The following is a 143,843-nucleotide window of genomic DNA, read 5'->3' on the forward strand; positions in this document are numbered from 1 at the left end:
TTGAGCTATAGCCCAGTCCCTCCATTACGTCCAAATTTTCATTTTAATTTAATCATTTACTTATTTGTATGTGTGTCACATGCACGCAGGCGCCACGACACACGGACAGTGGTCAGAGGACAACTTCCAGGAGTCTGTTCTACATCGTGGGTTCTGGGGCTTGAACTCAGATGGTCTGACTCGGCAGCAAGCATCTTTACGCTGAGCCATCCCAACAGCCCTAAACTATTTAAATGTACATACTAATTGAGGCAGGGTCTCATTTATCTCAGGTTGCTCTCCAATACCTTGTGCCACAGAAAATGACCTTGTACTCTTGATCCTCCTGCCTCCACCCCCAAAATGCCAAGAATACAGGCACATGCCCAGTTTTTTTTGTTGTGTGTGTGTGCGCGCGCGCATGTGTGTATGTGAGTGTGTGTGTATGTTAGTTTGGCTTGATTTTTCTTTTTTTTTTTATTTATTATGTATATAGGTTTCTTCCTTCATGTATCCTGCAGTACAGAAGAGGACACCAGATCTTATTACAGATGGTTGTGAGCCACCATGTGGTTGCTGGGAAGCTGGGAATTGAACTCAGGACCTCTGGAAGAGCAGCCAGTACTCAATTCCTCTGAGCCATCTCTCCAGCCACCTTGGTTTGATTTTTCAAGACAAGATTTCTTTGTGTAGCTCTGCCTGTCCTGGAACTTACTCTGTAGACCAAGCTGGCCTCAAACTCACCGATATCCTCCCGCCTTTGTCTCCTGAGTGCTGAGACCACCACACCTGGTTTGTTTTAATTTCTAAAGCAGAATTTTGATAAATTATCCATGATCGACTTGAACTTGCCCATCTCCTGCCTCAGCCTCAAGAGTAGCTGTAATAACAAGCCTGAGCCATTGAGACCAAACTCCTTTCTTCCTGTACTGGGGGCCATGTGCCTAGCCCTAGGATAGGAATCATGGTCTCTGCCAGCGGCTTCACTTCCTCTCATCTACCTTTTCCCCAGACTGGCCTGAGGAGGACGTGGGAATGAAGACTAGCTAATGAGGGAGAGTGGAGCATGGTGAAGCCTCATCTGAACCCCGCCTCTCTCTTCTGCTTTAGGCACTGGCACGTGAGCATGTGATGCTTGGAGCTGGAGTTGCTATTTTGTGGCCATGAGGATGAGGACAAGGACAAAAGCCAACATGGTTAGGATTGCATAACAGAAAAAGAAAAGTCCCGATACTTGAAGGTCTTGCTGAGCTGTCAGCTTGGCTCTGAGGCTGCCTGTCTTCAGAGAATGTTTAATCCACACTCACTGTTCTTCTGCATGGTGCTATTGTTCATCCGGTTCTCTCCCACACTGCTACATTCCTTGTCTGTTTGCCAAGCCTAGAAAAGGACTGCGATTTAAATTCTGCCTAGTAATAAAGACATCTTATTCCCATTTTCTGCCTGTACATTTGGGTAATTGAGTGTTTTTAAATAAATCCTACCCTCACCATAGTAAATATGCCCTCAAAAAGGTCACCGATGGCTTCTTGATTGACATGTCCAACATCTTCATTGAATTTTGTATCCAAGCTGTTGCACTGGACAGTTTAACCAAGCTTTTTTATTCCCCACCTCCCGCCCCGGGCCAGGAATTGAACCCAGGATCTCAAGCATACTAGGCATACTGCGGGACTACCTCCTCAGACTGTTTTTTTTTGTTTGTTTGTGTTTTTTTTTTTTTTTTTTTTTTTTTTTGGTTTTTCGAGACAGGGTTTCTCTGTGGTTTTGGAGTCTGTCCTGGAACTAGCTCTTGTAGACCAGGCTGGTCTCGAACTCACAGAGATCCGCCTGCCTCTGCCTCCCAAGTGCTGGGATTAAAGGCGTGCGCCACCACCGCCAGACTTCCTCAGACTGTTTTAAACTGAAATTTGATTAATCCCAGCACTCGGGAGGCAGCAGAGGCAGGTGGCTCTCTGTGAGTTCGAGACCAGCCTGGTCTACAAGAGCTAGTTCCAGGACAGGCTCCAAAACCACAGAGAAACCCTGTCTCGAAAAAGCAAAAAAAAACCCAAAAAACAAAAAAAAACAAAAAAAAAGCAAAAAAAAACAAAAAATAAATAAAAAAGCAAAATAATAAATAAATAAATAAATAAATAAATAAATAAATAAATAAACTGAAATTTGAGGCCAGAGTCTCTAAATTCTCCAGGCTGACCTCAAACATTGCTGATCTCCTGCCTCAACTTTCTGAGTACCTGAGCATCCATGTGTGCCACTGTGCTCAGCCTGGTTATTGTTCTGTTTTTTTGTTTGTTTTCTGTATCTCGGTGTGTGTGTGTGTGTGTGTATACATGTGTACTTCTCTGTGGGGGCGGAGATGCCTCTCTGTGGAGAGTGCATGTGCACATATGTCATTGTTATCCTTATCTTTTGTGCCATTCCTCAGGTACTGCCCATTTTTTTCTTTCTTTTTCTTTTTCTTTTTAGTCTCTCCCTGACCTAGGAACCACCTTGGACTGTTCAGCAAGCCCCAGGGATCTCCCTATGCTAAAATTACAAATACAAGCTACCACATCTGTTTTTGTTGTTGTTGTCTGTTTTGTTATATATTTATGTATTTATTTTTGGTTTTTCAAGGCAGGGTTTCTCCATGTCACCTTGGCTGGCCTGGAACTCACTCTATAGACTAGACTGGCCTTGAATTTAGAAATCTGTCTGCCTCTGACTCAAGAGAGCTGGGATTAAAGCTATTTACCCTCACACCCAGTCTTTGTTTTTGTTTTTAGTCCTGGCTTCCAGGGATCAAACTCAGACCTTTGTTCTTACAAAACAAGGATTTTAGTGGGACATGGTGACATACGCCTTTAACCGCAATACTTGAGAGAGGCAGAGGCAGGTAGATCTCTGAGTTCGAGGCCAGCATGGTCTACAGAGTAAGTTCTACCACACCCGGGGCTCTACAGAGAAATCCTGTCATGAGGGGAAAAAAAAAACCAACAACAACAAAAAAGAAAAACAAGGCTAAAACTTTATCCCTCCAATGCTCTGTTTTCATTTTTCTTACTCTTTCTTTCTTTCCTTCTTTCTTTCTTTCTTTCTTTCCTTCTTTCTTTCTTTCCTTCTTTCTTTTTTTCTTGTTTATTTTTGAGACAGGGTTTCTCTGTGTATCTGTTGCTGTCCTGGAACTTGCTCTGTAGACCAGGCTGGTCTCAAATTCACAGAGATCCACCTGCCTCTGCCTCCTGAGTTCTGGGATTAAATTGCCACCGCCACCTGAAATTTTTTCTTAATATATGTGTATCTGTGGATGTTAGTGTCCTCTGTCCTTATTTTTTTCTCTCTATTTTTCATGTTTGTAGGGTATATGTGTTCATGCTTGCTTGCATGCATCTTTATAAGTATGTGGGCAGGTGTGTATGTGGAGGGGTACGTGCGCTTGGAGGCCCTGATGTCAGGACTCATCCTCAATTACTCTTCACCTTACTCATTGAGTCAGGGTCTCTCAACTAAACCTAGAGCTCACCAGTATGGCTAGTTCCCCTAGTCAGTTCACTCCAGAGTCCCTGTGTCCCGCTTCCAAGGCTGGAATTATAGGCCTACCACTAGGCCTTGGCATTTACATGGGTTCTGGGGATCTGAACTCTGATCCTTATGCTTGCTGGGCAAGCCATAACCTGCCTCTCCCAATCCATATATATTTTCAAGACAGGTCTTTCTTCAGCACCAGATCCACAGCCACTTGGATCCCCACCCGTACCAACCACCAACACCACATTTCCTAGACAGAACTATGTCCTCTACCAATTCCTCGTCCATCTTTCCCTTTGCTGCTCCTCACCACAGCCAGAAGCTCAGAGTCTTCCTAAACCGATTCCCTCCCAACACATACACATAATCCAGTTCATCACCAAAATGATAGAAAGCGCTTTGCTTGGTAATCTGCTGCAGCCTCAGTCGGTTTGTTCTCAACTGTGCAAGTTTTCATCTTCTTCCTCCCCTCTCCCAGCCACCTGCTTCTCTGATAGAGTGGATTTGCCCAACTCAAATGGAGCCATGCCACTGACTTTTACAACCTGCATGAGGGGAGGGTGCGTCAGAGGGAGTGGAGTGGAAATGCCCCCCCCCATCATGCCCTCCTCAGAGGGCACAGACCCAGTTCCAGCATTGCTTTTCTGCTCTCATAGCCCATCACCAGCTAGTTCCTCAGCCCAGGCTCATGATGTCAGAGTCGTGTCTCAGGATTCTAAGTTAGCATCCTCCAGGTCTCAGATCACGCTAGGCTTCCCCGTGGTGTATGCTAGCTAGCCCTCTGCCTAGCCCCGAGGTACCTAGCCTAAGCTATTGACTATTGCTAAATGTCCTTTGGGGAGTAGAATTGGGCCTCGTCTTAGAGCGTCCTAGCCTTCCTCCACCATAACTTACGTGACTGACTTCAGAAGTGACTAGTCTGTCAACCTCTTGTCTCTTCAGCCTTGCTAGCCTGCTGGCAACATAGTGATTTGGAGGGCTTCATCCTGGGAACCACCTTGTCTGTCATCTGTGGTGAAACATTCTTCCCGCGTAGGAGGGTCTTCGGTGTAACGCCTGTTCAGAAGTTGGTTTTGGATGAGGGAATCATTGCTCTCATCCGATGACTCTTAGAAGAAATCTCATAAAGCCCACACTGACCTCAAAGTCACTATGTAACCAAGGATGACCTCAAACTTCGGTTTTTCCTGCCTCGACCTCCTCAGCACTAGAATTACAGGCTGGCACCACCACACATAGTTTATGGGGTACTAGGGGTCAATCCCAGGCTTCGTGCATTGCATGCTAGCCAGGCACTCTACCAGCTGAGCTCCACCTCTGTTCTTTCTGCCGAACTCTTAGTGTCCCAGTAAATCTCTTCTTTACCTCGTAATCGTCTACATAGGACCCTGCCCACCAGCACCCAGCATATTATGTATCAGTGTCAGTTTATAAATACCTGTCAGAGCCAGGCGATGGTGGCGCACGCCTTTAATCCCAGCACTCGGGAGGCAGAGGCAGGCAGATCTCTGTGAGTTCGAGACCAGCCTGGTCTACAGAGCTAGTTCCAGGACGGGCTCCAAAGCCACAGAGAAACCCTGTCTCGAAAAACCAAAAAAATAAAAAAATAAAATAAATAAATAAATAAATAAATAAATAAATACCTGTTAGATAAAAGCATCCTTGCTTGCCAGGCAGTAGGTGCATGCCCTTAATCCCAGCATTCAGGAGTCAGAGGCAGGTAGATCTCTGTGAGTTTGAGGTCAGCCTAGTCTACAAGAACTAGTTCCAGGATAGGCTCCAAAACTACAGAGGAAAACAAAATATAAATGCTTGCTCTATCTTGAAGCTTCTTCTAGAATCAGAAGGATCAGGCTCAGGCCTGTGCCCAGGAATCTAGTGATCTAATTCACCTTCATGTAGTTCTATATATCAGCCCAGCTCTGTGTTCTCTCAACCATGTCTGCCATACCCACGCATTCAACAAGAGGTTGTCACTCCGAGCTAGAGACGGATGAAAACTTACTTCTCTTCCACTGTACCACTGCCTGCACTACCAGTCTTGGGCACAGAATCCTGAGATGGGTTAAGGACAAGGTGTTGTCTCCCCAGCCTCTCCCAGTACAGGAACTCACTCTGCAGCACGCCTACGACTACGAGCTGAAATGTAAGCGTCAACCTGGATTTATTCGATAGGGGCAAAGATATTATTGGATCCAGAAGAAGTGTGCAAGCTCTGGTGAAGGGTACAGTGTTCAGGGAACAGGATGGTTAATATGCATCCCTTAGTCCTGACAGCCTGGAGGAGAGGATGATGCTTAATTCATATTCACATTTGACGGCCAAGTCTCTGCTTGAATACCAGAATAAGGACCCAGAGCTTGTGGTTTTTTCTTGTTGTTTCTTTGTGTTTTCAAGACAGCGTCTTTCCATGTAACAGCCCTGGCTGTCCTGGAACTTACTTTGTAGACCAGACTGGCCTCAAACTCACAGAGATTCCCCTACCTCTGCTTCCCAAGTGCTAGGACAGTCACCGCCGCAGCCACCACCTCCACCGCGGCCTTCCCAGTGCTTGGTTTGAATAACCAAGCCAGGAGCAGAAATGCACAGGCTGAACCTTTGGACTGTGCGTGCTGCAGTCCAGATGCTCTGCAGAGGTCAGTGATGTTGAGAGACGATGTGCTGCTCTCCTCCAGCATCTTCCATGGGAGCCCTGGACAGTAGACCTGGCCCCAAGCCCGCTTTCTCCACCAGAGTCAGGAAACAGTAGCAGCTGCAGTTGTCGCCACGGAGCAGCCTCTGGGGAGCTGAGAGAGTCCGGAGGGGGCGGGGTGGCAGGAAGGAGGTCACAAAATTGACCTTGCTCTGGGGCTGCCCATGTTTGGATTGCCCAGAGACCTTCGGCAAAGGGTAACAGAGCAGGCTTTTTGTGACTGCCCTGACAAACAGGAAGATGGCCAAAGGAGTCTGAAAAGCAACTGTTGTCATTTATTAAAGGAGAATTTGCCAGATTCCATGTTTTTTTCCTACAACTTTCCTAGTCCCATAACTTTGCCTCTGATAGTATACAGAGGGAGGGGCCTGGACTTTTTGAATTTATTGCCAAGCACATATGTTGTTTGGAATTTCTTTGTTTTTGTTTGTTAACTTTTTAAATTTTTGAGAAATATGTCAGACAGAAAAACAGCTACGCAGCAATAAAATGCTAGTGCAAACAAACTCTCCAAAAGGTTTTGACACAGGGCCTGGAAAGATGACTCCTCTGTTAAAGGCCAAAAGACAAAAGGTAAGAAGGTTTTTCTTCATTCACAAAGAATTAGAACATAGGTCGAAGAGGGGACATTTCATTTCCCTCCTCTTTCCTCTCTTCTCCCTTCCCTCTTTTCCCATCCATCCTCTTCTTTCCCCTTCTCTCCTCTCTCCTCCTTTCTCCTCTCCTCTGCTCTTATGCATGCCAGACTAATTTCAAACTCACTGTGTAGCAGAAGTTGCCCTTGAACTCCTGACCCTCTGTCTCTACTTCCCAGTTTCCACCACCACACTCAGCTGGGTATAGTGCTCAGTTTTGAGCCCAGACCTCTATCCATGCAAGGTGAGAACACTGCCAACTAAGCTACACATTCAGACACCAAACGAGCGCTTCTGAGGCATGAAACAGAGAGGAACTTTCAGAACAGCTCTCTTGCTGCCAGCCAAAGACCTTGGACTTGGATCCTGTTTGCTGACCCTTCTTCTAAGTTCCCCGGTCCATAACTCGGTCCAAAGTCAAGAGGAACAGTGGCCTTCTGATTGCTCAATCCAGAGGACATTTTTTCAGTCTCTCTTTAGCAATGAGGGCTCCTCTTGTGAGTTGCCAGTGGTGTCCCTCTCTTCTGGTCATCTCCAGGTTCTCATCTACTTTCTAGGTCTTTCTGGGTGATACCCTCTTTCTTCATTAGCCACGGAGCAACTGCCTTGGCCAAGATTGTGTGGTTGTACGGGAACTTTATGTGCCTGCCCTTTCCCAGCTGTCCTCTGTCACTCACAGAGGGCAAGCTTACTGACCCATCCATCCAACCAAGGCCATAAATAATTAAGACACCCCACCCCACCCCCAAGGTCACAGAAAGTGTGAGAAGCAAGACTGGAATCCCAATTCAGGCCTCTGAATCTAAAACCAAGATTCAGCTATTCAGCTAGACCTTCTTAGGCGATGCTCCCTTGCACTGAAGTGTTCTGTAGGGTCTGTGTGCTTGGCTCATTTTCCTTTTTTGTGCTTGAATTCCCATAGCTTAGCCACAGAGCTTGCCCTCAGTTATCTCTTGCATGATGTTTCATAGCGTCCTTATTTACTCCATTTCCATTTTTCTGTGTTTTCTGTGCTTGCATGTGAACAACACCTTGTAGAAGTGGAGCCGTAGACCCCAGGACTGTTGTTATATTCTTGATGACTCACATCTGACTCTTCCAGTGAGACACAGAGAGGAAATTTTTTGAAGACTGACTAGAGAAAGTTTTTATCCCTCCTAAAAGGACCCGTGTCTCTTAAGGTGTGTTCCTTGTGACAGAGGACTAGTGACACTGTTTACATCCTTAAATTGTCACAAACAAGAGAAGGATGGGATGGGGCTGTTGACAGCCAACACTTTAAGTAAGGTATTCTCTCACGATTTGCATAGGGTTTTTGTAGTGATATTTTGTTTGTGATCTAACAAATAAAGCTTGCCTGAAGATCAGAGTGCAGAGTTAAGTCACTAGTTCCTCAAAGTGGCACACCCCTTTAATCCCAGCACTCTGGGGACAGAGGCAGAGGGATTTCTGTGAGTTCAAGGCCACCTGGGCTACACTAGATTGATCTAGTCTTAAAGAGAAACACGCAGCCAGTAGTTTAATCCCTTTAATCCCAGGATTTGGGAGTCACTTACCTTTAATCCTAACAGTAGGGAGGTGGAGACAGGAAGGGATATGGCTGGATGGAGAGAGAACTATAAGGCAGGAGGAGACAGGAGCTTTGATACAGTCTGAGGCAGAAGTTTGGAGCAGTTAATCGGAGGATGCAGTCTGAGGACTGGTAGAGACAGGATTGGCCCTTCAGTCTGAGGATTTGGTAGGGTAGAGGTCAAAGGTCTCTCTAGTGGCTAGTTATACTGCTTCTCTGATCTCTCAGTTTTCACTCCCTAATATCTGACTCTGGGTTTTTATTTATTAAGCCCAATTAGAATTTGTGCTACAGGGTTTTTTTTTGGGGGGGTGGGGTCATTTTTTATTATGTTATTATCATGCTGTTGTTATTTGCTGTTGTCCTTCTAAACGACGACACATCAAACTGTGGTGCGGTGTGCCTTCCATTTGAACCCGGGGTTTATTGTGTTAGGCAAATGCTCTAGCACAGCCCCAAGGCCAAACCAAAGTTGCCATCCCAGCGATTCACCTCATAGTCTCCCTCTCTAACACCTTCTCCTCTGATTCTATTTCTGTTAATCCCATCATGACCCACCCTGAAGTCACCCTTCTCCTCCCCTTGTGTTACCCCTGAAACTTAATCTTGAATCAATCTAAGAGATTTTCGGCATGAACCCTTCCTCTTCCTTTTCAATTCTTTGCCTTTTTTTTCCTTCTGATTTTCGGTTCGCTTTCACACACTGACCCTCACACCGCTAGCATCTATCCACATTGCTATCAAAGAGACTTTGAAAACTCAGTGCGCACCTGTGAGTGGTCTGCCATCACCCTCACCATGGAATCGAGCCGATGTCATGGCTCATAGGACATTCCGAGGCTGACTGCCCTGCTCACTCTTCCACACCACACGACACGTGCCGGGTTCCTGCACACAGATCGCCTTACACTGCCAAGCTACTGCTCTGCGTCACCACACTGTATGTGCTGTTGGGCTGGCCTGCCCATACTGACATGCCTCTGTGGGTCACTCCACTTGGTCCTGAGTTCTTATTCGCATTCCTTTCCTCTGTTACAGCCCTTGTTACGAAATCCCATTTGCTAGCAAAGTCTTCCCTTATCGTTCTCTTGATTTTTATTGTGACCTCAATTCCGATTCAGTCCCTGTGTGAGAGGAGTGTTTACCTGGTGTCAGGGTATCTGTTCATCACACACTGCCATAGAGGTTAAGGGTGTGTTTCTTGCCCCTTAAGAACCTGAGAGTGATCTCGGCAGAGCCCACCCACCCCCACTCCCCCACCTCCCCACCCCCACCCCCTCACCCCGGGCAGAGCTTGTCTGCAAGCCTTTGTGTTCTTCTGGTACTCTGCTCCTGGGTCTCCTTGTTTGCTGACTGCCTCCCCTGGCTCCGCCTCTTGAGCTCCCTGCGTTCCCTCCTTCCGCAGCCCCTGGGAGTTGTTTTGTCTGCCAAAGGCCCTTCCTTCTTCTCAGCACTTGTTGATGGTCCACCCCCCCTCCCCTCTGTGTGTATGTGTGTGTGTTCGGGGGGGGGGGGGGGGGATGGTGAACTGGACTTTAGAGTTACACAACCCTAAGGGTCAAGGCTGAAGCCCTCCCCGCCACCACCATGCTGTTCTGTGACTAGGGAGAAGGCAATCGGGTAGGTGAGGGAAATTCCAGAGGCGCCGCCACCACCTTCAACTGGTGGCCACCCAGCTGTTTCTTTCAATCTGCCCACAGGCCTGTTTAGCTCACCCTGCTAGGTCCAGCTACCCTACCCGGGTCTGCTGCTGCACACTTTATTCCAGCGCTGTCAGCCCTGGCGTGCGAGCGCGCCGCGCGAATGCTCAAACTAAAAGTGAGAAGGAAGTGAGTGCGACAGAGTCATGGCTTGAGTGAGTCTCTGCTTGTGTGGTCTAGGGCTAGATTTTAAAGTCTCACCCTTGGCACGGAGTTTGATCGTAGGACCCATGTATGTTTCTTAGGGCCGTAGGGGATACAAGCAGCCAAGTGCTCTTCAAAGCCCTGTGCTTGGTGCTGTCTCCCCTTTCAAGCCTTCCCAGATTCAGGCTCAGTTGTCTCTTCCTCCCTGTAAACCTATCAAGGTTTACATGGAGCTCTAGGTTGTGTGTGTGTGGGCACGTGTGCTCGTGCGCGCACACGCACCCATGCATCTGTGTGTATGTGTGGCCCACATGCGGAGGTCAGAGGACAATTTTGTGGATTCTGTTTTCTCCTTCCCCCTTTAAGTGGGTTCTGGGGATTGAACTCCGGTCACCAGGCCTGAGTGGCAAGCACCTTTACCCACTGAGCCATCTAGCCATCCCCTGGTTCAGGATTTTTGCCCTTGTTCCTCCTGTTGAGTCTTTCTCCTACCTCCAACTAACCACAGGTAACATTCTTGAGTTCCAGAGCTCTGGTGTGTGGTGACTTCAGAGAACTTGAAATTCTGGTTCCACCACACCCTGGTCGGCTGCAGGGATGTGGGACACCAGAGTCTGAGCCCTCCAGTTCCTCATCTGAGTTATGAGCAGGGAAAGACCACAGTTAACTTACTAGAACCTCCAGAGCCCAGGCAACAGGGTTCAGCTCCCAGCCTAGTTACTTTCAGAATGTGTGAGTCAAGATAAGTGATCCTTTCTCCCTTCTTCCTTCCCCCTCCCTCCATTTATTTTAGCCTTCGTTCGTTTCCTTATTTATAACAAGGGCATCATAATAGAACCTGCCTCACAGGGTTATTGTTAGTATCCACTGTGCTAAAAACACCCTAAGTATGCTGGGCTAGGTAGTGTGTATCTGATTCCTGCTCTAGAGAGCCTGAGGCAGGGGGACCAAGGTTCTAAGTTCAGAGGCTGGAGAGTTGTTTCAGCAGCAGCTAAGAGCACTTGCTGCTCCATCATGAGGACTAGATAGAGTTCAGACCCTAAGACCCAGATCAGGTGGCTCGCAAATCCTATTAGTTCCAGTGCCGAGGGATCCAAAGACCTCTTCTGATCTCAGAGGGTACCCAAACCGAACACATATGCACAGCATTCACATAGACATGTGCACATATACACGAAGATAAAATATAAAAAGATTTGACTCCCAGGGACCAGCCATACAGCTTGGTGGGTTTCCAGGTCTGGAGGCATACACCTTTAATCTCAGCATTTGGTAGACAGAGGCAGGCAGATCTCTCTGAGTTCAAGGTCAGCCGAGTTTACAGTTGGAACTATACACAGAGAAATCCTGTCTTGAAATACAAAAAAAAAGAAAAAGAAAAAGGAAAAAACAGAAAAAGATAGCTCAGTGGGTAAAGACACTTGCTGACAAACCTGAAAATGTGAGATCCCTCTCCTGGACCCACATGGTAGATGGCAAGAACACATTCCGGCAAGTCGTCCTGTGAACGTCCTACACATGCCCTAGCACACCTGTTCCCACACGCAGCTAACACAGACAAACACAGTTAATTTTTAAAAAGGATTTAAAGCCCAGCTTGGACTACACAGAGAGAATCTGCTAAAGTAAAACAAAAAACAAACACCGTGTGCTTAGTGCCTGGCTGAGCAACCTTATCACCTATGTGGGTTATTAACTCCAGGGGCATCTCTACCCACAAATGTAGAGCAGAGGTGCTAATTTGCTAGAATTACTGTAACAGAACACCACAGTCCAAACCCTAAGGAAGAGAAATGGATTTTTTTTTCTCAAAATTGGAGTGGGAAGTCTAGAGTGAGGACGTTTGGCAGATCTGGGATCTCATGGGCTGCTTTCCCAAACTTGTGGATGGCTGCCTCTGGTGAAAATGCCCTCACAAGGCCATTCCTTCATGTGTAGACTTTTAAGATCTCTGAGTGTATTCAGATGTTTCCTCCTCATCCTCATTCCCTTTCATACAGTTCTCTTCCCCCTCCCCCTCCTCTTCCCCCTCTCCCTCTTCCCCCTCCCCCTCCTCTTCCCCCTCCCCCTCCTCTCCCCCTGCTCCTCCTCTTCCCCCCCTTCCCCTCCTCTTTCTTTTAGCCTCCACATCATCTTCCCTCTACAGCTCCTCTTCCTTCCCATCTTCCTCCTCTTCCTTGTCTTCCTCCTCAGTTTCTCCCTTCTCTCCCTCACCTTCCCTTTCTTTCTTTTTTGGTTTTATTTCCTTGAAACAGACTCTTGTTATGTTACCCAGACCTAGAACTCACTATTGTTAGGAATAGTCTTAAGACATTCCTCTCTACCTACGCAAATAATTCCAATCAGACCAAATTAGACCAAATCAATGCCCATGTTTACTGCAGTACTCTCTAGAGAGAGACAGAGGGGGTACCCAGGCAAAACCTGGAGACCACGTGTTCCTTCTCTGGGCAGCAGCCTAAATAGTTTGTGGGAGTGGTCCTGACCACTTTTGGTGGGCTTTTCCAGAGGTGGAGTCCGAACCAAGGCAACTCCCAGGGGGAGGGGCTGGGGTTATGCTTCCAATCATCCCAGGCTCCTTAGATATAGGGGTGTCAGAGGGTTGGGGGGTCTCACTTTTTTATTATTTATTTATTTATTTATTTATTTATTTATTTATTTTTTGGTTTTTGAGACAGGGTTTCTCTGTGGCTTTGGAACCTGTCCTGGAATTAGCTCTTGTAGACCAGGCTGGCCTCGAACTCACATAGATCCACCTGCCTTTGCCTCCCAAGTGTTGGGATTAAAGGCGTGTGCCACCACTGCCGGACTTCACTTTTTTTTTTTTTTTAACTTTATTTTATGTGCATTGGCATCAGATCTCCTGGAACTGGAGTTACAGACAGGTATGAGCTGCCATATGGATGCTGGGAATTGAACCCGGGTCCTCTGGAAGAGCAGCCAATGCTCTCAACCACTGGATCATCTCTCCAGCCCCTGAGGTCTCACTTTAATTTTTTTTTTTTTTTTTTTTTTTTTTTTTGGTTTTTTCGAGACAGGGTTTCTCTGTAGCTTTGGTGCCTGTCCTGGAACTAGCTCTTGTAGACCAGGCTGGCCTCGAACTCCCAGAGATCCACCTGCCTCTGCCTCCCGAGTGCTGGGATTAAAGGCGTGTGCCATCACCGCCTGGCTGAGGTCTCACTTTTAATCAAACAACTATGTGCTGAGATTTTAGGCATGTGCTACCATGCCTGACTTTGAATTTTTTTTAAAGAAATACTGTGTGTGTGTGTGTGTGTGTGTATGTGTGTGTGTACACCTTTAATCCTAGCATTCAGTATAGCAGAGGCAGGCAGATCTCAGTGAGTTCAAGGCCAGCATGTCTAGTTCTAGTCCAGACCAGTCAAGGCTATACAATGAGACTCTGGCTCAAAAAATTTAAAAAGGCCGGACGGTGGTGGCGCACGCCTTTAATCCCAGCACTTGGGAGGCAGAGGCAGGTGGATCTCTGTGAGTTTGAGACCAGCCTGGTCTACAAGAGCTAGTTCCAGGACAGGCTCTAAAATCACAGAGAAACCCTGTCTTGAAAAACAAAAACAAAAACAAATTAAAAAAGGGGGGAGGGTGTTGCAGGTTCCACCTTATTGTCTCTGTTCCCATCTCCAAATACATAACATTCTGGGGTAGCAAGGCTGAGGTCTTTACCATAAGGATCTGGAGGAGATGAACATCCTGTGACATATAAACATATCCCAATATTAGATGTTTGTAATTTTTATTTATCATCGTGTATACATGTGCATATGTGTACCGGGAGCAGGCATGCTACAGTGTACATGTGGAAGCCAGTTCTTGGAGTCAGTTCTTTCTATCTCTTGTTGGCTTCAAGGAATTGAACCCAGGTCACCAGATTTGCACAGAAAGTCCCTTTGCTGGCTGAGTCATCTCACCATCTCACTGATCCAACCTCAGCTGTTTTAATGAGCAAGATATGTTAGTGAATGGCAGGATGCTTGATTTATAGGGTTTCCATTCTGTTCCGGAAGAGTCAGCAATCAGAAAGCAGGATACCGTCAGCTTGGGTATAAACTCAGGCCAGTGGAGGTTTTCTTGTTTAAGTTCACATACACCTTTCGAGCTAGCTGTCTTCAACCAGAGAGGGCACATTGGGTGTTCACAGAGGAGGTGACTGTGAGGATCAGGGTGATGTGAGCAACAGTCCCAACTCCTTTCTGCACACTGGCTTTTCCCTCTGAACTAAGTGAATTGTCCTAACTCTTTTTCTCTGTCCTCAGAGTATGGTGACTCTGATTCTAAGGTAAGGGAAATCAAGTATCAGCTGGAGAAGTGAATGCTGGGGTTTGGGTCTTGGGCCCAGGTACCCCTTCTGCACATCACAGGCCCAAACCAAGTAGCACTAAGTGCCTTATTCATTCTGTGGGGTCCAGCACAAGTGGTTGCTCTTCACAGGCAAAAGCTAACATTCAGACAGGCTCACAAACCCAGGTCTACCAGGATCAGAAAACCTTAGTGTATATAAGATTTATTTTAAATAGTGCAATGCGCATGTCTGCATGTGGGTATTGGTCCTCTGCAAGAGCAATGCTTACTCTTAACAGCCGAGCCAGCTCTTCTAGCCTCAATATTTGTGGTTTTACCCTGAAGAGGAAGACAGCTAAGACCTTGCATGGGTTAGAGACTGACCTAACTGGGGCATCAGGGGATGGAGAAATGACAAACTCACAGACACACATACAAGCTTCTCTGTCAGAAAGGGTCCACAGGACTTTGGCATGTGTCTATACCCCCTCAGGGATCCTTCAAAACAAGCTGGCTCTTTGTGATGCTTCTGAAGGGACAAGATAACAGAGCTGGGGATCAGAGGCTGTGTGGAATTTAGACTCTGTAAGGAAGTGATGGCAGTTCTTATTTTCTTTTAAATTTTGATATGAGAAGGGAAGGAGAGGAAGAGGCAGAGGGAAAGGGAGAGAGAGATAGCGCAAGGGAAAGAGAAAAACAAGAGACAGACAGAGAGAGAGAGACATACACACAGAGGGAGAGGGACACACACACACAGAGAGAGAGAGAGAGAGAGAGAGAGAGAGAGAGAGAGAGAGAGAGAGAAAGAACACAGACACAGAGCAGGAGAGTATAGAGACACTACAAACAAGTGGCCATCAGAGAACACTTTTTCAGGAATCCATTATCTCCTTCCACATTGTTTTTTTTTTTTGTTGTTTTTTTTTGTTTGTTTGTTTTGTTTTTTCGAGACAGGGTTTCTCTGTGGTGTTTTGGAGCCTGTCCTGGAACTAGCTCTTGTAGACCAGGCTGATCTCAAACTCACAGAGATCCGCCTGCCTCTGCCTCCCGAGTGCTGGGATTAAAGGCGTGCGCCACCACCGCCCGGCTTATGTATGTCTTTTATGTGGGTTCTGGGGATCTACTTTCAGATCCACAGACTGGCCAGGCAAGTGCTTTTGCCTGCTGAACCACCTCTATGGCTCCATAATGGTGAGATTCTCTCATTGGATCATTTGAGGCTTTAAGAGGGGGATAGATGTAAACACGTTTTTGTCTTGACTTCAATTATTACTATCTACTGGCCATGGGGACCTTTTCTGTTCTAGTCTAGACACTAACGATAGAAACTGAAGAAAGGAGAGCTGTTGCTCCCCTAGAAATTAAGTTCTAGTCAATACCCGGCAGATGGGCGGGCGGGCAGGCAGGTGGGCAGACGGGCATCAATTTTAGTGGAAATTGCTGTGCGAAGGCTCATGCTTAATCATCTAAGGGGAAATGCAGCAGTTTGAAGGGTGTTGGTGACTTGAGCCCAAGCTATCAATGTAGGATGTTTAAGCACTTTTGAAGAGGGATGTTTAGCAGGCACTAGGATACCAGGTAGCTGGGAGCTACCGAGAGATCCATGGGCAAACAGGCAGAAGAGCCTTAGGAGGCCTGCGCTTGGCAGAAAACAAGGCACCTGCATGCCCAGAGTCATGCTAGGGGCTGAAGAAACTGTATGAGTATGAAGATAAGGAGCCTGGAGCACCACAACAAGATTCTGGGTCTTAAACTAAGTGTCATGACAAGTCCTAGCAGCATTCTGAGCAAGGCAGTGCCTGTCACAGACAGAAATAAGGATGCCTCTCAACTTGTTTAAGCAGTACCCCCTGCCCCCCAGAGCCAGAAGGTGAACAGCCAAATGTTTCCCGCTGTTCATCTCTGAGGTACATGGGGATTGTCTTTCCCACTGATGACTGTGGCTATGGTACTCTGGCCAATAAACTGGGAGTACGGGTCACCCATGTTACTTTAAGGTCCTCCTGAACTTCTTTTCAATCACCACCAGTACTCAAAGAGAAGGCACCTCGTAAAGTCGATCAATTGGCCTTAATCTGATCACTGAATCTTAAAGAAATCGTCTCGTTTTACCTTTTCCAGAAAAACCTCATGAAGTGGAACCACACGGTAAATCATCTTTGCAGACTGGCTTCTTGTCCTTAGAATAAAGCATTTGCTATTTGTCCTTTTGCCTGGGCAGTAGCTTGCCCTTTTACCAGCCGAGTAGTATTCCATGCTGTAGATGTACCACAATGTGTTAATGATCCACCAGCTCAGAGCATTTGGAGTGCCGCCAGATTTCGGTGCCAATGAAAGAGCAGCTTTAAGTATCTAAGTATAATGTTTTGTGTGAACATATGCCTCCCCGTCTCTTGGTAAACCTCTAGGAGTGGGATTGCTGGCTCACACGGCAAGTGTATGTTTAACTTGGTAAGAAACTGCCAATCTGTTTTTTCCAGAGGAAATGTACCATATTGCACTCCCACTGGTAATGGAGGAGGGTAGTGCCACATCCTCCCCTGCACTTGGCATTGTCAGATTTTTTTGACTTAAGCCACTCTGAGGCTGAGGGGTACACTGCTGTGGTTCTAACGTGTGGGTTCCCTACTGACTACTGATGTTGGACACGTGTGTTTTGCTATCTCTGGACCTCCTGGTGAAATGTCTGCCTGTATCTTCTGCTCATATTCTCATTAGCTGCATAAGGAAAAGTGAGCCATATTTTTGGATGCAAGTCCTTTACCATCTATGTATTCTGTAAATATAGGCCCCTAATCTTTGACTTAGTTTTCAGGTCTGTCTTTTCCTTTTGTGTATGCACGATTTCTTCTTCTTCTCCTCCTCCTCTTTTTGGACATAACATCTCATACGGCCCAGGCTGGCTTTGAACATAGTTGAAGAGGTCTTTGAATTTCTGATCCCCCTGCCTCACCTCCACAGTGCTGGGCTTATAGGATTGAGCCATTATGTCAGATCTATGCAGTATAGGAGATTGAATCCAGGGCCCTAGGCAAGCACACTACCAGCTGAGCTACGTTCCTGGTCTTCTTTTCATTTTTTCAACACCACCTTTCAAAGAGAAGGTAACTTAATTTGTTTATTGTTTAGAGACAGGGTCTCAAGTAGCACAGGCTGGCTTAGAATTTATTGTGTAGCCGGGGATGACCTTGAGCTTCTAATCACTCTCCTCCACCTCTCGAATATTGGGGTTCCAGGTGTGCTACTGTGCCTGATTTACTCAGTGTGGAGGATGGAACCCAGGTCTCCTGCATGCTGTGGGGGATGGAACCTAGGGCTTAATGCATGCTGTGGGGGATGGAACCTAGGGCTTGCTGCATGCTGTGGGGGATAGAACCCAGGATTCTTACATGCCATGGGGGGATAGAACCTAGGGCTCCTGCATGCTGTGGGGGGTAGAAACCAGAACTTGCTGCATGCTGCAGGGGATGGAGCCTAGGGCTACTGCATGCTATGGGGGTAGAACCCAAGGCTTCTGCGTGCTGGTGAACCACTCTACCAAACCAGTTGCAACTCCAAGTCCTGAACCTTGTTTCCTACACATTGTGTAAAGAATCTTCATATACTGCTAGGAGACTTTCCTATTTATACTCTCTTCTGGATATTTTAGACATTTATTCTTTTTTGCTTGTTTTTTGCATGAGACAAAGCCCTGGATTTCCTGGAACTTACTCTGTAGACCAAGCTGGCCTAAAATTCACGGAGCTCTGCCTGCCTCTGCCTCCATTCGAGGGCTGGGATTAAAGGCATGCACCACCACTGCCAGGCTAGGAAGAACTATTTTTTATTTGAGATTATTTTCTTTTCGTAGATTGTTAGTTCATTTCAGTATGCCTTCTTGTTGTGGGGAGGGTGTTTGTTTTTCCAAATAGGGTCTCATATAGCTCAAGTTGGCCTAGAACTCATGGGCCTCCTAACACCATATCCCAACTGCTGAGATCATAGAGAGACATGTGCCCCATTCCTGCTTATTCTGACTTTAACAAATGACAATAGTATATGGTACTAGTTTTCGTACAATTTTCTTAAAAATGCACGTAGGTGGCCACCGGTTCCATTCAATGCTAGGTTCCTTTCCTAACTCCCCAATGATTTTATCCTGGAAAGCTGCAGTGTACTGAGGTCTCAATGACTTTATTGAACCTTTCAGGGCCAGTGGGATTGAAGGGAAGAGAGTGGGGGGTGAGGGAACAGCATCAACAGGTGACTGGAAAAGCCAGCCAAGAAGGGCAGAGATCTGAGTGGTCAAGTTGTGACCTGGTGGTTCTGGCGCATGCCTTTAATCCCAACACACCGAAGGCAGAGGCAGGCGTTTCTCTGTGAGTTTGAGTTTCTGTAGTGTACAGAGTGAGCTCCAGCACAGCCTCCAAAGCTACACAGAGAAATTCTGTCTCGAGGCCCGCCCCTCAAATAAGATAGATCTTCCTAAGAACCATCTATTGGCGGTAGTTTCCTGGGGCATAACAGGGTGTTTTCACATTTACCCTGCACTACTCTCAGTTCACTGTAGACTGACGCAAACCCTAACCCAGGCTGTAGCTGGAGATTCAGACCAGCAGAGGACACATGACGGCCTGGGGCAAGCCTGGAGGTACTTGGAGAAGGCTTACCTCTCCCACGTTTACCACGTCTTTATTAGGCATTCCTCAGGTCCAAGGTTCCAGCATCCGTGAGCATTCAGGCTAAACCAGCTTGAGGGGAGCAGCAGCAAGCTTAAAGACAGGAGCAAGCTATACTGACAATTTTCCAGACTCTTCTTTTGGCATATACCAGTGCTCTTCCTCCCTCTCCACTTCCTTTTCTTCTTTTCTTTTTCCTTCCTTCCTTCCTTCCTTCCTTCCTTCCTTCCTTCCTTCCTTCCTTCCTTCCTTCCTTCCTTCCTTCCTTCCTTTTCTTTCTTCCTTTTTTCTTTTGAGACTTTCTATGTTGCCCTGGCTGCCTTGGAACTCACTATAGATCCTGGCTAGCTTTATTCCGAGATCCACACACCTCTGCTGCTGGGGTTGAAGTTGAGCTGCACCACGCTTGTTTTCCCTCCTTTCTTGAGCAAAAGTTCAAGACAGGAACCAGACGACCAGGGAGGGCAGTCGCCTCACTTGCAACACTTGGAGGAAGGTCTGCCTGCCATCTAGCTCTAGTTGAAGTGCCTTCTGCCTAGAGCCATCCTGCCATGGGTCATGGCCTCCAAAATCTAGGGGTAGGGTGTCCCATGCACTCCTGGAACCAGAAAGACACTGGCAGTGTCTCGTTTCCTGCTACTGACTAAAATCAAAATTCTTGAACCTGCTGTCTCCGAGTAAGTTCCTAGAAACGAGCTCTTTATTCTGGAAACTCTCCTTTAAAACGAGCTTTCAAGAAACAGTCTCTCTCTCTCTCTCTCTCTTGAAAAGTCACCACTGGACAAATGCATACACATGAAAAGACATCCTGGAAAATGTAAATGTCCTGTGGATAAATGATTATGTAGCTGCAATGGGAGTCTACTAGAGTAAGCAAAGAAAGGAATGTGAACTTGGATGTAGGCAACAGAATGGACGATCAAAGATTGTCTGCTGAGTAAGAAGTGCCAGTCAGGGGCTTCGTAAGTCTATCACTCAGTAGCAGTACTTGTCTACCAACAAGGCCATGGGTTCCATCTCTACCAAGGCGAGGAAGAAGTTCCACCTCAGACGTACTATATGGCCCCAGGGGTAGTTCATGAAGAGGCCGAGCTAACCTTGGCTGACTTAAATTGAAGACCTGGGTTAAATTGAAGTGAAGGCTGGGTTGCACAGAGATGGTGAAAAACCTTGGCACACCTTCACCTCCGTGGTGCATCATGACTATATTACTGAGAGGCAAAAAAGGTTTGCGACATTCTTCTTCTACATAAATCTACCTACCTTCTCGATGTGGTTTGCAGAGGGATTGCTTATTCTTTTACCCATTCTTTGTGTATTTACCGAGTGCTTGGGGATCTAATCCAGGATCTTTTCGCTAGGCAGGAACTGAGCTGCAGCCCTTCAGTGGTTCCCTGCCTCCCCGTCCATAGGGACTTGTTTTTTTAATGCACAAGGGGCAGAGTGCTGGAAGCGTGCCAGGCCGACCCTAGAGGCCAGATCTTCTGGCCCTGGGCCATGCCTTAACATGCACATTCCTTGGCTATCTTTGGCCTCTCTGACCCTGGGACTCCATCCTTCCTACTTCAACTACAAAAAAGGTAGTAAGTGGCCCAGGTCTGGGAGGTTGTTGACCCTTGCTGACCGGTGTAGCTTGGCCCTTCTGAGTGTGCCTGTTTGGAGGACATCTAGTGCTGATCAAGCTTATCTTGGTCACAGAGCCTCCCTTTTATTCTCTCCCTTCACATCCCAAGACTTCCTGCTTCCCGCTCTCCTGTAGCTTCAGCGGGTTTCCAGCTCTGCTCTTCTCCCTCCCAAGAACCAGTTCTGATAAGAACCTACTTTGAGTTTGCGCGTCGTTATCTGTCCTCCACACCCCAGCCCTGCCCCCACCTTTTAGCATCACCCACTGATCCAGTCCCTCCCCGACCTGGGGCTTACTTTAACCTTCAGACATCACCCCCCCCCTTTGGTTCCTTGCCAGTGCCGGGGGCGGGTAGAGGGCCAGGACACACAACCGGTGGCAAGAGCATTCCTGGAGCAGGGCAAAAAGTGAGGGGTACCGATCTTTCCCACCTCCCAACCACAGACGCCGGAGGGAATGGAGTCGGGCCCAGGCACTTCCTAAGTGTGGGGTACAGGTCAGCGTCCTTTCCATCCACGGTGCCCTTCATGGGAAGAGCGTTAGGAGCCTCATTTCTCGGGGGCAGGAGCCGCGGCACGAGGTTGGAAAGCAGGCACGTGGTCGCCAGGATCTGAACAGCAACTTCCCGGGGGAAACGCCCTAATTCGGCTGCGGGGGCCCGCGGCTCCGCCACACCCTCTCCAGAGTTCCCTCTGGCGCCCGGGCCCAGAAGGGTGCGGGGCTGGCTGTCGCCGGGGAGGGTCACTCGGGGGAGGCGACCACAAAGCCCCGCGTGGCAAAAGCGGCAGTGCGGGAGACGCGGGCCTCGAGGCGCAGCCCCCCGCGGCGAGCGCAAACTGCGCGGAACTACTTCAGCGGAGCGTTTGCGGGGCGAGACTCCCAGCAGCGGCCGCACAGGGCTCCGAGGCGAGTAGGGGCCGCCACAGAGCCGCGGGGACCCGCAGCCACGGCCACGTGCTCCCCGCCGGGCTCGCACGCTCAGACGCGCCGGGGCCGCGGGGGCCACCGGCAGGCACGCGCGCCCCCCGCGCGCACACACTCCCGGGCACGCACGCCGGCCGCCCCGCCCCCCGCCTCGCCCCGCCCTCCCGCGCGCCCCGCCCCGCCCCCACGGCGCCGGTCGTCGCCCTCCTATTGGCTGACTGGCGCATGACGCGCGGCGCCCGGCCCCGCCCCTCGTCAGTCACTCGGCGGAGGCGGCGCTGGCGGGGACTAGTCTCGTCCGGAGACTGGCGGCGGCGGCGGCGGCGGCGGCGGCGGCGGCGGCCAGAGCTCAAGCCCATCGGCGGAGGGCGGGCGGGCGGGCGGCGCGGGAGGGCGGGGGCCGCTCCGCGACGCTGCGGACCGCGCTTCTCCTCTGAGCGGCGGCGCGCGCAGCTGTGGGGCGCCGGGGGCCAGCCCGTCCATGACCATGGGCGACAAGAAGAGCCCGACCAGGTACCTGCCGGGCGCCGAGGGGGCGGAAGGGGAGGGCGGCCGCGGCGGGCGGGGACGCCGGCGACTAGGCCGGAGCGGCCGCGCGGGGGAGGCGCGCTAAGATGGAGACCCGGGGGCGGAGGGAGGCGGTGTCGCTCCGCTCGGGCCGGCGGCCGTGCGCGCCGCAGCCATGGCGGCTCCTCCTCAGCCTCCCTCCGCCGTCGCCGCTCCGCCCAGACAAAGGGAGATTTAACCAGGTGGGGCGGGCGGGAGGGCGCGAGCAGGGGCGGGCAGCGCGCGGCGCCGGCCCCCTCCGCGCCGCCGCCCGGCCGTCCCGGCTGCCCGCCGCCTTCGGGATCCGGCCCGCGGCCCGCGCCGCGCCCCCGCCGCCCCGCGCTCGCGCCCACGAGTCGGCCCGCTTCCTGCGCCCGGCGCGGCCCCGCGTGAGCCGTCGCCGCCAGGCGCTCGGTTCCCGGGGCCGGAGGGGGCGCACGGCTCCGCGCTGCCCGCCGGCCTCTTGCCCCGGTGCCCGCCAGTGGGGTGGATGGGTGGTCGCCGCGAGAAGTTTCCAGCGTCGGATTCCTGTGAAATGACGACGGCTCACCAGCGCCTGTTTCTCTCCTCTCTCCATCCTCCCTTCGGTTCCTCGCTCCTCGGGAAGGCCAAAAAGACAAGCGAAACCTGCCGCAGACGAAGGCTTTTGGGATTGTAGCGTCTGCACCTTCAGGAACAGTGCCGAAGCCTTTAAATGCAGCATCTGCGATGTGCGGAAAGGCACCTCCACCAGGTACTGGAAGACGTGCGTTTATTAGCTTTTGCGGAAGGATTTGTTTTGGCTCTATTTATCAATTTGTGCTGAGGAGAGGGAAGTCGTACTTTTATTATTATTGATCACCCTCTTGCCAACTTGTTGATTACGCCCCCTTTTTATTTGCATTTGGGGAATGAGGGATTTGCTTGGAGTTGCTTGCCATTTCCAGTTGGGTGCAGTGCCTCGTGCTAAAATAGAGGATTTATGGGAGGGAATTTCCCCAGGTTTTCGTCTTGTTACAGATAGACACTGGATTTGACACTTGCATCCTTTGGCTTGTTGGTATTGGCTCCCAGAGGGGAGAGAGGAAGTGGGCATACTGCCGTGGATTGTAGGACATTAGACCTTTTTGTTTTTGCCATGTGTAGAGTGGTTTTAATTTGTCTCTCCGGGATTAGTTTTTTCCTGAGTTTAATGGTGGTATGGAAGTACAATAAGACTGGGTTGTGCCTTTTTCTGCCTTGTAAATGCCTCTTTTTTGCACTTGAAGATTAAATATTGGAGAGTTGGGAAAGTGCATGGGGGTGCTGATGTGTCTGTTTTTTTATTAGCTAATGCAGATTGATGAAGTAGTGTGTGAAATGTTGAGGTGGATAGATTCTTGTGCAACATTGAAAGCGTTTCTTTGGTATTGAGATGAGTGATTGACTGCATGTGATAGCAAATGAGTTGGAGCTACTTCTAGAGGTAACGTTAAAATAGACTTAGGTAAAATGTAAAAATTGGTTTTATAGTCTTCCAGGTGTCTTCATTTTTATCTGGGGTTTCTGTTCCTAAGAGTTCAGTCTCCTTTAGTAGACTGTCTTTAGAAGACGTCCGAAAGTGAATGAGGTTGGTGGCCAAAAGTTTCATTTCAGCAGGTGCTTGCTTTGAGTTGGTGTCATCTCAATGTGACTGTAGTTCCACCTGGATGTTCTGTCCGGGTCTCTGCTTTACTTTCACTTGGGATTAAGGAGGCTGAGCTGCAAGTCTGTAACTAGAATGACTTGCCCCAGATGCTGGTGGACTGTTTTAGAATTTCACTAGCTCTTAAGAAATGAGACTTTTGAATCAAAACTCAAGAACTGAAATTTATTTCCCCGTAAGTAGTTTTTCTCTACTAAGATAGCATCTCATCATTTTGGAGCTAGTCTGGAACTGCAATCCTGTTGTCTCAGCCTCCTGAGTGCTGGCATTGTAGACAGTTGTTACCACACCCAGCTAGTAGGTTGTTGTTGGGTTTTGGTTTTTTATTTAAATAAAATTCATGTCAAATTTTTGTGTCATAGTAAATAGATTTAGTTAAATGGAAAACCCATTTCTGTGTGGTTTGTTCTGTTCAAAATCGGGGATTCCATCAAGCAGCATGAAAGTTTAGAAACATATTTGTTACTTAAATCAATAGTAACTGTATATTATTTATGAGTAACGTTTTTTACATGTAGAATCCCTCTGAGGCCAAAGCTCTTTATTGTGGTTTTGTTTTGAGTGTTCCTGTAGATGATGTTCAAGTAAATGACCAGGAAACTAGTAAGAACTTGAAAACCATGCTGGTGAAGAGAAACTTCAGCCAAATTCAAAAATTTACATATGATGTATTGCTGGGAAAGATTATCTCATATTGCAATGATTTTCAATTTCTACTTTAATTGAAAAACCTGACTCACCAACTTTTTGGAAACACATGAAAGGTGTTGACTTTAAGATTCTGTCTACTGTTTTCAGAACCACAGATGATGACAGTGAAATTTTAGGGCATTTGAGAGTCTGTCAATTCAGAAAAAAAGTAGAGTGTTATCTTTCAGGGCTGTCATCCGTTGAGACATTCAGTAGGCTTGGATACAGATTTCACAGGTATAAGACCAGTGAAATGACTCGGTATTTAAATTACCAGTCATGATACTCTTTGGACAGAGGTTGTTAATACTTCAGTGTTTTAGATCTGTTCAGAAGTCAGCATTAAGTGGAATACAAGTAACATTTGTGTGTGTGTGTGTTATTCATTGATTTCATGATTTCATTGATTACACTGCTCTCCTAGCTAGTGTATCCTTTGATTTCTCTGAGATACTGCCTGTTACAGTATTTTCTCTTGAGCCTTTTTCTTGTAAATAGTTTTGCACTTTCGGGATCTTGCCATTTTTTTCTCTTTCATAGTATTTTAATCAGGTAGCAATAGAAAACATAATTTGGTTTTTGGTTTGTTTTTGCTGTGTTGGGCCTTAAAGTCAGGTCTTAGGAACTTCAACCCAGCTTGGTGGTTGGGGGTTGGATGGTGGGTAATAAATGAAAATTGGCGATTTTGAAATAGTGTATTTGCTGACACACATGGTTTTGTTGCTCTGAGCTAGTGTTTAAGCAGCCATATCTGGTAAGCTGGCCAGTAGTTACTGTGGAGATGTTGATTATTCTTGTTTTTATTGCTGCTAGCATCAACCAGTTAACCTAGGAAAAAACAGCTCTAAGTACTGGTAGTCCAGTAGGACACAGCTATTTGCCCTTTGCTGATAGGATTGATATCCCTCATTTAAGTAGGAAAATACTAGCCATCATCTAAAGAGCATTTATGAAGTTCATAGGGTGTGAAAGAAGCAGCTGAAGGGAAAGGGAGGTGTTAAAGGGTGGCAGAGCATGTACTCAGGTAAAGTAATCCAAACTGTAAAGGCTGCGAAACGTGTGTAAAGTGGGATTGGAACAGTCTGGCTTTAGAAGGAACCCTTATCCCATTTCTTTTGGAAAAGGAAAACGATTTCTGCAAAACCAGCTGCCAGCTTTTGACTTCTGTTGCCATGTGTCGTCGTATTTTTAAGTCTGCAGGTAGATAGTGAGTTAATTTAGAATATGAACTTTGTGGAGTGGCAAAGAACAGAGTGAAAGGGGCAGTTAGAAAAGCCCCAAGGGAAAGGAGTGGACACTTAACTGATAATAGTGGGATTCTCTCGAGGCAGACCTCTTTATACATTTCTTCATTTATTATTTACGAATGAGCCTGCTGGGCTAAGATCTGCATTTTAGAGATAATTATGAAGTACATGTTTTTTTTAATTATTCAAAAAATAATTTAGTTTTACTTTCCGTGCATTGGTGTTTTGCCTACATGTATGTCTGTGTGAGGGTGTCAGATCCCCTAGATACAGGTTACAGACAATTGTGAGCTGCCGTGTGTGTGCTGGGAATTGAACCTTGGTCCTTTCAGTGTTAAACACTGAGCCGTCTCTCCGGTCATGGGTCTGTTATTCTTTTGAGATAGGATTCAGAATGGCCTGTAACCGACTACATAGACTCGACTGGTTTTGAACTCCTGGGCCCTTGCCAGTCTCTAATTTGGGTATTACAGGTGTAAGACCATTAAATCTGACCTTCTCTAGTCTATCATTTCTTTTTTTTTTTTTTTTGAGTGAAAGCTCATGATTTTATTGTCTTCATAACAAGGTCAGCTTAGAACTAGATCACTTGGCCCTTTCTCTTCTTATCACCACCCAGTTCAAAATGCTTGCATTTCTTAATAGCCAGCATCCTCTTAGATCTGCAGTTGGGCTCCACACATTCCAGTCTCAGCACAATCTTCTTTGTAGTTTTCGCCTTTTTGCGGAAAATAGGCTTAGTCTGCCCACCATAGCCACTCTGTTTCCTGTCATAACGCCGCTTTCCCTGGGCATACAAAGAATCTTTGCCCTTCTTGTACTGGGTCACTTTGTGGGGTTGGTGCTTGCTACATTTCTTGCAGAATGTCCGGCGGGTCTTATGAACGTTCACCATGTTGGCGGGTGCGATATCGGCACAGAAAGCTATCATTTCTTTTTTAACCATTCTTTGTCAGTCTTTCGCTGTTTTTTTTTTTTTTTTTAAGAATTTTTTTTTTTAATTTTCATTTATGTGTGTTGTGCAGGTACGCATATGCTGGTGAGCAAAGGTATCAGATTCTCTGGTTGTTGTTAGCTGCCTGGTGTAGATGCTGGGAATGAACTCTGGTACTTTGAAGACCTCAAGTGCTATTAACCTCTGAGCGATCTCTTCAGCCCTGGAGCTTTATTGTTTTCATCTCCAGATTTTGCTTTTTTGTTTTTGTTTTTGAGACAGGGTTTCTCTATGTAACAGCCCTACCTGTCCTGGAACTCACTTTGCAGACCAGGCTGGCTTTGAACTCTCAGAAAACCTCCTGCCTCTGCCTCCTGAGTGCTAGAATTAAAGGCACAATCAGATTTTGCTTTTTTTTAACATTTCTTTTTTATGTGTGTGCACTCATTTCATGGTGTGTGTGGAGGACAGAGGACACCTTGGACAATTGGATTCTCTCTATCTACCCTGCCTGTCCTAGCCATCCTTACATCCGCAGAGTTTATACATGCCCCTGCCATCCTTTTGTTAGTTGTCGTCCCCCCCAACACGGTTTCTGTGTAGCGCCTTGGCTGTCCTGAAACTCTGTAGACCAGACTGGTCTGCCTCTGCCTCCCGAGCATCCCTGTCATCTTTATCTGCTTATTTTATCTCAACTTTGAATTGAAAGTCTTATTTAATCCCTGATTAATTTAAGTACTACCAGTGTGAAAAGTTTACTGTTTTTAGAACTTTGTGAACAGTAGAAAAAAAGTAAAATTTTAGCTGTTGTACAGAAATAACTATCTTTACAGAAAGAGGTACTCAGGATATTGAATTGGAAGAATCTTGAAGTGACTTGTGTATATAAAGTGTTCCTTCTTTGAGAGCTTCAGGAGTTTGGGGTTTGTAATTTTGGACTTTCCTTATGATACCTGACAACTTAGTCTGTTGAGAACTCATTAAGCACTAAAGAAGTTTGGTGGAAAAACCACAATATAGCCAGGCGGTGATGGCGCACGCCTCGGAAGGCAGAGGCAGGCGGATCTCTGTGAGTTTGAGACCAGCCTGGTCTACAAGAGCTAGTTCCAGGACAGGCTACAAAACCACAGAGAAACTCTGTCTCGAAAAACCAAAAAAAAAAGAAAACCCACAATATAGTTATGGAACCAAAGTGCATCTGTCAGTACATTTTAGATAGCAAGACTTCCAGGCCTCTTACCCATATTTCCTGAGAATCCACAACTGTGGTTTTGCACCTTGAGTCACATTGGCTTCGTTCTAATGTTTGCCTTTCATAAAAATACTCTGTAAAATACATTTTAAAAATTCCCTGTGTTTCAAATTATCAAACCTTACCAAACCTTTCTAACTGAATGCTTCTTTCAAAACTGGGAGTTTTCAAGATGACTCTTAACAGAAGTTGAGTAATAATTTATTTTGTATTGTTTTTGTATTGAACTTAACTTATTAATTGGTACTGACTTGATGATCTTAGGTATATTTGGTGACGTTAAATTACCTGGGTGGGTAATTTACCTGATCATTTGACAAATTTTTATTGTGCATAGAGCTGTCTGGGCTCTGTGTGTATGCCCAGTGGTGCAAAGACAGGCAAAATTCCCGTTCTCATAAACTTGAAGTAGGATGGAGAGGGAAGAGAAAATACATAAACAGAAAACTGAGATCATTTCAACTATTGATGGGTGCCCTTAATAGTGTAATAGTGAACATAGAGGAGTGAGGACTGATGGAGGTCTGTACAGACAGATGGACAGTGCTGCCACCTGCATTTCCCTGTTTAGGTGTGGTGATGCTAGGCCACTCTTGGGGCTAGAGGAGAGTAAGCGAGCTGATACATGTGTGCTGGTTAGTCCTTTTAGTTCAGATGATGTTTACATTGCCAGCTTTTGGGGGTCCTAGGGTACTCAATTTAGTTGTATGTTGTATATTAAATGCAGGCCAGTTAATATCCTTTGGCTTTTTGATTGATTGATTGATTGATTGATTGAACACCAGGATAGATTATACACTACTGTATTTCTGAACTGTTTATGTGGCATTCATTTATTATGCACTTCAATAGGTACTGAAGAACTCCAGGATTTAGAGACCTTACAGTCACTGTAGCTTACCAAAAGAACTGTCAGAACCAGCTCTTATACTAAGTGGGTCTAGACTTGAGCTGATAACATTCTGTATCTGTCTGGACTGTTTTCTCTTTGTCCCTTCATCAGTACTTTTTTTTCTCTTTGTTGGTATTGTCTTTGCTCCCCTAAAGTAGTACCTGCTTTACCTGTTGGTAGGTAGTATACAAGTTTAAAGGCTTGATGAGCTACAAAGTAAGTACATGTTTGTTTATTTTAGGCAGAATCTATTATGTACACCAGGATCTCAGAGATCCTCTTGTCTTTGCTTAAAGGTATGGGCCACCACAACAGGCCAGAGTTTTATACTTTTGTGTGACTGGACTGAAGGATGTGAAAGAGTTGATTGTCACCTCTCCTTGACTGTATTGTTTAGCAGTGTTTTTTTATTTGTATTTTTGAGTCTCAACTTGCCTGGGCACATAGTGTGTAGTCCAGGCTGGCCTTGAACAGTTATTTCTTTCCCCTTGGCCTTCCAAATGCTTCAGTCTCTGGTATGTGCCACCATGCCTCTTGTCTGGGCTCACTAGTCACTGCTATTTCAAAATATTGATTAATAAGTAAATAGAGAACTCCACCTTCCCAAAAACAATAGGCAGTGAGAACCAAGTGCTGTAACTGCGATGATAGGTTTGGTGTGAGGGATCACATAAGAATGTTTAAAGTGGGCTGGAGAGATGGCTCAGTGGTTAAGAGCACTGTCTGCTCTTCCAGAGGTCCTGAGTTCAATTCCCAGCAACCACATGGTGGCTCACAACCATCTGTAATGAGATCTGGTGTCCTCCTCTGGCGTGTTGGCATACATGGAGGCAGAATGTTGTATACATAATAAATAAATAAATCTTTAAAAAAAAAAAAGAATGTTTAAAGTGGAAACAGTCTCTTCCTTGAAGGCTTCATTGTTTTTTGAATGTAAAATTGATTGTATAGATTGGTTCATGCTGGCCTTGAACTCAGAACTCCTTTTCTGGATTAATGAATCACAACCGAATTGTGCCACTATACCCTGTTTCTCTTAACCTCTTTTAACTCTTTAGGTGCTTAGGATAGAATCCAGACATCAGTCATCTAGATAAGTGCTTTGCAGTTGAACAACATCCCAGTCCATCTTCTACATTCTTTTACTTTCTCCTCCAAATGCTTTGAATTCCCGGAGACTGTTTATTTATTAGTCTCCAGTCATAATCATCATTAACCTCTCATCATTAACTCCATGCTTGTGTACATAAGATAAGTGAACCTGCTTCCTGGACTGCTTCTCCATTTGAGCAGGTTAAAGGCAGTTGAGTCCATAGGTTGAAAAGCTCAATTCTGAGAGTGTTTCCCAAAGGTGCCACACAGATCACTCAAAAATACTACTTTTATCTCCTGGTTCACATTATTTTAGGAGGAAATCTAAATTCTGAGTATGTCAAAGAATTTGTGGTTTGATCTTTTCTTTTTGTCTTCAGGGTTTCTGGAAGCAGCTTGCAACCACCCCATCTGCCCTCTATACAGAGCATGTGCCCCCCCCCCCCAGGGTTTCTCTGTGGTTTTGGAGCCTGTCCTGGAACTAGCTCTTGTAGACCAGGCTGTTCTTGAACTCACAGAGATCCGCCTGCCTCTGCCTCCCAAGTGCTGGGATTAAAGGTGTGCGCCACCACCGCCCGGCTAGAGCATGTTTGTTCCATACCAGACTAGTGTTTTTTGAGTGTGGACCATGATTTCTTACTTCATATGTCCATATGATCGGAATCCTTTTTCTTTTTTCTTTTTTTTTTTTAAGGTGAAAGAGTACTCTGCACACGTGTGCAAAGTGGTTTTTATTTTTGAGCCCTAGAAGGAGAGCCTGCCGCTCGATGCCCGCAGAAACGGGAGCCCCTCCATTTTCTTCTCTTTTTTTTTTGGTTTTTCGAGACAAGGCTTCTCTGTAGCTTTGGTGCCTGTCCCGGAACTAGCTCTTGTAGACCAGGCTGGCCTCGAACTCCCAGAGATCCGCCTGCCTCTGCTTCCCAAGTGCTGGGACTAAAGGCGTGCGCCACCACTGCCCGGCCCTCCATTTTCTTTTAAGGGCTTTTTCTATTAGTGTTCTAGTTGATGTTCATCCTTCTGGATGTCCTTCCATGAAGCCATTTTGCACCGATCTTACCATGCATATATATTGTTGTAATAAGAAGGCTGCTTGTTTTTTTTCCTGGCAGCTCAGACCCAAAATAATCAGAAACTATATTATTTAAAACACTGCTTGTCCAAGTATCTCTAGCTTCTTATTGGCTAACATTTATATCTTAACCCATATCTAGTAATCTATGGTATCACCATGCCACGTGACTGTGGCTTACCAGATAAAGTTCTGGTGTCCTCCGGCAGGGCTTCTCCTTGACCCTGCCTTCTTCCTCCCAGCATTCAGCTTAGTCGTGTGTCATGTCCGTGTGTCGCCCCCCCTCACTAAATTCTACCCTGCTATAGGTCCAAAGCAGTTTCTCTATTCTTTAATGGTAATCACAGCATACAGAGGGGAATCCCACATCATTCACACACACATGCGCGCTACATGTATATTTCAGCTGTATATGTGATTTACCAGTCTTCCTCTGTTGTCACCTTGTTGGAGTAGAGGGTGTTGGTTTTTATGATTTTATTTTCTTTGTTTATTATACAGCTTGGCACATTCTAGGGGTTCACAGATGTCTGCTCTATAGAGCAGATAAAGACTTGGAGAAATAGTTATAGTTCTTTTGGTTGTTTGTAGTTCTGAAGATCAAAAACCATTGGCTAATGTTTGCTAGAGCAACACTCCCACCCAGCCTTCGTTTTGAGTAATAGTAAATGTTCTTTTTCACATATGAGGGCTTTCCTCTTGTGTGTTTAATGTTACTGAGTTAGGCAAACATTGTCTCCCTGAAGTGTACCCCTACGAGTAATAGTCCTGTTTTTCTGGTTTTGTTCTCTAAACAGGCTCTGGGACTTAAATGTAAGACCTAGAAGCCTTGGAGGCAGGAAGCCAGTACATTTAAAGTAGTAGTTCCTGGAGTGTTTTTGAGCAGTCATACTTTGTGGTGGCACACTTGAATATCAGCTGTCATAAGTATTATCTTAGTAGCCCAGGTGGTAATTTTAGCAGCCAGAAGTCATTGGAAAGTCTGGAAATAAAGCAAGGCATTGATTGTATGGGATAAACTGATTTTGAAGAGGCAGACTGCTTGTTTGTAACTGGCACCTAGTGCTGCTTACAGATGGTTAGAGTACTGACTGACCAGTGTTGCACACCCTCTGTCCATTGTGCCATTTTAACTCGCCTCTAAACTTGACATTACACCTCCTACATATGGTAGTTTCACCTTTTACTCTTTGTTCTGTTTTGTTGAGTAATTTGGAGTAATTGCTTGTATTCTGCTGAGGTTTTGACTCAATTCACTGCATTTATTTATCTATATTTTCATTTCCATGCAGTGCTTGACACTGGTGGCCAAAATGATCTCAGTAAAGGCAATTGTGGATATGCTATAGTGTTAACTCAGAAATCCAGAGTTTGGGATCATGAGGTACACAGGTAAAAATTGTTTAAGCAGGGTTAGATACTGCTTTGTTTTTTCCTTTTATCCAATTTAGAATATCTGTTTTCTTGTGGTTGAACCAAAACAAACAAAAAACCCAACAACCTAAAAACAGTGGGAAAGATTTAGGGATATGAAAAACAAAAACACAAAAAAACCCTCAAGTTTTTAGGTATTAAAAAATACCTAATGTATTTTCTGTACAATCAAAGAACACAAATACAGATAAAGAACTTCGATGACCTTTGGTAGGACAAGAGATTAAAGGAATGCCCATGATGAATCTTACAACCTGGTTGTTAGTCATAGAGAGAAAACAAACTTGGTGACTGCTTTCTAAGAACAGCTCAGCTGTCATATGTAGGCTGTGAGGTTTGCTCACTCTTCTCTCTTTTACACAATAATCTGTTACAAGAAGCCAGACTCTTGGTTCAAGATGCTCTAAGTCCCCAAACCCAAAACCATTTAGTGTGGGCCACATAACCTGTAAGGAAAAGGGTATCGTTTAAACGAATTGACTGTAAGATTCAGATTTCTTGACCAATTCCTGGGTGGTTGTTGTCTAATGATTGGCCAAGCTTAGTGAATCTGTTACTAAGTAAAAGGTGAATAAAATTGAACTCATGCTCAGTTCTAATTTTAAGCTCCTTAAGCATAGTAGCTTTGCACTCCATGCAGTGTTACTTGAATTAGGAAATTGTTTTTATTTTTTTAATCTTGTGACTGTGTGGACATATGTACATGAGTGCAAGTGCCTGCAGAGGTTAGATGTGTGAGTCACCTGGGAATGGAGTTACAGTAGATTCTGGGAACCAATATCAGGTCCTCTGGAAGAGCAGTACTTGAAATTTTTTTTTTTAATGTGTAGGTGTTTTATATTGTTTATATGTGTGCACCACATGCATGTCTGGTGCCTGTGGAGGCCAGAAGAGGGTGCTGTATCCCCAGAACTGGAGTTAGAGATGGTTGTGAGCTACTGTGTGGGGAGTCAAAGTTAGGTCCTCTGGAAGAGCATCCAGTGCTCCTGACAGCTGAGCCATGTATACAGTCCATTATTACTAAATTTTCACTGTGTGAGTGAAAAAAAGAATGTCAGTAAAGATTGATAAACTCTGGAACCCATCCTTGTCCTAATTAGGAAGAAATATGTTACAGGATATTTAGTGACCAAACAAAAATAGAAACTTTCTCATTGTCAGCAATAGTTGGTTTTGAGGAGTTTATTCATTGGACCACAAATATTTGAGTACACTCCCCTTGGTGCTAAATTGTAATATAAGGTTTTTTGATAAGACAAAATGGGGTAGGTAGTAGTACAATGTAGGAATGGGAAGGTAAAGCTGTATGAATGAAAGATTTCAAAGCTTTGATGCAATTCACTTTGGATGCTTTTAAGGAAGAAGTTTTGTGAACTTTTCATGTTTTTGAATTCCGTATTTGTAGAGAGTAAAATGAAAATCCTGCTTTGTTGTAGATTGTATTCTAGAAGAACCATGACACTGAATTTTTTTTTATATCAATACCTTACCCAACCCCTCCACTGAAGAACAGATTTGTATGCACGAGAACGCTGTTATGTTTATTCTGAATTTGCATAGGTTGATGGTTTCAGACCTTAGCATGTGGAAACCACCTGTAAGACTTGTTTAACACATTGCTGGGTCTTATTCCCAGAGTCTTCATAAGCAGTTGTAAAGTAGGACCTGAGAACTTGTATTTCTCATGGGTTCTCAGGCAATTTCATGCTGCTGGTCTGTGTAGCACATCTTGGAATTGTATCTTGGAATTGCTTGTTCAAATTGGGGCTTCTTCAGCTTTTTCTGCTTTGGACCTCAGAGCATAAAGGCATGTAAATGAGGCATACAAATCAAATATTTGAATTTTAGAAATCTTAAGTTTATTTTAAAATTCTTTGAACATGGATTTTATCATTTACTAGAGACAAAAGCTAATTTGCACACTAATCAGATAAACTTAGTTTTATGCAAATAATTAAATCTTGGCTTAATATTGGATATGTGGAACATAAAGCATTTTCGGTGTGTTTTCAGAGTTGATAGTTTAGTTTTATAATCAACTCTGAGAGTGTTGCCTTTCGTAAATGCTACCTTACATACATGCATAGTACAAACAGGTAGAAGGATGTTTAGAGTTTTTTCTTTTTAAAATTGCAACTCAGTTTGTAAAAGATCTATCCTTTTTTTTTTTTTCTTTTTTTTTTGGATTTTTGAGACAGGGTTTCTCCGTAGCTTTTGGTTCCTGTCCTGGAACTAGCTCTTGTAGACCAGGCTGGCCTTGAACTCACAGAGATCCGCCTGCCTCTGCCTCCCGAGTGCTGGGATTAAAGGCGTGCGCCACCACCGCCCGGCCAAACTTTTTTTTATTAAAGCAATATGAGTGACAAATCTTTACAGTGTGGAAAAGCATTATCTGTCTCACAGCGCGTCATGCTTTTAGAATATATGTATTTTGTGACCTAATGGAATGTTTTGGAGGAATTTGTATGACCGGCCCATAAAAAAATTCTCTGTAAACATTGTGTTAGAGTGAAGATTCAGGGACCAGCAAGATGCTCTTTGGGCCAGAATGCTTTCTGCTAAGCCTTACAGATCTGAGTCTGAGTTCGGTGTATGGGACCCACATGGTAGTAGGAGAGAACTGAGTTCTGTGGGTTGTCCATTGATTTGCACATGTATACTAATACATGGTCACGAGTGTGTACATACATACACATTAAAGAAAGTAATATTTCAATAAAATTATCTTTAAATGTTAGGGATTATTTAAAGTATGTTACAACTTTGGGAGAATATTTTATAGTTACTAAAAGTGGCTTGAGACCTATCCTATTGGTAAAGATGTATATTCCACTCTGGAAAATAGTCTGGCAACCATATGAGCTATCAGTTATACCCCTTGATTTTTAGTTCAAAGAATTGAAAACTTAAATTCACACTAAAGCTAATCACAACTTTGTCAAACCTCCAAATTAGTAAAAACAAAAAATCCAAGTATTTTTCATTAGATGAGAAGTATCTCCACAGAATGGAATACTTTGTATGAAAAAAGAATATTAATGTATAGCTTCTAGTTTCAATGGTTTCAGGGGCTTTAAGCTGAGTGAAAAAGACATTAAAAGAACTCATACTGTGGAAGATCTTTTGGTGTCTTTTGTTGTATTATGTGAGTGTGAACCTGTCTTAAATGACATGGTAAGGGGCATTGAGAGGCATGATAACATCCCCAAAATAAACCTAGGAGGAGTGTGCTGCAGCACAGTTGAGGGACTAGTTTGTTAATTCAAAAGGTAAAAGAGAGGAGATGGTTCTCAGCACAAAGAATTGATATTTGAACAGTTGGAAATGGTAATTAGAATTTGTTCATTTACACATTATATACATGTATAACATCACTATGCCTCATGATTATTAAGAGTCAAAAATAATTTTAAGATTTAAATTATTTTGAAAATTATAAATCACAAAAATTGACATTGAACTCCTTAAGTAAGCATTATGGTAATGGTGTTTTATTGGTTCTGACATTACATTATAATTAAGGTATTACACAGAAGCTGAAAGGTGATTACATGGGATCACAGTATACTATTTTGCAGTTTTCTGTGAGGCTGTAAATAAGTCCAAAAAATTCTTAGTAAATGATATGTAAGGGGCAGGAGAAATGACTCAGCAGACTGCTTTTGCAGAGGACCCAGGTTCAATTCCCTGCACCCACTTGGCAACTCAAAACCATCTGTAACTCCAGTTCCAGGAGTGCATACCTAGCATACATGTGGTGCAGTCATATACAAGTTGAAACATATAAAGTAAATTTTAAAAACATGCAAATTGTGACTGTACAACTCTTGATATGGGCCCTTGAACATAACCCATTGGTCATTGGATATTCTGAAACATGTTTGCATTGTGCTTTATGTTTTGCACATCAGATCATGTCTTTTTTTTCCCTTAATGTTAACACTCAAAGCAGTTCTGAGAGGTAGTTGTTACTGCAGCTTTGCAGTTGGTAGAAGCTGCTGCACAGAAAAATAACTCTGGATTTCATGTTCAGTAGGACAGAGAAAAGGTGATTAAGTTAAATGGACCAATTAGCATGTACAAACCCTGCATCTTCACAACATTCCATCCTTTTCTAGGACTATTTCAATAAGAAGAGAGCAATAGAATAAGGCTTGTTCAGAATTCTAGAAAAAGGCCTAATCACAGAGCCTGTAATATGCAGTTAAGACTGTGAATATACTAAGATTTATTTTTACTAATTCTAATGTTTCTTTTGCTTATCAGTGTTTCTTATCCTTCTCATCCTGACTTTTGGAGAAATAATAATATCTTTAAAAACAGGCTGAGAGTGTACAGTAGTTTCTGCCTTGAAATCAAAAGCGTTGTTCACTTGACTTTGAAAGAACTTGTCATACTATCATTAAAATCACCAGCAAGAAACATTGAGTTTGTGAATGATTTACTCTGCAGGAAAGTGGTGAGCAATGGAAAGCGCTTGTTGCCTGGGCAGAGTCAGATGGACAAGCTCTGTGCCCTTTGTATAAGTTCTACTTTCACTGTGTACTCTGGCTCTGTGTCCATTTCCTTCAGTTAAGTTACTGTGGAAGTCAAGGTAATATGCAGCTTGTCGTTGGCTTTTCGAGGATATAATAAATTGATCATGTGTTGGTAAATGCCTCCTTTTATGTCCTCTTGTCTTATTCTAGATAGAGAGAACCTGAACCTTCCTTAAACAGGACACCTATCACATCTTATACAAAAGAATTTACTGCTACTGTTCTTTTTTTTTTGTTTTGTTTGTTTGTTTTGTTTTTTTTGTTTGTTTGTTTGTTTGTTTTTTTTTGGTTTTTGGTTTTTGGTTTTTCGAGACAGAGTTTCTCTGTAGCTTTGGTTCCTGTCCTGGAACTAGCTCTTGTAGACCAGGCTGACCTCGAACTCCCAGAGATCCACCTGGCCTCTGCCTCCCGGTGCTACTGTTCTTGATTGTGAAATTTTGCCAATTTTGTTCCCCCCACCCCCCACACACATTGAAGACTTTGGAACATGCTCTTCCTAATTGACTTTGGGGTAAAATGTGATGTGGGGGGATCCTGAGACCTCAAACAAGCGATTTTGTGTAACTCTGTGTTTTCTGATTTATTTACTCTGGAATTATTTGTTTAAAATTATGTAGGGAAGGTGGTCTGTTACAAACATTGGAGTTTTTAGTTTATATGTACCTGAATAGTTACTAAATTCTTTATTTATATGTCCTTCCTAATTTTTTCTAAACTCAGTGTAGACTGATAGAAACCGAGGATGAAGACAATGGTATTCAGATGTCTGAATTTCTTGAAGCTAGGGTTTGTGGTACATACCTTTACCCCCAGTACTTGGGAGGCAGAGACTGTGGATCTATGTAAGTTCGGGACCAGCCAGATCTACATAGTTATAGGATGTCCAGGGCCACATGTAGACTCTGTCTCAAACAACACCAAAGCAAAATACCTAAAAAGAATGTTTGAAATTTTGGGATCACTACAGAACACCAGGTACAGAAGACAAGTGTGTTTTTAAGTATTTGTTGTACTGCAGCCCTGGGGCGACACGTTTGGGGTCTAGTGACTAACATATATGGAACATCAGATGTGTATTGAATGTACTATGTCCAAGGCTCTATAGCATGACAAAACATAGTGGTGTTAGCCACGTCCTGAATAGCATGGTATGACCTTATTTTTTTTTAAATTTATTTATTTTGTGCACATTGGTGTTTTTGCCTTCGTATATGTCTGTGTGAGGGTGTTGGATTGCGTGGAACTGGAGTCACAGACAGTTGTGAGCTGCCATGTGGGTGCTGGGAATCGAACCCTGCTCCTCTGGAAGAACAGTCAGTGCTCTTAACCTCTGGGCCATCCCTCCAGCCCCTTGTTTTTGTTTTTAAAGCTTTAATTGGTCACTTTGTAGTCCACCCAATGCTGACAAGGGCCAACATTTTTTAACAGGGATTTAATTTGTAGTAGGAGTTACTTTAAATTCATTTCATGCTTTTTTTAATTCTTACAAGGGAAGGTATACATAGAGGTCCCTTAACAGATAAGGAAGTGAGGCTTAGAGTTTAACATTCCTAATCCAATTTTTTTAGTAGAATTGCGCTTGATCATAGAAATAGCCTATTTATATATAGTCTTTCTATCATCTGTGAAGTCACAGTTTAGAAACATTAGATACCCACACACCATGACAGTCAACATACTAAATTCTCATTCTAGTTCTCTAATATTCTGCTGCCTTAATGTCTTACTTTTTTTTCAGTGTATTTTACAAGAACCGCTCTCTACCTGTATAAATTCAGTGACCTTGAAACTTTTTTTTTTTTTTTTGTCTAGGAGATTACTTCAGAAAATACAGAGAGCACATAATTTGTCTACTCAACAACTGGTTGCGTTTTGCTCTTTAAGGCTCTCTTGCCCTTATTATGCATTTCCTGGTCACATTGATCAGTCTTCATTGAACAAGTTCTTTTATGTTGCCTGCCCTGTCACATACAGTTTGTGGTTCAGGGCAGACTCCATCATTGAGAGACATTCCTGGTCCATTTATACTTACTTGCATAATGATCCAGAGACTTAACTCTTACCCTACCTGATAAACTCCAGCTTCTGGCGCAAGGTCCAGCTAATGATAACCTTGTGGGAAACTACTTTGATTCTTGTGTGATCATTGAAACAGCTTTAGTGTTAGGTCTCCAGCAGAACATGAATCATTTTGTATTGGGTTTTTTTTTTCTTCACATTTGTTTCTCTGTATTTAGGCTTGAAGCCTAGACAGACAGTTGTTAAATCTTCCAAAGCAGGCTACTAACTGGCTTTTGTATTCTCTGTACATTCTCATCTCTTGTTTAAATGCTTTCTCCCTTAAGGACAGTTATGTCACATGGTTAAATATCGATGTAAATTGATATTTTCAGTTAAAAAACTTGGGAGTTGGGTGTGGTGGCACACTCCCCAGCATTCAGGAAGTTGACTTAGGAAGATGAGTTGGAGGCCAGCCTGGGCTACCTTCAAAGGCAGCTGATAACTGAGAGCTTGTGTGATAAAACTAAGGGCTGAGAATGCAGCCCAGCACTTGTTTGTATTGTATGTGCAAGGTTTGAGTTTAATCTCAAATAAATACACACTAGCACAGCACACACTCAATCCTGCAGCACAAACAAGAAACTAGGCGAATGGTTTGGAAATAATGCCTTACTGGGGTTTTGGTTTGATTTCTCAAGACAGGGTTTCTCTCTGTAGCCCTGGCTGTCCTGGAACACTACAGACCAGGTTATTCTTTTTTTTTGTTGTTTTTTTGTTTGTTTGTTTTTTGAGAGAGGGTTTCTCTGTGGCTTTGGAGCCTGTCCTGGAACTAGCTCTGTAGACCAGGCTGGTCTCGATTCGCCTGCCTCTGCCTCTGCCTCCCGAGTGCCGGGATTAAAGGCGTGCGCCACCATCGCCCGGCCGACCAGGTTATTCTTGAACTCAGAGATTCTCCTGCCTCTGTGCTGGAATTGAAGATACGACCACCATGCCAGGCTGCCGTTGTTTTTGTTTCTGGTTTTACTTTTCACATACACTGTATTAATTTTAGGATGTTTCCTGTGATCACACTTCTCTTTCAAGTTCATACCTGCTTTTCTGCTCACAGCTGACCTAACAGTTGATTGCAAAATAGGCTTCAAATGAAGCCCTTTGCTTTAAGAAGGCATGCCCCTCCCAGGAAGGTGCCTCAGAATTTCTCTCTCTCAGCATGTTGGATACAAATTGTTTAAGAAGGGACTGGGTGGTCTAGATCCTGAAAATGGCTTAGGGTGGCAGTAAAGGTAGATTAAATTCAACAAGATCTCGAAATCTGCTTTTCTTCAGAGATTTTGCAGTTGAGTAGCACTTAGACTGGTTGTAGTTCTTTTAAGAAGGAAATTTTCAAGAGATGGACTAGAGCTCTTAAACCAAGTAGTGATTTAGGTACTATCATTTTCTGCCAGCAGGGGAAATTCTAGGTCTTCTTTCAGCTTTTTTTTTTTTGTTTGTTTGTTTTGTTTTGTTTTGTTTTTCAAGACAGGGTTTCTCTGTGGTTTTGGAACCTGTCCTGGAACTAGCTCTTGTAGACCAGGCTGGTCTCGAATTCACAGGGATCCGCCTGCCTCTGCCTCCCAAGTGCTGGGATTAAAGGCGTGCGCCACCACCGCCCAGCTTCTTTCAGCTCTTTGGCATTGTTTTATAAATGAAGTCTTGAAATCGTTTATTAATGCTTTTAGAATTCTTTGACCTAATGTGAATTTCATGAGTGGAACAGATGTTTTTACAATGTTTTGGTAAAAAGATTTGTTGCATTTTAAATTTATGCATCAGTTATCAATTTGCAAATTAACTTTCTAAATAATAGAAGTAGACATTTATGCAAAACTGCAGAGTTGATCTCTCTTTAGATAGAAATTTGTATAATGTTTATAAAGGCAGGGCCTCACTCTAGCCCAGGCTGGTTTAGTGAGAACTCAGAGCAGTTTACTGCAACTCTCCAAGTGCTGGCCAGGGTCTTGAGTGAGCTGACACCACTGGCTTGAGACTGGTAATCTGAGACAGAATCACCATCTTTTCTTTAAATTCCCACCTACCGGATTGCAAGTTGTGTAAACCTGTCTTGGTTATAAATTTTTCTTTTAAGAAACTAAAATACACTGGGCAGTGATGGCGCACACCTTTAATCCCAGCACTTGGGAGACAGAGGCAGGCGGATCTCTGTGAGTTCGAGGCCAACCTGGTCTACAGGGCAAGTTCCAGGACAGGCACCAAAGCTACACAGGGAAGCCCTTTCTTGGAAAACAAATAAGTAAATAAATTTTTTTAAAAAAGAGAAAGAAGCTAAAATACACTGTGTAGTGTTGCTATGGCATTGGCATTTTCTTAAAAAGTAGATCTTCGGGCAGATGGGCTGGAGTGAGCATCTGTAGTGTGTAGACATGTGTTCCCCCTTTAGATAGCAGGCTTAGTTGGTTGTGTTCTTTGTGTGAGTGAGCACAGCCTTAATCCTTGTTGAGTTCTCTTTCCATTCAGAGTTAGCACAGCAGAGATAGAAGAGTGAGCAAAGTGATGAACACAGAACAGCAGCCAGTTTCCACTTTCAGATCTGGAATTTCCTCAGATTCATTTTAACCATCAGGTTTAGTCTTAGTCCTCCACTTTTCTCAAAAACCCCCTAAGGAAACAACTTGGAATTGTGCAAAGTCTTTTGGCAAAGAACATTGACTTTTCTTTCCTTACATCTGGCATTTCAAGATTGAACAGAAGTGAAAACCATCATACGCCTTTCCCTCCATGCCCTGTCCGAGGAAACTCAGATGACAGACAAGAAACTTTTCAGGGTTTTGTTTCGTTTTGAGACGCAGGGTCTTACTATGTATGCCAAGCTGATATCCAACTCTTGTCTTTCTGCCTCAGACTCTTCCTAGAGCTAGAATTACAGTCATGTACTTCCATGCCAAGCCCAACAGTTGACGTTTGAATAAACCCAGACTGGCTGTGTTTGTTTGTTTTTCATTTTCTTGTGCTTAGAAAACCATTTGGACCAAATATTGGTGTGAAGAAGAGTGGGAAGATAAATTTCTGCACTGTTGAATATGGAAAGTTGCATGGTGACCCTCCAAATGCATGACGCTTTAGTGTTGCCAGACAGGAATGATCTCTTCCAAACATCACTGAGGTTTTGCCTCCGTGACAACTTTGTAGTGTAGATCACTTCTGAAAAGATAGGTACTCAGTCTGTAGGGGTGTGTGTGTGTGTGTGTGTGTGTGTGTGTGTGTGTGTGTGATGGTCATGATGGTTTTGACACTAAATTGAAAGCTTAAATGTTAGACTGTGTTGCCAATAAAAATTAGTCAACAAAGAAAACACATTTTAAAAATACTTATTAGCAAGCTAATGAGAAAATACTTTGCTGTAGTGTTTTTAGTGTGCATCTTCAAATTATGATTTTATTGTAATTTGTTCATTCATTAATTTCTTTTACTAATATCTCACATAATGGCCCAGGCTGGTACATACAATTTACTTTGTAGCCCAGTCTGGCTTTTTGAGAGCTGGGATCACAACATGAGTCATCGTGCCTAATTTAAGCTTCAGATTTTAAGAGATGATAAATAGTAAAACTCGTCTATGGGAAGTTTTGTGGTTTAATGTGTGATTTCAATATTAGTCCTGTAACAAAACCAAGCATACTGTAATCAGACAAAACACAGACCATTTGCCATCTTTGTTTAATATAAAGAAGTGCACACCTAAAATGCAGTCTGAGAAATCACTATGTTGAAGGTAATGATCATGTATTCCCTCCTTCAAGTTTTCTTCCCTGTTCATATCAGTCCCAGCTCTAGCTATTAGCTTGTATAAATTCATTTGTATTTTATTTTATGTGAATGAATCCTCCACCCATTAGTCCTAGCCCCTTTGACTCAATGCATATTTGAAGATTCATATTTTTGTTTGTTTGTTTTTTCCAAGACAGAATTTCTCTATGTAGCCTTGGCTGTCCTGGAACTCAGTTCTGTAGGCCATGGTGGTCTTGAACTCACAGAGATACACCTGCCTCTGCCTCCTGAATACTGGGATTAAAGGTGTGTACCACCACTTCCCAGTTTAATTGCTAAATACCAATCCATTGTATGGTTAATCTGGAAATCAATTTACTATATGATGGTCATTTTAATTGTTTTCAGTTTCTGGCCCTTAACAGTAAAAATCTGTTGTCTATAACCCCAGACAAGTTATTATTATTATTCTTCCTTTTTTGGTTTTTCAAGACAGGGTTTCCATATACCTTTGGTGCCTGTCCAAGAACTAGCTCTTATAGACCAGGCTGGCCTCGAATTTACAGAGTTCCACCTGCCTCTGCCTCTGGGATTAAAGGCATGCACCATCACCGCCTGACCTGACAAGTTTTCCTATAGCCTTATGCTTTTCTTTTCTCTTGAATAAATACTAGAAATGGAACCTTTAGGCTAGGTTTAACTTAAAGCATCATCAGCAACAACCAAAAAAGCTACCTGCTAATTATTTCCCAAAGTGACTAAAATATTTTAAATTTCCAGCAGCACATGTGGTAGTTCTAAGGTGTTTTAACATCCTCTTTGGCCTTGGCAAAAATCTCTTTTAGCTGTAGACTTTTCATGGTATTTTAGCTGTTAATGTGGTTTTAACCTTTGTCTCCAAAAGCAGCTAGGGTATTGAGTGTGTCGCATACTTTTTTGTTGTTGTTTTGTTTTGGTGTGTTTTGTGATCCTCCCTCCCTCCCTCCCTCCCTCCCTCCCTCCCTCCCTCCCTCCCTCCCTCTCTCTCTCTCTCTCTCACCCTTCCTTCTATCTGCATGTTCAAGTATCTGTTCATATCGTTGATTCCTTTTGAATGTTTTTTTTAAAATAATGTTTTGTTGATTGGCCTGTCTTTATTAATTTAACTTTAATTCATATAACATAGCATCTTGAAATCAAGAAATATGGCCCTTCCACCTTGGTTCATTTTCAGTTAATTTGGTTTGTTCTCAGTTTTGACTATGTTTCAGTCTTTGTAATTCCATAATAAATTTTAGAATCAACCTGAGAGATCCTACCAAAAGAACATACTAGGACTTGTTTTACAATACGTGTGTGTGTGTGTATACTCACACAGAATGGAAGAAAATAGGTATTTCATTGTTCTAATCCGTGAACAATTTTTCTTTTCATTTATTTAGGTTGTCCTTGAACTCTTGATCCTTCTAACTTTGCCTCCCAAGTGCTGGGATTACAGGCACGGTTCACCACGTCCATTTACCCCCCCCCCCCTTCCTCTTGTTAACTTCCTAGCTGTGTCTCATTTAATTTGTTGGCTTATTAATATGTATTTTTATCACAGTTTACCTTCAAGTGATACACTTTTTCACATGTACTCTGAAGACTTCATAGTACTCCTTTTTGGCCTTGTGCTATTATGCCATGTATTTACTTGGATGTATGTTTAATCACCAAGAGCAAACTTTTTTGCTTAAGTAGTTTATTATTTTAAGAAATATTTCAATATATGACAATAGGTCACTTTTCCTACATATATTGTGCCCACTTTTCTCCCCTTGTATATATAGATCTATCTAGTGATGTCTTTGGTCTACCTGAGGGGTTTCCTTTTATTCCTTACCAGATAGATCTTTTGGTAATTAATTTTATTTTTTAAAGTTTTATTTATATTTGTGCATGTTTGCATGAGTTTGTGTGTACCACACATGCAGGAGCCTTCTAAGGTCACCACATACCCTGGAACTGGTTGTGAACTCTCAGGTGGGTACTGGGAACAGAATATTCTAGTCTCGTACAAGAGTAGTAAGTGTTTTTAACTACTGGATGAGCCATTGTCTTCCAGACTTTATTTTTGCTTTTCCTACAATAGCATTATTAAGATAGAGTTCACTTGCCATGTCTCTTAAGTACTTCATTCCTGTTCCTGGCTAAATGATATAACAATCATATATATATATATATATATAAAGATTGTTTTAGATAATACCCATGTATGCATTGTGGCTTTTAACCTAGGAATTATGCTTCGGGAAACATTTCTAAACACAGTTTTGTATGGAGATACGCTTTCATGTCTCTTGGGTATTTAACTAGAAATGAGATTGCTGGGTCAGACAGTATCCTTGTTTAAAATCTGAAGAAACTAACCCCAACTCATCAAAGTTTCTGTACCATCTTTCACAATAGTGTATGAAGCTTCTACTTTCCTGTCTCTTTCCTCTCCTGTTTTGGAGAATGTGTTAATAGAGGTTGGCCATAATAGTTTATTCCTTTATAATAAAAGTCTTGTTTTCTCTGGCAGCGTTTTGGTGGGAAAGACAGGGTCTCACTATGAAGCTCTCTGGGTGTCCTGGACCTTACTTTGTATACCAGGCTGACCTTGATACACACAGAGAACTACCTGCCTCTGTCTCAGAGTGCTGGAATTAAAGGCATGTGACATAAGTCCAGCTCTGTCTTGCTTCTTTTGAGATTTCTTTTTATTACCTAATTTCAGCAATTGATTATAATGGGCCTTGGTATAGGTTTCTTGTTCTCAGCACTTATTTATCCATTTCTTTCTTTATTGTCTAAAGTTTGTGTTTTACCAGGAAATACATGTGGACTCATTTAGTAAATGAGGGAGTCAACTCCTCATGCTGTAGTGAGAATTAGCCTGTCTAATCCACGGAAATCCAGGATTGCTTTAGTTGTGGTTTAAATGAGAATGGCCTCCAATATGCTCTTATATTTGAATATTTTGTTCCCAATTGGACTGTCTTGGGAAGATTAGAAGGCATGTTTTTGTTGGAAACCCCATGCCGCCCTGCAGCTTGCTGATTAGGATGTAAGTTACTGCTCCTGCTGCCATTTTCCTTCCAGTGATGGTCAAGAACTATCTGTAACCCTATCTACCTTAAGCAAATGCTTTCTTATATAAGCTGCAATAGAACAATAACTATGACTGATTAAGTTGCCTGTGGTTATGTTGTTGCTTAAATGATCCCTAGAAGTTGTTTACCCAACAATTATTTACAAGGAAACTGAAATCCAGTGAGATTTAAGTACCTACTGTCTTCACTTAAGGTGATGGAGGAACTGAATAGAGTTGCATCTGGATCAGACCACTGCATGACACTGTGGCAAACTAGGCATTAGAAACATGACTAGAAGAATTGCTCTTGACTCTTCCATGCTGTCTGTATTCTCTGTGCTTTAGAATATTTTACTCCTTGGACAGGCAGAAATGAAGTAATGTGCCTTATTTCCCCTCACCATTTTCTATTTTCCTTGTCTTAGAGCCATAACCACAGAAGGCAAGCATTTCGTAATGAGTAAGGACTGTCTCTCAGTTTCCATATCTCATGGTTCTCCAGATGATCACTCCTGTGAGATATTTCCAATTACAGTATGTAAACAATGGCAACTCTCAGATTTCTAGTACTTATATGCTACTTTATTTAGCATGCCTGCAATTTGGTTTTGCTTGCGCTTCTTGAACAGTACTTAGTTTGACAGATAAACCTTATTTGCTATGAGGTATGAGGGACTTCAAGGTGTGAACTGTTTCTCTTGAGATAGGTTTCTCTTGTCTGCCCTTCTAATTTCCTCCAATGGGAAGTGTATGTGACTTTTTTTTTTATTACCACCTGTACCACACTAGAAGTAATTGTTCTCTTTGTAAGAATTTCGTTTGTAGTCTACTTTCATATTGGTCATGTTACTTGATGACTTTGTAGATAATTGTGGGCCACCTGGAGCATTTTGGCAGCATGGAAATACTCTGCTTGTCTTTATCCCTCTTGGAGCTTAGCTTTTTGGTTGTATATTATCATGTATCAAAAAACAGACATCGCGCCGGGCGGTGGTGGCACACGCCTTTAAATCCCAGCACTCGGGAGGCAGAGGCAGGCGGATCTCTGTGAGTTCGAGGCCAGGCTGGTCTAGAAGAGCTAGTTCCAGGACAGGAACCAAAAGCTACAGAGAAACCCGGTCTCGAAAATCAAAAAAAAAAAAAAAAAAAAAAAAAAAAAAAAAAAAAAAAAAAAAAAAAAAATAGACATCCATTATTTACCTTGAAGACTGCAGGTTTGATGTAACTGTTTTACTCAAAGCTCTCAGAAAGCTATATAGCAATCTAAGGTGAGAAGAGTTTTTTTAATTTTAAAAGGTTTTTATTGCATTTATTTGCGTGTGTGCATGCATGCATATATGTATATGCTTGCCTTTGTGCATATGAAGGTCAGAATACACGTTGACGGAGTTAATTCTCCCAGCCACCATTTGGGTCCTAGGAATTAAACTCAGGTCAGCAAGTTTGGCAGTAAGTGCCTTTACCCACTGAGCCATCTCACTGTCCTGAAAGGAGTTTTTTTTTAAATAATAAAAGCTGTTAAAATTTTACACAAAAAATGTTTTTGTTTTTAAATGTCAAAAAAGTAAGATTGAGGTATTCAGATTGGGTCTGAATTTTGGCTATTTAAATCTTAGTAAGAAAAAAAAAATATTTTCGTCTTCTCAGAAATCCCATTCCCCCCCCCCCAACAGTGTGAATTACTGTATCTTTACATCTCCCTTTAGTGCTTTATTTCATTTTATTTGTGAAAAAAATTAGGTGACTGTAGCATATTCAATTATAGTTTTTATCTTCTGACAAATGATTAACTTTTTTCTATACTTATCTCCTCAATGTCTTTGAAATGAGTTTCACTTTAAAAAAAAATAGGATCATACCAATACCCTATAAGTTGATTTTCTCAGTCATGCTAATATGCTAGATAGCAAGTAGGTTTTGTTTTTGTTTTTGTTTTTCTGTAAACAGAGACCACTTAATATAGCCCAGACTTGTGACCTTCCTTCTGCCTCAGCCTCCCAAATACTAGGAGTAGAGAGAGATGTACCACCACACTTGGCTGGATAAATAGGATGCTTTATGGGCTATACTTTAAATGATGTCATCTTCACTATTACGAGCTGCCAAAATTATTTTAAAAGTGTGGCTGACAACAGAACTTCCCTTTTCCTACTTGTTGTAAGGAGCAGCAGTGGGCTGCGTCCTGCCACCCGGCTAGCTTTACCCGAAATAATTACACGGAAACTGTATTCTTTTGAACACTGCCTGACCCATTAGTTCCAGCCTCTTATTGGCTAACTCTCACATCTCGATTAACCTTTTTGGGTTTTTTGAGACAGGGTTTCTCTGGTTTTGGAGCCTGTCCTGGAACTAGCTCTTGTAGACCAGGCTGGTCTCGAACTCACAGAGATCCACCTGCCTCTGCCTCCCAAGTGCTGGGATTAAAGGCGCGCGGCGACCACAGCCCGGCGATTAACCCATTTTTAATAATCTGTGTAGCCCCACGAGGTGTGGTTTACCAGGAAAGATCTTAACCTGCATCTGTGTCGGGTGGGAGAATCATGGCGACTGACTGACTTGGCTTCTTTCTCCCAACATTCTGTTCTGTCTACTCCGCCTACCTAATTTTCTGTCCTGTCAGGGCCAAGGCAGTTTCTTTATTAATTAACCAATGAAAGCAACACCTACATCACCTACTGACATTTGAGTCTGTCAAAGTTACGTGCTGAGGTGGGAGAACTAAAGGACAGGAAGTATTTCATTGTTGTTTAACCTCCTTGGTGAGATAGATGGCATTTTTTTGGTTGTTTAATAACTTGCTTGAGATCAATTCAAAGTTATTAACTATATTATTGGAAATTTGAGCCTTGAAAGGATTTTTTTGTTGTTGTTGTTTTGTTTTTGCTTTGCTTTGGTTTTTGAGGCAGGGTACAGCCTTGTCTGTCCTGGCACTCACTTTGTAGACCAGGCTGGCCTTGAACTCACAGATCCGCCAGCATCTGCCTCTTAAGTGCTGGAATTAAAGGTGTGTACCACCACTGCCCAACTAGGATTTTAGTCTTGTAGAGTAAACCTCCCTGGCTTTTCAGTCTTGCTTTTTAAAGTCTTCCATAGTCTCCTTGGGCTCCTCCTAGTCCTGTGCTTTTAGAACAGTTCAGGACTGTGCTTTGTCCATTGCCATTGCTGTTTTAAAGCTAGCTATTCCTTTCTTAGGGGAAGGACCGTTTCCCTACCCTTGGTTTCCCTTTAACTGGTAGCTTGGTCACATCACTATTAGGAAATTGAACTCCCAACAAACAGAACTGTAAGTAAATAACCCCTTTGATAGATGTCAGTCAAGGTTTTAAGAAGCCTAATTAGTCACCAGAAATAAATCTAGAATTCAAAAGGAAGGATATGTATCTGTCTTAAAAGGCTCCTTAGGATGGCAAGTTCCTGATTGAGAATTTGTCCTATGAGAATTGTTGATGCTGAGTGTACCACCTCTACCCTCTCTTAGTCCATATTTAGGAATCCAGTTATTTTTTGGTCTTCTAGCACATTTCTTTGGTCTTCTGCTGTTCAGGAAAAATGTTTGTTTATAAGAAGATTAACTTGTTCTAGCCCTTAAACCTAATTCAGCCTCAGAATATACCACATGTTGGTATTCCCTAGAGGTACGAAACGAAGTGTCTTCATAATGGAAGAAAAAGTCTTTATCTTGCAAATTGTAATTCCACACTGCATTTGTGAGAACCACTGCAGAAAAGTCTCATACCATTTCTTAGTGTTACTATCTTATACAACTGACATGATTTCTGTTTCCCCTGGTTTTGTGTATAATACTCACATGGTATGTGTATTTCTGTGTGTTACGGTGTGTGGTTTGTCTTGCTATAAAATCACGTCACAAGAATTCTTTTAGTAGCAACTTACTAAATAGTATATTTTGGGTTTTTTTTTTGTCTTTTTATATGACCTTCTATTGAGAAGAATTTTTCTATTGCCTAACTGAGCATTCTACTGCATCATTAATGATGTCATGACTGTGGTGGCCATCCACATTGCAGCTAGTAACACATAATACAGTGCAGTACCCTGGGTCTCCTTAATAGTTGTAGAAAGTTTTCTAGTTGTGCAGTGTTGACAGTCTCACCAAAAGTGTTATTTCCACTGTATTTAATGTTCTGCTTCTTTTGTCTCTTGGTGGCTCTTCAAGGGCTTTGATAAGGGCAGGGGCAGAAGGTACTACCTCAGTAGTACCTCAGAGGCTGTTAATTCTGAACGGTCAGACCTTTTCCCAGTCACTGGTTGCCTTAGTGATGTCATCGCTAACCTCTTTGTGGAGACACTGATTTCGCTTTCAGTCCACCTTGGGTACATGATCTTGCATGATCTTGTTGGGGTTGAATTTGGGTAGCATGCTGGAGGGAGCTGGTGTTGGATAAACCCAGATTTGATGACTGAAGAAAGTTGCACTGCAGCCTCCTTTGAGCAGAAAGCTTAAAGGCTTGTTTATTTTTTTTGAAGGTTCTTTTTTTTTTTTTTTTTAAACTATCATTGGAGGAGGCACAAGTGCATGCCTTTGTACAACTCTGTGGAGTCAGTTGTCTCTTGACACCACTGTGGCTTCTAACAATCAGGCTTTTGAAACAAGTGCTCTTAACCTGCTGAGCCATCTTGCTGGTCACCAGTCCATGGGTTTTCTTGGACCTTACTAAAAGACTGAAATAGGCATACTATGTGACAGTGTTGTAAACCTCATGCTTTATACAAGAAAAAGCTAGTCTCTGAAATTTCCTTTAATCTTCTCTGTAATTTGTATCTGAAAATGTAACCTGTTGTATACAAATAAATATAGAATGAGATATAAGAATATTTGAAAATTAAGTTGACTTCTGTATTAATATCTTCTATAAGATTGAGTTGCTACAATTTCCATTTAACAGACTTTAAATAGAATAATTTATAGTACATGCAAATTGTGTTAAATAGCCCCCCCCTTTAGTGTTGTGTTTTTGGTCCCCCCCGCCCCCCCGCCCCCCCCAGGGTTTCTCTGGTTTTGGAGCCTGTCCTGGAACTAGCTCTTGTAGACCAGGCTGGTCTCGAACTCACAGAGATCCGCCTGCCTCTGCCTCCCAAGTGCTGGGATTAAAGGCATGCGCCACCACCGCCCAGCTAGTGTTTTTTAGATAGCTGTGTAAGCCTCACCTTAGTCTTGTTTTGTTCTAAAACACCCCCCCCCCCAAAAAAAAAAAAAAAGTTCCCTTGTGCCTGTTAGTAGTCCTCTTGCCCTGGGGTAACTGTTGACTTCTTACTCTCCATAGAAATAAATACCCAGTGTAATCAAACATACAGTTGTTAAGCATATTGATGAGGGTTGTTTTCTTTGTTGTATTATGTCAATACTTTGTTTCTTTACTGCTGTGTAAATTGTTATTTGGATAAACTGCATTTTCTGCAGTCATAAGTAGATGGATTTGGGATTGTTTCTGATTTTATTGCTTTTTGTGAATAATCTTGTAAACATTTAGATAGGGCTATGGATATGTGTTTTTTTTTGCATTTCCTTAGTAGATGCTTATGAGTAGGTAGCAGAATGTAAAATTGACTTTAAAAGAAGCCTAACCTCTTACAAACTTCTGAAGTAGTTGTGCTACTTTCGCATTACTGCTGTCGGCACAGGAGGCTTCTGGTTTCCTTTTCTTCATCAGGACTTCATCAGGTATATTGTCGTTTATATTGAAGTCTTTTGAGTGGGTGTATTGTGAAACCTCCTTGTGGTTTGAATTTTATTTCTTGAAAGATTAATGATTAGCATTTTGCTTGCTGTCCCTTTGTAGCCTTTGGTCTAGTTTCTATTCTAGTTTTTAGCTCAGTTAAGAATTAGGATTATTTTTATTGCATTGTAAAGCATTTTTCTGTATTTTGAATATATGTCTTACTACTTAGGCCTTTTCAGCTTCTTTCTTGGTGTATTTTGAAGAGAAGTCATTACTGTTGTTAGCCTCTACTCTGCTGTGACTGTTCATATCTCTCAAAATCCAGATGCTGCTATCTAATCTTCAGTATGTTGTTAAGAATGAGTATTTGGAGGGTGATGCAGTCATGAAGACCTACTCTCATGGCGGGATTTCATCTCCTTATATGTCCTAAAAGATCTTTCTCTCCTTTTTTTCTTCCTTCTTTTCTCATGTGAAGACATACAGATAGGACTGTCTTTGAGAAATTAGCTTTCATCAGACACTGCATCTGCTAATTTCTTGAGTTAGGGGTTTGAGCCTTTTTATAAACTACTCAATCTGACGTATTTTGTCATGGTTGGGCAAATGGACTGAGTCCCACACATATTAGTTTTCCCTCAAGGAGAATCATACACACTTACTTGATTCATACATAGTTGTGCTTGTTTTTGTTTGGGGGTTTTTGTTTTTGAAGACAGGGTTTCTCTGTGTAACAGCCCTGGCTGTCCTGGAACTTGCCATGTAAACCACGCTGGCCTCAAACTCACAGAGATCTGCCTGCCTCTCGGGTGCTGGGATTAAAGGTGGCGCCAACACAGCCCACCTGTACTTATTTGTTTTGTTTTTTTTTTTTAAAAAAAAAAACTATGGGGGGCTGGAGAGATGGCTCAGCGGTTAAGAGTACTGCTTGCTCTTCCAAAGGTCCTGAGTTCAATTCCCAGCAACCAGATGGTGGCTCACAACCATCTGTAAGGAGGTCTGGTGCCCTCTTCTGACCTGCAGACATGCACACAGACAGAATATTGTATACATAATAAATAAATAAATAAATAAATAAATAAATAAATAAATAAATAAATATTAAAAAAACTATGGGGAAGGCATTGTGTGTCACAGGAGGTCAGAAAGCAACTTGGAGAATAGCTTATTCTCTGTTATGAACTTGTCATGAATTAACTCATTACTTTGAGGTGAGACTCCTATGATGCGATCACCTGTCAGCAGTGCCGTCATCTGGGGGTCTACCATAAGCCAAGGAGGAACACTTCATATACAAATTATAACAATTACCAAAGTGTAAAATAAGTTTTGAATGATGCTGTTAAAAAGGAGACCAAAAATCAGTTAAGTAGAAAATTTGCAGTTAGAATGCCAGTTGAATTTCTTACATATTTTTATTCTGTGTATTTGCAGCAGGCAGCATAGTGATAACAGTTGATTTTGTGTGGGTGTGTGAATGTGTATTCATTCTCTGCACTGCATACTCCATAGTCGATGGCCCTTGAGTTTCCAGGTGATTCTTTTGTCTATTTTCTGTTTTACCATGGGGGTGCTGGGTTATATATAGGGACTATCATCACATCAGGCTTTTGTGAATTATGGGGGGGGGGTCATTCTGGTTATCAGGTTTAGGTGGCTAGTACTTTTTCCTGCTGAGCCCTTTTCCAAGCAAAATGATGACTTAATGGAAAGTCAACCTGTAAGTAAACTATAGAATGGATGCAAGTTAAGGTCACTCAGGTCTTACATCCTTATCATTTAGATGCATTCCTAGTCTTCTGTGAACTCACCTTTGCAGAAGTCATCTTTGGGCACTGTGTGCACATGTACGGATCATGCCATAGTAGTGATTCTGATCATGAAGATCAGAGATGTAGGGGGGGTCTCAGATTACTTGACATAGTGTGGACTGCTGGAGTCACCGTGTTTGTGTTGTGAAATACCCCAAGACCAGGGAATTTGAAAGAGGCTCATTTTCTGAGTTCTGGAGACTAAATTTTAGTTGTTTGCACTTGATATTTAGTGAGTACTGTTTGTTGTTTGCTTCCATCTTTGTTATTTTATACTTCTTTTTCTTTTTTTACTTGCAGGAGCTGTATTTTTTAAAACGGTCCAGAGAGATGGCTCAGTGGTTAAAAAGTGTTTACTGCTCTTGCAGAGAACTAGGGTTCAGTGGGGTGGGATTGCAACCTGTAACTCCAGTCCCAGGGAGCACTTCCATTCACGTAGTACATGTAAACTTAGGCATATGTATATAAATGTAAATAAGCCTTTAAAAAATGAATTTGGAAAATCTTCTCGTAGAAGCCTAGGTAGAAGATATAGTTTACTTAACTTTTAAATAATGATTACTAAAAATTTATGTTTTGAGTCCATACCCAGGATATACCAACTAATGTAGACTGGGTTCTTTTTTATGGGTTTTCTCCCTCCCTCCGTCCCCTCCCTCCCTCCATCGAACATGAAGTGGAGTGTGAGGAACTGGGAGGCATTGGTAGAATGTGTATGAAATTCTCAGCATCAATAAAAATATTACTTTAAAATTTATATGTTCATAGCTGGGCAGTGGTGACTATAATCCCAGCACTTGGGGGGTGGGTGTATCTCTTAGTGTGAGACTGGAGTCTCTCAGCAGCAGGAATGTGAAGATGTATAGTGTTTGAGGAAGGGTGTGAGAAACAGTAGGCTGGCTGTTCCTGAGAATCAGTTCCCACCGGACTTTCTGAGAATACCGAGTGAGAACTACTTATAAATAAATAATCTTCCAAATGCGCCCCCACCCCCATCTTGAATGCTTGAAGAAAGTCAGTAGATGAGTATGGCATTGTGGCATTTAGGCCTGGTTGAAAGAGCCTAAATGGTGGAGAGTCCTATGGGAAACTGGTTGGAGGGGAAATGACCAGTGTTTATGAAGAGTGGTTATTTTTCAAAGCAGTTGTTATCAAATGATCATTAATGCTTACCCACCACAGCAATTTTATTGACATGAGTAATACAGCCAAGATTTTTAGTTGTTATTTTTAAGAGGTGGAAATCATCTAAATGTTAAAATTCCTAAACTGACTGGTAGACCACTTATTTATTGTCTGATGCTTGTTTATTAATAGCACATGAGTTTCAGGATTCATCTCTAGCCTTTAGCAGTATGTTTTTACTTACCCCGTGAGTACTACTTTTAAGAAAATCAAGGGAGCATTAAAGGAAGTTAGTGTAATCATAAGGAATTAGAGCAAGGCCACTGCATCTAAAGATTAAACATACTAAAATTAAGGACTTAGAAACTCTATAAAGTGATTGGTCTCTCTGTCCCTCACCCCATTTGGACATGGTATTTACTCCTGTAAAGCCAATGTTCTGGAGGTTGAGGCACACGGATTGTGTATTTGAAGCCAACCTGAAGCATGGGGCAAGATTTTGTACATACACACCCTTCCCCCAAAAGCAAGGCCTTAGAGTTCGTTTTTGTCACAGAATATAGATTGGACTGAAACCAAAACGTGGATAATCTCACAACTTAAAAAAACATATCCTAATAAACAGGAGAGAAGGTAGTCATAGTTGGTCTTTTGCCCATTAATTGTCCATGGTTTTAATTGTTGTGGGAATTAAATGCACAGGGATAGTCAGTGTTCTTTGCTAATGAGTGCCTTGTGGAAAGCCTAAGCCTGTTTGGTTGGCAAACTTCGGAAAGCGTTATCTAAGCTAGAATCTCTGTAGTGGCGTTGCCTGATCTTCCATGCCGTAAATTAAGTAACTTGTGAGTGTGAATTTTGAGGACAAAGTTTTAGTTATATGTGCTGGGGTGACTATCCAAGTCATCACAGGTGTAGTGGAAGCTTTCCCTGCAGCTCTCTGTACTTGAGAGCTTGACTATACTTGAACATCTACCACCATATCTGGTTTCTACTATCAAGACCCTCAGAAAATGCCCCCTCTATCTTCTGTTCAGCAGCATCTTCATAATGACTCCTCCAAAGACAAGGGACAAGGTGGCTTGTGTTCTTCAGGCAACAAGTAGAGCTACCCAGCCAGAGTGTTTCAAGCATATGGAGAAATGAATCTTTTCTTCCCCTAATGGATATCAGCTGCTGTGCTAAAATCGACCCTTTGCCAACACCCTTTCATTGTCTTTTTGATAACGACTTTCAATATGTTTTATTCATTTAGTGTGTGTGTGTGGATGTGTGCACCAGTGCTTGGAGGTTAGAGAACTTGTAGAATCAGTTTTTACCTCACACCATGTTGGGTCCTGGGAATCAAACTTACATCAGGCTTAATGGCAAAACAACTTTACCTACTGAGCCATTCATTTCTCACCATGGTAATGATTTTTTAATATTGAAATCCCTCCTGTGTGTGTTTGTCTGTCCATGTTCACACACATGCCATTTTACCCTTTGCAGAAAAGAAAATGGAGTTGAATTATGAAATAAGCTCATTAAATACTAGTTTCATTTCTTTGTTTTAAACCTGTAGTCTTCACACGATCACTTTTTCACTCTTTAAAGTACTATATAGGGAAGTTTTATTAGAAGTTGTGAAAATAAAAAGTTTCTTGTAATATAGACTTTTCTTAAGCATATATAGACTTCATTCAGTTTTAGGTTTGTGTCAGCAGGGACTCTCATGTACATGCAAATTGTGTATTGGAAATGCTGATGATTAAAGGTTTCTTTGTATTATTGTTGTTGGTATACAAGAATCTGGCTTGACACTTTTACTCTAGCAGATGATTCACTAAAGTCAGGTCTTCCCTCAAATGTCCTCAGTCACCAAGCGGGAGACCTTGTACCCCAGCGTGAGCAAGACACATTTCACAGTGAGCACCCACCTTTCCCATTTGTGGCTCATGTAGCCTGATCCTGTTATTTTTCCTGTGGGGAAGTTGATTGGTCCACCAGACTGATTTCAAGTGCCTGCAGTGATATTTTTACTTGAGAAAAGACATTTAATGGGGAACTTTTATTAGGGAAAAGAATTCTACCTAGGAGATTAATGTGTCTAATTTTAGAGACGGAGACAAAATACTGTCTTAAGGCAAATTAAATAAGGAGAGTGGAGTTTCTCTAGAAAATATTTCAGTGACTTCTTAAAATTGTTCTAAGATGAAGACAAGCTCTTTGACAAGCTAAGCTATATTAAGGATTAAGCTTTTAATGGTCCACTTAAGTGTTGATTTTTTTCTCATTGCTGTATTTGAGTTTGCCTGGCTTGTTACAGAAAAAGTTTGCTGATTCCAGGTTTAAAGAAATAAAGTAAATAATAACTGACTTTTTTGTTGTTGTTGTGAGACAGGGTTTCTTTGTAGCTTTGGAGCCTGTCCTGGAACTTGCTCGGTATACCAGGATGACCTCGAACTCAGAGATCCCTCAGTGGTGGGATTAAAGGCTTACACCACCACTGCCTGGCAACTGACAAATTTTGATTGAATATTTGAAGAGACTGTGGACTAGCTAGGTTACTAACTTAGGTGCCACATGATGACATTTTGGTCAATTACAGGCCAAAAATACAATGATGACCCCATGATGTTATCAAGGAACTGAACCAGTCCTTCTACCTGGTAACATCCTAGCCACCACACTGGAAATTCATATAAAGTACTGTGTGTGGTAACCTAGTAAGCAAGCCTACTACTACTGCATTGCTGGTGATGAAAAATATGTCATTCACACCTGGACACAATGCTTAAGGCTTGACAATGAATGAATAATTGAAATGTGTTAACAGGGTAGCCTCAAACTGGCCTCAACCTTCTTGTCCTCGACCTCCTGCCTCAACTTCTGAAGTGTTGATTTTACAGGTGTGTGCCACCACATCTGACTTGGCTTAAATATTTACTGTAATTTTTGTTTTCATGTATACTCATACTCGTTCACTGTAAAACAGTTTACTATGTTTTGCCAGCAGCAGGTTCACATTCACTTAGTTCACCTTGATTGTATCATTTGTGTTGAATTTAATGCCGTGGTTTTTTGTTCCTTTTGGGGCTGTGAGGATTAGGCTATGATGCCACCACCACTGTACAGCATATAGTACGCAGACTATTTAGGTTTATGTAAATGTAGTGTGATGCTCTTGGAACAGTGAATTGCCTAACACATTTCTCTGAACATAGAGACATGGTCATAAAGATCCACTTCTGGGTTTATTTAGATAAACCATTATTCTCTCTAGAGTAGATTTGATCATAATGTATAAATTAGATATTGTCTTTCCAAGACACCCATCACTTGATAAAGTTATTGTACATTTGGGAGGTAATAGGTGTTTTTCTGTGTATTCTGTCTGTATTGTTGTGTTGATGAATGTATTACCCCCAAATCAGTAATTGCAAGATGTACAGCCTTCTGTAAGGTGTCTGGGAAGGGCTTATCCTTGATGAAGTTCCAGTATATCAGCTGCTGCCTCCTTCCTCATCTGAAGGCTTGGTAGGGGCTGGAGAAAGTATGTTGTTACTGAAGAAGACCTTGGGTACTTGATGGCTGTTGGCAGGTACAGGTTTTAGTTGCTCATCATGTAAGCCTGCCATTAAGGCTTCCAGAGGGTCTTTGTGGTTTGGCTGCCACATTCCTGCACTTAGTCTTAATCAGTAATCCTGCTTCTTGTTTTATGAAAATGGATGAATTCTGGACACAGCCTGAACAATATGGATGGAGTCCACAGATAACACCTTCTGTTGTGTAGTTTATTGTCTGAGTTAATAGTTGTCGTACTATATGCTAAGATTTCCAAAAGAGACTTTACTCAGCCAGCTTAAGAACCAGCAGAGGCTGGGCAGTGGTGGCTCATGTCTTTAATTCCAGGGGTCTCAGAACTAGAGGCCAGCCTGTTCTAAAGAGTTTCTGGAAAGCCAAGACCACGCATACAAACCCGGGGTGTCGGGATAGAAATTTGATTTGTGATAGTGTTCGGTTTTTTCTCCCTATTTGGTTAACTCATAGCACAGAGAGTAGATATGTTCCAAGGATGTGGTCTGATGATCTTTTTCTGGGAAAGATTCTACATGTTTTTCCAAGGTGACTGAGAAACAAAGTCCACCTCAGAACCTAATACAATAGCCTCTTAACTTTAAGGGATGTGTTTCAATTCCCCTCAGTACTGCCCCCCCCCCCCCAGCATCTGGCACCAAACCACCCACACACACAATATTTTTCTTTTATCCATTCGGTTGTGTTTACATACTTAGGATGAAGTTTAAATTTTAAGTTAGGCACAATAAAATTTAAAAAAAAAAATAATACAAATGACAACAGTTACACCATAGTAAAAGTTACTTAAAACTTGTGAATTGATCATTTCTGGAACTTCCTTTGTAGTGTTTTTGGATTATGACTAGCTGATATATTAGAAAGCAATATTGGCTAAGGGGAGACAGCCTCGTAGTATTATGGACCTTTTGTTTGCTTAGACGTTTATCCAGCAGCCGTTGAGGTTGATGAATGTTTCATTGCTCAGTCTGCAGCTCCTGTAAGCATCATGAGCTCTAAAATTAAATTTGTTCTGGCAGATCCAAGATCTACTTCTCTGATTTGTAGAAACATGCTTTTCTCACCTGCCCACCAAAATACTTCCCATTCAGATCAACAATGACTTCAATTGCTGATTCATCTCTCAGATTCTGAAAATGTCTGTTCTGATGCATTATCAGGGGCACCAAGAATCTTACATCACACTTTCCCCAACTTTAACTTATTTTTTGCATTTATCTTGGTTTCAATTTCCAAGTCTTTATCCCTACTTTAGTGTAGGACACTTTTTAGGACACTTTAAGTATTTCAGTTAATGGATTTGAATCTGCTTCCTTGCATCCTGAGACTAACCCTTTTCTTTTGTGTCACCAAATGATCTGCTGCAGCAGTGCCACACTTGGTGGTTGTCTCCACTGAGACATTTAAGTACACTACTTAGTGAACCCTTGCTCTTACTTCCCAGCCCTAGACCTTCCCAGAAGCCTTGGCTTACATGCAGCTCATGTTAGGAAGGAACTGGTGCCTGTTGGAGATCTTGGTCTAGGTGATTGAAGTCTTGGGTCTCCTTCATAAGGAGAATCTCAGTGTAGTTTATCTTTTTTCTACAAGGGAGGTAGGTGGGGTGATGACAGCTCCTTCCATATTTTCCCTTCCCTCCCTTATAATCTAAATCAGAATCTCGATCTGTTTTGCCTTGAAAACACACTGACTTCATGCCCATTTTTACACCTTTTTCTCTATTCCTTCTGCTTTTCCACCTCCCACTGCCTCTGTTGATCTTCTCATAATCATTAGAAAACACAGGCTCATTCATCAGCTATATAAGTCAGAGTGAACTCATGCCCGTGGCAGTCTTGCCTCAACCTTCTCAGTGGTAGGGATGGCTAAAAAACTTGATAATGCTTTATGAACAAACTTAAAGTGTATGTGGGAAAGTTCTTTGTTTACTTAGGACATTTGTTTCGGCACTGTGTTCTCAGCTCTGCTGGAATAATTTAAGGCAAGTGTGTTTTCGTTTTTAACATCGGAAGAAACTGAAACCGAGGGGCTGTAGTTCCTTGTCTGTAAGCTGATAGACTTGGACTGCTGTTTGGTTTTTCTGATAACTGTTATTGTTCTCAATAGAACATTTATAGCCAAAGCTAATGGGTAGCCTTATGTAATCCTAGTATGCCAGCAGAAGAGGTAGAATTGTGAGACACTATTCCCCAAAAGAACTACATCAAGCAGATTGCTGTCCTTTTTTAGGTTTATCAAGACAGGCTTTGGGGCCTGTTCTGGAACTCTTGTAGACCAGGCTAGCCTCGAACTCACAGAGCTCCCCCTGCTTCTGCCTCCCGACAGCTGGGATTAAAGGTGTGCACCACCACCGCCTGCCGCCGCCCCCCCCCCCCCTTTAAAGATTTATTTATTTTGTACACAGTATTCTGCCTGCATATATGCCTGCAGGCCAGAAGAGTGCGCCAGATCTCATTACCGATGGTTGTGAGCCACCATGTGGGTGCTTTGAATTGTACTCATGACCTTTGGAAGAATAGAATAGCCAATGCTCTTAACTGCTAAGCCATCTCTCCATTTCACTGATCCCTTTGGATTTTGATTCTGTCATCTGAAGTGCTAGCTATTTCTTGCTATCTCTTTTGTCCTTGTCAGCTATCTTCATCTATTTGACTGATTTTGCAAGCCTCTATATAAAACAAACACTTCTTCATTTAGTTAGTTGCCTAATTTTCAAGTGTTGGGTAAATAATAGTAGATCTTATAAAACTGTAATAATGTTCAAAGTTATGTTTTTAAGTTTTCTTTTGTTCTGTGCCTAAATTAGTTGTGTTCCCCCTTTTTTTTTAAAAGAAACTTGTTTTCTATGTACTTGAACTTCAGTTAAATTCTCTAGGCATATAATTCAGTAGACTTCTGATTTACTTTTAGCCCACAAAAAGCCTGATGTATCAGTGCATGACTGAAATGTCAGTCCTAGGAGACAGACAGGAAGATCCAGGGGAGGTACTGGTCAACCAGTAGCAAAGTTAGTAAGAGAGCCTGTCTATGTCAGAAAATAAGGTGGATAAAAATAGAACGTGGCACTGAGCGTGACCTGCCTCTTTATTTTTCTTTTAAAGATTTTATTTATTATGTATACAACAGTCTGCCTCCCTGTATGCCTGCAGACCAGAAGAGGGCACCAGATCTCGTTACAGATGGTTTTGAGCCACCATTGGTTGCTGGGAATTGAACTCAGGACCTCTGGAAGAACAGTCAGTGCTCTTAACCGCTGAGCCATCTCTCCAGCCTGACCTGCCTCTTTATACATGTACCCATAATTGTGTATGTGTTTGATGTAACTGAAACATAAAGGTAGAAAAGCAGCACTTAATTGCTTATTGCCGGCTTTAAGCGTTAAATTGGTAGACATCTTGATCTTCACAAGTGCCATACTGTTTCTGTGGAGCTATAATACTCAAAAACACAGGACCTATCGGAGGATTGTAGGTTAAAGTTAGATTGAAGCTGCCTGTGGAGATAAGAGGATGAGAGGGGTTTAGGGCTGGTCTGGGCTGCATGAGACCATATCTCCAAAACTAAAACAGATCCTACTTGGAAGTGGTACTGGACTTGTAAATGACTTAAATGAAAAAGACTGTTAGTACCCAGTGTTGCTGATGGAGAACCATCACAAATGTTCAGGCTGTGCTGAGAGAGTATGTGAAATGGTATAATCATGTTGAAAAAAAAAAAATTGGCAGCTTCTCAAAAAACTGGATGTAGGCTTGCCATAGATCTCTAGCTAGGAGAAATGAAAACATATGTCCACACAAAGATTTATAGTTGGTGCTCATTTCATCTTTCTTCATTTTAGCTGAAACATGGAAAAAGCATAAATGTCTATCAAAGGTGATTAGATAAAAAACAGACACACAGCAAGAACAAAGCTCAGAGACCAAACTGTTCGAGTAGATGTGCACTTAAGAAGTATATGCTATGCCATTCATGTGCATCAAATTGGAGGAAAGATGGATCTGATCTGTATTTCAGAAATCCTATGTGGTCTCATGGAGCTGGGAGGAAACCTGCCTGGGAAAGAGGTTACAGCAGATGGGAGATGGTAATCACTCTATTTGTCCATGTTACAATTTTTTAGGCTGAATACTTAAAACCTGAACTCATGAACAGCCTGGGCAACATAGAAAGATTCTTTTCTCAACCAGCCTGTGGAGGTGCACCCTTTTTAAGGGAGGCAGAGGCAGGCAGATCTCCAAGTTTAAGGACAGCCAGGGCTGTTATGCAGAGAAACCCTATCTCGAAAAGCGGCAATAAAAATGCCTCTCTTAACAAAGCTCAGAAAATGGTGACCATGTTCTACTGTCTTTTGCTTTCTTCTTGGCTGCTTTTGAGTGTGTGTCAGCTGTTTAGAAATGGGATGGGCAATTTTTGAGCTGTTGCTGTCTGTACAGCACTGAGCTGTAGAGAGACTGGAAAACCCTGGGTTCTCTTTTTCACAGCAGATTGTTTGCTTTGCTAGGCACATGAACTAAGTCTTGGCTTTTGAGTCATTATTCCTGAGGGGAAAGCTCTACTTTTTGAGAGTTTTTTTTTCTCTTTCTAGAAAGCATTGTATATATTTTAGAGACCAGTACATACAACTGAAATCTATCCTTAGTTCTTTTGATATTTCTATCTTTAGCTGCATATTGTTTGATCAAGTGTGCCCTTGGAACATAGTATTCTTAGGTACTAAAGCATTTTGTCAGTGCTGTAGATGAGTGCCTGTGATAGACATTCAAATTCAAGCTCCTTGTTACACACACACACACCCCACAACACGCGTCAGCCTTCTTCTGTTCAAGCTCATCTACCTGGAGGGGATTGATTGATTGATTGATTGATTGATTGATCACCTTGTACCCCAGCTTAGTGAGGGCTTACTTCTTTCTTCTTTGAATGTATTGCTTTAAAACGTTAGATGATCCAATGAGCATTTGGTATTTATTAACTTGTAGACTTTGGAACCCATTCTGAAGGATGGGGTTTGTCAAATGGATCCAAGGCAATAACTAGGACAGTTTATAGGGAAGAAGCCTGTAATGATAATGTGAGATTTAAAAAACAATAAAATTTTTATACCTGTGTGATTAAAAGAGTCATACTAGTAGAAATAATAGAATAAATAAGTATATGGGAAAGAATTCCAGGTGATAAAAGTGGAAGAATACAGGTCTAGAGCTGTATGTAGGTCTGCAATCCCAGTATTCTAGAGACTGAGGCAGATAGATTTTACCCAAATCCCAAATCAGCAATTTTGCCGGGTCTGTGTAGCAATTTGAGGGGACTCCACATTTGGATACTGAAATCGCAGAAAGTTTTTAGGAGAAACAGCAATTTGTAAAGTCCAGACTTTGTCCACCAAAGATGCAGCAAGTGCTCTTAACCATTGGGACATCTCTCCAGCCCTGACCCAGTGATACTTCTAGAAAGCAACTCTCTAAGTTTCATGGTCATAAAAGACTAAAGCTACCATAGGCAGGCAGAGGGAAAGAATTGAAAGCGAAATGTGATGAGAGGGATTCATCTGGACCCCAAACAGAAAATGGGGGGGAGGGGACTTGCGTACGGAGATTGGAGATACTTAACATATTTTATCAGTTTTTACAGAAAGTTTGTTGGCAGTTATTTAAGAGGGTGGGAGAGATCTTTTCATACAGACTCCAGTCATTTGTGGAGCGTGGAAAATCCAAAGTCTGTTACACACTTGATCATGAATGAAAGTGGAGTTACTTTGCTGTTAGAAAGAAGCAGGTACTTGATTAGAAGTAAATACGGAGTTGAAATGTATCTAGATGATTATAGCCATTTGTGAAATAAAAGATCACAATTTTGTCTACATGTCCCTTTTATATGCATGTAGGGTTTAGCTAACATTGTGCAATCGGTGATCTTGCTGGTGATGTAGGAATCCTGCTTGAAGCCAGAGTACTTAACTTGTGATGGTGTGGTTTCTCTAGTTAATAAATAAGCAGACTTACTCATTGCACAATGTTTTTTTTTAAGTCTGTAGATCTTTTTTTACTCTACCAGAGAAACAAAAGACAACATTTCTGAAGGACTTGTTTCCTAAGTTTTTGTCCTATGGCCCTAGATACTTATAAACTACAATGTGTAGAACTGATTGCACAAGTCTTCTCTAGTCGCGGAAGCAAAAGTGAGAATGTCCTTGAGTAGTTGGCATGTTTGAAATAGGTGGTAAGGTGGAGGATTAGAGCTTGTACTCACCTAGTACAAAACTGGATTAGAAGCACTTGAGGATACCACTGGGATTCCTGGAAACTTTTTGCCTCTTTAAAAAATGGTGTGCAATGGTGACAGCAATGCACCGACCTCAGACGGCTACTGAGGTGCCCATTCTATCCCAGAACAGGTCTGCAAAAAAAAAAAAAATAATAAAAAAACAAAAAATAAAAAAAAAATGGTGTGCAATTCTTTGCTTCCTTACCTTTGTTTTTTTTCCCTTTGGTTTTGTGTAGTGGAATTTCAAATGTAAAGACTGCCTGAAGATCTGAGAGTAAAACAGTCCCTCTGGTCAGCCTTACAGACCAGATTATGGTAACACACACTTTTAATCCCAGTAGCCACAGTAGTTGCCATAGAAACTAGGCAGCACACACCTTTAATCCCAGCCCTAGAGAGGAATAAAAAGACAGGAGGAGACAGCTCTAAAAAACGCAGTCTCCTGAGATTTCAGGAGGCAGGATCACCATTTCAGACTGGGGTGCTTTTCGGAGTTTCTCTGCATAGAACTTGCTGTCCTCAAACTCAAAATCCTCCTGTGTGCTGGGAATAAAGGCACGTGCCACCACTGCCTGGCTTCTTCACCTTTCCCTTGCATCTGTTCATTCTCAAGTTAATATGGTTTAGTGGAAAAGCATAAAAGTTATGCTTTGAGTTAAAGTCTACTTGAACCTGCCCCATAATTTTTTGGTGTTTGGTTCCTTAATGTTTTCTGAAAACTGAAAATACTGAAACTGGTGTATAGACAGCTCAGCACTGCACACACCCTCCTCACGAAATGCACTTTTCCTTGAGAAACCACAGCCTTAAAGAGGTCTGTTCTGAGACCCAAACAGTTAAGTATAGCATTATAATGAAAAGATAGGCCCCATGATGGTATAACATCTACTTCTACACCACTTTCTAGAGGACACACACCTTATTCTTGAATACACACTGAGCTACTGTCAGGAAGCTATCACTTCAAAGCCATTTTAGAGGTGTAATGCAAAATTGAAGAGGTTGGTACTGCTTTATAATTATTCATAATCTAGTAGAGAAACAAAAAGTAGTAAATTATGATGTAAATTTTAGGCAGCAGATACATGCCAGGATGGATTGAAGCTTCCTAAACCTGGCTAAAGATTATTTGCCCAGAGAGATGGGGAAATAAGTGGCTTTGATCTTGGGTGTATCTCAAGCTAAGGGATAGAAGGTTAACAAATACATAGTTGAGGGTATCTTCAGAAAAACACAACATCCAGTGTAGTTTGACCTTGTGTGAATGAGCATTCTGGGATAAGGCAGGTGGAGAGAGTTTAACAAACCCTCGTGTCAAGTCCAGGAGTTAAGATTCCCTTCTATAAGCACCCAGCCATAGCAGAGGTTTTTAAGCAGAGTGCTAATTACCAGTGATTTAGAAATTATTATAGCATGAGCTTTTTTGGTCATATTACCTTCTCGCAGCTGTTGTTTCCTTGCACTTAATTTTGGGGATAATTTTAAGGGCTAGATTTGAGGGGAAACATTAAAAAAGATCTTAATAAATCCAGTTTGGCCCTTCTCTTAAGCATAACCTTCAGCAGGTAGTTGGGTATTATACCTGGAATTGACAAATAGCTTTTTATATTTGTTTGAAGAATTACAGATTTTCGGTGTTCCATAAGTATTTTAGAGAAATGGTTACATAGATTTTAAATAGGGTCTTTGACAGCTATGAAGTAATTTGGGCCGCAGATTGGATCACTTTAATGTCTTTTTTCTTGGAGGGAGACTTAAGTTTATTTGCACCTGAAACTGTATTTGCCTAGGGAGTTGTTGTCCTTGTCGTTCATAAGTTGGTTTTGCATGCCTTTTGGAAGATGATAATTTTGGTCACATCCAACTCACTGTAGAATGTTTGTAAGATGATATAGCTGACTGTAAACAGGCTAAATGAGTTGCTGACAATGTAAGCTACAAACCTGCCTGCACTTCACTAAGATGTGTTTATTAAATACTGAATGCAAGAATGGAAGGATGGTTTGAAGCTTCCTAAAATCTTTTACTCCAGTGATCATTTACTCCAGTGCTTTCATCATTGAGGGAACAGAAGTTTGGCCAGATAATGTAACTTAGCCAAAATCACACAGTACACTGCATCAGAAAGTGGACCTCGATGCTGCTGCAGGCCCTCTTCTTTTCTGTTAGGGCAGGGGGGAGTGAAGCCAGTCCTCTTCCCGTCCAGTCCGGGCTGTTGTTAGGGTACTTGGGCTGCCTTGGAGGGCATGATCCTGACACCGCTCAGACCAAAGAATAAAAATGTCAAAGAAACCCATTGAGCTTCAGAGAAAGGTTCTAGATGGCTTGTAAGACAGCTCAGTCAGTAAGGACACTTGCCACCAAGCCTAACAACCCGAATTTGATCCCCTCGACCCACATAGTGGGAAGAAACAACCAATTCCCTCAAACCGTCCTCTGACCTCCACATTCACTCCATAGTACAAACCAGACACACGCGCATGCACTCAGACTCACACACAATTCTTCCGCTGGCTTCAAACTCACAGAGATTCGTCTGCCTCTGCCTCCTGAGTGCTGGGACTAAAGGCTGTGCCACCACCGCCGGCTCAGGAGAACAGTTTTCATTATAGAGTAGTTGGAGTTAGAATGGGAGGAAGGTTTTCACAGAGCACGGTGTTTCTCTGAGTCTGCTATAGACTGCTGAGAAACAATAACCTAGAATGGGATTACAATTTCTTTAGGTCACTAGTGGCTCATTCAGGAAACCAGCGAATTTGAAGGATTGTTTGTGAGAGAAGGAACAGCTCTATTTAATACTAAAAGAAAGATTTCTTAAGTGCCAAAGCAGAGAAATTAACAATACCTTACGAAGTATGGTCAGATATGGTGGAGGTTTTAAATTGCCTTTGTGTGAAAGTAGCTGGTTTTAATACAACCTATGAATCATATAGGTTCCTTGTTCAGGAATTAGGATTAAGTCAGCACAAGTTGCACTGGTTAAGAAGCCAGGGTCAGGGCTGGAGAGAGATGGCTCAGAGGTTAGGAGCACTGCCTGTTCTTCCAAAGGTCCTGAGTTCAATTCCCAGCAACCACATGGTGGTTCACAACCATCTGTAATGAGATCTGGCGCAGAATATAGTATAATAAATAAATAAATAAATAAATAAATAAATAAATAAATAAATAAATAAATAAATAAATCTTTAAAAAAAAAAAGAAGAAGAAGAAGCCAGGGCCATTCATGTGTGGTGGGTGATACTGTTGGGATGGACAGTTTAGCACATTGCCTTAGAGGTAAATTGAGAAATCATCCTGAAAAGTATTCATGCCTCAGCTGTTCACAACTTAAAACTTAAATTCTTTGTTTGTTTTGTTGTTGTTTCTTTGTAGCTTTGGAGCCTGTCCTGGAACTCACTCACTCTGTACACCAGGCTGGCCTTGAACTCACAGAACTGCCTCTGCCTCCCGAGTGCTAGGATTAAAGGCGTGCTCCACCATTGCCCGGCTGAATTTAAATTCTTTTACAGAGACTAGTTCAAAGATCAGTTATTTAGCTCAGTGTGGCTTTACCTTTTGCAAAGAAAAGTAACTTTGATTTATAAAATTGTATTTATAAAAGCATATTTGGTCTGTCTAGGACCTTGATGTTGGGTGTACTACAATTCCCATCTTCTGCTAAGGCTTTTACATCTACAAGAGATAGGAAGAATAGCTGCACATAAATACTTTTGTGTCTTTAGACTTGGCATATGCATGTTTTTGGAATTAGCACTAGAAAATTAGGTGCTTTTCACGGGGATACTTTAATATAAGAGACCATTCTAGACTTTCATTTTCCTTAGGTCATGAAATTGCTCCTTAACACAGAAATACTGGGGTGGGGATGAGGGATGGTTATTCTGTAGCAAGTCTTTGAATTTAAGAAAATAAATTGCCACTGTGCAGGGTTTAGGTGGGGAAGAGCTGGTGGGTTGCTTATAAGGTAACTGTCAATTAAGGATATCATTGAACCATACATACAACATTTAGAACACAGCAGTTATTTTCAAGTAACACTGCTTTTAGAAAGCTGAGTCAATTTTCATGGTTAATAATTGAATACTATGCTAATTAGTCCTAATTCCTTTTGGCTTGTGTAACACAGCACATCACCTGTCTGCCCACACACTGTTGTGCCTGTGCTAGGATGAATGGGGCCATCGTTTATTCCCTGTATATATGAATTTCATCCTGTCCATAATGAAACTTGTGGTCTGTGCTGAAGAATTAGAGCATATTTGCTGATGTGTGAGTGCCTAACATGGCCACAAGTGTTCAGCTTGTGAGTTGTGCAACAAGCTGACCTTGTCAGGAGTCCTGCATCCTGGAGAAGCCAAAGAGCTACGGTAGGGAGCTGGAGGCTGTGTTGTTAGGTGCTCTACCAATAAATAGCCAGACCTTCACAGGTGGTTTGAGATGCAAGGGCTCTCCTTTCTTTGTCTCTGTGTCCCATCCCGTCCTCTGCCGCCACTCCCCCACAAGAGGGTTTCTCTGTATAATAGTCCTGACTGTTGTGGGACTTGCTTGGTAGACCAGGCTGGCCTTGAACTTACAGAAATTCACCTGTTTCTGTCTCCTAATTGCTGGGATTAAAGGCATGCACCACCATTGCCCAGTTTATTTGTCCAGCTTACCTGGCATTGAAGTATAAAGTGTAGCCTGGCAGAGGAGGAGGGGGAGACTTAAAGCCACAAGGAAAGAAGATAAAATTTGAATAATTCTTTTCATCCCAGTCTTTCCGGATTTATTTTAAAGGACTCTGGTGTTTTACACTGTTACTTTTGTTAAAAATGATAGAGCCTTCTAAGGACATTTCAGGAAGTTTTTTTTTGTTGTTGTTGTTTTTCTTAGTCTTTTTTTCCTTTTTTGCATTGGGTTGTAAAAGAATGTTTATCTCTCTTTTTTTGTTTTGTTTTGTTTTGTTTTTGCTTCAGTGACTTTAGGACAAATTAACAGTCCTAAACTTGGGGAGGGGGAATAAAGTGTAGCCTGGTAAAAGACACTACAAAATTTTACTGGGGTTCTAGCATGAGGCCCCTGGTCACCTTTTTGGTTCTGTCTCTATATGAAGTGCTCTGCAGGTGCCTTCTCTTAATTGAAAGGTACTTTTCTGTACATATTAAAGCCTCATGTAGCTCAGGCTATCCTCAAATTTGTTAGGTTTAACAGCAGGATCAAACCCAGGACTTTGTAGTATGCAAAGAAAACACACTACACCCAAGCACCAAAATTCCTTTTGACATCCAAGTGTAGGTTAAACTATATGACAGCTTGTTACAAGTCTGATTTACAGTGCTTGGTAATCTTGTAAACAGCTGGTTCTCGTTCCTTTGGTGCTTATGAAATCTTTGTATTTGCAGCTATATTCCTCTTTGAAGGAACATGTTAGGTAGGGCCGCTTCATTGTTAAAACTGATGGCACCTTTTCCACGTAAAGGTGAAGCTCTATGGGTGTTTGGAGGCAAGGGCTTAGACTCAATAGTCATCTAGAGCAACCTGTGGGTTGAGACCCTTTTGAGGTTGAATGGATAGCATACCAGGTTTTTACATTACAGTTCATAACAGTAGCAAAATTACAGTTATGAAGTAGCAACGAAAATAATTTTACGGTTGGGGTAAACACAATATGAACTTCATTAAAGGGTCACAGCATTAGGAAGTTTGAGAACCACATATATAATCTTACAACTTAATAGCTTCACTTAGAGAACTGTACTTTGAGCTAACTGGTTTCCTGATCAACGCCTTTGTTGCTGGAGGCTGATAGAGTTGACATTTGTTGAGATTGTGTCTTTACTAGAATTGTAAGCATTGTCCCCTACATTGTTTTTTTCAATGGGTACTCCATTAACCTTGTTTGCTCAACAGTCCTGTGTGAGGAATAGCTGAACTATGTGAGGAGGCAGTGCTGTGTAGGACTGACTGTGTTCCAGGTCCTTTGCTTGGGGCTTTTGCTCTGGTGTACTAGGCTATGTTCTAGCAGCCCAGTTGTTTCACTTTGCTAAGAGCCCATTTGAATATTCCCATTTGGGGTTTGAACATTGATTATTTTTGACTGTCTAGCTGGGGAAATTTGGTTTTTCGAGACAGGGTTTCTCTGTGGCTTTGGAGCCTGTCCTGGAAAATGTAACGCTGTGTGTGTGTGTGTGTGTTCTTGAGTGAAGGTTGGTTCTCTCCTTCTACTGTGTGGCTCCCAGGAATTGAACTCGGATCTTTAGGTTTGACAACATGTACCTTTCTCCACTGAGCCATCTTACTGACCTTTTATATTAGTATTATAGGAGTCCTGTCTCACCCAACCTTCAGTGGTCAGTTATGGTCAATAGGATTTCATCCCAACCATCTCTACCTGTATTCCCATGTTCGATGGGCCACTTGCCTTGTAGTAGCTTGGGGACCTCACTTATGAAACCTGTTATGTGACTGTAGAGGAGGGGTTGTTGTATATAGAAACATTGGCTAGCATTCTCTCCCCCCCCCCCCAAGTTTTGGGTCTGAATAGTCCTGCATTGTGAGAATGTTTGGTACTCCTTAGAAGCCACACACACAGCAGTGTGATGAGAGAGCCCGTGTCAGCTGGAGATTGGTGCAGACATAAAACTGTTATGACACAGTCAATGTATCACTTGTCTGAGGTTTTTTTTTTCACAGTGACTTCATCCCCTTGGGAGTTTGTATGAACCACAGTTGTTACCTTTTATTGCCCAGTATGTGTTGTCCGTGCCAGTCACAGCTGCAGGGGAGCAGGCCTAGTTGGAATAATTAGATTGAGGAGTGAATGTCACACTTCTAATTTCATTCTCTTTTCAAGGGATTACCAGTGTCCCTTTAATAAAACGAGATTAGCCTTCTGCAGCAGAAGTATTTGAAAGCTGTCAGTATAATCGTGACAACTCAAAAGACTGTGTCTTTAGCACTCCTGTAACTAGTTGGATGATTGCACAGGGCTGTGTGCATATGTGCCAAAAGGGCATGTGATGTCTCCTTTTGAAGACAACATTGAAACAGTGTGGAATAATGGACAGTTGAATTGTTAAGAAAATACTCACAGGCAGACACTAATGCTGTATCTTGTGTTGAATGTTGCAGAAAACCTCGCATCAATTCTCAGCTGGTGGCACAGCAGGTGGCACAGCAGTATGCCACTCCACCACCCCCTAAGAAGGAGAAAAAGGAGAAAGTGGAAAAACCTGACAAAGAGAAACCCGAGAAAGACAAGGACATTAGCCCCAGTGTCACCAAGAAAAACACCAACAAGAAAACAAAGTAAGTATCTGGGTACTGATTACTATGTACTAATTTGCACTTGGGTCAGAGATTTTAAATGATGACTTATTTTTGTTTTCCTGGGTCTTTGCTTTTACCCTTAGACCAAAGTCTGATATTCTGAAAGATCCTCCTAGTGAAGCTAACAGTATACAGTCGGCTAACGCTACAACAAAGACCAGCGAAACGAATCACACCTCAAGGTAACACTAAGTTGTTGATTTAATCATAATCAAAAGCCCAAGATTCCTATATACTTAAGAGATTTTAGGCTGAGGGAGGTGGAATGAGGAACTAAGATAAGGTTCCTGACCTTTTAGATCATTTTGGCCAGAACAAAAAGAACAGAAGTGGTTTTTCATCTATGATCAAAAGTTCTGCTAGCTGATGGTCATTTCTCCTATTGTTAATGCGGTCAGCATGCCTACAGTACATGGGCACAAGCTTTTGGGAAGGCTCGTATTGATGTTTGTCACTCCCTAAATGTCTCTCTTGACGTGTTTCAGACCCCGACTGAAGAACGTGGACAGGAGCACCGCACAGCAGTTGGCCGTAACTGTGGGCAACGTCACCGTCATTATCACAGACTTTAAGGAAAAGACTCGATCCTCCTCTACATCCTCCTCCACAGTGACCTCCAGTGCAGGGTCAGAACAGCAGAACCAGAGCAGCTCGGGGTCAGAGAGCACAGACAAAGGCTCCTCCCGCTCCTCCACGCCAAAGGGCGATATGTCAGCAGTAAATGATGAATCTTTCTGAAATTGCACATGGAATTGTGAAACTATGAATCAGGGTATGAGATTCAAACCCTCCACCTGCCCATGCTGCTTGCGCCCTGGAGAGTCTTCTGTGGACGACCTTGTAGTGATGCTACCAGGAGAGGTTCTGCTTGCCGTGGGCATCTGGCTACCAAGGAATTTCGTACCCTGACAGTTACTCTTGACACTTTTATGTATTCCATTGTTTTATATGATTTTCCTAACAATCATTTATAATTGGATGTGCTCCTGAATCTACTTTTTATATAAAAAAAAATCTGCTGTGCACAATTTTCCATGTACATTACAACTGGTTTTCTGTTTCTGTTTTGTTGAAGAGGGTTGGGAGGGGGGAGGGAACTTTTATTTATTGTGTTCACAGACTCCATCCTGTCAGCATATCCTCTTAAATTTAGTTCTTTCTTCCAGCTATACTCTGTACTATCAGTTTTGATATAACTATATATATAAATATAAAATTATATATAAAGGGTTATTTGAAACCAATCCATGGCAACGCTGGTGCTTGATACACTGTGAAGTGAATACAACATTGAACAGTTGACACAGATCTGGGACAGTCCCTTCTATGAAAGTGCTGAAATATAATTAAAATCAGTCTTACATGAAGTATGTTCCAACCTACATGGGAACTTGACTCTCTCATCTGTCTTTAAAAGTACTGGATGATATAAAAAAAATATATTTTTTAAACAATGTGATCTCAAATTTAAAGACTGCTCCAGATAGCCTGCATTTGCGATGGGATAACTGACAAATCACAGGTGGTTCAGTTGGAGGGCTTTGACCATTTGGAAGTAACAAAACTAGCTCCAGAATGCCAAGTATTCGTGTAAATTACGGTCACATGTTAACATTACTGTTCTTATTAAGTACTCATGAAAATATGGTGTTCTGTATCTCGAATTCCGGCCTTTTTCCAGACCTCTGCTCATGCCTGAGGCACATCTAGCAACTGTGTTAGTCCTAGGGTTGCAGTAGTGCGTTTCTAATCCACACTGTCTAGGGGGCAGTCCTGTGTCTACTTCCCCTGTGACATTGCAGTGGTGGATTTTGTGATTGTGTCCTGTTTGCCACCCCTACCCCCAGCCCCCAAACTCTTACCCTACCAATGCAGTTGTTTTCTTCTTAAAATCCTGCTATTACTCATTTTACTTAACAATGGTTGTCAACCACACATCCAGTTTCTGGTGGTGTTTCTCAGCTCCTTGTGTGGGAAAGGACCGCAGGGGTGCATGGGCAAGTCACAGGGCAAAAGCTCCCGCCCCAGGAGAGTGGCCAGGCGGTCTTTGTTTTCTCAACAGTGATGACATGACTAAACCCTGAAAGTTTCTTTTCACTTTTTCATTTTAGGGGCGGGGGATAATCAAAGACCACTAATAACCCCATCTCATCCCAAGTTTGGGTGGTTCTGCTTTGTACTTAGATTCAGGGTATCTCTCCTATCTGACTTTACCTTCATATCCACTCTTTGTAGTACTTAAGTCACTTTAAGCATGAGAACGTGGTGTTAACCTTCCTTTAGTGGATCACACTCGAAGGACTCACGGGAGAGTGTGTGTAAGGAAACACCACATCTTGGTGTTAACCTGGTTTGCTTAATTATAGAACTGATTTCGATCTGTGGAGGCAACAAGTTAAGAACATTAACAGCTTGAATTGAGTAGCCAACAGGAAAGGTTCCATTCACATTTACATTAAAACCAGTCCAGTCATTCTGCGCCGTAGTGTATGTTCTGTCCCAAAGGCAGTGCTATTTGTCGCTGGGCTCCTGTTCTCAGAAGCATGGACAATGCTCCCCTCTTTTTAAAACAGTGCTTGTATCTGGGATGCAAGCTGTACTTACCTTTTTAAATACCTTTTTAAAGTATTTATTAATGAACCAAAGGAAATCAGGTGCTTTCTGTAAGCATCAGAATATATAATACATAGTGATTTGACTATGAATTTTAAATCCACATTTTAATATTAGTGGGGTATTGCAAAGACATTCCTTCTAAAGTTTTAATATTCCTTTTATTAAGGGTCTCAGGGAGGGTTAATTAGTCAGCCATATTTATTTTCCAGAGGTGTAAGGAATTGCTAAGTTTTTTAATTAACTTTTTAAAAAAAATTTAAATGCCACCAAATTCATGTGGATTGCACTGCTCTTTGAACCAATAAGTGTTGGTATGCACTTTGTTCAGAAACACTGTGTACTTTTTCAAAACGAGTTTCATGTAAAGTGATTGGACCCCCTAGATTAGTGGGAAAGGCTGATTTACCAGCTCCTCATAGGCTACTAATTCATTCATCGCCCATGTCTTGGTTTTTCAGTTTTGCCTCCGTGATAAATTAATGAGGAGAGGTGAAGGGAGGGAAGGCTTCAGAACGAGTGGAGTGAACTTGCCGTGAGGTAGAAACTGCAGCTGACAGTAGCGGAGTCTAAGCAGGCTGATGTCCCTGGCCGCCCTATCACTGCTGTCGTAGCTCTGTTGGGGTGGAGAGGTGGTAGGTGCTACACGATGACATCCTCAGGCATGCATTCTGGAAATGGAATTCTTATTAGCTTCCTGCATTTACAGTTTGCCCTACTATAGTACTCAGTAGGTAAAAACACTAGTGTAGCTTACAAAGAGACATTAAGAGGACCAGAAATACTTGGTATTCAGTGGCACAGAAAGCATATTAAAACAAAAAGCACAGTGTTAAGGCTTGCAAGTTTCCCGTATGTTTAGTACATGATCTTTCACACTCCTGTGTACACGCACAGAGCTGACCTGACTTGCTCTGCCCGAGTCATGCAATTGGGAGGGAAAAGAAAGACATCTTGATAACCACGAAAATATTTTAATCAAAACCTTTCAGTTTGGATCTGGGTACTTCGGAACATTGGCAGAAGCTTCTGTGAGTTTAGCTCCACTGAGATGTCTCGCCTGCCTTATCAAGATCATTCTCAGTCTACATTTTTAAGCTACCGTATCCTAAATTATTGAGAAATTATTAATTGCTGAATATATAATAACCTTTGCTTGTATGTTACCGAAAATGGTTTAAGAGCCAACATTTAGAGTGTGACAATGGAGCTGAACAGTTTCTAACGCGCAAGCAGTTCTGTTCTTGTGTATGACTTGTAACCTTAATTTACTGTGTAAAGATGGTTACATTATTTCCTTAGCTTTGTTTGTTGGAGACAGATAGCGAATGCTTGTTAAGTATGTCAGAACATAATCTTCCCTTGTGAACTTTTGTTAATGTCTTATACGAGCTCTATTTTCCATTTGCCCAGAAAGATGGCTTGTATAATGCTTTGGAAGTTTCTGCTCCGTCCGTCTTAGAGCTGACAGTCTGTTAGGTTTGTTTTCTCTTCATGCTAAAGTGTCAGTGGTTTTGTGAACTGGTCAGAAATTCACAGGTCTTAAATGTTTGGGGGAAATTTATATTGGACACTGCTCTTTGTCTAGCAAATAAAAGATGTTAATATATTCCTGTTATTGGCATGTGCACGACTATGTTATTAGAAGCCACTTTATCATTTTCCTGCTTTAAATAGAAATGTCTATTTATGAATTCTGCTTGTAGTTTTTTCACAAATAAAATAGTAAAATTTACATTGGAGATGATTGTTTTGTTGTTCCATAGACCTTAGCTCTTAGAAAAGCCTAGTTTCGCCCCCCGCCCCACCCACTTGTAGGATGTTTCCAGTGGGGATAGAAAACATAGTTCCTCCCAGCACTCGGGAGGCAGAGGCAGGCGGATCTCTGTGAGTTCGAGACCAGCCTGGTCTACAAGAGCTAGTTCCAGGACAGGCTCCAAAGCCACAGAGAAACCTATCTCAAAAAAATCAAAAAAAAAGAAAACATAGTTCCTTCCCCTTCCGTATGTGTGTTACCACAAGCTGAAGGTTATTTTCAGTGTCTTAGTGTGTAGATTACAAATGTACAAGAAAGAATTGAGTCAAAGAGCCATCAGGATTTGGAAGAAAATGGTTGTGTTTATGCTCCTTTCAGATAGACTGTGGTGATCTAAAGGAACTGGAGGTGTCTTCCAGTGTTTGAAAGCCCTCTGGCTAGAGTACCTTAAGCCTGTTGTGACCAGATGGAGTGAAACATCTTGCCTGGCCCACAAGACCCACACGCAGCAAGCCTGGCATCTTACCTGCTGCTGCTTGTGGCCTGCCTTGGAGGATTCATGCTGAGGACTGTGTCTGGTTCTATGCTTGAGCTCGCACCGAAGGGAAGGGTGCAAATGGTAGTCTTGCCTTGAAGAAACGCTTACCAAATATTTTGTGTTTGTATTTCATCAGTGTTCGATTCTTCAAGAAGTAATGAGAAGGTCTCAAGGGCATGGAGTAAATGGTGTCTGTTGCTGCTGTTTGTGCTGGGACATCTTAGGTGCAGAAACATTCTCTGCTCTCCCTTTCGTGCTTGTACTTGTAGCCCCTTTGTGGGGTCCCACTGATAGTGGTACTGGGAACACTTGGGAGGATGGAATGTCCCATGTGACATGTGCGAACACCAGACATCAGGAAGAATAGATTACTAACCTCACTGTCCAAGAGGCCAAAGCTAAATACTGTCCAGATCTGAGAATTGCTTGCAGGTGTGACTTCAGTGTGCTAATTGGTGCTTGCTGAAGGAATTGAACAAGGGCCAGAGTGATGTTAAAAGCTTGGCAGTGCCTGGACAGCCAGCTCTTGACTGATGGAGAGGAAGCCTGTTGGATCTTGACACTCTGAACATGGAAGGAAAAGCGGGACAGCTTTAGAGCTTTCTTGGAGGCAGGCTGGTAACTTTGGCCAAGTCCTATTTGCTAGTCATGGCTTAATCTGCCTGCACAGTGGAAGGGGGCAATTGGTCTTACAGCAAATGCTCTGGTTTTCCTAGAAAAAGGACAGGTTGTAGGTGGGAATACAAGTCACTGCAGGCATAGGCAGACAGTGGCGTGGAAGGTATGCATGTGATGTTCTGCTGTTAGCCAAAGTGGGGGTGGGGGTTGGGCGGCTCTCTAAGACATCCAGGCTGTCAGGCTTCAGTTTTGACCATGTATTCAGGGGTTGCTAGGGGTGAACAGTGAGGTGGAGGAGACAGTTGGCTTGGGAGAGGCCTACTGTGCAGCTGCCCCTACTCAGCCCTGTGTTTGCTGCTGGGGCTTGAACGTAAATAGGGCCTTGCATATGCCAGGTGAGCGCCTCTACTACTACTGCCCCCAGACCTTTTTAAAAGTTTTATCTTTGAGATGGCCTCCGTAGATTTCCAGGCAAACCTTGAACGTTTGGTCCTTCTTCCCTGGCCTCCAGAGGAACTAGGATTGCAGGCCTGCACAACCAGACCCAGCTATACAGGTGCCTCTGCCCTAGACCTGCAGGGCAAGCATGCAGGCTGCTGCAGCTTTACACCATGGGCTCATACCAGACATCACTAACACAGACGTTGATAACCCTTGCTCCCCTGAGATAGAATCCATGTGTTACTCCTGCCCACAATAGAATTCACTTAAAACTTTGGAATTAACATCTGAGGAACTGAAGCTAGGCATCCAAGGAGGCCAGCTCAGAGGCTTGGAGAAGGAGAGAAGAAACCACCTAGAACCTCACTGGCTCCCTGCAGAACATAGCCAGATGGAAGATTCCCAGTCAGTCCTGCCAGGTCTGAGCCCTACAGCCTGAAGAACAGCCCAACCCCAGATTCCTGACCCTAAGGACCGTGGAGTTCCGAGTGTACCATGTAGTCCAGACCAGGATCTGTCTACCCAGGCTACACCCCCAGTTCTATTCTCAGCCATAAATCACAAGCAGGTGAATAAGCGGATGCTACTTCTGGAAGTGACAGGATACACTTGTGGAGTAGATGGAGCGGCGAGAGGCTCACCTCCGGGGACTGGGTGATCCTGGGCAGTTCAGCCTTGCAGGTGTCCTTGCTGAGACAGTTGGACCTGCACTCTGGCCTTGATCTCTCTGACGCCCTGAGAAGTGACTGTTAAACCATTTCTAGGAAGAGAAGGAGATTCATTTTCATGCATTTGCATTCTTATGTTCCTGGATAAACTCACTGATAACAAGAGCTTGGTATGATTGGTTTGTTGTGCTTTTTGGTTGTGACTAGTTTTTCCTGGCCCAGAGGCAGCACCACTTGGTCAAAGGCCATGCAAAAATTAATGGAATTCAGGGGTGGCTTTGACAGCTGTTCTGTATTTCTGTGGCTACAATGTCCTCCCCGTGTGGCTTTCCATTGTTTGGATTTTCAATCAGTGATGCTCATTATTGTTTGTCAATTATTTCCTTTTAATTTTTTTCCTAGTATATTATTTGCTGAACAAAGCATTGGGTTTTGTAATGACTTTTTTTAAATGATGTATTTAACTTTTTTGTGCAATGGTGTGAAGGTGTACTTTTTTAAAATGATGTATTTAACTTTTTTTGTGCAATGGTGTGAAGGTGTTAGATTGCCCCGGAACTGAATTTACAATCACTTATGAGCTGCCATGTGCTAGGAATTGAACCCTCGTCCTCTGGAAGAGCAGTCAGTGCTCTTAACCGCCGAGCCATCTCTCCAGCCCCTTGTAATTACTTTTTTGACACTCTTAAAATGTCTTTAATCCCAGCAGTAGGGAGGCAGAGGAAGGCAGATCTCTTAAATTCAAGGCCAGCCTGGTCTATAGAGTGAGTTCTAGGACAACCAGGGCTACACAGAGAAAGCCTGTCTCAATTGCACCCCGTCCCAATTTAAGGTTTTGGAAATTTCTTGTGTATAGGGTGTTTTTGATGCCCCCCATCTTATTCTCATTCCTGCAGACCCCTTCTACCCTATTACCACCCTACCCCTTGTCCTGTGCAGGTGATCACAGCTACTGTGTTTTCGTGATTGCCACTTTCCTGCAGATGATATAATTTCATTCTCAGAACTAAATATAATCTCATTCTGCTACCTCTTCTTGCTTTATAATCCTGAAGAATTAGCAATCTAAGTACCTGCCATCATGGAACTATGATGTTTAACTCACAGGAGTTTTTGAGGTTTGAACCCAGGGCTTCATGCATGCTAAGCAAGTACCAACCAAGCCACATCCCAGCCCATTAGAACAGTAACTGCTTAAGTCTCAAAAGCTCAAGAGAAGTCCCGCAGACAAAGATCTGTTCCCCTGTCATCACCCTGATATTTTTAAAACAATCAAAACCACCAACTAATATGACACAGGGGAAGGCTTTAGTGACTTAGTACAAGTGTACTTTAGTACAAGAGAATGGCAAGCCCAAGTACTACATACAAACCACTCTGTTACTTGGAGGAGAGCACTGAGCCTCCGACTCTTGCGAGGCTTTATGACCTGAAGAATTCCTGGCTCCTGGCAGATGTTCAGAATATGCTGGTTTTTCTGCTGGCTTTAGCTGTCAACAAGGCCCTGCAGACATCATTTTAGTCCCACTGCAGCTTAAGAGAGTCGTTCCGCACTCCACAAGCCTTTCTTTGCAACAGCAGGTGAGATGTTGGCAGCTGGCCATGACCATCCACCTCTGTGCCTGTGAAAATCTCTTGCTACCTGAGACCTGTGCAGGTCTGCAGGGAGGAGCCGCCAGGCTTGGGGAGCCCCACCATCATGAATGCAGTCTAAGTTGGTGGCTCTTTGGAGCTTGCCTTACCCCCAAGAGAAGGTAGTAATGTTAGCAGAATGGCAGAGTGGGCATCACATGCAAAGTCAACATGTATTCCAGGACCAAACCCAAGGCCCTAGAAGGACCCTGTTTTTAATCTATCTCTCCAAGTGCTTGTGTTAGAAGGTTCGTGAATGGTTGGTGCTTTTGTTCCTGCCTACAGTACAGTGTCTTAGGTGGGGAGAAATATTTACTAATCCAAGATGTAGGGGAGAGAAAAACTTCCTTTCACTCCTTTTGTTCATTGAGTTCATTCATGAAACAAACTCAGTATGAGACCAATAGAAGAATGCCATTTTTACCTCATTCTTATGAATGGGAGTGTTCCAGCAAACTCACATTCAAAGAAGGCCTGGTGCCTGACTTTTATGTAGCTATAAGGAACAGGCTTGGAGCTTCTGGGAGTTGCTGAAGACCACTGTGGGACGATGAGGAGAGAAACAGGAGCAGGGGTGCTCAGTCGAATCAGAGAATGTTGTTCCTCAGAACTGAGAGTGGTGGCATGTGCCCGTAATCCCAGCGCGAGGGAGGTGGAAGCAGGAGGGACAGGAGTTCAAGGCCAGCCTCAACTATAGATAGAATTCTAGGCCAGACTGGTCTATGTGAAACCTTGTACACAAAACAAGTCCCATGTAAGAAGTGGCAGTCCTGTGTCAACCTTGAGACTTTCTTTCCCTGGAAAAATGAGTTCCACTGACCTGGTGAATAAGATTCTCAGGGAGGGGAGCTCTGACAACTCAAGTCTGTTGGAGACTGTTCGTAGGTGAGATGGTTAATTTAATCTTCATTGTCCACCAGTTAGCATTTAGAATCACCATGGAAATGCCACACTAGACTTGTCTGTAAGGGAGTTTCTAGATTGGTTTAACTGAGGCAGGAAGATCTGCTCTGTATGTAAGTGGTACCCTCCTGTGTCTGGGGTCTTGGGCGAACACAAAAGGAAAGGCATCCCACTGCTTCTGCTCCCTGGCTGCAGATGCTTGTGAGCAGCTGCCCCAAGCTCCTGCCACCACCGTGATGGACTTCCCCAAACTGGGGGCCAGAATGAGTCCTTCCTTCCTCAAGTTACTCTTGTTGGCATTTTATCTTAGTAATGAGAAAAGCAGTTAAATAGGTAAATGAGCCAGGCTTAGAGAAAGGCCACTTTGAGCCGGGATATACTTTCTTGGACCAACAAGGTCTGCGCAAGCGCCAGAAGGTGCTAGAGTTCCTGCAGGGCTCTGATTGAGCAAACTCTGAACACGGGTGCACCTCACTTTGGCACATTGTTTTCTAGGTCCCAACGGTGATCTTTCAAGCCCCATTCTGTGTTTGACTGTTGGGGAGGGACAGGCCCAAGGATTTTAGCCAGTTCTCTCCAGCCTTCTGCATGTCCAGAATTATATGACCCACAAATTCACATATTACTGGCCTTTTGGAGAATTTGGTTGGTTCTTGATTTTTGCAACCTGGCTTAGCATTTGACTCTCAAGACAGTGGCCTACCTATCCATTTTCCAGCTTCAAATATTTTCTTGGTGGTGGGTAGTGGTGGCACACGCCTTTAATCCCAGCATTCGGGAGACAGAGGCAGGCGGATCTCTGTGAGTTCAAGGTCAACCTGGTCTACAAGAGCTAGTTCCAGGACAGGCTCCAAAGCTACAGAGAAACCCTGTCTTGAAAACCAAATAAATAAATAAATAAAAAGTTCTTGGTGTTTCCCTTCCTTTCTCTTCAGACTTGTGGTTTTATTTTGTTGTTTTAAAAACAAACAGGGTCGGGGCTGGAGAGATGGCTCAGCAGTTAAGAGCACTGACTGCCCTTCCAGATGACCTGGGTTCAATTCCCAGCACCCACATGGCAGCTCACAACTGTCTGTTACTCCAGGATCCAACATCTTCACACAGGCATGTATGCAGGGAAAACACCAATACACACAAAATAAAATACAGAAAGCAAAACCAACAACAATAACACACAAAAGAACAAAAACAACAACAAAAAACCAAGGTCTGGAGAGAGGACTTGGCAGTTAAGAGCACTGGATGCTCTTCTAGAGTACTGGGGTTCAGTTCCTAACACCCACATGGCACATAGTCATTTGTAACTCCAGTTCCAGGGGACCTGACACCTTTTTCAGGCCTCCATGGGCACCAGGCATGCATGTGGTATACAGACGTACATGCAGATGAAATACCCAAACATAAAAATAATATAAATAAACAAAATCCATCTTTACCTGAAAGCATTATGTTTATTTTCAACTAATAATTCACCTTCCTGATGCTAGTGTGCAATAAGCTAGACATAGTAAGGAACTTCCACAGTCTGAGAAAAAGTATCTGTGTAAAACTCCAGGGTGAGGACGTGGGCTCGGTACAAGGATATCTGTTGTCACCACTTCTGTTCATCTCCACTGGGATTCTCGCCAGATTGGAAAGGAAGAAGTAAAATTATTCGTCCTTACGCATGACATCATCTTTTACATCTGAAGTCCAAAGCATTCTTAAAAAAAAAAAGGCCCCAACCCTGTTATACCAATGAACCTGGGAAGAAGTTCAGGAAGACTGCACATCAGAAGAGCAGTGTACAAGAGTCAATGCTACTTCCATACATTTGCAACGGACATGCTGGAATGAAACACAGGACCATTAAGAGGTGCTGCACCCAGAGCAGCTTAGTCCTGGAAACCTGACAAGGGGCAGTGAGGAAATGAGAAAAAGACAGCCACACAAACACGTGTACAGAACAACAGGGGTCAGGTGGGCCATGTGTATTCTCAGGGAGCAGCATCAACTACCCACCCACGTGTTCACTAGGAACCACACCTCAGGAGGGCATGGCTAGTCGCCTTAGGCAGCAGTTTCAGGCTGTCAACCTTTGAGAGGAGGAAGCAACAGTTGCTAGCTTCTGGATACACCACCAATGTTTGCACTGAGACCAGAGGAAGGCTTTCTCAATTCCAAGCCTAACCTGTGTGTATGTTTATGACCAGGCCACTGCCGTGGGTCTGATGCATTGGTCCTTGATGTGGCCGTGCCGATGTCAACAATACACATCACCTCAGTGCTTGCTTGGCCCGCAGCAAAGATGGGCCAGCTAAATGGCTCAGGGGGTGAAAGTATTCAAGCCTGAGTCCCTGAGTTCAATCTCTGGGACATTATGTATTGTGATGTTTTATTCTTTTGGGGTTTCTTTTTTTGGGGGGGTCTACCACCCAGCTCCCAAATAAATCATACACGGAGGCTTATTTTTAGTTAGGAATGCCTGGCCTTAACTTGGCTTATTTCTAGCCAGCTTTTCTTAAATTATTGTGACTACCTTTTGTCTCTGGACTTCTATCTTTCTCTTATTTCTATGTCCCTTTCTTTACTTCTTTCCCTGTGCCTGTGTAGTGGGGTGGCTGGCCCCTGAAGTCCTCCTTTCCCCCTTTATACTCTGTGCTTGCCACCCCGCCTATCCTTGTTCCTGCCTCGCTATCGGCAACACAGCTCTTTATTAAACACCATCAGATGTTTTAGACAGGCAAAAAATCACAGCTTCACAGAGTTAAACAAATGCTACATAAACAAAAGTCACACAACTTAAAGTAATCATGGAAAGAGAGAATGGAATCCTGAAAGTCTGATCTTCACATGTGCACTGTGTGTGCACTTTCACACACTCAAACACATGCATGCACACACATACTAAAAGGTAATGACAAAAATGTAAAATAAAAATATTTAGAAATATTTGTAACAAGTGACTATAAAACCTCTGTTCTGAGAAACTGTTGGAAGAAATCAAAGAGCTAAGTGGGTAGAAAGACATCCCATGTTCATGGATCATTGGGAAGAAGACAGACTGCAGAAATGCCTGTCACAGCCAACTGGGCACGGTAGACCCATGCCTGTGGTTTCAACTCAGCCCTCTCTGAAGTCCTCGTCTGCTTTGGAATCTCCATTTTCTGCAGAATTCCCTCCATCTTTACCAGCGTTAGTTTTGCCCTTTTTCCTTCTGGGTACCTTCTCTCCCAACTCTGCGTGAGACTTTTTGGTTTGGTTGGGTTTTGTGCAGGAGACTTTTTAGGCTTTAGCTCCAGCCACAGAGGAGCAGGTTCAGCATAGAACCTTGAGGTTCTTTTCTGAATCACCCGCCATCTTGTCTTCCTCTCCTTTAGCAGCCCCTTCAACCGTTCTTTTGAGCATGGGGGTAGAGGGAACAGAGCCACAGTGCCGCAGTTTTGATGGGTCCAGGGGCCATTCTCTCTTTTTCCTTCCCCAAAACAAAAAATTTGAGGCTTCAAGGGGCACCATCGCTAAGCTGTAAAGATGCTCACAGAGAGCCGGGCGGTGGTGGTGCACGCCTTTAATCCCAGCACTCAGGAGGCAGAAGCAGGCAGATCTCTGTGAGTTTGAGACCAACCTGGTCTACAAGAGCTAGTTCTAGGACAGGCTCCAAAACCACAGAGAAACCCTGTCTCAAAAAACCAAAAAACAAAAAAAAAATGGATGCTCACAGAGAGGGAGAGGTGTTTGTCAAATCGTGTAGCTGAGAAGATACTTTTGTTCAGAATGCACCTGGACCTTTTACAATTCAGTAATGAAAAGATAATCCAATTAAAAACTGGCCAAGGGGTCTGAACAAACATTATAGGAAAATGTAAACATGGCCTCTAGAAGCCTATGAAAATGTGCTCAGAGTGATTAGCCAGAAGGGAAATGCAAATCCAAACCTTGGTGAGATGGATGCCCTATCCATTAAGACAGCTTAGATAAAGATGGACAGTCACAAGTGTTGGCAAGGAGAAACTGAACCCTCAAAAGATTAATCATAGAACCCAAGCAATGAAAACAGTACTTGGGAGCAAAGACTGGCGAGCCAGCCTGGTCTACAGAGCTCCAGGACAACCAGGGCTACACAGAGAAACCCTGTCTTGACCAACCAGTAAATGAATGAATGAATGAATATATGAATGTCTCCTCAGGAGGCTGGGTATGAAGGTACAGCACTTGAAGAAGAAGTTTGAAGCTAATCTGAACTACCATGTTGGTGCTGGGAATTGAACCTGGGTCCATCTGGAAGAACACCCAATGCTCTTAACCGCTGAGCCATCTCTCCAGCCCCATTTTGCATAAATTATACAAGTTACTTAACCTTTCAGTACCTTGATCTCTCTGCCTAGAGTAAATGGGGATGGAGACATTAGCTCTTGGGGAGATAATATGCTTTATATGCTTTGAACAGTGCTTGGTCCAGAAAAGCTATCACAGTTCTTGTCTGTGTTGTGAACCAGCAGGTAGGATACTGTGTCAGGAGAAAGCTGCCTCTTACACATTCTGGTCTGTATCCTTGTTGCTCAGAGACCATCCACGGATGGATTATCTTTATCTGCTTGCTGTAAGTCCTAGGAATTTGGGTCATATGCCAGTCCCCCGGAACCAAAGCTGCTAAGGACTACAGCACTATGACAGGCCCAGCATGGTCACAGACTCATGGTCACAGGCCTGGGTATCACAGTCAACAGGAGGAGGAAATGGCCCGACGGACACATACCAATCCCACTGTCACCCACTCTCAGGAAGTCCTCACAACTGCTGGCGAGAATCGAGTCCCAGGCAAGCTGAAGTTGGGAGGACTCTGTCAGAACTCCTGGGTCGGCCTTGGTGCTGGAGGCCTGCTCTGCATCCTGCCTTTTCAGTTATCAGTGGAGACGCCAGGTCCCTCAGGGTCCTTGAGGCATCGCTATGGAGCAATAGGTCGTTTAGCCTCTCCAGAGTTGAGGATAAACAGACCTTGTGGATGCAACCCTGATGTCCCTGTAATCTCAGAATTTGTGATTCTTTTTCTGTTTGTTTTGTCTTTGAGGTAGGGTGTCACCATGAAATTCTGGAACTTACTATGTAGCCCAGGCTAGCCTCAAACTCAGAGATCCACCTGCCTCTGCTTCCAAGTGCTAGTATTAAAGGAACGTGCCAACACACCTAAGTGAGAACCTCTTAATTTTGCAACCATGTAACTATGAAAAGATGGTGGTCTCTTTTCTGTCTGGGGGGAGGGGTGCAGTGACGGCTCAGTTGGTAAAGCACTTGCCAAGTGCAAGAACCTGAGCTCAATCCCCAAACCCCACATGAGAACGCTGGGCATGGTGGCACAGCTTTGTAATCCAGTGCTGGGAAGACAGAGATGAGAGGTTCCGGGGGAGCGGGGGAGGCGGGGGAGGGCTGTTCCTGGCCAGTCACTCCAGAACAGCAGGGCAGTGAGACCTTGTCAAAAAGAAAAAAAAAAAAAGACAACTCCTGAGGAAAAGCAGCAGAGACTGTCTTCTGTCTGGTATGCATACACATTCTTGCTCTCTTTTACACACACACACATACACACACATACACACACACACACACACACACAGAGGCTGGGAAACACCAAGCTCACGTTGTAGACACTTGGGTCGGTTTCAAATGGTGCCTGGGTAGTCTCAGTTGCATGGCCCATCTGGGAGGTAGCTACATATGGGGTCTGTCAGAACCAGAGAGCAATTTCACTAAGCCTACACCCTGAAATGTGGAATTCACGGGATCCTTCTGCAGAAATTCGAAGCTTGCAACAGAGAACCTTTGGAAGTTGGGGGTAATTAACCTTTCTGTGTAACATGAGCTTCCTCTGCTAAATGGAGGGGAAAACTAGACCAGTTTTAATAGCGAACAGATCCATGGTCGCTTCGGTTCCCACATGCTTCCCAGAGCTGTGGTTGCCACATGTGGCCCGGTATGAGGGAACAGCCACATGCAAATAGCCTAAGCTGGCCTGTAACTCATGCTGTACTCTTAGCTGGTCTAACAGTATGCAACCCACGCTGTCCCACCTCTCATTACGTAGCTCAGGGTGGCTTCAAACTCACGGGGTAGCCTCAGCTATCCTCGAGCTAGTGTGAGGCTCCTGCCCCAGCATTCCCAGTACTGCTGTTACAAGCATGAGCCACCACATCTAGGCCCATCTCTTCTTTACTTTTCTCCTCTCGGTGACAAGGGCAGGCCTTGCTGCTCTGTCGCTGTGGAGGCAGCTGTACCACTTTCCCAGCACAGGTTCACAGCAACGTCCTGGCCTTGTCCCTCTGTCATTTCATCTGTGACCTCACATACTCCTCTCCAAGCCATAATTGAATTCACACTTGATCTGCTTGACCTCAGCCTCCCCAGAACTGAGTATCTGGTGGACAGAGCTCTCAGAGCCTAGGAGGTAGTGAGAGCAGTCACCAGCCTCCTGAGACCCAAAGAGGCTGCAGGCCAGTCTCATTTGACCCATCTGAGGTTGAAGAGCATCCATGTTCGGCTGTGTTGGAGCATCAGGATGGCTGTGAGACCTGGGTGGTTGAAAACCACAGCTGACCTCAAGTCTCCCTGGTTCTGGAGGCTGATGTCTGACGGAAGGGCTGTGTCCCAGGAGGTACAGGGAAGGAGCTGTCCCAGGCCTGCCTCCTGTGGCGTAGATGGACATCTTGTCCTGGTGACGTCACAGTGTCTTCTCCCTGTCTAAATGTCCACTCACGCTATGCCTTTGTTTGTTAAGTTTTATGTCTTGTTTTCCAGGCAGACTCTTGCATCCCAGGCTGGCTTTGAATCTTGACCTTCTGATCCTCCTTTTCCTCCCTCCCGAGCGCTGGAATTACTGGTGTGTGTACCACACTTGTTTATAAAGGTCCCCTTTTATGAGGACAACAGTCACAGTGAGGGGGTGCATCATGGCTTCCCAGAGACCTTGGCATAGGAGATCCTAAAAACCCTCATGTGCTCTTGAGGGATGAGTCTTAATAATCATGAAAAGTTCACAACATCTGATGGTTTCCTGAGGAAGGCACTGAGCTGAAACTTTTTTTTTTTTTTTTTTTTTGGAGACAGGATTTCTCTGTGAAACTCTGGCTGTCCTGGAATCCACTCTGTAGACCAGGCTGGCCTTGAATTTACAGAGATCTGCCTGCCTCTGCCTCCCAAGTGCTGGGATTAAAAGCATACGCCACCACTGCCTGGTCAAAGTTGAAGCTTTTTCTGGCGTGATAGTTAACGTGACTGGGTTTAGAATCACCTAGGAGACACACCTCTGGGCATTTCCAGGGAGGTTTAACCAAGAGGGGGAGATGTGAACTGAATGTGGGTGGCACACGCTACGGATTGGAGCCCTGACACGAATGAAAAAAGAGGAAGGAGGAAGCAACTGCCCACTAACGTTTAGCTCTCCGTGTTTCCTGACTGTGGACACAGCCTAAGAGCCACTTCACCCTCCTGTGGCCATGCTTCCCCACCGTGATGGACTCTGTCTTCTGAAACAGGGGCCAAGATAAACCCTGCCTCTCTGTATTTGGCATTCTCTCGCAGCAAAGAGGAAAGCAACGCCTCTGGGGCCTGTTTTTCTCTCAGCACAGGCTGGACTGGTGATCCCTAGGGAGAGGAAACTGAGTCACAGATTCAGTAAGGGAGAGGCAGGCCTCTGTGCACTCGGTCTGAGTTCTATCAGTTGCATCCTTCGACTAACCCTTTCAAAGATGACAAGACCGAGGTTGTGAAGGGGACAATTTGCTTGAGACAGTTGGCTGCCCCTGTACCTTTACAGGGGAGAAGAGAAGGCTGGAGCTGACATTTGTCAGGGATCTAGAAGGTCAGTCCAGCCCCCGATGACCTGGCTTTGAGGCAATACCCTGGGCCTCCAAGGGCTATGAGCCTCTGTTTCCTCGGCTATAAAATGGCGTCAGTAACAGAGGTGTGACTGTCGGACACCCTGCATCTCCCTAAGGTTTCCCCAGCCCTGCATTACAAGGCCTGGATTTTCTAGGGCAGTGTTTGGCCCTAATCCAAGCCCCATAAATGACAGTTGGCGGGCTTTTGCCTACTCCCACCCCAACACCCCAATCCGCTATAATTGGAGTCTTGTCGGTGAGTTATTGGCTCCCTGTTTTTATAGGCTCTCCCACATCCCCTCCCCACCTTGCCTCCAAACAGAGGCCCTGTAAGACCGAGCCAAAAACATAGCTAAGAGAGTGTGTGCTAGTGACCCAGCCCCTGCGAGGGCGATGCAGAGAACTTTCCAGGGCTGGGCCTGTTCCTGTTCTCCCTCTGGCAGCTCCTGCCCCCTTCTTCCTTTTACAGAAGCCACTCTGTCCCCTCAGACTGGGCCAGTCCATCCATCCCCCTTCTCCCCAGCCCCGGCTCTGTTCTCTAATGGTTCTGGGAAGGGTAGGGGCTGTGTTTACAAACCAGCCAGGAAAGTCAGTCAGCCTGTCATTGTCTCACAGTCGGACTCTGACACGCAGCCAGGCCCACACAGCAAGGCACGGTCGCCTGTACTGTGAGTCATGACTAGACAGCCAGTAGCCTGGCCAACATCAACCGGTCTAGGTCTACCCGTTAGCATACTCAGTCAGGGTAAGCACTTGGCTGCTGCACAACAGCCAGACTTGGCCGCATTGGTCGGGGACATTCAGTCATGGCTGCTCCTGTCTAGGGTCAGTCAGATGGCCATCTGCCAGATGCTGTCTCAAGGGTGGATTCTGTGAGTTAGCACTACAGTCAGCAGGTCTCCTGGTCAGTCTCAATCTGTCAGTCAGCCAGTCAGACAGACAGTCAACATCCAGCTGCCAGCCAATGGGTACCAATCACCCAGACAGTGAATGAGAACCAGTCAGCCATATAGTCGAGCCTGGACTCTAGGAGAGCACTTCACAGCTCCACTCAGTTTTCCCGCCACAGCCCATCCACTCAGGCACAGCCACTCCCATCATGAGGTACCAGCCAGGCCTACTAGATACGTCAGTCACATGACCACTCTCCGGTAACTAAGGCAAGTGGCCAGGCCTGTCTGTTGGGCACAGTCACTTTCTGTCTGTTGAGCAGCCAGTCACGTCAGAGGGAGCCACCGTCCATGGCCTGGTGGGTCAACAGCCAGTCAGTAATCCTCCAAGGAGCAGACACACCATCAAGGCAGTCAAGACTCAGGGGTCACAGGCAGACACGTAGTCCTACAATTAGTCTGGAAAAGACAGCCCCCTCCCAGCCAGCCAGCCAGCCTGTCACAGCCATGAAGCCGTCAATCAAGCTTTTCACTGGACACTCTCAGGAGAGCAAATTCGGTCTGTCAGTCAGTCAGTCAGTCAATTGCCTGGTTATTTAGTCAGCATGAATTTTTAGGCAGCCAAACCAGCCAATTGCCCATTAACTCACTGTCATTGACTAGCCATCCGGTCAGTCATGGAGACACCGCGAGCCAGCCGCCTGACTGACTCATCCTTCAGCTGGTCAGACTTACTCCATCAGTCTGGTCGCAGCCGGCCATGACTGTCACGATGTCACTGGATTAGGCCTGTTTTGCTTGCTATACAGTGTTATTAGAATGAGAAATTTACCCTTAAATTTTTTTATTATGTTTTTGTTTATTTCTTCTGTGTGTGTGTGTGCTTGCACACGCACATATGAGCACCATAACATGTATGTGGAGGCCAGAGGACAACCTGGGTGATCAGCCTCGGTGACAAGTGCCTTAACCTGCTGAGTCATCTTGCTGGCCCATTTTATTCTTTTTTTTTTTTTGAGGCTGGTGTAAAATGCAGCTTTTTTTTTTTTTTTTTGAGTTTCATTTTCAAATTGTTTTTTGCCCATGTAGACTTGAAGCTATCCAGTGTGTGGAAACAGAAGGATAGGGCTGTCTCCCCGGAATCGCAGAACACGGAAGCAGGGAGGTCTGAGGTATGGGGAAAGTATTGACAGGAAAGTGAAGTCATGGGCATCTGGACCCAGGAGCTTCCAGGATGTGTGTTCAGAAAGGGAGACATTCACAAGCTTGACAGTGGACTTTGGGCCCTTTGATATCAATGGGTCATCAGCCTCTGGCACAGGCCCAAGTGAAAGCTCCCCAGTTTCAACCAGCTTGAACTGCCTCCAAGTTCCTGAAAGGCAATTTAGGCAACTCCTAGAGTAACCCCACTGTGACCTGCGTCACAGGGATGGGAAGGCATCGCTCTGCTACACAACCTCTACCGTCTGTGAGAAAAACATTGGATATAAGTGAAGCCGGAGGCTCCATCCAAGCTTCATTCATTTTTAACAAGTTTCCCCTGTCAGTGACCGGGTTAGTCCCACGCACAGTCAGTCAGCACAACATACCCACCCAGTGACCGTCATACCCATTTGTCGGCTCACCTAGTCACTCTGAGAAACACTGAGTACTTACGGTATTCAAATGGAGAAACCACTGAACAAAACACAAGACGGAAAACATGGCTTACCCCTTCAACATGTCAAGAACCAAGGGTCCCATGCAGCCTCCCTGTGTCTGATTCATCAGGACGGACAGGGCAGGGGAGGCCAGGACATGCACACTGGAGTCCAGTGGGGACTGTTATCAGGCAGAGGGCCACACGGGCAGGTGCCCACAGACAGGCAGGGAATGCTTGGACAGTTTTCAAGCAGACAACACGGATGTTCTGTGAGGATTTCCTGTGGCCTTGCAGTCAGGAGCTTTCTCCTCCCTTTCTCCCATTTCTCTTCCCTCCTCTTGGGCCTCCACTGCCCTCTCTCAGCCCCTCCTTACTCAGCCCACATCTGCCTTCCCACGGGGCCACCCTCCCCTTCATACTCACACCCGCAGACCTCCCAACCATCACATCCACATGCTGTGTGCAACACACACGTGCTCACAAGCACACTACACAAAGAGACATGCACACGTGTCTTACTTCTTGGCTGGCCTCCTCACGCCATGAAGTCCTGTTTCCAGCATCCTGAGAGGTCGTTCAGCCTCCTCCTTTCTTCAGTCAGAACTTTTCACCTGTGAGGGTTGGCTTCGCTGGCCACGCTGCATTTGACTTTCCTGGAGACTCTCCTTACACCCTCGGACTCCTAAGAACCTAGGTCGACAGGGAAGGCTGGGAGGAGCCTGCTCACTCCCTTCCGAAGCCTAAAGCTTTAGTTGTAGTTCTCCAAACTCTGGCCGGCATCCAGTCAGAAGAGCAAGAGCAAGCCAGAACTAAGCGCCAGGGAACAGCTATCCGTTCAGAGACGGAGGCTGCCTTCCTTCTACTGGCCTGAGGCAGAGAGCCTCACTGTCTCCTTCCTTAAAACCCAGGGCACTTTAAGTAGAGTCCTGCAGCCCCACACTTCCTCTTCAACATGGGATATGGTGACAGAGCCACCTGCTCCAAGCCTGGCTAGAGGATGGCGGGGTTTGAGGTGAAGAGCCCAGCAACAGAGCCTCGGGGAGGGGCTCCTAGAATCAATGACAGCCGACTTGGGGTGAATTTGTAACACCTGGGCCCACTGGTGGTTCCGGCCAAAAGGTCCTCCCCTTAATCCCTTCCGTGTTGGATCTCCCAGGCCACACTGCCCAGACCTTGTCTTCCCAACAGCCCCACGGAGTCAGCGCCTCCCCTCTCCCCATTACGTAGAGGAAGGGACAGCTCTGGGAGTTGAGGTAGCGATGGCCAATCCTGGCCCTAAAGTGGTGTATGTAGTACTACAGGCCCACGTGCCTCCTGCCCCAGCACTCAGCCCTCCCTCCCGGCTGCTTCCGAGTGGCTTCCCTTCTGCCGGCTGCCCTCTCTCAATACACGGCTGTTTGGGGCACTGCTCTGGCTTCACACACTGTTTCTTCTTTAGAAATGGAAAGTGCAAATCGCGGGACGCGCGGGGGCACCCCACCCCCACCCCCTCCCTCCGCAGGAGTTGCCCTTCCTTCCCCTCGGTGGTGGGCTGTGAAACCGGAGCCTCTCTTCTGTTTGCCAAGTCTCCCCGACAGCAGTTGCTGCTCCGAGGGCCACATCTGGTCCGGGGCTTGTTTGGTGGCAGATCTGTGTTCCCTGGAAATGGCATTCCAGAAAGGAGGGTGCAAGCCCTGGCTAGGATGCTCTGTCAATAGTGACTGGGGTTTGGGTATCTATCTTCTGCCTCCCCCGCCCCCCCCCCCCCCCCAGCTAATCCCGGCACTTCAGCAAGGCCACCCACAGCTGTCAGCTGCAGTCTGGTAGGAGCCCCTGCCGCAGACCTCAGAGCCTACTCTTTTTGAACAGGCCAATGTCCCCAACAGGCTCCTTCCCTCACCTCCCCCTACATCTTTCCTCCCCCTCTCTAGCCTCTCCCCTGCCTCGCTCTCTCTGTCCTTTCCTGCCCACTTTCCGCAGCCCCTTCTCTTGCTTTTTACCACAGCAGCAACGCCTCTTCTCCCTGTGGTTCCATCTGCCCTCACCTCTCTTCCTCCAGCAGCCTGTTTCTCTCTCTCTCTGTCCTGGTTTCCGAGCCTCAGGGTTCCTTCTTTTCCTCATCCTTTGATAAATGTGTCGGCCTAACACCAGGTCTGTAAGGGACAGGCTACTCTGCAGGATTGCCCGGAGGGACGCAGGGTCTCAAGTCCTCTAGTGTGCACTCTTCCGAGGTGGCGTGAACTCCAGCCCTTCAAGAGCACTTCCTTACTGGATCTGCCACCGAGGACGTCACCCATCTTTAAAATCTCCCAGAGCCTCTGTTCTAAGCCGGGTGTGTGATATCAGGGCCTGGGGCCTTCTCTCCTCAGGGAGCTATGGAGCTGTCATCTCCTGGGGAGCCCTGCTTATCTTCAGGCCTGGCTCATCTCTGGAATCTGCCTCTTTCCTCTGGAGGCCCAGCTTCATCTAGATTTCACAGTATCTGTGAGAAAGGCTGTCTCAAACCCCTGCAGGAAGCCTAAGGGCCTGGTTACCCCCAGGGGCATACATACCTCATTCAGCAACCAACAGCTTCCCTGATCAGCCTTCCCCATGACCTGCCTGAAACACACACACACACACACACACACACACACACACACACACAGAGAGAGACAGAGAAGAGAAAGACCCATTCCCTGAAGTGTTTCTCTCTCTCTCACTCTGTCTGTCTCTGTCTCTCTCTCTCTGTTTCTCCCTCCCCCCTCCTGAGTGGTGGTGTCAGACACATCTACCTGGCAGACCTGCTTCTGGCCCAGCCTGTCTGTCCCAGTGAGGTACACTGTAGGCCGAGGGGAGTTTCTCTAACAAGCCAATGTTATTCCTGTCCTGATGGCCAACCAGGCTTCCAGGCTTCCTCCACTTGCAGAGTCTGAGGGTTTAAAGACAACTTAAACTCCCAGTGAAGAGCCAGACAGGCCTTGGAGCAGGGGAGTGGAGAGGCAAGGAAGAGAAATGGGGGGAGGGGTGTTCTCCTTAGCTCTTCTGCTATAGGTCTCCTAGCATGAGAGTTGCTGGTCTTGGTAAGGAGGGTGATGTGAGGAGTGGCTTAGTGTGTAAGGGACAGGGACTCTTCAAGAATGTGGTGTGCCCGGGTGGTGGTGGCTCACGCCTTTAATCCCAGCACTCGGGAGGCAGAGGCAGGCGGATCTCTGTGAGTTCGAGACCAGCCTGGTCTACAAGAGCTAGTTCCAGGACAGGTTCCAAAACCACAGAGAAACCCTGTCTCGAAAAACCAAAAAAAAAAAAAAAAGAATGTGGTGTGGTTATAGACGCTGAACCTAACAGGAAAATAGCAAAGACTTTCCCATAAGTATGGCGATTATGTCTGTAATTCCAGCACGCAATGGACAAAGGCAAGATGAGTTCAAAGCTAGCTTGGGCTACATAGAGAATAAAAACCTAGCCCAGGCTAGACTCTGCCTCAACAAAACCAGACTTTGGGGAACACTGACAGGCTTTCTTCTGAAGTTGGGGCAGAGGTGGCCATGGAAAGGCTTCCAGCTGTACACTCTTGTCCCCATCTGATGGAGGAGAGTCATTTGTCTATCTGTTGCTTTTATTGGTTAGTTAATAAAGAAAACTGCTTGGCCTGATAAGACAGAATTTAGATAGGCGGAGTAGACAGAACAGAATGCTGGGAGAAAGAAGCCGAGTCAGGCAGTCGCCATGATTCTCCCACCCGACACAGACGCAGGTTAAGATCTTTCCTGGTAAGCCAGATCGTGGTACTACACAGATTATTAAATATGGGTTAAAACAAGATGTGAAAACTAGCCAATAAGAGGCTGAAACTAATGGGCCAGGCAGTGTTCAAAAGAATACAGTTTCCGTGTAATTATTTCGGGACATAAGCTAGCCAGGCCGCTGGAAGCCGGGCGGAACGCAGCCCACCACTCCCCACTACACCCATCCTCCCTGTCAACAGCAGCTCACTCTTTCTATCCTCTGGCCCATGGCCTATAAGGGAAAAGACCTTGATGTACAAACCAGGGACAGAGCCTCCCACATGGGCCAGAGGGCCCAGGGGATGCAGGCTGCCAATGGGAATGAGACTCATGGGAGGAACCAGCTTGCAGCCCTGTGCCAGCCTGTCTTTATTTGAAAACACCCGGCATTTGGCAGCAAAGACACTTCCTAAGGCCGCAGGGTGGGAGTCACAGTTTAAGACCTTAGTTCACAGGCCCGAGGGGGCTTTGTAAAGACAGTTGCTCTCCTGCTGAGCCCAAACCTACCATTTCCGCACTTCCTCCTCCTGAAGAGGAGGGCCTGACCACTGTGTGAAATGTTCTTAGAGATCTCCTGCTGAGGTGACAAGGCTCAGAGCAGAAAGGCAGCAGGCTCCCCACTGCCCCCAGGATGACGTCCAAAGGCCTGCCAGCTGGATGAAGAGGCCACCCCTAACTCCCAGCCGCAGCTCCAGGCCGGCCTTAGCCTGCAGGAGCCATTCCAGTCACCTAAGTTGCTGGGTCTTCTGGGTAGGGCTCTCAAGCCTTCAAGATACCTCTCTATAAAAAGTACCCCCTCGCCACCTTCCAGGCGGTACTTTATACCCTCAAAATGGCCTTTCTCCAGGCAACATCTGGAGAGAGAGAGAGAGAGAGAGAGAGAGAGAGAGAGAGAGAGAGAGATTGACTCTCAGTCTCCATGGCAACATCTGGGTACTAGGCTAAAGGTTGCATTGCAGATTATGACAAAGCAGGCCCAGGGGTGTTTCTAACTAGACATTCTGAAGATCCCACTCCTGCCTGGCTCGGCCAGGTCCCAGGGGAGCCCTGCTAGCTGGGTAATTTCTGCCTCAAGTATACACAGCTCCCCAACCTGCTGTAGCTGGATGTTTGCAGAGCTGACACAGCCATGCATGTTCTGACATCACGTCCCAGGGCAGCATTTTCTGTGGGTTTCCATCCAAGGGGAATGGCTGCTGCAGTCCCTTGCTTGGATGCTGGGTGCTGTTCCTTGGCTTTCTGTGGCACCTTGCTTTTTCTCTTCCCAACTAACACTTTTTTTTTTTTTTTTTTTGTTTTTTGTTTTTTGTTTTTCGAGACATGGTTTCTCTGTGGCTTTGGAGCCTGTCCTGGAACTAGCTCTTGTAGACCAGGCTGGTCTCGAACTCACAGAGATCCGCCTGCCTCTGCCTCCCAAGTGCTGGGATTAAAGGCATGCGCCACCACCGCCCGGCTAACACTTTTTTTTTAAAAAGACAAGATCATAGCCTAGGCTGGCATGGACCAGCAAGCCTCCTGCCTCAGCCTGCATCTTGGGACTTTCTAGCATCCGGGTTTTGTGGTGCACGCTGTAGTGTCCCGGAAGACCAACAGGTTTGGAGACTTATCTCATGACTTGAATGCTAGAAACCTTCCTGTCCGCTTTAAAAACATGCTCTCGTCATTTGTTTGAATTTATTCTTCCTCTTGACAATAAAAGTGATTCAAGTATAAAAAAGAAAAGCTAAATACCCAGCCAGCTTCTGCATAGTAAGTGAGCAGTGCCTGCTCCCCTCTCCTCAGCTTATTCCCCCCCTCCTTCCCATTCTGCTTCCTGATTTCCTGAGCACTTCCCAGATAAACTGTTAGCAGCCATTTGCCTCAGGTGTGGCTAAGGGTTTCCTCTTTGTGATCCATTCCTTCTTGCTATGGGCAAGATCTTCCTTGCAAGTTGCCTTTGTATCAGCAAAAATACTGCCTCAAGTGTACACAGCTCCCCTACTCACTATAGGACGCTTACAGGACTGACACATTTATGCATGTCCCCATGTCACATCCCAGGGCAAAATTTCCCAGAGCCTCAGCTTCCATCTCTAGAAGACAGAAGTTCTTCAGTCAGGAGACACTGACAGGGAAATCCTGTGGACCCAGCTACAAACACCAGCTTCATCTCAGGGGTCAAAAAGCAGTACATATGAAAACATCTGATACTTCAATGCAGGGTTCATACTGGCCCAATCCCATACCAATATCTTCAGAGGTACTCCTTCAGCACAGCTGACATCCCCAGATGGAGAACGGTCTCAAGGAGGTAAGGTGAAGTCTTTTTTTTTTTTTTTTCAGGAAGACACAATGGTCGACCCGTCCATCAGGTCCAGTTATTCAAGGTCTGAAGAGGTTCTACCTGTATGAATCATGGGCGAGAGAAAATAAAGAGACCAAGCAAAATTCACTTGTCAAGGTCTCCCTTTATTAGGGTAATGGTTGTGGCTTATATAGCCCTTGAATGAGGAATTTGGCTTGGCGTGGTGGGTAGGGGTAAGAAGTAACTTTGCCGGGGTAGCAAAGGTCACCAGTCAGCACACCTAGTGTTCTCTGTGCAAGCGGAAACATTCCTTTGGTGATTCCATCAACAAACAGTTCTCAAGATAGTTGGAATGTGGGGCTCTCTGCAAACATCCTTAGGACAATGGTCCCTGCTATCATCTTTAGGACAATGGTCCCTGACACAATGGTTAGTCTTTGTACAGTCAAAATCCCAAAACAGGACTCTAGGAATTAAGATGAGTCTGTTAATGCTTGTCCTATATCAAGGACCAGCCTAGACAAAATTACCTCTTGCCAAGGTAGAGGTGTGGGGATTTAGAAATATAGTAAAGACTATGAAGACGTAAATGAAAATAATAAAACAGAGAAACATAGAGTCGTATTGGGAGGGAATTCCAGTGAATACTAAAAATTCACCCATGTTTAATTTCCAACTGCTTAAAATACCCCTGACTCCCAAAGGTAGGAATAAGACAAAAAAAATTGCAATAACATGATAGAAGGAAATGAATAGATCAGTTGAAGGTCACGGGCTACATCAAACATTCTGCTGATAGAATAAATCAAGTAACGCTAACTCTTACCCTAGACCAAAACATTCTGTAGGCAAACCACTTCTTGAGTGGAATGCTGTCAGGAGCCATTTTTTCCCCCCCCCAAAATTATTATAGGGATCATCGCCCTGAGGAGTTTGCAGAGGGCTCCACTTCCCAATTGTATTGAGAATTGTTTTATTGGCAGAGCCTATCCCGCACCCAATTAACTGTCAATAGAGAGCTAGCTGTTAGCGGAACCCGCCTCACACTCTAATTATCCAGAGAACTAGGTGTGTCAACCTGTGAACTCCTGGCCGAGGAATCGTGACCTGACCGATGGTAACCTTTTGGCCTACGTGACCGGCGTGGATCATGAGGCAAGATCCCATCCCCCTGCCCCCATCCCAAGCCAAACTCCTCATCCAGAGATTATATAAGCTGTAACAATGACTCTAATAAACGGAGGCTTTGACAACAGATCTTTCTTGCTTGGCCTCCTTCCTCTCTCTTGCCCATGTCTTTTCAGGTAGCGCCTCTCCGGGACCCTGGAATAACTGACTGCAGGCGGGTTACAGACCCTAGACAGAGTGACCCGCCGAGGAGATCTACAGAATGCAAAGTCAAAGTTATCTCCTTAAAGGAACTAGGACCTTAGTTGGATCCTTAGACTTTTGTTTGAGGTGGAAACATATCTACTTCTCTATTCCTGAAATACAAGGTCTAGCTATTAGCCACACCTGTTGACAAAAACCTTAAGAGACCAGAATTCTCTGACCTAAATTGCTGTGGGACAATGGTCTTTTATCCTGTCACTTGTATTATTTTAATAAAATGCTGATTGGCCAGTAGCCAGGCAGGAAGTATAGGTAGGGCAACCAAACAGGAAGTAGAGACAGGGCAATGAGAATGCTGGGAGGAGGGAAGCACAATCTGCAGTCGTGACACAGACACAGAGGAAGCAAAATGTGACTGCCTCACCGAATAAGGTACCAAGCCACATGGCTAACACAGACAAGAATAATGGGTTAATGTACGATGTAAGAAAGAGTTAATAAGAAGAGCCTGAGATACTGGGCCAATCAGTTTATAATTGATGTAGACTTCTGTGTGATTTCTTTGGGACTTAATGACTGCAGGACCAGGTAGGACAGAAACCTTAGTCAACACTGAATCTAGGTGGGACCTTTGTTTGATGTAGGAACACAGTAACCTTCAAGGACTAGAGGTAAGTTCCAACTCTCTGACCTTTCGTCAACGTGCTAACAGGCTCACATTTTGGGGCCTCCACAGTTCTACATGGCAGTCATGTGCAGGGCTAAGAGAGAGCCTGCCCCTCTCAGTCAAGTGACTCTTGCCTTGGTTCATCTATGACATGCACAGCCCCAGGAAAAGGAGAGCATATTGAAAGCAGGTTCCATTGCAGATGTCAGTGAAAAATATGAACACGTTGTTAGCTGTCATTTTGACCTCAGCACCATCTTGGTTAAGAGTACCCACATATGCTGGACCTACCAAGGAGACATTCTGCCTCCAAAATTCTTTGACTATTATTAAAATATTCCTTTTAATCTTTTTACATTTATTAGCATTGGTAAGCTGTAACTAATTGGGTAAAATATATATTCAAATTTAACTTATATGTCTAATTTAAATATAACTAATAGGTAATGGTACCCTAATTCTTTTTTTGTTGTTGTTTTGTTTTGTTTTTGTGAGAGGGTTTCTCTGTAGCTTTGGGGCCTGTCCTGGGTACCCTGATTCTTAAGTGCTTAAGTGCCTTTACAGATCTAAGAGTACAGCATTTAACAAAAGAGCTTCTAACACAGAGAGATGCCAGCTCCTGCAGCATCCTGTAGCTCCTCCAAGAAGATACATGGTTACAAAAACCCTTCTGCTTGCAGGCTTGCCTTTGGGTATGGCAAAGTCACCCACACAGCAGAAAGCGGCCTTCCACCTTCATCAGTTTCCTGGATATTACACAGGGAATTGATTGTCTCATCCTGCCAAGACAGGTAGGCTAAAACCTCCCCCCTCCAACAGGAAAATCTTTGGACCTCCTGGGCTCAACAGCTAACAGCAAGTACTGCTTCTAAGGTTGGTGTTCGCCAAAGATTACAGAGAGAGTTGGGATTGCCTGCATAGCTAAAAAAGCTGTCTCATTTCTGCTTATTTATCCCTCTTAAATTTGTCTAATGGCATTTGATGACTTAGGGTACTGGTAACTCACTACTTCATTTGTTAAATTTCCTGCTAAAATACAGACAGGTGTGCCTCTTTAACAGGCTCCTTAGTCCAGAATTAACAGGTTTCAGATGTATCTTCAGAGATCCAGAGTTCCCAATTCCCTTTAATTGTCTTCTAAAATGTTCCTGTTCCAGCTGTCTTCCAGACACCTGCAGGTTCCTAAAAAAAAATTCTGCTGCTTTATCAAGAAATCTGGTCTAGTAAAAAACTAATAGTTTGTAGAGCCTATTTTAACCCCACCCATCTTCAAACATATTCTACAGGTCACTCCTGCTGTCTGGGCCAAGACCAACTTACAAAGAGCCCTTCAGTTAATGCTAACACCTGTACTAGCTCCTGGGACATCACTATTGGTACCAACTCTCCTGGCTCAAAAGGACACCAACCAGCTAAAATCTGGTTTTAAAGGGCATATCTGCTTTCGTGTCTCACTTACTCACCTGTGCCTCTTGTGAACAACCAGGGCACTTCTCTGTCCCATTCTTTCTGGCAGTTAATGACCCTTCCCATGGCTAGCTCCATTCATAGGGCCAAATAATAATTTTTTTTTTCTCCTAGCCATCTGCCTTCTCATCTCTCTCAAGGAACAGATGTCTGAGGTCTCCAGGATGGCAGTAAACCGGATGCCTCTCCAGCCACACCTTGCTGAGAGTAAGGCCAACTCCCAACTCTTCCCTCTCCCATATCACCCCATGCCTGTACGAAGTAGTAGCCAGACTTGGGCCAGCGCCCCCTATAGCCAAGGAGTCTGGGATGTTTGGTTGGAAGTGTCACCTCGGCCCCTAATATCCTTATCCAAATAGTCTGGGATGTTTTGTTGTAAGTGAGACCCCAGCCTCCTGGCATCCATATATCCAAGGAGTCTGGAATGTTTGGTGGAGAGTTCCATTCCAAGGCCCCTGCCCTAGGAGTTGCCTCAGTCCAAACTCTACCTCTGAGAAAGCCCACCAAACGGTGACCCCTCCCCAGTCAAGACCACTCCCACAGGCTATTTAAACTGCCCCCCACAGAGAACAAACATGTGTTTTTTTTTTTCCGGGTTCTCCATGTTTTCCCAGAGGGCCACCCGGGAGTGCTGGCATCCATTAAATCTGGGCTTTTTATAAAATTTGGTTTGATTTGGTCCGATTTGGATTATTGCATCTGCAGAGAGGCTTATGGGGCCAAAAAATCCTTATAGTCAGCTGCCTGTTTCTTACCCATTCTGGGGCCTGGGATAAAACAGTTGAACCAGGGTCACAGAGAGGGCGGTGCTCGTATTCTATGAACTGGTTTCCAGTAACTGGCAGAGTCAGGACCTGGACCCAGTCTGTCAGAGTGTATGTCCTCCCAGCATACCTATAACACAGTCACCACATAATCATCCAGATGACATCACTGATACCCACAATTTCCAGGAAGCTTCCCGATATGTCTAGAAAACTGTGAAATGGGGTCTGGTTACTTTTGCAGTGGGATCAATTTTCCTGGCTTACAAATCGGCATATAGAGGGCTAACTCTCACCACCACCTCCTTTTAGAGATGGATGAGGGGTCCACGTATAACTGATTCAAAGAGGTTAAGTGATTGCCCGAAGTCACAAGCTAGTGGGCAGCCAAGCCATCTCGAACATTTGGCCATTCCTCTCCCTTTCACAATCTCATTTGACAGACAAGGACCACATGGTTCTGTGAGTTTTAAGTACCACAAGGTCATAGAGTGAGTACTGTGGGTCAGATTGTGTTCTCCATAAAACATATGCCCTGGTCTTAACCCCAGACCCTGATATGGGAGGTCCTTCTATGTATGTGTTGATTTTATTGGTTAATGAATAAAGAAAACTGGATTGGCCTATAGCATGGGCGAAGGAAGGTGGAGACAGATGTGCTGAAACTTTGTTGGACCTTGTGGTGATGCACAGATTAATAGAAATGGGTTAAATTAATATGTAAGAGTTAGCCAATAAGAAGCTAGAGCTAATGGGTCAAGCAGTGATTTAAATAATACAGTTTCTGTGTGATTATTTCGGTCTAAGCTACCCGGGCAGCCTGGAACCAAACAAGTGGCCTCCCTTCTCCTGCAGCACCCTCAGAACAGGACCTTATGAGAGTGTGTCTTTCCGGAAAGAACCAAATCTACAGAAGGTCTCTAGGGTGGACCCTCATTTAATATATCTGGTGTTCTTATAAAAAGGGCACAGAGTACAAAAGAACCCCATGTCCCAACCAGGACCCGCTGAGGCTACGAGACCCTCCCATGACCTCAAGAGGCCAGCTGCTCAGCTGAAACCTTACTGCTTGGTGTTCAGCCCCTAAACTGTGAGGCAACACAGGACCAAAGATGCAGCTACGGGTATGGTAGTTCCTTCCAGAATCCTGATGATAGGAACAAGGGGTTGCCAGAGTGGTGGTGGCACATGCCTTTAATGCCAGCTCTCAGGAGGCAGAAGCAGGTGGGTCTCAGTGAGTATGAGGGTATCTCAGTATACAGAATGAATTCCAGGACAGCCAAGGCTACATAGAGAAACCCTGTCTCAAAAACAAATACAATCTGGGTGGTGGTGGTGCACACCTTTACTCACAGCACTTGGGAGGCAAAGGCAGGTGGATCTCGGTGAGTTCCAGGTCAGCCTGGTCTACAGAGAGAGTTCCAGAGCAGCTAGGACTGTTTCACAGAGACACCTGTCTCGAAAAACCACACAATACACACACACACACACACACACACACACACACAAAGGTGAACAAAAAAGAATCAAGCCCTGGTACTTCTTCAGGTCCTGGCAGCAGGGACCACATGGGCTTTGTAGTCAGCAAAGCTGTCCATCTTGAAATGCTTCTCTGACTCCCATTGCTGATCCTTGTTAGAGCTCTTATTCTGGGGACTTGAGGACACAGGAGATCCTAACTATGCTGGATAGTTTTATGTCAACTTGACACAAGCCTGCATTACCTGAAAGGAGGGAATCTCAGCTGAAAAGAAATGCCTCCATAAGATCTAGTTGTTGGGCATTTTCTTATTAGTGATTGAGGGGGAAGGGCCCAGCCCATTGTGGGTGGGGTGCCACCCCTAGGCTGGTGGTCCTAGGTTCTAAAAGAAAGCAGACTGAGCAAGCCGTGAGGAGTAAGCCAGTAAGCAGCACACCCCTCCATGACCTCTGCATCAGTTTCTGCCTTAGCATTCCCACCCTGTTTGAGTTTCTGTCCTGACTTCCTTCAATGATGAACAATGATATAGAAGTATAAGCCAAATTTAACCCTTTCCTCCCCAACTTGCTTTTCGGTCATGGGGTATCATCGCAGTCATGACACTGGAAAACGAGAGCTGTTTGTGTTTTAGCTCCTCTGTGTTGGCTTCTGCGGTTATTTTAACCATTTAACTCCAACTTCCTGATGGGAAGACCAGCAACTGCTCCTGGGAACAGCACTTCTGTAGTCTCCATGTGGCTGCCTCAAAGCCTCAGATAGAAGGCTCCAGGCACGTACCTGGGAAACTGCTGAGTACAGAGGAACGGCAAAGGTTCAAGGGACAAAGCTGGGGTGTCAAGGGACTCACTCTCAGGGGCTCCCGATTCTGAACTCTTCCAAAGTAGACCATCATGATTCTGAGGAGCATCATCTGTGCCGCCTCTTCCCTTCCCCATCCCGCTGTGGTCCAGTAGACCTCAGGCATTCTGCTGGGCTTCTCTGTAGCAGCGGTGGTTCCGTGCTGAGCTGGTTCCACTCTGCAGATGGGGATTGGCTGGGAAGAGTGGGGCAGGTCTGGGATCAGCTGGTTTTCAGAATGCTGATGTGGAGTCTCCCGGTGCCAGTCTGCACTCTGGGAGCCTTCCTAGGTGCTTCTGGGGAGATGCTGGCATGTGTGCCATTGACTTAGATGCTGGGGTCCAGTCAGCTGTCTTGGCATTGGGTTTTCAGTAAGGGGCCTCTCTAGAGATCCCAGGAGGTGACCAGTGATGGGAGGGGCTGTGAAGGAGGGAGGTAGCTGATGTATGGTCCCGTGCATGAGGTGGTGAGCTCTAGGATACACACCATGCTACCATCCTCAACAATAGTTGACAGGGACTAGAAGATCCCAAGAGGGGCTAGCCCTGGGGCTGGATACCCACAGTGCTAGCTTTGTTTACCTACCATGTGTCTATAGCTGGGTGAGACAGTATCACACGCTTATAATGCCAGCACCTGGGCAGGGAGTTAGGAGTTCAAGGTTATCCTCAGGTACAAAGTGAGTAACAGGTCAAAAAACTAAAACCAACCAACCAAATATCAACACCCTGCTCCCCAAATATCTCCTTCATGTGCTGCTTGGAGCAACCAGTGGTCCAGAAGGAGGCTTTCTGTAGCAGGAGGGAAAAGGACCAAGACCCTAGATAGTCTGGGTCTGAGCCCTGAGTCCCCAGCTTGCTAACAATAATCTCAAAACCCTTCTCCCCTTTTTGGTGCCAAGGATGGAGCCTTGAGCTTGCTAAGAAAGCACTTTACTGTTGAGCTGGAGTCTCAGCCCCTTTAGCAGTTTAGTTGCAGAGGTCTTGCCTTGTTCCCCAGGCTGGCCTTGAACTCACTGTCTAACTTATTGTCCTGATTACCTGGGACTGCGGGTGTGTACCATTCTACCCAGCATAAGGATATCTTTAGTCCTCCTGTGGACCTCAGTTTCCTCACCTGCAAAATGGAGCAATGCCTATTTTTATGTTCTGGGAGTCTTGTGGGTGGATGTAGGGAAAGCACCTAACATGGCTGTGGCTTGCAAGGACAGCTAGTACCAGATAAGGTACAGACCCCAAAAATGTTAGGTCCCAGCTGTGGCCCTCTCCTCCCCACCACTTCTCCGAGCTGCTCAGCTTGGGCCAGATCCAGGATCTGGAAGGTGGCATTCTCCAGGCTCCTGCGATGCCTTCTCCCTTCCCCACCCCCCAGGCTTTTTAATGAGTTTAGTATTTTCATCAAATCATTCTTCCTACAACACAGGGCTGGGGGAGGCTAAAAATAACTCCCCAAGTCACATGACGGCTCCAAATGCGGAGGCTCCCAGCAAAGGTACAAGTGCGACGCCCTGTTTCCTAGGAAATGAGAGTCATTGCGGTGCCTGGGCTGCTGCTGAAACCAAAGCAGCCAGGGCCGATCAGAAGGCGCATTGTTTCCTGCGACAGCCCTGCTGTGACAGGTGCAGGGTGAGGGGAGGGAGGGCAGGCCACCACCTCAGAGTTGGCAGATCCACAGTCTGGTGCCCTGGGGTCCAGAAGCTACTGCTTCCCTTCAGAAGTGAAGGGTCAGGAAGGTGAGGGTTATGTCCTCCCTAAATGCTCTGACCCTGTCCCTCCCTTCTCTTAGGAGCAAGCAGGACAGTGCTCACCTGCACTCCTTGCAATAAATTTCTATGATTCCATGATTCGTGAATGATTTTAATACATTGACAGACATGCCCCACTCCAGCCGACCCAGGACCTGCCCATCCCCCAGATTCAAATATGACTCCCTGTCACCTACAGAGCTGGTTCTCACAGACAAGCTGCATCCCAGCCCCACAGAGTCTCATCTAGGAGCCCTGGCATCTCTAGGCTGTTGCCATGCGATTCCGAGCTCCTGGAAGAAGAATGAGATTCTCGGTGCTGTCCACCATCTTTCTCTGTTCCCTCTCCTTCATCCTTCCTTCCAGCAACCGTGGTTTACTTTGAGTTCTTCACATCCTGGTCCCTGCATACTTCCAGGCCTCTGACTTGCTCTGGCTCTCGCTGCCTAGACTGTTCTCTCTCCAATGCCCCACTTAGCTTGCTCTTACTTTCCCCAGTCCCTCCTCAGAGGTACTTTGCCTCTTCAGTTTTTTATGCTAAGTGCTGTCGGTGCCCCAGTTCCACAGGTAAGGAAACTGACACTTGAGGGAAAGTCACCCCATGACATGGGTTGGATTTTAAGGTGGCTTGGATTTCGAACCCCCTTTTTGACTACCTCAGTAGGCTTTTTCTGAAGTCTCATCCACCTCAGCGCTCCCCAGTTCCCTGCAGAACAATGGTGTGTTAAGGGGTGTGTTGTTTTGTGTAGGCTCTCCGTGGCTTAAAGGCACAGACTTTGTTCAAGTCATCACAGCACCCCACGTACTGGAACCAGGGTTTGCCATTAGGAAGCGCTCAATAAACATCCGATTTCAGTCTAATTGACCCAATCGTGACTGTGCAGATACTAATTGAAAGGATAAATGAATGGCTGCTGCCAGGTCACTGTCAAGGGAACACATGGACACGGGTCCCAACAACAAGTGGACAAATCCTAAATTCCCGCACATACTGGCTGGCTGAGTTGATGAGCTGACAGTTATTACTGGTACATGTTTCCTGCATACATTAACACATTTGTGAATGGCCTGAGTAAGTTCTCATGAAGTGTTGATTACCCAAGTGGGTAGCTAGAGAGAGAAGGGAGTGGGTGGGCTGGAGGCAAGTGAGGTGGGGGAGGAGGGCGAGTAGATAAATATACCAGGAAATGGAGGTGTAGGTACAACTGAGGTGGGGGGGGGTGGATGGGGGTAAGGGAGATGGGGAGATGGATGGGTGGGTTAACAGATTACGAGATGGGGACTGTTTAGACAGTGATTCTCAACCTCCCTGATGCTGCTACCTTCTAATATAGTTCCTTGTGCTATGGTGACCCCCAACCTTGAAATTATTTTCATTACTACTTCATAACTAAGTTTGCTGCTGTTATTAATTGTAATGTAAATATTTTTCTAGAGATAGAGGGTTTGTCGAGGGGGTCTTGGCCCACGGGGTTTAGATGGTTAGCTGGATGGGGGAGGTGGGCATATAGATGGGAGATGGGGAAGGAGTGGTAGAGAAAAGGAGGGATGGTTGGGTGGAAGGGGGATTGGTAAGCAGGCGAGTGACTAGATAGAGCAGAAGAGGCAGAGGATGAACAGATGGTTGGATGGTGGATTTTGTGTGTGAACATAGGGAGGGAAGGAGCCTGGAGAGTTGGAGAGGTCGTGCTATGTGGAAGCTAGGTTTTGACATTGCCACCGTGGGACACTGTGTCATTCCTGCCAGTTAGATGATGAGTGTGTTTTCCGCAGGACCCTGGGGCAGGCGGTGTCTACAGCTGGCAGGGTAGCTGAGTGCTCTCCAGGCCACCAGCTCTGACTTTAGAAGCCAGATGGACGATGCCTCCCGAGCATCAGGAGGGGCGTGGGACTGCTTTAAATGTCAGGATGTCACCCAGCTGCAAGGCTAGGGCTTGATGGTTGTCATGTTCCTGGAGCACTGGTTATAATGATTAATTATTTTCCCTCTCCTGACACGGCTCCTTTCGAGGGGAGCCAGGGAAATTGGCTGGAAGCCCAAGCCTGGTGCTCCACAATTGAATTCACTAACAAGCCAGAAGTAAATTAACCCTGACCCACCAGGTGTGTGAGGTGTGCGTGGAAACCTGCAGGTTGAGCTCCTAGTCCCAGCCAGGTGCTGCTTGGTTCAGAGGCCCTGCCAGGGCTACAGGACACCCACAGACTCTACAAAAGGAAGCCAAGCCCAGGAGAGGATGCCTGAAGATGGGGGAAAGCAGGTGTGGGTTTAAGAGTTTCTTGGACTTTGATCTGCAAGAAATGATTGATCATTTTTAAAGTACTCACTATGTGTAGAACATTCTAGAAACATTTCACTTCAATTCTCTCATGGCATCCTTTCAACAACCTTTAAATGAAAAAAAAAAAATACAGCCAGGTAGCAGTGGTGCAGGCCTTTAATACCAGCACTGAGGAGGCAGAGGCAGGTGGATCTCTGAGTTCGAGGCCATCCTGGTCTACAAAGTGAGTACCAGGACAGCTAGGGCAACACAGAGAAACTGTATCTTGATAAAAAAAAAAAAAGTGTGTGTGGAATACATATATATTGTTATTAGAGTGTGTGTATGGCTGTGGACCACTGCAGGCATGTGGCAATCAGAGGACACTTTTTGAGTCTTCTCTCCTCTCACTGTGGATTCCAGGGATTGAACTTGCGGTATCATGCTTGCTGGCAATTGCCTTTACCCAGTGAGCCATCTCCCTGGCCTGCAATTGCCTTCTGAGGCAGATTACTGCTATTTTTGGCAGATGACACTGAGGGACAGAAGTTGTTGGAGACATTGTAAACCATGTCCGTGATTACGTGCTGACATGTGACCCCTGAGACCAGATTAGAATGGAGACAAAGCTTCCACGTGACTCGGGCTGTCTTGTGGTATGTCTTTCAGAGTCCTGGCAGGCAGGAGTCAGGCTGTCTCCAGGTCACCATGTGTGAAAGCCACCGGGAGAGAGCTAGTGCTCCGGGAGCCAGAACTAGCTCAGCAGTTAGCCACGGTGAGCTGCTGCTGTCCCCAGCCCCTTGCCTGCTAAGACAGCTTGAATGACTCTGAGGGAGAATGACCCAGCTGAGGCCAGCCGACCCCCAAGAGCTCCAGTGACAATAACAGATAATGACTCCTGCTAAGCAATGGGGCTTTGTTTTGTGTCTATGTCAGGAACAATGGTGCAATCAGTAGTCTTGGATTCAGCAGGGAGAATGGAGCTGGGCTGGGAGCCCTGTCCTCACCATCCTGTTCACTGAATCTTCCCACCCAAGGACCAGCCCTGTGTTAGACTCCACCTGTTGGGTTTTGATTTATCCATTTATCAAGCAATCCTGTTTTGGGCTCAGGACATAGTGAGGTCACCATCTTCTCTGGTTTATACATACCCATGCTGTGCAGTGATTGAAGACCTGATTTTCAATCTGCCCTGTTGTATGACAAAATTTTTTTGGGGGAGATGAAACACATAATCACCCCAAATAGAGAACCGATGATAGACCAAAGTCCAGATACTACCAAAGTCCAACTTGATGAACCAATGAGTTTTATTGGGATTACTTACAGGAACAGAAATGACTCAAGGTCTACTACCCAGTGCAGGTGACAGTTCACAAAGCTAAGAACCTGGAGTGTGGCCTGCAGGCAGCTAACAGGTTGGAGAGTGGACTTTCCAGTTGTCTAAATCTCTTTCAGGCCACTCAGCTGGTTTCTGCCTCCTTTAAGCAGCTGGTCTGGTCTGGGAGTCTTCTTTTCATCTGGGCTCTGCTGCATGGGGGAGGGGGGGATAGAGGGCTGGGGGTGGGGTGGGAAGACAGCCGTGGGGTGGGGGAGGATAGACTCTGGGCTTTTATTATTCTTACCCTGGCAGGAAGTAGCCTAGTGAATCTGGTTCGTTTCAGGGACTTCCTGAAGCTATTTTGAGTTGTTTGCCTTCCTTCTTAAGGAGCTTCCTGGAGGATGGAATGTTTTAAATCTCAAAGGAAACGGTTCCAGAACTCTGCAGTTTGTTAGGGGGGTTGGCTGCCTGTTGCTTTCCCCTGCATGACGTTCTCTTTCCACCATGAAATGACATAGCCCAGGGTCCCTTGCTGGAGGTTAACTGTTATATACTGGACTTCCCAGCTTCTGTTCTTTATAAATTTCCCAGCCTCAGGCATTCCATCGCAACCACAGAACAACACGTGAGCCAAAGCCACTTGATCCCTGCTGCTCAGCTGGAAACCTGGGCTCCACACTAAGCCATCCTAAGGTTTAGGCATCTTCCTTTTCACAGTTGCAGAAAGCTAGAGGTGGGTGTGTCCTCCTGGCTCTGCTTCCTTCCTCTGCTTCCACACACTGGTAGGAGTCAGCACTGTTTCAAGAGGTCTCCCTGTCTCAGCCTGGTCCCTTCTGTCACTTTTAAATGCAGCATCCCAAGATTTCCCAACTAAACGGAGCTGGGGCCATTTCTTCCCCACCTCTGATCTTCTAGTAACAGCTTATTTCACTAAGCATAGAAACAGAGTCTTTTTTGTGATGGCCAGCAGGGTCCTCAGTGCCCTGCAGCTTTACCCCACTGGTACAGACACCTTGTTCCCTGGCTGCACTATGGTCCCATTATTTCTGCTATAACCTCCAAGCTCCTGGCGCTTCCGGAATACACCAGGCATGTCCCACATTAGGGCTTTTCATCAGCTGATCCCTCTGGGTATTTTTTTTTCTGTTATCTGCATGTTCTCTGTCCCATCTCCTTCTGAGATAGGACAGCCTAGAGCTGTGGCAGTCTCCTGTCTCAGCCTTCCAGGATGCTGAGGTTACAGGTATGAATCAGAAGCCCTGACTCTCATTTCACCGCCTTACCTTTTTTTTTTGTTCTGGCTGCAGTTCATAGGATGCCCATTCTCATTGACTCCTATCTCCCCCCTCCCACTCCTGTGTGCTATGGACTTCCTTTTACATTTTCCTTCATAACAATAACTGTACAGTCCAACCCTGCACTCCCCTTGTCCATCAAAAACAAAACAAACAAACAACTCCCCGCAAGGCAACCATCTGTTGTTTGTCTCTTGTGTTTACTGGGTTATGTGCTCTTCTTTTTATTTATTAATTTAGTTAGCTTTTTGAGACAGGGTTTCTCTGTAGCTTTGGAGCCTCTCCTGGAACTAGCTCTTGTAGCTCAGGCTGGCCTCGAACTCACAGAGATCCGCCTGCCTCTGCCTCCCAAGTGCTGGGATTAAAGTCGTGTGCCACCACCGCCCGGCTTGTGTGCTTTTCAGAGGACGGCTTTGGGCAGCCTTGGGCTCCGGTTCTCTCCTTTTACCGTGTGGTTCCAGGACTCAAACTCACATTATCAGGTTTATCACAAGCACCTTCGCCTACCGGAGTCACCTGAACCAACTAGTTGGCCCCTTGTGAATTTTTTTTTTTTTTGAGACTAGGTCTTGATATGCCCAGGCTGACCTTGAGCTCTTGATCCACCTGCCTCATCCTCCTGGATGCTAGAATTACCAGGTATGCTACTGTGCCCTGCTTTCTTTTGGTTTTAGTCTGCCCTTTTCAAAAAAAATGGGAATGCAAAAGGATGGAGAGGTTCACAGTTTGTTCACTGCCCTGGGATAACACTCTATACAAGGAACATAGTCAATAAATAACTTTTGGGATGATGTGGCCAGGCTCCTACAGGGGAGGCTGTGTAGGTATAAACTGTGTGCCCAGCGGAGAGAAGCATGAAGATGCTCGCAGGCAATCAGGCCTAGGCCAGAAAATGATAGGGAGAAGGATGCTGGAGTGGGGGCTGGAGGTGCTCAGAGCAGGACCAGATGGAAGGGGGTGATGTTGGTGTTAGGCATAGTCCAGTATAGGGAGCCCTGAAGGAGCAGAACAGAGAGGAGAGCCCAGTCCTCCCCTCCCAGAACCAGACTGCCCACATAGGGAGCAGGAGGCCTGCTCTACCAAGCAAGGCACCCGGGCCACCAGCAAGAGCTGAAGTAGCATCTCAGAGCTCCTGAACTGATAAGGGCAGCGAGGGACCTGGGTTATGTTGAGGATCCTGACCTTTTTTTGTTTGTTTGTTTGTTTTTTTTTCAAGACAGGGTTTCTCTGTGGCTTTGGAGCCTGTCCTGGAACTAGCTCAGTAGACCAGGCTGGTCTCGAACTCACAGAGATCCTCCTGCCTCTGCCTCCCAAGTGCTGGGATTAAAGGCATGCGCCACCATCGCCCGGCGATCCTGACCTTCTGAGGCAGTCTACTCCAACTTTGTGTGGGCTCTAAATTCAGCCTTGGATACTGGCTGTGTGGGGAAGGAAGAGAGGAAGGGAAGAGGTAGGTAGCTCTGGGGAGGAGACTTGCTGGGGAGTTCCCAGGAGGGAGGGAGGGAACTGTGTGTGTGTGTGTGGGGAAGGTGTGACCTTGAGAATGGGAACCAGCGCTCAGGAGTTCCTTTGAGTTCCGGTCACAGTAGAGGCTGTAGTCAGGCCACTCTGGGCTAGGGGCCATCTTGCAGTATGGATTGAAGTCTTAACCTCCAACATGCTGGTTTAGGAGGTGGAGTTTGGGGGTGATTGGTGGAGACCTTGGGAGGGATTGATTAGTATCTGTCTGTCTATTTGAGACAGGGTCTTTTGTAACCCAGGTTAGCCTCAATCTTTCTTCACAGCCAAAGATAACCTTGGGGTTCCGATTCTTCTGCCTCCACCTCAGTAGTACCGGGATCACACCTGTTTCAATTGATGCTACACCCCTAGCTACCGATTAAAAGAAAGCCTGGATCCTCCCGTTGTCCTCCTGTCTTGGGACAGCAGGACATGAACCAGGAGTCCTGATCTTTAGGGTCCTGGGTGCTAGGCTCCCTTCTAGAGCTGTCACCAGTCAGTTCCTGCTGTGCTGATGCTGCCAAGTCCCTTGTGTGTTGTGGTTGTACCCTACACAGACTAAGAAGCCCATTTGCTTAGAAGGGACGATGGAGGGAGACAGCAGGGCTGCCCCAGAAAGCAGTGGCTGGAACTGCTCACTGGGCCCTAATCCCTAATCTCTTAATTCTGAGAGGGGCTTGGAACTGTAATATCTAGGAACCTCCTGGGAAGGTGTGAACCACTGAGACTCTACACGGGGAATCTCCACTATTCAGAGACGTGGGAGTCAGGTTCACAGCCTCAGCTCCAGGGCCTTCTGGTGGGATTTCCCACATGGACAGCCTTGTCTCCATCTGTGTGGTCCGGAACACTGAGAATAAGCCACCAGTGTGTGTATGAGTGTGTGTACTATGTAGTCAAGGCTTCTAAAGATAGAACTGGATTCTGTTTTGTCAGGAGCCATATTCCCCCCCCCAAAAAAAAATTATTATAGGGATCATTGCCCTGAGTTTTGCAGAGGGCTCCACTTCCCAATTGTATTAAGAATTGTTTTATTGACAAAGCCTATCCCACACCCAAATTAACTGTTAATAGAGAGCTATCTGTTAGCGGAACCCGCCTTACACTCTAACTATCTAGAGAACTAGGTGTGTCAACTTGTGACTTCCTGACCAAGGAATCGTGACCTGACCCATCGTAACCCCCTGGCCAACGACCTCGTGACTGGCTTGGACCACGGGGCAAGATCCTGTGCCCCAGCCCTCCAAGCTCCTCATCTAGGGGCTATATAAGCTGCAACCATGACTCTAATAAACAGAGTCTTTGACAAGAACTATGCTTGGCCTTCTTTCTCTCTCTTGCCCATGTCTTCTCAGGTAGCGCCTCTCCGTGACCCTGGAATAACTGACCAGCCAGGCGGGTTACAGACCCTAGACAGAGTAACTCGCCAAGGCGGTCTATACTGTTTAATTTAAATAGCTGCGTGGGGCTAGCAGTTGCTGTGTTGTGCCTTCCAGCACTGAGCATCCTGGGAGTCTTGCTGTCTCAGCTAATGGAGGACTCATGCCTTTTTAACTTCTAAGTACTATTCCATTATATAGTGTGAGCTACCCTTCCTTAGAGCATAGATATTAGTTCTTTTCCCATGGGATTTCAATGTAGACCGCCTCGACGGGTTACTCTGTCTAGGGTTTGTAACCCGCCTGGCTGGTCAGTTATTCCAGGGTCACGGAGAGGCACCACCTGAAAGACATAGGCTGATAAGCAGGAAGGAGGCTAAGCGTATTTGTCAAAGCCTCCTCTTATTAGAGTAATGGTTACAGCTTATATAGCCCCTGAATGAGGAGCTTGGGGGGCTGGGGCACCGGGTCTTGCCACGTGGTCCACGCCTGTCACGTAAACCAAGAGGTTACAATGGGTCAGGTCACGATTCCTTGGTCAGGAAGTCACAAGTTGACCCACCTAGTTCTCTAGATAGTCTGGAATGTGAGGCAGGTTCTGCTAGCAGATAGCTCTCTATTAACAGTTAATTTGGGTGTGAGATAGGCTTGGTCAATAAGACTATTCTCAATACAATTGGAAAGTAAAGCTCTCTGCAAAACTCCTCACGGCGGTGCTTCCTATAATAATTTGGGGGGACACGGCTCCTGACATTTCAATATACAAACATGCATTGAATATTCTTGTATAGACTTGTTTGCATATGGGGCAACACAATGCCACAGTATATGAACCAGACCGTGGCCGATTCTTCCTTCTTCATTTCATAGCAGGACGGTAGCTCCCAGCGTACTGATGTGGGCTTAGCCATGTAACCTGCTTTGCCTAAAAGTATGAAGATATGGCCAGTGGCGATCAACTTTGAGCTCAGGATGCAAGAGACCTTGAAAGTTTTCCTATGTCCCCCTGGCTGCAGTCCCAGGAGGGTCACGTTCCTCTAGTAGCTACCAGCACAAGAAGCCTGAAGCATAGTCTAAAGCCTGGACATGCCCAGTCTGGAGTGGCCCTTCCCTGGTCACACTGCCAACAGGCAAGGAAAGAAACGCGAGTAGTTTTCTCAGCAGAAACTCTAAGGACTATAGGGTGAGCTTGCCTGGCATGGGAACATACCATTACGCAGCTCTGGAAGCTGTCATGGCACGTGCTGGCATATGCTCTGACCCTGCGTTCTTCTCAGAGGTGACTGAAGTACCTGGACCAAGAAGCCCTGTTCTTGAGAGGGGAATGCCCTCCTTTTCAGTGGACACTGACCAGCCGTGCAAAGGTCCAGTCATCAACAGCGTCAGTGGAGAAGGTACCATGACTTGACATGATTTGAGTACATTCCCCTGATCCTGTGTGTGTGGGGGTGTGTGGCCCCTTAAGAAACAGAACCTTTCCAGTTGGTGGTGGCACATGCCTTTAATCTCAGCACTTGGGAGGCAGAGGCAGGTGGATCTCTGTGAGTTCCAGGCGAGCCTGGTCTACAGAGCTAGTTCCAGGACAGGCTCCAAAGCTGCAGAGAAACCCTGTCTCCAAAAACAGAGGAGAGAGAGAGAGAGATCCTCAAAAGACATATTATGCACGTACATATAGGTAAACACTCATACACATAAAATAACAATAAATCTTTATTTAAAAGGGGCATAGCCTTGTGAAAGACAGGTCTTTGGGGTGCAGCTCTGGGAAGGCCAGATCCAGAGCTTCCAGACTGATTAATTAGCCTCTGCGCAATTTGACACCAGGAGAGCTCCGCCCCTTCCTGTGCTCTGGCTTCCCTCCTCCATTAGTCCTGTGTGTGCTCTATGATGGGACTCTCCTCACTGTGATCTAATTGACACAAGCAGCGGGGAGACCTCACCAGAGCGTGTCCTGTCCTATCAGTCTCCAGGACGCTAGACACACTCTTTTCTTCCAAAGTTCCTAGCTCCAGCCATGTTGTGAGTAGCAGAACCTTAACTAATACAGGGTGTGGTGGCAGCCTGGGGAAGCCTGTATCAGTCCATCCCCTACCCCAGCCCTTCTCATTCCTTCTGTTCTAGGATCAAACAGCCTTTTATCTGCCACACGTGGCAGGATACCCCCTAGCTTTTCCCTGACCACCAGCCATTGACTTCTCTCTGTCTCTGCAGGTCCCCAGAAGCCTTTCTGGTTCTCAGGATGTTGCTTGTACCCGGGCCCTAGATGGGACCTCACTCTATGGCCGCTGGTGGAGTGAAGGGTTTCCTTTCACATTGAAGGTGGCGGGTTTCCACTCAGCGTTACCTCTGCCAGCCTTCCCGCTTCGCCTCCTACATTGATGTGGTGAGGACATGTTCTAGGCTGAGTGGAGGGGTGTGCCGCCTGCCTCTTAGCCTCACCCGTGAGGCTTTGGGGGAATAAAACTGACTCCAGCACTAGGCCTGAGAAATTTGTCTTTTGCTGGGGGGAAGCCCAGATGGAATGTGGGGCTGGGAAACAGATCTGCTTGTTGGCTGTCCCTGCTCGCCTCTCGGCTCATCTGTCACTGTTAGCTCAGAGCTCATGATTCTGCCGGGCTGGAGAGTTTGCTGGGTTTGGCAGTGAACTGAGCTGAGATGCGTTCTCCCCCGGAAGAAACTCACCATGTTCACAGACATTTGCTGTGGATGCTGATGCTGGAGTCGGGCCAGGGATGACTTGTGTAGGGGTTAGAGCTGTGTGGGCCATCATGTTTGGCTACAGTTAAGGACAGCTATGCATCACCTACAGTCAACCCCCTCTGACTGTCCTATGAGGAGCTGGTCCGCTTCAGCCTCTGCTAGGAAGAAATCCTTCTATACCAGTTAGTAAAGGTTAGTTTATTCTTTAATTGGTTTTCGACTGCTGCATAGTATTCTATGGCACGCTTGGCTTCTGTGTTGAGGGGCGTGGCTTCAACAGGAGCATGTGACTGATCATTTGTTGTTAAGAGGTGCTGCTTGCAAAACTCTACCCAGTGGGTGTGACAGCATTCTCCTCAGGACCAGAATGCCCTGGTCCTGCCACACTGGGGAGGGGGCAGTAGGTATGTACTCTGTCCCCATTTTGAAGATGAGGAGGCTAAAGATGGAGAGGTTAAGGAGCTCGTCCTATATCACTCAGCTAGGAAATAGCATAGCTGAATGCAGGCCCAGCCTTGCCCAATCCCAGGCCTGTCCTTGTAACCTTTGCAGAGGTGGTGACGCCTGCAGAGTCCTCAGGAAGTATGTTGGAGGCAAACTGTTGATCAAAGAATCAAAGAGCTGTAATCCCAGCACCTCAAGAGGACTGCATGGGTGTTTGGGGCTAACCTGGGCTATACAGCCAGACCCTATCTTAAAACAAAAAGTCCTTAACTGACTCTTTGTCCTTGAGTCTCTTAGAGTCCCAGATCTGACGGTAACCCTCCCTGGCCACACACGGCTTCAAGGAACCACAGTGGGATGGCTGTTGCGGTGACAGGTACCTGACTCTCTGTGGTTCATTGCAAAGCCTTTGCCTTTTGGTTCTCTGCTTCTGCTTGACATAAGCAGATAATTATAACTGCAGCGAGTCCTTCAGCTGGAGCAGCAACAGCAAGCTGCCTCCCTCCCTCTTTCTTTCCTCCCTCTTTCTGGCCCAGACCTTGGCTCTACTGACCTCCCTTTGGGAAGCTCACTGTCAAGGCCAGTAGCCTGGACTTGGGCCCCAGTCTCGGCTCTCCATTCTATTGTGATGACAAGCCCCTGCCTGGGGCCACAGCGGGTGCTTGGGGTGGGGGTGGAGTGGCCAGTATCAGTGATTTTTGCCCCTCCATCTTCAGGTGAGCAGCCAGGGGAACAGGAAGGCCAGTCTGGGGAGCTCCCTCCGCCCTGTGGCTCCTGGCAGCCTGCCTCTGGAGGCTCCAGCCTTGGCTCAGCGGCAGGCAGTGCTCAGGGCTGGGCCAACACTAATATTTACATTCAAATGCCAGGCTGTGGCTCAAGGCCACTTCCCGTCTCCGGCCCTGTGGCTCTTCTGTGCCAGGGGATGGATTTGTAGACAGGGGTGTTGGGAGATGGCTTGGGCAAGCCGAATGGGAACCCCTGAGATGATAGGAAGGAAGTGAGCCCCACAACCTAAAATATATATTTATATATGTTATATATAGCATATAATTTATATGTATATAAATAACCTAATGATAATGACTGGGATGACTTAGAAGGTGTCCACGTAGGTCAGATGCTGCATGTTCACCCCACGGGGCTCCAAGACAGAGTGTTTAGAAACCAAGGCAGAAAGTCCACGGTTGCACAGTCAGGGAGGGGGCTGCTCGGGATGGCAGATGGGCTGCAGCAGTTTTAAAAGCAGAGGCCTGGGTGGTTCATCTGGGGGCTTGGTAAGTCCAAGGCAACAAGGAGTGGTGTGGGTTGGAATGTGCTTGCTGGCAAGGGTCCCCCACTCTATCTAAGGTCATCTTTGCCACAAGCTGCTGTGAGTCCCTTGAGGCCAGCTCGCTTGGTTTTCGAGAGAAGAATCTTAGCGTGCTTGTTTTGGTAATTGGGGAGGGACTACATGTATTTATATACCTACAGGTTTTTATTCCACGTCTTCCAAAATTTAAACGTTGGCAAGACATTGCTTTTCTAAAACAACACGGTAGGAGCCAAGTCAAACACTGCGCGCCGTGGTGACAGTTCTGCTGGGACTACTGAGTCCAAGTGTGAGCTGTTGCGGGGCTTCCTCTCGCCCAAAGAAGAGAGAGATGTAAGTTCACGGTCACCAAGTGTAGGCCTGGGTGGGTGCTCCTACCATCCAGATGTGCAGGGCCCTTGGCTTCCTCTAGATAGGATCCCATTTGTAAGATGGAAGGCCTACTGAGTCTGGGGCCCACAGGGAAACCTGAATGACTGTTATCTGTTGCTGGGAGGAACTGCAGAAGCTTTTGGGTATGGAAGCCCCTTCCTTTCCCTTCCTTTCCCTTCCTTTCCCTTCCTCTTCCCTCCCCTCCCCTCCCTTCCCTTCCCCTCCCCTCCTGCCCTTCCTTTCTTCTCTCTCCCCCTCCTCCCCACTCGTTTTACCCTTTTTCCTTTTCCTTCTCATCTCTTGTGGGATAATTGTTCACCCGGAATCTCCAACTGGGGGCAGGGGCGGGGTTGCGGGGGGGGGGGGGGGGATGGCAGTTCTTTCTCTCCAAATCCCGCCCTCTCAGAAAAACCACCAAGCGGCAGCTTCTCCCCTGAGGCTGCCAGCTTCCTAATCCCCTCCCAGAGTGTTATAATTGGGCACAGATCCGTCTTGTGGCGGATGCATCATCCCCTACAGGGTATTTAAGCCCCCTCCTCTAGAATGGCCATGTGATTTCTTTCCTGTCCCCTTCCCCTCGAATATACCTCGTCTTTGGCTTTTTAATTTGGCTTGATCTGGCCTACTGCATTGGCAGAGAAACCATATCCGAGAACAGGAAACTTATCAGTAGTTTGGCCCAAGCTGGACTTGAACTCCAGGGTGTTGAGTGCTGACAGGAAATCATCTCTCCTGTGTTTGTGGGCTGGCCAGGTCAGGGAAGGTTCTTCTTCACTCTGGGCCCTGAGTTGAGAGTTGAGGCAGATGCTTCCCTCTGCGATAAGTCTGGTGATGACCGAAGCCTGGTGGGTGCAGCCACAGCACCTGGATATGACTTCCCAACCATCTTTTATTAAAATTCAACTTTATTGTTATTACTGTGTACTTATGGTGTGTGTTTGTGTGAGTACAAAAGGCAGCTTTGGGGAGTTGGTTCTTTCCTTCTACCTCGGGTTCTGAGACTTGAACTCAGGTCGTCGGGCTTGTGCAGAAAGTGATAATACCTGCTGAACCATCTCAAAGGCCTTGAAACACCTTCCCCTGTTTCCTCCCCACCTTGCTTCTAGACAGAGTCTCCCGATGTAGCCAGGCCAGTGTGGGACTTGCTATTCTTCTTCAGCCTCCCAAGGGCTGGGAGAACACTGTACTCCATCCCGCTTGGCTGTTTGTGGCCCCTTGCTAGGACTTGTGCTTGCTCACAGCTGACAGCAAGCACCCAACAGGGAAGTGGAGGGAAGCTGAACCTTGTATTGACCTCCTCAAGGTGTTGACAAAGGTATGGCAGGGTCAGGCACCAAAACCAGTCTGCCTTTGATGGCAGGCAGAGAGGCCACATGTCATCTGTAGGAGATCTTTTCTGAGCAGCTTTAGGAAATGTCACCTGCAAGGCTCCATCTTTTCCCTCCCCTGTATCCATCTTCTCTAAGTAAGAGTCCCTGGAAAGAAGCTCTGTCTGCAAAGGCTGACTGACAGACCAGCACCTCAGTGATGTGGAGAGGTTGGAATGTTACAAGTCCTGAGCCAGATGATCTTGGGGCATCTTTAGTACTCTAATAGCTATTTTCACCCTACTCTGTAGGTGATCTAACGTCACTATGAGCATAAGGTAAATCCTTTGGAATGTTTGAACAGACCTTTGGTTTCCACCAAGCAAAGGGCTCAGCTCCCATCTGAGTCTGTGGCAGAGTTTCCCTGCTCTGTTGTAACCTGGCTCCCTGATGTACCTACCCATGTGTTGGACAGGTGTCTTGGCTTCTGGCTTTCTTTGCTCTGCTTCTATAAAGAGTTCATAACTGCTGCATCATTGGAACGTGGCATTCGGGAAACCTGGGTCTGTATTTTGAGGCCCTGAACATATGTACTCAGCCCCAGAATAAATCCTCTTATTTTGCGTTGAGGTGAGACATTCCTTTTGTAGATATCCCAGATGATGGGCTTTCCCTGAGCAAGGCCCAGGGGCTTGTTGGAAGCTGATGGAAGGATTTGGTCCCCAGACCCTGACTACATGCTGTACTGAAGGCCTGATGCCCTCAAGAAAGGACAGAGCCTTCTCCTTTGCTTTGAAGCTTCCTCACTGAGAGAGCCACTGGGCTGCAGATATGACAGAAATCCCGGTAGGGCTCCCAGCAATGCTGAAAAGCAAGGGGAGAGAGCATGCTCTGTGGTCACTTGTATACTGCAGGGGATGTCTTAGCCGAGAGTGGAAGGTGCACTAGCGTTTGCCACGTTCTGTGAAGGGGCAGGAGCAACCCCTTCTTATGGGAGCTGAGGCCTGCAACTGAGCAGTTCTCACACAAGGAAGGCTGTTGCTAAGTCTGAGCCAGACTGCAGGCCCAGCTGCAAGAGGAGGTCACAGCGCAGTGAGTGTAAGCATAGCTCACCCAGTTCACGCAGAGTTCCTGGCTACAGCTGAGCCAGGAGTTCTTATGCACTCCGTTACCAAGCCCCGGACTCCAGGGCTTCAGGAGAGAGCTCGCTGGAGAAGACTCACTGAAGAGGTGGCTAAACTGAGGCCAACAGGCCCTGAAAGCAGTCGCATTGGCTGGTGTCACTGAAGGAGGTACCTCCCCATCAGTCTGGAAGCTATAGACTGGAAGTGTCTCCCTAGTGGGGACCAGGGGCCAGGGATGCAGGCTAGCCCCCAGGTGCTTGCCTTCCTCTTGCTGCTGGGGATTGCTGGCTGCCATCACTCTCTCTAGGGAGGCTGTGAATCACGTCCTAAAGGGGAAAACCTGCCCTATAGCCTTCTTACCTCTGGGAAGAGTATATCTGGAATATTCTTATGCTTAATTGGCAAAACTAGCTCCTTAATGCTGCCATTCAAAGCAGCTCAGACTCAAAGCCCAGTTGTTAAGTTCTTGATGAGGAGCTCCACTGAGTTACAGGGCTACTGCCATTTCTGCCCTGACTCCATCTCAGGTGACCATCACTCTGTCTCCTAGACAACAAGGTCACTTTCAAAAGTTGCAGAGGTTCACCCTCAGAGAGGAGAAGGACAGCCTAAAGGGTGGAGGACTCACTTGGTTCTGGACCAGGGAGACGGCTCAGAGGATAATGCTCTTGCTGCACAAGCATGAGGACTTGAGTTCAAATCCCCAGGAGACACATAAAGCTAGCATGGTGACATGCATCTATAAGTCCAGTGTCCCTGGGTAAGATGGTAAGTGGAGGGAGACAGGAGAGTCGCTGGGAGCTTGAAGGTCAGCTGACCTCAAGCAGATGCAGACAACAAAGAGACTCTGTCTCAGACAGGATGAATGATAAGAACCAGCACCTGAGGTTGCCCTCTGACCTCCACATATATGCAATGGCATGAATATATGTATGTACACACACAGACACGCATATCACCACTACCACCAACAAGCTGTTACCACCCCAGGTAATGCTGGGCTTTGGTCTCGCCCACCACTTAAGCCAAGAAAGCTGTTTATCCTGTGGGAGCCAGGAAGTGAAAGAGCGTGTGTGTGTGTGTGTGTGTGTGTATGTGTGTGTGTGTGTCTGTCTGTCTGAATTCCTTCTATCCCCTTCATGCTTTCTCCAGCACTTCCCAGTGGTGCCAAGCTGGTGGTCAAACCTTCACTACTACATGAGACTTAGGAGACATTTCATATCCAAACTATGTCAGGACACATGTGATGCTTAATCCTGATTGTCCACTTGACAGGGTGCAAAGTCACCTAGGAGACACACCTCTGAGCATATCTGTGAGGCTTAACTGAGCAAGGAAGATTCATCCAGAATCTGGCAGCACCATCCGTGAGCTGCGGTCCTAAACTAAATAGAGCGGACAAAGTCAGTAAGTGCAGCCACAGCATTTGTCTCTCTGCTGCCTGACTGCAGAGGTGACTGTGGATGCAGGAGCTGCCTCAAGCCCCTGGAGCCAGGCCTTCCCCACTGTGATGGACAGCACAGCTAGTTGACTGTGAGCCAAAAAACGAGCCCTTCCTTCCTTAAGTTGCTTTGCAGGCGTTTTGTCACTGCATTAAGAACAGTAACAATCTTGAAAAACCAAAACCAAAAACCAAAACAAAAGAACAGTAACAAAATGTATCTCTGGCTATACTGATTAAAAGCAGCTGGCATGAAATTATTGTTGGAAGTCGAGATAAATGGGAAACCCTTTGGTGGGTAAGAGGTTGTCCTTTCTCATGAGGGTGAGGTAGAGACTATGTCTTGCCTGTGGCTCTCTCTCCACTAGTGTCTGGTTGCCAAGAGATGGTTGTCATGTGACAACACATTTCCACAGGTGTGTTTCAATTTTCTGTGATACTGTCATCCTCACAAGTGCTGATGTGACTGCGGGTAAGGGGTGGGGTGGGGTGGGGAGGGACGTGGCTTTCGAAGTGTGGTCAGATGTGTTTGTGTTCCTGGTGGGATTTTTGTTTGTTTGTTTTAAACTCTGGACTCCTCCTACCACCTGTGCTTTCTGCCTATAGCCTGGGGAGGGGATGACTCAGCAGAGACTCTGAGAGCAAGGTGTGTCAGTTCTTGGTTTTGGAGGTTCAGAAGCCTGACCTGGGGCGGGGAGTGGTGGCCGTATCGGTAGCAGGATAAACAGCTTAAATTACAGGCAAGAAAAGCTGAGGAGGCTTCCGGTGTGGGTGCAGGCGTGGGAAGGAGCTCTCTGGATGGAGAAGGATTGAGGGAGGGGATTCAATGATAGAAGGATGTCCTGAGGAGTGCACAGCACCCAGTTCCTCCCCAGGGGTGTGAGGGCTCACCAGCCAAGGAAGTCACACTGCTCCTGAGGTCATTGCACACCAGCAAGACCTAGGAACTGTCTGACTTGTCCTCCCTGTAGCTGGCTAATGAGAACCTCTTTTCGGGGGGGCAGATAGTACACTCATCAAAGGTGAACCTTCAGCAGGGTACCAAAAGAACACCCCTGGCAGTATCTGAGGATACTGAGCACATGCACAATGCAGAGACAGGTTAGTTCCCTGGACACCTGCCTGGGGTGGCAGTGATGGAGAAGAGAGCATCCTGCCTGGCTGGAATCTGCCATGGTGCTCCATGAGGTAATGCTGCTGATCACGTACTCTCAGGAGCTCTTCTATCTTTATAGCATGCTTGGAGAGATGGATTTCCGGTTCCTGTGCAACTGGAGACCCACCTCCAAATCCACCCGTGGGTTCTCTCTTGGGTGAACTTAACACCGTGCACGCTGATATCAGAAGCCCCTTCTCTCCCCTCTACTCTTTCAGCCCTGCCAATCCTCTGCAGAGTTTTTTCCCAGCCAGTTGCCCATAGGGTGGGGTCTCCCAGCTGCCACTGCCTTGTTCTGCCCCCAGCCCTTAAATCCACAGGCGTTTTTATTTCAGGAGCTCATTGCTGCAGGAAACAGATGGGACAAAGACAAATAAACAGTGATGATTTCAAAGCATCTGGAGCCCAGAGTCATGTCAGGCCCGTGGCTAAGGGTTTCCTGGGGATGAGCCTGACAACATTGAAGCCACAGCTGTGTGAGCGCCTGGAGTGGCCTGGGCAGGGTAGGAATTGTCCCCTGTAGCTATTACATTATATTATACAATATGTTTTCTGAAAGTGAATTCAGAAAACAGGATGAGGCTCAAGGTCCCTCAGAGTTGCCTAAGAGGCAGGGACATGGAGCAGGTCCCATCAGGAAGGTTGGACAGGATGCCCAGAGGCAGACCCAGGCTTAGAACAGGTCAGAGACAGCCTCCCTTCCACCTGGCCCGACCAAAGCCCTGAATTTTGTAACTTATAAGAATAGTAAAGAACTCAAGAGCCAGGTGGACCTCTGTGTGTTAGAGGCTAGCTAGTCTACATAGGGAGTTCCGGGGCAGCCAGTGAGACCACGTCTCAGAATAATAGAAAAGAAATAATAAAGAACTGTGTGTATGTGACTTTAAGAACTCCCCCGAGTGCCCACATGGCTGGAGCTAAGATGGACACTAAAGAAGTGCAGGGGCCTTGCCCAGAAAGAGACCTTAGCTGGTGGAGAACACGCAGATACACTCTGGGATGAAGGTACCCACCCAGGGTTTATAAGATACACTGGAGGCAGTGCCTCCAGCACGTTTACTACACCATGTTCGTGGGTTTGATTCCATTGTTGCTGTGCCTCTCAACAGAAGGAGAACTTTGCTCCCTCCCTGACATTTGGCAACATCTGAGAGATTCTTCAATTTATTTATTTATTATTCATGCAGTGCATATGTGTATGGGCATCATGCTGCAGCATGTATTTGGAGGTCAGAGGATGATTTTCCAGAGTTAGTTCTTCTCCTTCCACTATATGGGTTTCAGGGATCGAACTCAGGTCATCAGGCTTGGTGGCAAGCACCTCTACCTACTGAGCCATCTCAGGCCCTTAATTGGCATATTCAGGCCAATGGCTTAGCCTAACTTCTGGGGTTCTTCCATTCTGGGCCCCAGGTTGTGACTAACTATTCCAGTAACTATATGAATCCTGAGTCTACCATGCTTAAAACTAAACCATCTAGGGCCCATAGTTGGATGGTTGCTAAGGAACGGTCTGGGCCTTCTCCAAGCCTTAGGAATCAGGGAGGAAGGTTCTATAAGGAAGTCATGTACCCTGGAACAGTAAAGGCTTGTGGCCAACCAAAGGCCTGCTATCCCTGGTTAGTCACTTCTCTTTTTGTGGATCTATTGTTTCGTGGGAACCTCGTGGGAGGTGACTTTAATCCTCTGAGGATATTGGAGGTAAGCAAAGTCTCAGCCATTTCACATTGCAAATACTAAGGTTTGCGGGAGTTGACTTTGCCTTTACTTTAGGGCCCAGGCTAAGAAAGGCAGAGTTCATGAACTTGGAGTTTGGTCCACGTGACCTCAGAACCTGGGAAGCTGTTGTATTCATCACACCGACTTGGTGTGTGCAGCCCAACTGGCTGGATACCTGGCCCTTTGGAAACAATCCAGTGTGATCCAGAAGAGTCCCACTCCTCTACTGCCCCTGGACACCTCCCCTGCCTCCCCACCTCTGGCTTGAAAGCATCCAAACATCTGGCAGACTTTAGGAGGCTGTTTCTTTGACAATCTTTGATTTAAAAACTGGTGGAAATTCTGGCCTCCGCATCTATGACATGAGCATCCCAAGTACACAGGCCCCCGGAGACCCTCAGGTCAGCATCTGCTTCTGATTGGGCTGGGGGGAGCATGCTTCCCCACTAACTCCCCTGGCTTCTGATTTATGCCCCATTTAGGAGGCCTGAGGAGCTGTGGCTTACAGGGTTGAGCCAGGATGGGGTGGTGGGAGAGCCCTGTCAGGCTGAGATTCTGACCTGTCTGGCTGAGCTCCCATCTAGTCAGTCTTTCTTATATACAGATCCCCAACTTGCATGGCCTTTGCCTTCCTGCTTGGTTCAACTCTGACTGTTTGCAGGCAAGCCTCCCTGCAAGGTGATGCTTACTGATGAGCTGAGACTCAAAGGAGGTCAAGGTGTGACTTGTCTTAATCTCATGGCTGGAAGCACCAGCTTAGCAGGTATTCAGATCTGGACACCAGAACCCTTCCTCCGATCCACTATGCTACCCTGTGCATGAGGGAGCTTTAAAATATGTAAGCAGGAGCCCCAGATTCCAGCCTCAGAGCCACCATGGTTGGCTCCTGTAGACAGAAACCTGAAGGCTTTCAAGCGAAAGCGCTGTCTCCCATTGCTTCTCTTCCTTGTTCGCTTTGCCACAGCCCTGCTGTCTCTTTCCTGTTTCTTCCAGCCTCACTGAGATCTAATTCCTTTACATCCTCCTATTTGAAGCCTATAGTGGAGTAGTTTTAGCATCTGGGTGGAGTTGTGCAGTGATCTTTACCTTTTTTTTTTTAAGAATAATTTCTTTTAAACTTTATTTTATGTGAATTGGTGTGAAGGTGTCAGATAGATCCCCTGGAACTGGATTTTTAGACAGTTGTGAGCTGCCATGTGGTTGCTGGGAATTGAACCCGGGTCTTCTGGAAGAACAGTCAGAGTTCTTAACCGCTGAGCCATCTCTCCAGCCCCTGTCTGAGATTTTCATTGTCCTTCAAGAGACCCAGTCCCCACTTACAGTCACTCCCACACACTCCTGTGCTAGCTAGAAAGTGCTAGCTACTTCCTTTTTCTATAGACTTGCTGTTCTGAGCACCGATGCATCTGAAACTATGGTCTTCCGTGTGTGTGACTGCTTCTTAATATTTCAAGATTTATCCATGTTATGTCATAAATCAGTACTCCATTCCTTTTTCATGACCAGATAATATTTTGTTGTATGGATGTACTGGTTTGTTTATCCATTCATGGTCTTTTGCTTTGATTCTACTTTGGGAGTCTTATGAATAACGGTGCTGGAACTGTTAGTGCTTCCTGCGGGGGCCCTTCTTGTGGGGTTTCCTGACAACACCGAGCAGGCTTCCCTCAAGAAGTCTTCTGTGAATGCTTCTTGTCTGCTTACCACTCCACGGTCCGCTTCACACCTCCACCCACATCGCCCCCTAATCATCTTTTGCTGGGCGTTCCCAACTCTTCTCAGCTTTAGGTCTGTCTTCTCTTAAGGGGAAGGGGGCTAGGTCTCACTCTGTAGCCTAGGTCAACCCAGAATTCACTATATAGCCCAGACCATCCTGGGACTTGCAGAAATCCTCTTGCCTCTGCTGGGTTACAGGCACCAGCCACTGAGGTGTCTGCATTGACCTTGTCATCCTGAGATTATTACGCACTTGTGTGAGCATGCGTGTTTCCCCTCTGATCTGTGAACGAGCATTGCGTGAGAGCAGGGCTCTCCTGCCTCTTGCTCGTTCTCAGCCGAACCTTCAATGGCTGCATACAGAAGGTACTCAGTAAGCAACTGAATGGATGAAACAGAGACTTTGTGATGAAAGTTCCTGTGCTGCTTTAAAAGCTCCCAGAGTTCTTCTCCCAGAGCTGCCACAGAGACAGCTTCTCAGCTTTGTCCTCATTCTCATCCATAGATGAGCAGGGACCAAGCAACAGCCTCCCAGGGCATCATGGCATGAAATAAGAGCTCCACGGCTCCTGTGAGTGCATCCTTGGCCTGGAAACCTTATTGGAGTGGTTAGGGTCTGAGCCCAAGCCCTGGAGCCCTCAAACACTCGGCTCGGTCACCTTCCTCCATAGGCCAGTTAAACAAGCAATAGTGAAAGCAGAGAGAGTGAGTTTCTTCACGGTGGTCATGTCGGGAAGAGGAACAAATAAAGAGGTTCAGTGATTTCCCAATTCCATCTTCAGAGTCCTGACATGAGGTCTAATTAGAGGGTGAGAGGTATGTATAGCTGAGCGGTCCCTGTCCCCCCCCCCCCCCCCCCCCCCAGTGCCCAACACACATTGGTTCATTCTTGTCTGGGTTCTGGTGAACTCTGTAAGGTGGTCTGACAGGCTGTCAGAAATCTCTTCCTGGAAAACAGGCACCCCCTCTGGCTGGCACCAGGCCCAGACTTTTCTTTGTCCAGCATGTGGTTCTGGAGGAAGTTGCAATTCCTTGGCGCCCATTGCTTCAATAGTCTGATAGCCAGAAGGAAGGGTATGAGTTTGGAATCAAAATATCCCTTCCCCTGTCAGAACTGTTCTAGGAGCTGCTTGAAAGCTCCTTTATACCCCGCAGTATTTTTTTGACTCTGTCCTTCCATCTGTGCGGTGGGATGGATAGGCTATTCCTCCTTCCTGGGTGGTTAGGAGCCTCAGCATGGACAGGCGAGTACCAGGTCAGCACCAGCTTCAGTGTCTTTGCTCTGTCTTGCCAGAGCAGGTAAGTGTGGAGACAGAGTACAGGGCTGGACAGGATGGGGACCAGAGCACAGGGCTGGGCAGGATGGGGACCAGAGCATAGGGCTGGACAGGATGGGGACCAGAGCACAGGGCTGGGCAGGATGGGGACCAGAGCATAGGGCTGGGCAGGATGGGGACCAGAGCATAGGGCAGGACAGGATGGGGACCAGAGCATAGAGCAGGACAGGATGGGGACCAGAGCATAGGGCTGGACAGGATGGGGACCAGAACATAGAGCAGGACAGGATGGGGACCAGAACATAGGATTGGATGGGATGGGGACCAGAACATAGGATTGGACGGGATGAAGATCAGAGCATAGTGCAGGATAGGATGGGGACCAGAGCATAGGACTGGATAGGATGGGGACCAGAGCATAGGGCTGGACAGGATGGGGACCAGAGCAACCACAGCCCCTAAGTGGGCTCGGGGAGGGGATAATGACCCCGTTGGGTCAGCAAGGAAACAGCCTCTCAAGGGAGACTCAGATAAGGGGCCCAGCCTGCTTCCTTCCTGTCTCCCAGAATCCCAGCTTGTTTCTGTATCCTCCTCTTCTGCCCTCATCCTCTTCGCAGGCTTAATTGGGCGGCTGTAGAGGCTCCACAGGCACTTAACCTTCTCTGAGGCCTCTGGGGAGAGAATTAGTGCTAATCCTCGGCTGCCTCCCTGCCTGGCTCAGGAAGTGTCAGAGGGCAGAGCCAGGCCACTGCCTCCCAGGGAGACAGAATCCTTGCCTTTCTGTCCTGCAGCAGTTGGGGACAAAGCCCAGCCAGTCACTGTTCTTCTGCCCCCTTCTTCCTCTGATCCCAGACCAGTCTGAAGAAGAATGCAGTGGGTACCAGGGTCATTACACTTTCTAGTGGAAACTTTTCTGACGGGAAATGGGCAGGGGTGATGGGTGAGTTCATAAAGTGCTTGCCATGCAAGTATAAGGGCCTGAGTTCAGATCCCTGGCTCCCAGCTGGGCACAAATCTCGGATCTCATCTCTGGGGAGGCAGAGAGAAGGGGATCCCTGAAGCTCACTGGTCAGCCAGGCTAGCCCCACCCATGAGCACTGGATTCAGTGAGACCCTCCCCCTCAGAAAAACAAGGCAAAGAGGGACCGAGGAAGACACATCCTCAAACTCTGGCTTCTGCACAGGCACCCACCCCTCTCCATATACTTCTGCATTCATAAAGATGAGCATATGCCACAGACCCGCCCAGTATACCTCAATATTAATATGCATAGGTATGTGTGTCTCATGAGTATGTGTACCATGTGGAGGCCAGAGGAGGTTATCAAGCATCTTTATCACTCCAGCCTTTGTTCTTTGAGACAGGGTCTCTCACGGAACCTGAAGTTTTCCTGTCCATCTCAGTTGCTCAAATTCTGGGACTAAGGGAATGCCCAGCATTACTCAGCTTGTTAAGTGGATGCCGGGGATTTGAACTCAGGCCCTTGTGCTTGCACAGTAAGTGCCCTTACAGAACCTTCTCATCAGCACCGTTTTCAGCAAGCTAAACCTTACATTCTTCTGTGCATACTGAACTTCCAAATTTGATGTGTATACTTTGACAGCAAATCTCAACTTGCATACTCATGTTTTCCTAGAAATATTGGATCTGTGTTTAGCTCTCATAAAGCTGAAATAGTTTCAAAAAAAAAAAAAAAAGTCATCCCAGAGCCATATAACAGTTTCCCACAGTGGCACCAAGCATCAGTGTTTTAGGTTAACTTTAAATTAATTACAATGAAATATTCTGAGTGTCTCAGCTCATCGCTTATACTCACCCCTTATCAAGGTTTGGGAGACCCCAGGGAACTAGTCAGTACTGTGTATGGTGAAGCAGCTCTAGCCCTGGTCTGGAGTTCCTACAGCTGTTTCTACAGCTTTCCCCAGAAAAGTGGGAGGTGTAGAATCAGAAGAGGTAGAAACTTGGCCTCTAATTTGTTGTGTGACCTGAGTAAGGTGCTTTTGTTTTTGTTTTCCTAGATAGGGTTTCTCTGTGCAATAGCCTGGCTATCCTGGAACTCACTTTGTAGTCAGGCTGGCCTCGAACTCATGGAGATTCTCCTGCCTCTGTCTTCAAAGAGCTGGGATTAAAGATGTGCAATACCACCGCCCTACTGATCAGGGTAAGTTTTTTGGTCTCTGAGCCTTTTCTTTCCTAGCTGTGAAACACTTTCGTTCAAATACAGTAAGTTCTTCCAGCGCCATGGTTCGAGCTAGGCTTTAGGAGTGCACTGTGCAGGTCCCCTGTGTTCTTTTCTCCATTTCAGGGGTAGGAAACTATGTGGTGACAACAGCAGTTGTCACTAATGTTTGTGGAGCCCCGACTATGACAGGTATTGCTGGGAGTCCTGACAGAGGCCAGCACCTTTTCATAACCAGATACCTTCATGGGTGGGCGGTGCTGGCATCTCTGATGGAAATCTCACTACCTTATCTGAGGTCACTCAGACTGTCAGAGGATGGATTTGAACCTAGGCTGCCTGATGACATGCACAGTCTTGCATCACCCCTCATTCCTGTGAGAACTGGAAGCTGTGGGGCTGGGGGCTGGGAAGAGGAAGTGGAACAAATGAGGAGGGGCTGCTGTGGTAGAGAGGGGCCTGCCCTCCAGTATCTCCCGTGGCTTTGTCCAGTGCTCTCTCTGCTCTGGCTTGGGAGGTGGAGGGAGGCAGAGGGAGGCCTTCAGTAGGGTACGATGGGCCACATGGCCCAGCTCAGATCTGCTCTGCAGTGTGTGGGCAAGTCTGGTCACAGCTGCTGGCACAGCCAAGCCTGCCAGGCCAGTGTGTCACATGGGCTGGGAGTAGTGGCTGAGCTGAAGCCCAGGACCTGGGCCAGGGACCCCAGCCAGCAGGGCAGCAGGCTTCAGCTTTAAACCATGCTTCTGCCTCTGTTTGTGTGTTTTCCTGGTAGGGGCCATGTCTTATCCTTCCCTCTGAGAGCCTTTCCCGACCCTGTTCTGCCTTTCCCTTCTTCCTTACCACCCATCCACCCACTTGAAATTTGTTAATGGTATGGTAGATGCTACCCTTGACAAGTTCTATGCATGCTGGAAGATGCTCCAGCCCCCTGTAAATGTTACAGTTATTTTTTTGTTTGTTTGTTAGTCTTTGAGCCAATTTCATGGAGGCCAGGCTGGCCTCATATTTGTTCTATAGCCAAAGATAGCCTTGAACTTCTGATCTTTGTGCCTCTACCCCCTAAGGGCTGGGATTATAGGTGTGTGCTACGATGCTCGCTTTATGTGGTGCTGGGAATTGAACCCAGAACTTTGTGCATGCTGATCAAGCACTTTGTCCACTGAGCTATAGTCCTTTTATGTTCTGTTTGGATGGACCCATGAGTAAACCTATAATGTAGGATTAGAGAGGAGACGTGAACTCTAGGAGTAATACTGAGTTTGGGAAATGAGGTGTGCTCTCTATATGGAACAACGAGAGACCCAGTTTGTAGACAAACAATGTATTTTTTGGCAGATGTCTGTGTCTCTGGGATGCAGAAGGATTCAGGCCTATGGGTAAAGTATATAGTTCTGGCTTGTCCAGCTAATCACTGCGGCTCTGTTATAGCAGTGCTTGCTCGGAGGGTCTCCTTGCTTGGTTCATCCTCTGTTCTATGTAGAATCGTCAGACCATGAGAAGGGATCGGGTGCTGCGGTTTGCAAGGGCCATGTCCTCTACAGGCTTGGCCATGGGCTGCTCAGCTGGTGGTACTGTTTTGGAAGGATGTGGAACCTGTCGGAAAGTAAGCCTGGTTGTGGAAGTTGGTTATAGAAGGCCAGCCTGGGGTGTTATATCCTGTTTCAGACTCAAGCTCTCTCTGAACCCTGGTTTGCGGAGCTGGTTTGTATTTTGACTCATGTTTCCACTGTCATGAGCTGTGTCATGCCTTCCCCTCCATCATGGTCTGTACACGCTCAAACCCTGAGTCAGAATAAACCTCCCTCCCTTAAGTTGTTTCTGTTAGGCATTTTGTCACAGGGGCAGGAAAATAACATACCAGGGGACCAACTTCCTGCTGCAGTAATAATGGCATGGAGTCAGGGATGAGCAGGAATGGTCCCCCTACCACCTTCCCATTTTCCCTTGCCCTTTCTTTTTTCCTTCCTTCTTTCCTTCCTTCCTTCTTTCCTTCCTTCCTTCCTTCCTTCTTTCCTCCCTTTCTCCCTTCTTCCCTCCCTTTCTTCCTTTCCTCTCCCTCTCTTCCTTCCTTCCTCAGCTGTTTACTGAGCATCTATTAGGTCTCCCAAGGCTCTTGAGTCCAGTGTAGGAGACCTTGTTCATGGAAGCCTATGCTTTACCCTTTGTGTAAAGAGTAGGAAGGGCAGGGAAGGTGCTGAGAGCCTCGAGGAGGGTCCTGCCATGCTGTTATGTAGACTGTTGGGGCTAGGAAGGCACGGGGGTTTGGGAGGGAGAGCTAATGGAGCCCTGAGACATGGGTGGATGCTATGCGGATGAAAAAGGCAGGGAAAATGGTCCAGGGAGAGGCAGCTGTTTGCACAAAGGCAAAGAGGCAGAAGAATCGAGACACTTGCACACTCACCTACACTGTGGGCGCACAGTTGTTCTTGGAAGAATTTGCCTGGGGAATCCTACAGAGCTGGGAGAGGGGAGACAAATGAAGGGTCTGATAAGTTCTGATAAGGTAGATTTTACTGGAGGATCCCTGGGAAGCTTTTAAGCGGTTACAAGCCACAGAGTTAAGAGCTTCAGTGTTTATTTTAGAAGGACCACGTTGCCTTCATTTCAGTAATCGAGAGAAGGGGAAGTGAAGCCTGTGAGGCAAAGGAAGGGACAGTTAAAAGACAAGGGTAAGCTGGTTTGACCTAGAAGGAGAGACTCGCAAGGGAGATGGAGAAATGGATAGAAACCAAGGCCAAGATCAAGGCCATTGACGCCAGTGACTGGGAGAGAGAAGGGTCTCAGCTCCACGGTGTGAGCAACTGCACAGGTTGGTGGGAGCTGGGAGTTTGGGCTAGATGAAGATCCGGGGGTCTTAGCGGAACCCTACCATGGTAGTTTGGTTGCTGAAGCTGCAGGTCCAGAGATGGGAGACTGTGAAGTGAGGGAGAAGTTGGCAGTGGCTGAGGGAGAGTGTCATATGAGGGCATGAGGGCTATTTCGTGCCGAGACAGAGTTCTTGTCTTTTGCACTTGTCTGTGGTGTGAATTTCAGAAGTCAAGTCTCCTCTGGGATGTCATTTTCCTGGCTGTGAAGTGCTGAGATTCCTTCTCTGAGCACGGGCTGGGTGTCAAAGTAGGCGGTTGTTACCTCTTTCTTCACACACAGTAGTCCCGCTGTGGTTTGTTTTGTTGTTTGGCCTTTGCATAAGCTTTGATTTAAAGCGAGGGACCCGTGACTCTAGAGTCCACTGAGGGGATGACCTCTAATCCCGCTGCTCTGTGCTTTGGCGGGAGGAAGGGTACACCCTGCTGAGAGTTTCCCAATGCAGGTCAGGAGCAATCAGCGCAGACGGTCTAGCCAGAGACCCTCTCAGCCACTGTACCCATGAAGCCCTGAATGTTATACCTTCTCTAAGTCCCTGAGGGGGAACCAAGGCCATTTACCTCTATCCACACTTGCAGTTGGTGAGATGCTTGCTTGGGGTTGCACCAAGGACTCCGATGCCAGATCTCAGTGAGGATCAAGGACTATGATTGATTGGTAATGTCTGCTGTGGTCTCCAGAGAGCAGAGAGCTGTGTGCGCACTTCAAATCCTCTAGATTTAATCCAATCTTTGGTCTTAACAGTGACAGACACAAACTCACCTCATTTTCACAGTCCCCAGAGGCTCTTGTGTGCTTTCTCTTCTTTCTCCTCCTTTTGTTGTCGAGGACTTCAAAAGGTCCCTTTGGCCTACTTCCCCGTAGACTGGTCACTTCAGGAAATGAATAAGCTTTACTCTGGAGGAAGCCAGACCACTCAGTGAGTCCCCAGTCTTCCAGAATTAGGAGGTTAGTCATGCTGATCAGGTGGGCTCAGGGCCAGGGAAGCATTAGGCTTTTTTTTTTTTTTTTTTTGCAGAGACCCCAGCTGGGTCTCCAAGGTCATGCCAAGGAGGCAGTGACTGGGAGCTTTGACCCCACTTCCTGCATCGTGAGTTATAAGGTCTGGTGGCACCAATGAAATCGACGTGGGACAAAGAAAGGCAATGACACTGCTTCCCCAGGAAGGAGCCCTTCTGGTGCCACCTCCACACAAAGATGCTCATCACAGGAAAGAAGCGGGTGTCCCAGAGAACAGTGGAAAAAGCCAGACACAGAACAAGAAGACAATCAAAGCCACATTCTGCCCCTCACCCTAAGTATAGTCTTTAGCCATAGGTGAGGTGAGGTGATGTTGGGTGGCCTGGGTCATGGGCAGCTCCAGGGTTGCTATAGGGGATCTAGGCCAGGGAGTGACCTGTGTGTGGCTCGGGTAGCAGTTTTTGCCAACCCAGTTGGGAAGGGCAGAGTTTTCAGCAACTTGAGTTGGTGCTACTTGGTGATTGTCAGCAGGGACCCCTTGCTCCTTTGATCGTACAGTAGAGGGTGATGGAAGGCCTGGCACAGGAGAGCTGCTGGGGGTGGGTTGGGAATAACTGTGTCTAAATGATATTCATGTCTACCTTTGGAGGTCTGTTGTTCCTGGGAGGTGGGCTAGACACACCCCCACACCTACTTCTTTATCTTTGCTCTTGAGTGTGCAGGAGCCACAACACCTAGATGGGGAGGGATAGCTGGACCTAGAGATATGGCAGAATGCCTGCCATGTGGCAGGGTGCTTAGGACTTACTTGACAAGTCACACCTATCTCAAGGAGTTATTGAAGATTAAGTTAACGTGTGGAATGACATGTAACTGATTGTTGCAATCATTGGCCTGTCTACATGTGTGTCTGGATGTTCTTTAAAAATGCAGTGGTTAGAAACAGGGAATGCAGGACGTTCTTTCTAATCTGGAAGTGGAGTGTCTTGAGACATTCTATTTTTCTAAGGTTCTTAAACTTGAGGTTGCATTGGCATTACTTGAAAGGCTTGTTAAAACACAGATTGGGGTCCCCTCCCAGGAAACCCAGAGCAGGGTTGAGTACCTCTCAGAGGCTTTCAGATCTGCAGCTCCAAGTGGCAGATGACTTTGAACCTCATGTGCACACACTTGACCTCAACTGTGAGAACTGTTCCACTCTGGTCACACGACCCTTTCTACCAAAGCAAGAGCTAACCTAATCTTTTGCAATCAGACCAAAGAACTTGACAGGGAGGGGCGGTGACCTTACTCCCTTGTGGACTGATACCGTCTTACAACGGGCTGGGAAAATATCTGTTGAAGGGAAGGTAGGAGCTGGCTTTTAGGGGTCTTCATCAGGAAGTCTCTCACAGTAACATCACTTCAGGGACCCTCTTCTCCAGTTGCCTGGAGCCCCTGAGCAGGTGTCCCCTCTCTTTACCACAGCATCCGCCGTGCAACCCAGTGTTCCCCTGTTCTTGACTCAACAGTGATCTTGTGTGCATTTTCCTGTGTTGATAAATATTCTCCCATCACACTGCTCTCTGGGTTGCATAGTTCTCCCTTGTATGGATGTAAGTGAAGGAACAATGTGAGCCCAGTAGAACAGGAAGGGGGATTCAGTCTAAGGGGGCAGAGTGCCTTGGAGACTGTAATGAGGGATACAAGAACTTTCCTTTAATCTCTGTTCAGATATACCTATGAAAGCTACGTTTCCCTTTGGGTTGGATTTTTTTTGTTTGTTTTATTTGTAAAAAGTTTGTTTGTTTGTTTGTGACAGGGTCTCCTGTCCACAAACTCAACACATAGCCAAGGGGGAGCTTGGTCTTCTGATTCTCCTGCCTCTACCTCCTGAGCTCTGGGATGAAGGTATGTGCCACCGTGCCTGAGAAATGTAGTCATAGGGACAGAACTCAGGGCTTTGTGCATGTAAGGCAGGCACTCTGTCCAATGAGCTGAGTCCCCATACTGCCCCTTGGGGTTTTGTTTCTTCTCTGTTCACGTGGCTTCCAGCATGGTTGCCTACACTCTCTGGTCTCCAGGTACAGGTCCTGCCACGTGCCACGTTGCCAGTCTGTTTGCTTCTTAGTCTCTAGTGACTCGTGGTGATTGCCTTCTTATTGCTGCAACAGACTCTCCAGAGGAAGCAAAGTCCATGATGGTGGGGGAGGGATGACAGTCAAGTAGTTAAAGAAGTTTGGGCCGTGGTAGTGGTCTTGGCAGGTTAGACTTGGGGTGTCAACTTCAAGGCCCACCACTACAGGCCCATTCCAGCTAGCCGGACCACAGTCCCCAGGGCGCCACAACCTCCCCAAACAGGGCCATCCAATAGAAACCAAGTGTCCAAGCACACGAGCCTATGGAAGATGTTTCATGGGCAAACCATAACATAACCCTACAGGGACTCTGATTGGCCCCTCTAGGACCACATGGTTATGCCTATACCATGAAAGAGAAGGGCCACACTCCACTGTGATTGCCAGGCACTAGGGCAGTGAGATGCTTACGTCAAGGTGGGCCATGGCCACTCCCAGTGGTCCTGTCCTGCATGCCTTCCATTTGTCTCTCCATCTCTCCACTTACATCTGACTTCAGTTTCAAGCTAGTGAATCCATTTGGTTCCTGTGGACCTTTCTGGCCTCAGATCAGGGAGCTTTGACCTACTTAACCTCATCTCTCATCCATTAGGGATAATGGCTCACAGACCCATCACAGGCTTGTCTGCTGTCTCAGAACATTTAATCCTGACAGCGGGATTTGAGCAGAGGTAGGTTTCACCCAACGGGGTCTTATTGAATACCAGCAAGTCTGTTCATGATCTGAAATGCAGCTGAAAAAATAAATATAATTAAAAAGCTAACCCAGGCCAACGCTCTCTGATACTGTTTTACAGGGGCGCATAATGAAGGCTAAGCTCCATGCGTCAGCGCCAAAAAGCAAAATAAATTCTTGGAGTCGATCTGTTTCCTGCCTGCAATGCATTTGCCTGTTCCAAACAAATAGATTTGTGAATACAACACAATTAGGAAGGCTGAGGCAGTCAGAATATTGCCTGTCCAGAGAGGCAGAGTGAGGCTTCCATGTGCCCTGCTGGCTGGAGCCAGGGTCTGAGTGTGTTGTGACCGAGTCAATTATGGCTCTAGGCGCCCTTGCGTTCCTTGCCAAGACACGCTTTCTCGTCCCTTCTAGTTACTCAGAGCTCAGCCTTCTGTTTTGCTTCCTTCTCAGTGTTACTCATAGCCCTTTAGGCTCTTCTTCTTCCCAAACCTTAGGTTTATTTGTATGCCCCCTCCCCATTTCCCTCCAAATGGAACAAACCGTGGGCATGTATAGGTTTTAGAATGAAGGCCTGTTGGAATGGGACTAAGTGGTTTTGATGACAAGAGTGACCAGTTTGTGTGTGTGTGTGTATGCCAAGCTTTTGACATTTGTGGTTTTCTTTGCTACTTGCAAAAAATCCTGGGATAGTTTCATTTTATAGATAAAGAAAACCGAGGTTCTGAGAGGTCCAAAAGCTTCTATGAGGTCGCACAGCCAGAGAGTATATTATAACTAAGAATGCCAAAAGGCATAGAATCTAACTTAGTGGGGGCATTAAACAGTCAGACTGAATGGCCGTGGTGAATGGATACCCTGATGGAAGTGTCAGGCAGAGGCTGAAAAAGGCCACTCCAGAGATATCTCTGAGGACTGGGTTTCTCTCTGCTCTGCCTTCCTTCTTCCTCACACATCCCTCATACCATTGGTTTTAGGATCCCTGCTCTGGTCTTTTCCTTTATGAAGGGAGACAGTCAGGCAGCTGCAGCTTCACACTTCCCATCCCTTACCCACATCTGCCTGAGAAGGAGGGTCATTTGGTGGGACCCATGAGAGAAGGCTGAAGCTCTCTCCTAATGTCCCACTTGTTTAAGTGTCTGATTGGTCACTTTCCTTATGGCTAAAACCAACCTAAGCAATGATAGTTTTAGTTTGATTCACCGTGTGAGGGTATAGTCCAGCAAGGGAGGGATGTCTCGGAGACAGGAGTGTGAGGCCGCTGGTCACATCACATTCATAGTCGGGAAACAGAGAGGGATGGAGGCTGGTGCTCAGGTCTCTTTCTCTGTTCTGTTCATCATGAGAACCCAGGGAATGGTACTTACCTATAGTTAGGGTGGTCCCTCCTACCTCAGCTAACCCAACTCAGAAACCCCTCACAGACATGCCTGCATTTTGTTTCCATGGTGATTCTAAATCCCTTCACAATGACAATCAAGGCTAACCACCCTGAGCTACAGCACATGGCAGAGGGATGATATCAGGGCCCTTCCAGAATTGGGAGGGTCTTCAGCTTCCCAAGTCTATGGCTGAGCAGAAAGATGGGGGGTCACAAAGGGCCAACATTATCAAAATGGGAAATGGGCGGGAAGAAGATGGCTTGGCCATGCGGGAAGAAGATGGTTTGACCGTGACAATTGACCTGATACAGACACTGCATTCGATACAGATGCTGGCCATGAAGAGGTTTGCAGACCCAAGGTGAATACTATCAGACCTAAAGGGTGGCTTGGGCTGATGATGAATGCACTTACCCCCTGTTTACAAAGCCTGAATCAGAATGGGACTTGTAAATGCTCCGGGAACTCCGTAGGTGCTTCGGAGAGCGCAGACTGTGTCAGACACACAGCTTCAGCACAGGCCCCATGGATCATTTGGTAATGTCACAATGTTGTTGAGGAGATTCAAGAAAGTCCACATGCAGAATGCCTGGCCTGTAATGGAAACTGACCCAGGGAAGGCTCTGCCACCCAAGACACACCTGAACCTCAGTGTCCTAAGGACTAGCCTGGGGCTAGCCTGGGGCTTGTCTGTACAGCTGAGGCTGTACATTCTGGCTGTACATTCCAGTACCAGCACGGGCTTTAAACACTTTGATGTCCAGGCATCACTTCAAATCCAATTCATCAGTCTGTCTCAGGGGAGATCAGGGATCTGGAATCAGAACTTTTCAAAGTTCTCCCGACAATTCCTCAGAGTGGCCAAGGTAGAGATGCCTTACACACACTGCCTTCTGAGCCAGTGGCTGTTAGGAAGTTCCACTTTCAATACTTCTGGTGTGTGGTATGTGGCTGCAGTTCATGGACGGTGAGAGTCCCCCTCTGTAGACCCCACTTCTAGCACTGACGCTGAGCTACCTGGGAGGAGGAAATAAGTACTGCTGGCACAGTATTCAGCGGATGGAACTGAATAGCCAGGGAAGAGTTAGCTAGGCCTCCACAGCCTTGATCACAGAGGTGGTGTGGCGGTGTGGGACAGTGACCGGCTGCAGCTCTCTTCACACCCAAATGAGACGGGAATATGCAAAACGTTCTAAATCTGCTATGTGTGCCCGACCCCTGAGCACACGGGAAAGCCCCCAGACCCTTCTTAAGGGTCATTGTTATTTTATGTCATGAAAAGCAAGAATTTTGGATTGGGATGTAGCTTAGTTAGTAGACTGCCCACTTAGTGTGCAGAAGTGCTAGGGTCAAGTCCCATTAATTGGATGTGATAGTGTTGGGGAAGACTGCTTGTTCGGTCCTGGCTGCCCAGATCTGAAATAACCACTCAGAAACTATTATTTAAATCACTGCTTGGCCAATCACTTAAGCATATTTCTAGCTGACACTTATATCTTTGGTTAACCCATTTCTATTATTTTTTATTTTACTATGAGGATTGTGACCTACTGGCAAGGTTCTGGCTAGCAGCTCACGTCTTTCTCCTCTGGTGGCTCCATGGCTTTTTTCTGACTCTGTCTACTCTCTCTATATATATTTCTTTTATCCTGGCTTTACTCTGTTAAGCCATTGGCCGAAAGCAGCTCCTTTATTAACCAATGTCAATAAAACACATTCACAGCAATAGCAATAAAACATATTCACAGCGTACATCACCTCCTACATCAACAGTGCTGGCTTGTAATCACAGTGCCCAGGAGATAGAAGTAATAGGATCAAAAGTTCAAAACCATCCTTGGCAATACAGCAAGTTCAAGGCCTGTTTGACTGGCTCAACAACAAAGCAAAACAGAAACCTAACAACAACGAATTTTGAACTGCAGTTGTTAAGATATTAAAAAGAAAAGCCATGCACTTTGTTACGGTATTGGATATTAAGATCTAGCAGTGAGTCTAACAGCTCTCGGTGTTGACAGGAATGATGGGCAGACAAGATAGGTGTACCTATCGTACCTGGTCCCCATAAAAGGACATGTGTGATTTCTGTTTGGTGATAGAGTCAAAGGTGCTGCCGTGCCTCCTGTGGTGTTACTTGTTCTTGTGAGCGCGCTGGCTTTGGATTAGAGGTTAGTAGCATCATTTCTCTGCTGAACTGTGTCCCCAGACTCTACCCAAAGATGCCTTGGGTTCTGTAGCCTTAGACTAAGACGAAGGCCCCTTGGGTGGAGGATTGGGGGAGAACAAGGAAGAGCTTTGATGCCATGGTGGAAGTCAGAACCCCATCTGTACCGTTTCTTCATCTGAAGACCTTGCCTGGATCCTGAGGGCTGAGACCCTGTGTGAAATATGGATGTCCTAAGGTTTGGGGTATGCAGAGAAGGAACCTAAACTTCAGAATGAAGTTTGGCAAGGTTCTTTGGATGTATGGTAGCCAACCAACCAAAATAAATAAGACAAAAACCAAACCAAAGAGGTGATCAAATAAAAGAAAGCGTAAATTACTTTCTGTCAGGTAAAAATAATTCAAATTAACCAACCCTCTTTGGCAGTTGGTATCTGCAGAGAGAAGACATTGACATGCATGTCCCCCCAAATACAGCAACCCATAGTTCTTTGGACTTTCTTTGGCTCTGCAATTCTAATCCTCTTACACCCATTACCACTTGCTCTCCCAGAACCTCCAGAATATTTCATAGTCTAGAATGTGCAAGGGCAGTTCCCCAGTTTCCTCGTGGACACCCCAATTTTTTTAGGAAGCCTGACTGTTTTTACCAGGCTGGTCAACAGGTTTTAGCAGTAAGCCACACCGCACCCCTTTCTTTCCCGCCAGTTGGTTTGCCCTTCTCTCCACAGCCTGCTTGTGGGTGGGGAACGTTTTCTTCACTATCTCCAAGCTGCTTCCCAAACCTGTCCTTAAGCCCTGGGACTTCTGATATTTCCTGGGAAGTGCCCTACTGCTGGGCTCCATCTCTAGCTTCGGGCAGAAAAAAGTTGATTCTGTGGAAGATTGAAAAGACCACACAAAATGCAGGCAGAGAAAGGCCGCCTGGGAAGCCCCTCCCAGGCGGGGAGGGCCTGGTAGGGCCTGGCTGGAGCAGAAAGCTGCCCAATCTTTTTCTAGCCCTTCAGCTTCCACGTTTGATGTGTTGGTTCACAGCCAGGATGAGCCTCAGGCAGAGAAATGCTACCTGTTGGGACCCGCGGCTGCACCCCTTCTCACCCCCTGCAAAGGTCTTTTCAGTAAGCGCTGGTGAGATGAATTAATGAGACTTGTGTAGGTGTGATGCTTACATTCCGCTGCAGAGCAGGGCTCAGAGCTACCCATCAAGCCCAGTTGTGCTGAGACTCCCTTCTGGGCTGGCTGGTACTTCCTCGGGTTTCCTAACAGGCTTTTGTGGGTTGGTTTGAATGTCTGCCGTGCCAGGGAGGCCTCGCATTCCTCCGGCGTGCGGCTGCCTTGCCTAGCGGGGCTGGGAGGAAATCTGTTGGCAGCGTCCCTTTGTGAAGGCGGAAAGCCGTGTGGGAAAGGCTGCTGTTAATCTGAGCATCTCCCCCGGGCCTCCTCCCCCTACGAGGAGGGCTGAGATAAAGCCTCCCGGTGCAGCGGGTGGCAATTAGGACCCGCTGCTTTTACCAGTGCTTTTATAGTTGCCTATACCATGGGCGATAGCAAGATGCGGGTGGGTGGGGCGTGGGTGGGGCGCGGGGGTGGCAATAGTCGTGACCTAGCTATGCTGCTCTTCACACGCACACTCGGGACCACTTGTGAAATGCTGTGGTAAGGAGAAACAGACGGAAATGATCCTGTCTGTGGCTTACAAGTTCCCAGAGCTTCATGTAGAGTTGCGTGATGTTTTAGGGCTCAGGACTATGAGTATGACCATGTGGGCAGAGACAGCAGCTGTTACTGATTGTGCAGTTGCTAAGTCCTTTCCATGTATTATTACAGTTGATCTTCATGATAGGTCTGTATGGAGGTTCTGTCCCAATTCCCAGTGTTCAGATAAGGAAACAGGCTTGCAAGGGGTTAGGGATGAGCCAAGGCCTTCCAGTAGATGTGGGGTTTGAATTTGGGCCCTTGTGCCAGTATGATTATTGTCCTTACACTGTTTTGAAATTCCATTCTCTGTAGCCCAAGGTTGGCCTTGAACTCACTACATAGCCGAGGATAACCTACAACTTCTGTTCCTCTGGTCTCTACCCTCTGAGTGCTAGGGTTACAGGTTTGTGCCACCACCCCCAGCCTTATGTGATTCTGGGGATCAAACCCAGGGAGCTGTGCACAATAACCACTGAGCTACACCTCCACCTGCTTGGTGTCCTTATTAATAGAGAAATCTAGACATAAGCAATCTCAAATAGAGTGATGCCAGGTAGAGTTGTGTACCTACACGCCAGGGATCATCATGGGTGGTGTCACTGGTGGAGCTGGGGAGGGTAGATATTCTGGTTGGTGCCTGTAAGAAGGATCAAGGCCTTGCTGCATGGCTGTCACTCTGCCAATGTAGCCACCAGTTCAGAAAAGCAGCTTCTACTGTTGGAAGTCATCTGTTTGGTTCCAACAACCCTAGAGTGTGAGGACAGTGCCTGGGGTGGCAGGTGCTGTCGGTCTTGTCCTCCTCCTCAGGCTGCCCTGGAAGCTGCTTGCTTGCTGTTCACAGCATGGTTCTTGCTCTTGTCCCTGGGTTTCTGGGCTTGCTGCTTGCTTGAACACAGAAGCAAGCCCAGCTGGAACGGAGCAGGCTACAGTGAGTGCCAAGATGAATGTCCTGAGGATGGAGGGATGGCGCACCTAAGACCCACACTGGGTGCTTATGTCTGCCTTTAACTCCAGCCCCAGGGGGAGCTGATGATTTTTTCTGGTCACCTAGGGCAACCCCCCCCCATACACATAATTAAAAATAAAAAGGACTCTCTTTTAAAAAGAAAGAATGAATGTCCCTGGGAGCTGTCCTCAGCCATTGAGGAATGGGAGTTTGTGGATGATTGCCCAGCTCCTTATCCTTCCGGATTCAACCCCATGTGCCCACAGTGATAACCCATTAGTTACACGCTGGCTATTGGCCTCTTGTCATTCCCATTTTCCTCCTTATTCAACCTGCCATGTATATACAATACTTATGTCCAAGGTCCAGTCTCTAGCTTTACTATGGCAGAGACCCAAGAAACAGACCCAAGGGGCATGGAATGATCCAATGTTGGTAAAACCTCACCAACATTTTAATTTAAAATCAAATGCCAGCATCTTTGAGCAAAGAGCGTCTGTCCCTCTATATTTTGAAGATCATGAAGACATTTGAAGATGATCCAGGGTTGAGGAGATGGCTTGGTTGGTCAAATGTCTGCCACACACATGAGGATCCTGAGTTTATATCCCCAGCACTGTGAAAAAGCCAGCTGTGGCAGCTTTACATCTGTAAGCCCCAGTGCTGGGGGCATCAGGGTAGGGGACAGAGATAGGAGGATCTCTAGATCTCATTGGCGAGCCAGCCTAGCTGGTTTGATGAGCTAGGTTAAAGGGGAGACCATGTCTCAAAAATTAAGTTGAGGAGTAATTGAGGAAGACATTTATTGTTGACTTCTAGCTTCTCTACACACATGTGCATGCACACACACCCTATACACACATACACACATACACATAGTTCCAATATCTTGAGAGAAGGGGGAAGATGGCAGGGATGGTAGTCGGGGGAAAGGGCTTATTAATGAAG

At 45.7% G+C, this 143,843-nt stretch overlaps 2 protein-coding genes across 2 annotated transcripts; one reads left to right on the plus strand and one right to left on the minus strand.

Moving 5' to 3' along the window:
- Positions 1 to 22,134: 22,134 nt before the first annotated feature.
- Rybp (RING1 and YY1 binding protein) lies at positions 22,135 to 76,059 on the plus strand. Its single transcript, XM_057782635.1, has 5 exons — positions 22,135 to 22,248; positions 22,889 to 23,014; positions 71,520 to 71,696; positions 71,801 to 71,899; positions 72,203 to 76,059. The coding sequence occupies exons 1-5, from the start codon at positions 22,217 to 22,219 to the stop codon at positions 72,453 to 72,455; spliced, it is 687 nt and encodes a 228-aa protein (XP_057638618.1). The 5' UTR covers positions 22,135 to 22,216; the 3' UTR covers positions 72,456 to 76,059.
- LOC130882493 (60S ribosomal protein L36a-like) lies at positions 26,462 to 26,783 on the minus strand. Its single transcript, XM_057782647.1, has one exon. The coding sequence runs from the start codon at positions 26,774 to 26,776 to the stop codon at positions 26,462 to 26,464; it is 315 nt and encodes a 104-aa protein (XP_057638630.1). The 5' UTR covers positions 26,777 to 26,783.
- Positions 76,060 to 143,843: the final 67,784 nt, after the last annotated feature.

This window comes from Chionomys nivalis, chromosome 1 (assembly GCF_950005125.1).
Source record: "Chionomys nivalis chromosome 1, mChiNiv1.1, whole genome shotgun sequence".
NCBI classification, from domain to species: domain Eukaryota; kingdom Metazoa; phylum Chordata; class Mammalia; order Rodentia; family Cricetidae; genus Chionomys; species Chionomys nivalis.

Bases quoted from the DNA above. Each gene is read 5' to 3' on its own strand.
- Rybp (XM_057782635.1), top strand. From the start codon at position 22,217: ATGACCATGGGCGACAAGAAGAGCCCGACCAG. The intron at 71,697-71,800 runs GTAAGTATCTGG...TTTTACCCTTAG, and splicing joins AACACCAACAAGAAAACAAA to ACCAAAGTCTGATATTCTGA. The intron at 71,900-72,202 runs GTAACACTAAGT...GACGTGTTTCAG, and splicing joins GAAACGAATCACACCTCAAG to ACCCCGACTGAAGAACGTGG.
- LOC130882493 (XM_057782647.1), bottom strand. From the start codon at position 26,776: ATGGTGAACGTTCATAAGACCCGCCGGACATTCTGCAAGAAATGTAGC.